This window comes from Hippoglossus stenolepis, chromosome 6, assembly GCF_022539355.2.
Source record: "Hippoglossus stenolepis isolate QCI-W04-F060 chromosome 6, HSTE1.2, whole genome shotgun sequence".
In the NCBI taxonomy this organism is placed as follows: domain Eukaryota; kingdom Metazoa; phylum Chordata; class Actinopteri; order Pleuronectiformes; family Pleuronectidae; genus Hippoglossus; species Hippoglossus stenolepis.
Genome location: NC_061488.1, coordinates 15,945,732 through 16,078,256, shown reverse-complemented (window position 1 = coordinate 16,078,256; position 132,525 = coordinate 15,945,732). Strand labels below are relative to the sequence as shown.

At 40.9% G+C, this 132,525-nt stretch overlaps 8 protein-coding genes across 13 annotated transcripts; 4 read left to right on the top strand and 4 right to left on the bottom strand.

Moving 5' to 3' along the window:
- The first annotated feature begins 25,689 nt into the window (after nt 1–25,689).
- Nucleotides 25,690–27,015, top strand: wfdc2 (WAP four-disulfide core domain 2). Its single transcript, XM_035159468.2, has 3 exons — nt 25,690–25,848; nt 26,315–26,452; nt 26,596–27,015. Exons 1-3 carry the CDS (start codon nt 25,746–25,748, stop codon nt 26,727–26,729), a joined length of 375 nt encoding a protein of 124 aa, XP_035015359.2. The 5' UTR covers nt 25,690–25,745; the 3' UTR covers nt 26,730–27,015.
- Nucleotides 27,016–27,590: 575 nt separating this feature from the next.
- On the bottom strand, nt 27,591–34,641 carry pigt (phosphatidylinositol glycan anchor biosynthesis, class T). 2 transcript variants are annotated; one of them, XM_035158428.2, is made up of 11 exons: nt 34,192–34,641; nt 33,141–33,318; nt 31,987–32,114; nt 31,709–31,809; nt 31,382–31,538; nt 31,183–31,280; nt 30,810–30,966; nt 30,307–30,507; nt 29,303–29,468; nt 29,066–29,149; nt 27,591–28,951 (listed from the first exon to the last, which is right to left on the bottom strand). In XM_035158428.2, exons 1-11 carry the CDS (start codon nt 34,598–34,600, stop codon nt 28,702–28,704), a joined length of 1,929 nt encoding a protein of 642 aa, XP_035014319.1. In that variant the 5' UTR covers nt 34,601–34,641; the 3' UTR covers nt 27,591–28,701. The 2 variants fall into 2 exon arrangements, with proteins under 2 accessions (XP_035014319.1, XP_035014317.1); XM_035158426.2 differs by having other exon boundaries at nt 31,709–31,812; nt 34,192–34,639.
- Nucleotides 34,642–35,257: 616 nt separating this feature from the next.
- phactr3a (phosphatase and actin regulator 3a) lies at nt 35,258–68,623 on the top strand. Of its 3 annotated transcripts, none has more exons than XM_035158431.2 (12): nt 35,258–35,570; nt 54,687–54,848; nt 56,168–56,335; nt 56,893–57,108; nt 57,438–57,666; nt 58,029–58,279; nt 59,756–59,909; nt 65,962–66,017; nt 66,708–66,769; nt 66,916–67,056; nt 67,478–67,554; nt 67,980–68,623. In XM_035158431.2, exons 1-12 carry the CDS (start codon nt 35,468–35,470, stop codon nt 67,993–67,995), a joined length of 1,635 nt encoding a protein of 544 aa, XP_035014322.2. In that variant the 5' UTR covers nt 35,258–35,467; the 3' UTR covers nt 67,996–68,623. The 3 variants fall into 3 exon arrangements, with proteins under 3 accessions (XP_035014322.2, XP_035014321.2, XP_035014320.2); XM_035158430.2 differs by having other exon boundaries at nt 35,259–35,570; nt 54,684–54,848; nt 56,896–57,108; XM_035158429.2 differs by having other exon boundaries at nt 35,259–35,570; nt 54,684–54,848.
- A 12-nt stretch (nt 68,624–68,635) lies between these two features.
- Nucleotides 68,636–86,854, bottom strand: sycp2 (synaptonemal complex protein 2; the record flags this gene model as incomplete). Its single annotated transcript, XM_035158415.2, has 45 exons — nt 68,636–69,063; nt 69,754–69,810; nt 70,136–70,214; nt 71,144–71,202; nt 71,450–71,549; nt 72,304–72,398; nt 72,691–72,884; nt 73,600–73,728; nt 73,937–73,988; nt 74,108–74,392; nt 75,110–75,411; nt 76,376–76,529; nt 76,793–76,960; nt 77,614–77,820; nt 77,909–77,973; nt 78,094–78,259; nt 78,406–78,466; nt 78,574–78,617; nt 78,694–78,739; nt 78,837–78,901; nt 78,989–79,025; nt 79,124–79,251; nt 79,354–79,793; nt 79,937–80,016; nt 80,136–80,181; nt 80,274–80,337; nt 80,678–80,728; nt 80,922–81,067; nt 81,511–81,616; nt 82,637–82,723; nt 82,951–83,028; nt 83,358–83,506; nt 83,740–83,800; nt 83,902–84,006; nt 84,493–84,538; nt 84,907–84,959; nt 85,078–85,220; nt 85,324–85,358; nt 85,446–85,540; nt 85,643–85,728; nt 86,016–86,040; nt 86,134–86,238; nt 86,331–86,462; nt 86,552–86,692; nt 86,825–86,854. Coding segments are annotated over 45 exons (4,854 nt in total), but the record flags the coding sequence as incomplete, so codon positions are not given.
- Nucleotides 86,855–89,749: 2,895 nt separating this feature from the next.
- ppp1r3da (protein phosphatase 1, regulatory subunit 3Da) lies at nt 89,750–92,012 on the bottom strand. 2 transcript variants are annotated; one of them, XM_035158425.1, is made up of 2 exons: nt 91,879–92,012; nt 89,750–91,215 (listed from the first exon to the last, which is right to left on the bottom strand). In XM_035158425.1, the coding sequence occupies exon 2, from the start codon at nt 91,185–91,187 to the stop codon at nt 90,267–90,269; it is 921 nt and encodes a 306-aa protein (XP_035014316.1). In that variant the 5' UTR covers nt 91,188–91,215; nt 91,879–92,012; the 3' UTR covers nt 89,750–90,266. The 2 variants fall into 2 exon arrangements, with proteins under 2 accessions (XP_035014316.1, XP_035014315.1); XM_035158424.2 differs by lacking the exon at nt 91,879–92,012 and adding an exon at nt 91,521–91,720.
- On the top strand, nt 92,001–95,775 carry fam217ba (family with sequence similarity 217 member Ba). 2 transcript variants are annotated; one of them, XM_035158420.2, is made up of 4 exons: nt 92,001–92,494; nt 92,585–92,684; nt 92,806–92,870; nt 92,977–95,775. In XM_035158420.2, exons 1-4 carry the CDS (start codon nt 92,388–92,390, stop codon nt 94,406–94,408), a joined length of 1,704 nt encoding a protein of 567 aa, XP_035014311.1. In that variant the 5' UTR covers nt 92,001–92,387; the 3' UTR covers nt 94,409–95,775. The 2 variants fall into 2 exon arrangements, with proteins under 2 accessions (XP_035014311.1, XP_035014312.1); XM_035158421.2 differs by having other exon boundaries at nt 92,460–92,494; nt 92,946–95,775.
- Nucleotides 94,629–104,285, bottom strand: ttll9 (tubulin tyrosine ligase-like family, member 9). The gene is made up of 14 exons (XM_035158422.2): nt 104,141–104,285; nt 103,642–103,688; nt 103,474–103,566; nt 103,281–103,392; nt 102,978–103,163; nt 102,835–102,903; nt 102,653–102,743; nt 102,439–102,479; nt 102,255–102,342; nt 102,011–102,069; nt 101,697–101,893; nt 96,736–96,849; nt 96,362–96,486; nt 94,629–96,176 (listed from the first exon to the last, which is right to left on the bottom strand). The coding sequence occupies exons 1-14, from the start codon at nt 104,168–104,170 to the stop codon at nt 96,106–96,108; spliced, it is 1,323 nt and encodes a 440-aa protein (XP_035014313.1). The 5' UTR covers nt 104,171–104,285; the 3' UTR covers nt 94,629–96,105.
- Nucleotides 104,286–111,610: 7,325 nt separating this feature from the next.
- On the top strand, nt 111,611–120,020 carry edn3b (endothelin 3b). Its single transcript, XM_035160375.2, has 4 exons — nt 111,611–112,075; nt 112,212–112,416; nt 118,105–118,260; nt 119,200–120,020. The coding sequence occupies exons 1-4, from the start codon at nt 112,006–112,008 to the stop codon at nt 119,252–119,254; spliced, it is 486 nt and encodes a 161-aa protein (XP_035016266.1). The 5' UTR covers nt 111,611–112,005; the 3' UTR covers nt 119,255–120,020.
- Nucleotides 120,021–132,525: the final 12,505 nt, after the last annotated feature.

Here is a 132,525-nt window from a genome sequence, read left to right as displayed (position 1 = left end):
CCGGAAGATTTAAATAACATGCAATTTCTTATGCAATTTTGAGCTATTGCAGAGAGAAGATAGGCCTGAATGCCTCACAAGTGCATAAGCACACTTAGCACTGACTGTTTGGAGCCTGCATGGGAGGAGAAGCATTGTTGGACAATGGAAAGCAGGATGGAGAAAATAGTTTCTCATCGGATCCCTCGAGAGATTGGAGATTAGAGTTTTATTGACGCCACCTTGCAACACGATGAGGATTTTCTCCCGGAGACACACACAGTTGAGCCAGAGTAGATGTACTGTATGGGTCGCCTGTGTCGGACATGGCCGCCCGCATGAATAAAATATGGCAGTTGAACATGCTGTTCAACACTCTTTGTGAACAACAATATCCTTTTAAGAGTAATTTCACTTAGGCTGCGTGTCCTCACCAGCCTCACCCTGTCTTCCCTCTCCCTCTTATGGAGACACACACACACACACACACACACACACACACACACACACACACACACACACACACACACACACACACACACACACACACACATTTTCAAGGGTGAGAGAATGCTACATTGCCATTACCAGTAAACATAGAGGCTGGGGGAGAGGGAAGAAAGAGGGGAGGGGGAAAGGGATGGGATAAAATCCATCAGATTTGATGGCATGGTGATGTAGATAATGTTTTCTCTTTTCAGCTCAGCTCAGAGACAAGAAGGCAGAACACAACCACTTTCAGTCCCTCACGTCCTCTGTTTTGAATGAAAAGAGGGAGCACAATACGCAGAGTTTGTGTTTCTAACGCGTCTCTTTTGTGCACAAACACCGTGCCCTTTTTACCTATCAGAATGATTGCCTCACCATTATGTGATTTCATGGTGAAACACACATACTCTTAATCCGGCTAGACCGCTCCGGCAGAGGAGAGCTGGGTTTATACTCACCAGAAAGAAAAAAAAAGAAAAGAAAAAGAAAAAGGAAAGAAAGAACATAATTAACCAGTTTCTCATCTGTTTGCACAAATACGACAGAAAACCCCTCAAAAAAAGCACTCGACGCCACGGTAATTTGCCGCACAGAAAACATTGGAAAACAAGCGCGTTGAGGAAATGTAGATGGGTTTTTAAGGTCTGAAAGCCACAGCTGCTTGGCAAGCAGGAGCTGGCTCCTTTTGTCTTTTATCTTCTCCTGTAATGTGCACAGGTGCTGCTTAATTCAATTGGAGAACGTTGCCATGGTTTTACATTAATATATTTCCATGTTACCATTACGACTGTTGTCATGGAGATGATAGGACCTATTTGAACTGAAAGCAGAGATGGTTTTATGGGGGTATCGCTCTCTCTCGCTCTCTCTCTCTCTCACTCTCTCCTCCTCTCTTTCTATCTCTCTCTCTCTCTTTCATTTGCTTGCTCCATGTCAAGTCACATGGTATGCAGCCAGATTTAAAGCTTGACTTCACCCCCACCACCCTCCCCACTTTTTTTCTTTTACTGGTTCTAACTCAGTATTGCTGTAGCAGAAGATGCATTTCAATCATACCTGCAGCAACCAACACATTCAGGGTGTGGGGGGATAAAACAAGGGTTGTTATTTGCTCCTAATGGGGCTCCTACTTCTGCTGGCATGCACAAATCAAATCCAGTATTGTGCACAAGGATCGTTTTAACATGTGGCACTTAAAAAAAGAATTTTCACTAATGTTCCCATTGACTTTTTTCATTACCCATCAACCCACAGTGAATGGCAGTCCTTTGAATCCCAGGAGGAAATGGCTGCAGAAGAAAATGAACAGTCTAATCAGGCACAGAAGGTTGGCCCGTACTGGAAATGGAATTTGCTCAAAATCAAAACAACTATGTAAAATGCAGACTTCTTTTTTTTAACATAACCTACTACCAACATCTAATCGAGACTCGGTTATTCCAATTAAAGTAATTGCACACTTTCATAAAATCAATACTGCTCCCTGGTACCGTAATTGCTTCTTTCAATCAATTTGATGCATTTTCTAGAACAAAAGGCAAAGCAGGGGTATTCAATTTACTCAAGCATGCCAAAGTTGATGGAATGCTTGTATTGGCTATTAAAGCATTGGTTGTTTTCTTCTTCTTAAGGATGCCAGTGGAATATCTTCAGAGGCAAGTTCAAAGTCACCTTGTTATCTCTGGATTTTGTCTTGGATACCACTGTAACTCATTATATCAGCAGGCACAAGAGGAGAAGCATATTAGTGCCCTGGTGCTGCGCTGAAATGAGATGCAAAATGTATCACAATATGCAGCAACTTTGATGAAATCGACCTTAGTTTATTTGCTAATGAATGGTCCTGCATAAAGCATGCACACATGGACACGTGTGCACGGATGCAACGCTGCAGAGATGTACACACCTTGGTCCAAACAAACATAGGGGGGGGAAAAAACATCTAACAAAAGCACGAGAAACCATGAGAAACTGGGCTCCTCTGACAGCTTTGATCCATCAGCAAACCGTAATGCAGAGCAAAGTCAACTGTGTCCTACTTTTCTTTGCATTAACGGCGCTGGAATCGTTTTTCCGAATTTTTACACATACAGTATTTTAGGCTTGGCTTCTCTCAGTACCGTTGTGAAATAAAATAACTTCGAATTAGAAATGGGTTACAGTCTCTTTCTTTCTTCCTCTCACTCTATCTCAGCTGCGCACACACGTTCTCACACACACATACACATCATGCTCTGCAGATAGACAGACAAACCCATGTTTAAGCCACCACCATGTTCTCCTTTTCTGCATTTTTTTTCTTAGGATAATGAAAAATGTCTGATATGAAGCTCTGGACTTGCAGCGTGGCACCCAGCTTTCTGCTATTCTTATACAAACACAAAGTGACAAGATGGTTACTCTCTCTGCACACTGACAGTTCATTCCAGACTAGGAAAAATGTCAAAAATGTTTAGTCACGGCTGAGTGGACTTAATTACCGTCCTCTAGGCTGCCACAGAACTCAGTGCCACTAATGGTCCCGGGCTACAGATAAAATTCCATTTATAAGAATGTTGCAGCCACAAGATCTGATTTGGCCAATATGAAATATTTACTTTGATGTAATTAAAGTGACAATGCTTATCACCCATTCTGGCCTGAAACTAAAAAAGGGGAATTGCTCTGTTTAGATAAATATGAAAACAATCATTGTTGGCCTTTTAGATCAAGATGAGATGTAAATGTAGTGTTTGTCGTGTCAGGGGGTAATTGGACCGGTGTTATGATAAGTGCTAATTTTGAACTTTGATGAATAAATGCATTTACACCGAGAATTTGGTTCCTAACAAGGTTACGTACAGACACAAAGCACTTAACCCCGATTCCCCTGTGATAATTGTAATCTAAATAACTTAATTAGAATAATGACTATTATTGGTTTTTTTTTCACTCTGTGAGGTTTTACTTGTAATTATGAGACACATTATTTACAGTTTTCTGTTGTACATAAACATCTCTGTCCTTTAAAGGCACATCTGATCAAACACTGACACTAAAAACACAAGGATTGAAACAGACAATAATATTAAAGTAAACAAATCAACAAAACATTAATTTACATCTTCACAAAAATCTTCTGATCTGTGGGAAAACACAAAATGCTTATTATAATTCCCACTATATAATAATACTATAACTCTATAAATACAGTCAAATAGGTACAGAAAGAGCCTTTGATTTATGATCTTAATGCGAGACATAAAGTGTATATTTTACGAACTGAATATAAGCAGTATTTAATGTGATATGAACTGTCATCATCGTGACCTCCTGCTCAGTCAGAAATGGAGGGTCCACCAACCTTGTCACTGACGACGCGCTGATGTGATTTGATTTATTCATGGGAACAGGAAAACTCAATCAAACAACATCAAAGGTTTATGTAAGTCTCTTAACCCAAACAAGACCCTGAGCAGTTTACGGCCGGTTCATCTCTACATATATGCAAATGTCCTGTGGGCTGTATCATGGTGCCGAGCGAGGAAATGCTGCGGACTTGTTTTCATTTAAAAGCCTTTTCTGACACAGTGTATGTACACTTACGCTTTCCATCACAGGAACGGGACATGTTTACCTGCTGGGTTACTCAAGACTGCAGTGAAATACTGGAGCTGTTATGCAAGAAGCTCAAATTCAGGTTTTCTATTAAAGAGTTAGTTCACGCTGATTATGTCAAACCCCTGCATTGATACCAAAGAGCTGTGTAACCACGAATATATTTCACTACCCCGGTACAATGGAAGTCAATGGAGTTTTGTTTGTGTCCCTCACTGCATTACATTGTACACATATAAAGAAATTAAATTGCAGCATCACTTTGGAGAATTATTGTTCCCCCAGTGGTTAAATAGTATCATTAGGAGTTATTCTCTGGGAACTAGGGATGGAAGTACAACATTTTTCATCAAGATCCATGAATTGTTCTCTGAGAGATGAAGGAAAATGCTGAAAAGCACCTTATTTTGACATTTTGAAGAAAGTAAAAAAAGATAAGTTTTTGGATAATCTTACTAACAAACAAACAAACAAAATAACCAACAAATGGACAGGAGTGAAAACATAATTTCCTTGGTGGTAGAACAAGCAACAAACCATCAGCATCACAAGCCCCTAACCAGTTCTATCCGGTACTGTATATATGCATTGAATTTGTGTTTGATGGTAAAACTCACAGGAAGCTATTGTTTTCACTCTAACAGATGAGCTGCTGTGTGGGCCACTGTGCCCCGATCTCCCCGTCCTTCACATCCATCATGTGAAAATGAGTTCATATGCATCACTGCTAACATAATGGTCTTAAGAGGCTGAGGGAAAGGCTCACCTAACATACAGGATGGCACAATAAAGAAGAGCCCATTGACATTAATGAAAATGTATACCATTTAAAACTTGTAGGAGCGATGGCTGAGAGGAAGATGAAGCATTATTTATTAATAGTAAATGGCTAAGTGACTGGCTGTTGATTGCATGGGCTGTTTTCATAACCTCTCCATGAACTTGATGTCCTCACTTTGTTGCCAACTTTTTTTTTTCTAGAGAAACAATAATATTGTGTTACTTTGGGGTAATTACTAAGTACTTAATGTGCGGAAAAAATCACTATAGAATCTTGATACGTAAAAAAGAATAGACCAAAGATAACTAGTGGCTCTTCCAGATTCACAAATAATTATAAAGATATTTTAGGATCTTTGTCTGAGAGCACAAGAGATAATACGTAACAATTCTTCAATAAAATGTCTGTAATATATTTTGTTGACGCAGATCGGCTCTGACGTCATCCTATCTGCACATATGCTTGACTCATCCACCCATCACCCACTCGTAGGAATTATTTTCCGTAACCGCACCATGAACATTTACCTCTGATGGTTTCATGCACCCCAAAAAATCAGCTATTAATCAGAAATGTTCATTTTTACGACGCCACCCAACCGTGAGTCCGCGGGTAAAACTAATACTACTTATACTATCCAAAATGTTTCCAACAATGTTCAAACCTGAAAAATTCAAATTTTTACTCGAGAAAACAGGACATTTCATTTTGGTCGCCTTTAAATGCCGTCATATCGACTTCACCCAATGCTAGCCAGTTAGCCAGTCAGCTAGTCAGCCAGTTAGCCAGTTGGTTGTTTCCTCCTTCCACTGCTTGTAATGGTCACTCGTAATGGATTGCATAAAGTGCACCTGAGTCGGGTAGATTTTCATCTGGAATAGGGGTGAAGACAACAGCTCCCATGATCCCACGCTGCTTCACAAAATCATCAAACTTGTCTCTTTTAAATGATAGACCTCCAATGGCCCAAGTAACATTGTGGGTTTAATGTATGAACAATTCACTATAGAATCTTGATATCTATAGAAAACACTGAGCAGCTCCTTCAAATTATAATGTTCAAATATATATTTTTTAATTATGATCTTTGTGTGTAAGAGCATTTAAAGGACAATACATGAACTCTTGATAGGACTTAATTTATAAGGCTCTATCTTACACCCAGTGGCGCCATGTCTGATGAAAGTTTTATGTTAGTTTTCAAACCAGTTTTTTGCTAGTTTCAAACCAGTCCATTTCCCCATCCAGTGCCCATGTTGTTAAAATAGAAAATGCACTTGCAGCTATCTGAGCACTCACAGGCATGTCATAAAATGAGGTGTGGTCAGGCTCAGTGTTCGATACCTAATGTGGATATGAACATGCTGTAAATGCACTTGCATCATATGCAAGATTGTTAGATTGTTAAACAGAGCCCACAGAGTGCATTTCTACGTATGTGTGAGGCATCTGCATGAGCTGTGACAAAACACACACAACTGAATGAATCGTCAAATTGAGATTAAAATTTGGATTTATTTTTCTATTAGAGAATGTTAAAAGGGTTTATAACAATGTCATGACCTCTGTATTGCTGTTGCTGCACGTCTGTGCCTATTCCTCCATCCTCAGCCACAGCTTTACAAAGTCCATATTTACCTCATTGAGACTAACACGCAACTGCAGCCCCCCACGCCCCTCCCGCTGTGCACTTTCTTCATCCTCATTCTCCCTCCTTCGCTGCTCTCCCTCTCTCCTCATCTCCCTCAGCTTGTAACCTGAATTCAGTAGAGCAGTGGACCAATCGATCACAGGGAGTCCTTCTTTTTTCATCCCGGCAATTTTCCTCTGAGGAAAGGGGGAATAATGTGAGCTAACAGTGTGGAAAATCAATGCTCCACTGGCATAGAATAACTTGGAGTCTCGCTGGCAGAGAGCACTGGGCTCCATGCGGCCAGTTGGAGAGATAAAGCCACCCCATGTACCAGCTCTCATCCTGCATGATCTGCAGCTTCACCCAGTGCAGGCGAACACTTCCCCAACCCCAAATTGTGTCGTTTTATAAGGTGTGTGCTTGTGCTATAAGGCTTCATATGCGTAATGGGTACATGAGTGTACCAGTGTTTGCTGTAAATATACAATACTGAATGCTAGTGTGCTGTATCAAGGGCTGCATCACATCACAAAACCAGTGGTGGACTGTCACAAAGTGTGTTTACTTACTTAAATGTTTCATGTATCTCTACTTTACTGAAAATGGTTTTTTTTCCGATTACTTTTCACTTTGAACTCACCACATATATCAGCAAATATCAAAATAACTTTCCACTCCACTACATTTTTTGAAACGCATTGTGTCACATGTTCACATTGTGTTTTACTATATTATTAAAAGTAATCAATCATGAGAGGGGAATCAGTCCACTGATCCAATCAGAGTGAGTAGGTAACATTAGACCCCGCCTCCTCCAGCAGCAGCATCACTGGTGAAAATGGATTCAGAAGAGACTCATCCACAATGATGTAGAAGATTATTAGGGAATAGCCTACACTCGGCAAGTACTTTTAATCCTTTAAGTATTTAAAAGCAAGTAGTAAAGCTAATGTGATACTTTCACATTTACTGGAGTACATTTACTTTTAGTTACGTAAAATGTACTTCCTCCATCACTGCATTATACCCTCTGATATGTAGAACCACTCCCGGTCATAACAATGTCACACCGTGCAGCCAAACCTGGTTCAACACGGAGCTTTATTTAGTTTTTTCGAGTTTTCAAAATGCCAGATAGGGTCGGCCTTTAAGGAAAGTTGGATAAAAAGTATTATTATTTTGATGAAATGGTTCTTTTAAATGTTTTAGATTAATTAGTATTTGGATATTATTTTAAGTGGATAAGAGAAGCTAAAACAGGCCAGTGCTGTCAGTGGGGGCATTAAACCAAGCATTAAAAGAACCATTTCATCATAAACTTAAGGGAAAATACATATTTAGCGGTTTCAAGGTCTTTAAAGGAATTCTCAGTGTTTTTAACTAAGGAAATACATTTCTAACCATCTCAGCATCCATCACCAAGAGTGTAGACTGACAACAAGACACTGTTGCTCTACTAGTCACCAGTGTGTGAGTGTGTACAAGGTTTAGGCACATGCAACACTGCAGAACAACAGCACTTCAGTGTGTGAAATAGGTTTCATAATCAACAAGAAAGTGCTTGACAGAGTGTCATCTTTCATAACAGTACTGTCACAGGTACACCACAAGGTCTGTGTGTGTGTGTGTGTGTGTGTGTGTGTCTGTGTGCGTGTGTGCATGCCTGTGTGTGTGTGTGTGTGCACTTTCAATGGTATGCCATCACTTCTTCAACACCACCCACACTGACCCAGACTGTTTCAAACCTGCTGATGTCGCTTTTGGTGTCTTCAGATGTGCACAGAGGGAGAGAGAGAGACTTCACTCCTGAAGATAGATAGATAGATAGATAGATAGATAGATAGATAGATAGATAGATAGATAGATAGATAGATAGATAGATAGATAGATAGATAGATTTGTTTACTTGTTGGAGTGCTGGAAGTCTTACACATGCAATTTCATAGTACAACACAATATAATCAAGCGTCCGTCTCTTTCATTAAGAACTGCATGTTGTGACAAAAGCACGGATCCACTTGGGAGACACCAGACTCATCTCATCTTGCCAATTACACTTTGCATGATTCCTCCCCCAAATTAGGATGAGCCAAGATGGAAAATGATTCTTGGCATGTCGTGGGCTCTAATTATCCATTGAACAAATGGAAATATCACTGCTGTTTTGTTCTTAATCCACCCAGAGACAGCAAGCAACAAAGCGCTCTGACAGTTTTTTGGCCCGTAAAAATACGAAGTGCAGCGTTTTGTCGCGATCAGCAGCCCGAGTGGTTCAACTCATACCTGGTCTGTAAAAGTTGATCTGTGGCCGAGGCAGGTCGGTAACCTCATCGTGTCGCTCTGGCAGGATAACACGGTCTGCTGCTAATGAACAATATGACAAAGACATCATGAACGCTAAGCTCCTTGGTGCCAAAGGAAATAGCACAGATAGCACTGTACCACAGTAAGTTTTCAGTTGTGTTGTTGCATTTGAAGAGCACAACTTGAATCATGAGAACATACTGGGGTGCGAATACAGGAAAACGCAGACTGGAGGGAGAAAATATTGCTGATCCACTTTTGCATCACTTCCATAGGGAGCCACAAACACATCGCTGCAGCCATACCTTCCAAACGCTGCGCTTGTTATTCACAAGTGCACACCACAATAAGACAAATATTATTTTAAAAGAAAGTTTAGATATGTTGTGCATCTGCAAATTTGACTTTATAGGAAAAGCAGTGAAATAACATTACCATAAGCTTGGTGCAATGCATGCATAATAGATTGTTGTTTTCACTCTGCATATGGTAGGAGCTGGATTCTCTTCAAAGTGCACCAAATTTGCATGATTCGATGTGAGGGATTCTGGGATTAGAGAACACCACTTTCTCCCCCCACCCCTCTTTCACTCAGCCATAGAAAGGTATCACATTCCCACAGATGGTGGGGAACATTGTGAGAATATAGCCATTACGATACAAAAGAGTAAGCACAGCAAACTGAGGGGAAATGAATGCAGTGAGAATGTTTTTTTTCCAATTTAACATTTTAATTCTGACACTTTTAAAGAAATACACATATTTCTTTGTGGATTTTTTTTTAGATTTGAAATAATATTCACACGTTTTCAGTGCTTGAAGACTGGGGTCAAACACTTCAAAACCCGTGTGCTTTGGAGATTTTTTGTGATTGAGAGGCAAAGTGACAGCTCTCACATGCGCCGGGAGAGAGCAGCGTCAGTCGTGCAGACGACACACACTCCTGTACAGCTGCTTGTTGCCGACATCCCTCACCCTTGTCTTCTATCACTTAAAACTGACAGAAAACAGAGGGAGAGAGGAGGAAGCCTGTTTGACTGCTGACAAGCCCCAGAGGCTGCTGCTCAACGCTGCCTGGAAAACAAGAGCAAACTGATACACACAAACTATTATCAGCACTCAGAGCTGCGAAAAAGTAAAAGTAAAAAGCAAATGGCACAAATGGAGTGATTGTCTCATCTTTAAAATGTTAATACGCCCTTGTCTTTACGTTTTTTGCCACAGCTAAACTGGAGGCATATGTCACAGGCAGGGGGTTTCACAGCATTGTGTAGTTTTATGCAAATGACATGCCCAATAATGATGAGCTGTCCCTCTTCACACTGGATGTCCTGTGTGAAATTTAGACCAGGATGTCCATCTGTTAGGTGAACACCCATGTGTGCATATAGGACGAACCAAGCCGCCTTGAGGTTGTTTTCTATGTTGTTTTTTTTACAGAGTAGCAGTGTCAGAGAAGGCAGTCGAAGAGGAGGTTTTGTTTATGCCTGTCTCCCGCTGTTTTCCCTTATATTTATGTTCTGTGGCATTTCAGCCCAAACCCAATGGATCTGAGATGCCATGGGCTGAGAATAGCACAGGCCTGTACAATGTAATCTCAGAGTGGCTGAACGTTAACAAGCCAGACGCCAGTGTGGTTGTGATGGTGAAACTGAGCATGTGTTAGGGAACCAAAATCTCATCTGCTAACAAAATGGGTTTTTGTGTAATTTGGGTGACCTGACCCGTTAAAGGCTATCCATCTATCTATCTATCTATCTATCTATCTATCTATCTATCTATCTATCTATCTATCTACTCTATCTATCTATCTATCTATCTATCTATCTATCTATCTATCCATCCATCTTTCTATCTGTCAGTCAGTCAGTCAGTCTGTCTATCCGTCTATCCGTCTATCTGTCAGTCAGTCTGTCTGTCTGTCTGTCTGTCTGTCTGTCTGTCTATCTGTCTGTCTATCTAAATACTTAACTGCTTTAATGACAGGACAGAGTTTCTTCATTATAGTTATTATCTCTTTTGGATTCAAAAAGTGTTTGGTCAGCAAACCAACGATTTTCCCGCTAATATCCACAAGTGACGTATCCTTCCCTCGGCTGCAGGTTATGATCTGGTTCCCTCCGTGCAGGTGAACGACAGAGTCTGACAGAGGGAAGAGACGTGTGCTCCTCTGGCAGGTGGTGGAGGATCAGGTCTTGTGATGTTCCCTGACCTAATATGGTCACGTCTGGACCATCAGCTGAGAATCAGGTGCTGGTGAAATATTTGGGAGGATGAAGACTTCCTGCTGAGCCGAGGCTCTCGTCATAAGGCTGAACTTTCTGTGTCTTTATCCATTTTCTTCCAGTCTGGATCTCACTCTATTTTCTTTTTCCTCATATACCCACTCATGCTCGCTCTCTGTCTTCGTTTAGTATTTTGCTGCTGTGGTCCTCTTCTCTGCGAGAGATTTTATCTACAGTCGGCATTCGAGAGATTTTGTGCAGGAAGAAAGAATTTAGCGTGGGAGGGAATAGCTTTTCTTTTTTTTTTTTAAAGAAAGGGTTTCAGATTTCTGTGTGTCTTTTAAACTTCTTTAAATGTTGAAGACGAGAGTTGTGTCATTCATCTCCATTGTTTAAGTGTTCACTGTCAATAGAGAAATTCTGTTTTGTTTTCATTCAGCAATTTGACGCTGGCAAATGTTTATCCACAGCTGTTTGTCCACTTCTTGAGCTGATGGCTTTTGACCTGCATGTAATCCAGAAATGTAAGATTAAGTGGTTTGAACCTGATTAAACGATGATGTATTGTTTGTGTAGAGTAAAATGAAATGTGATGATGAGGCCATCTCCAACCTCTCATACTTTAATTGAAGGTATTGTGCCGTCTGTTTGCCTTCTCTAAGTCCACACAGTGTGTCGCTGAATCCTCGATGATTAAATTCCACCATAACTGATTACACCTAATGGAACGCAAGCAATTAAAGTAAAAGCCTGATCAAATGGTGGTCGACTGTCAGTCATATGTGCTGACATGTAATTGAAATGTCCCCTCTCACTTGCTCTCCCTGTAACGTGAATCCATTTAAACACAGATCGGGTTTCCGGCGGCGACAGGGGCGAGCGGATGATGCTTCATCAACTAATTGACACAACAAAGACCTTTTCAAATGTGTGCGTTCAATAACATCTGGCCCCTCTTGCGTTGAGCGCTAAATTATTCACGACACGCGACTTTCCGCTACCAAACTTTCAGCGGCCGACAAACACGTCAGGCCGCAAAGGTTGAAGGCTGAGTAAAGTAAACTGGAGTTAAACTGAGCGATTCTGCAGCAGAGGAGCCGGAGAGAATCACAACTCCTCTTTGTGAATATGACAATGACGACGCCGGCACCTTCTGACAGAAAAAAACCCCACGAAGCCTTAGTTTCATCGATCAGCTATAGCATTAGATGTTATTACTCTTCAGGCCTCCCGGATCAAACGCAATTATTCATAATTCACCTTTCCAAAATCCTGTGGCATCGCTCTGCACTACAAAAGCAACAGAGAACATGGCATACAATTTAATGGATTACCATTTTCCCTGTGCCTTATGACACAATGACACAATTACCTTAAAGCTTATTTTCGAGGCGGGGAAAAAGAGGATCTGGTGACAGAAAAATAAGGCAGATAATTTTCTCCCCCCTGTATTTAACTTTGACAAACTTGCAGGCTCAAGGCGTCTCCGTCTCCTCGTCCTCTCTGTGTCATGCTGCAGAGAGTGGGAAGGGCCCTGTGTACTGTAGCTACAGGTCATTGTTGCCCTACAGATGAACTAAGTGACAATAATTGAGTTAAGAGGGGAAACAAATGATGTCACGAGTGCATGAAGTGGAAAGAGTCGACTGATTTATTTTCCAAAACAATACATGCCAGAGCAAATCAGTTTTATTGGGAGGTGTGGGGGGTTGGGGAGCTGCAGACTGGAGCTGTGGTTCACTAGACTTCACCACGGTGACACAGAGGCTGAGTGTGTGCGCACCAAAGACTAACCGCTCCACAGCGATATAAAATGTCACTTTTAATTGTGATTGGTAGAAGAGCAAAGAGTGAGAAGTTAGAGATTGGATGAAGCTTTCACATGCAGCGATATGAAAAACAACGATACAAGTAAAAATCTGTAATCAAACTTTTACTTTTGTGCTTTAGAATTAGTAGAAAACATTTAGAAGTATTTACCATTTAAGTTCCATATTTCATATCTTTTTATGTTTATTTGCTTTATTTAAATTTTTATTTTTAGTCTTAACCTTTAGTAAAGTTTAGAATTTTAATCTCAATGTATTTCTAAGTCTCTTTTCTCCCACCTCTCTTCTGATTGGCTGACTGTGACGCACGGGCCGGACCAACCACAGGAAACAGGAAGCCTTTTGATTTACCTTGGTAAAACTCATCCATAAATGCAAATGATTAAAGTAGTTAAAATACAGTATTTGAGTTAACAGAAGACAGAGAGAAGATTTTATAGTAAAGACACGAAAAGCACAAAATCATGTGACAATGCTGACAATGTGTTTTTATTCTCTGTTTATATATATTAATAATCTTTTATTTTAGATTCAATCCAGTGCAGCACTTTGAACAACGTGCCATAAACAAGTTTGTGTGTGTGTGTTTGTGGGTCAATGAAATACCAAAATATTACACACACTTAGTTATAAACATTATTTTACCCAACAACATCTTTTTCATTCTCCATGTAACTTCCATAAAAAGACATATTACAGAAAATAGTCTCCTCCCTAAGACAATCGGACTTTGTGTCTGGTTTGCTTTCATTCCTGTTTTGCTTATGTCGATGTTTTAAAAGCACAGATTCTTCTGTCATTGTAAAGGCTGATCTGTAGCCACTAATCTGTCTGTGCCATTATTGTGATGACTCATATGTTTAAGTGCAATTAAATATTTTACTCTGGTGTTATGAAATGCAACAGGATCTGTGTTGCAGAAACCATTACCATGGCACACATTGGCCTGAACATACAGCGCAGGTTGTCAGTGTGTCAGTATCGGCTCAAAGAAGAGCACTAATGATGTGAAATAGGCCTGAAGGACACTTTGAGTTGTTGACATTCAACTGTAGGGAACTCATTCAGGGCCCGTGTGGAGAAAAAAACCCCCAGAAAAATGATTAAAGTGACAAAGGTTCTGTCTGCTCTTGTCTTTTTTTTTCTGACTGGCAACTTCACAGAAGAGAGACTAATTGCGCGGGGGATGAAAGTGGCCACAATTATTTCCCTTTAATGGCACAGATGCATCCATTTCAAAGAGCTGCTGCAACTTGAGATGAAGTTTCCTTGATTATGCCTGAGTCCGACGAGGATCTTTGTTCCCGCGTGTTTACGTTTGGGTGTTTGTGCACGTGTGACGCTGCATGCGTCTATCAAGAATAAAAAAATTACGAAATTAATTTCTCAATCTATCTTGACGTCAGACTGTAAATACAGTGCAAAAAAAAACGTACAAATAAAATTTCAAAGCACTGCAAGTTTTGAAACGCGTCATATGCTACATATCAGTTACCATTTCCTCTCTACTCTCTGAAGTCAGTCTCATCTAATCGCGTCTTTTGAAGATAGAGAATGAGTGATGTTTCAGTGCAGTCAACAGTCGCAGGCGTGCTGAGGTGGCAACTTCAGCCTGTGAGAAGTTGTCCTGTCTGTAGGTATGCGGTGAAGCCGGGGCTCTCGTTGTATTGAGGTAGAATGTGACTCATAATCCCAGATGACTCACGTGGTGCCTTGAAGTCACACCGAGGTTCTCGATATACCCTTAATTTCCATGCTGATGTAGGACGGGCGCGGTGTTGACAAGGCTGGAGCTTCCTCTTTTTGTTCCACTTCTTTTTTAACTTCTTCTTTTGGGGGGCGGAGGTTCTTAAACTGTGCTCTGAGACCGGCTTATCTCCGAAAAGGCTTGATATGAATAACTACAGTATGTAGCAGGGACTAGAAAGTCTGTTAAATATGCACTTAACTGCAACACAAAATACACTCAGTGAATCTAGCTTAAAGGGATATGGTAGCTGTAGATATCACAGCAAATGATGCGCTGTGAACACAGCTCTCGCCTCAGGCCAACACGGTGACTAATGCATTTAGCTGTGATTAAACAGGCTATATATTTAATGTGAAAACTGCTCATGTTTTATCGAGTATCTAACTTGTTTTTCGGTGGAAATGCGAGTTATATAAGTTTGTTCCGGCAGATTCCAGCCACAAAATCTTTGCGCGATCCCTTTAAAGTCTATCATCTCATGCCACTTATAGACCCAGTGCATTGTGGGGAGAAAAAAAAGAGATGCAGTATAGAACTGTTTATGTGTTATTGTGGGGTAAGCTTATTCCATTGTTCATCACAATCTAATCATACAACAGAACAAAAGGATGCCTGCTATAAGAGGTTTGTACTTAGGAAAATGTATGGCCAGAGGAAAACATACCATTAATGTGTGCTGCAGATACACACACACACACACACACACACATGCACACAAATGCTCACAACACAATTTAAGTAAATGCAACTGCAAATTGAGTGTCTTTTCAAATACCAGTGGGAAAAAGCAATTTCTGGGTCATGGCAGGGAGAAAAGAGCCGTAGAGAAATGCATTTAATACATTTACCCTTGCAGTACGGACACAAGCACACACACTGTGCTACTGTCAGAATGATGCTCAATGAAAAATAACAATTAAATGGAAAGCCCTGTACTTTAGTCTGTAAGTGAATTATTAAAAACATGTGATCGTCGGAGGTATGTTGCAGCGAAACATATAGTAACAGTTTGATAAGAACTAGAAATGTGCACTGATGTTACGGAGCTTCATTCAAACATGATCTATCTGTGTGGAAACATGGACAGGGTCATATTCCCATGTGCACCAACAGAAATGACATCTGATCTCGGTGTTGACACTCGACTCATTTATTGATGTTCGCTGGCAACATGTACAGGACGACCGCAGACAATGTTAACGCCATACTTGAAGGAGCTCATTCTGCCCTGTATTTTCAGGTCAGTGGCTTTCATCAGATGTAATGGGTGCACTGTAAATTATGAATGAAGAACCACTCTGTGGATGATGAGGATGATGCAGATTATTCGTCGCCGCTTCCTTCGGTGCCACTTCTCTGCGGAGGGATTTCACACCAGAGGGATGAGGGCTGTATTACTCAAAAGTGTAAAATAAGGAGATTAGAGGCCGCAGCCCGCGACTGCCATCGCCATCTGGATTAGGGTCCGGATCAGGGGTTCCCAAACTTTTTGTTTTTTTTATTTCTTTTGCAGTTAGTGTTGATGTTAGCATCACAGCAACACTCGTTTAAATTCAACCTTTATTTTACTAGTATATTCTGTGTGATCAGGATGTTCTGAGAGTCCAAAATGAGAAACTGACAAAGTGCTGTGGCCGGTCAATACTGTCAGAGGACTCACAGCATAGTTGTTTAGCTGTATGAGATGTACACAGTTAAGAAAGTGAAAAAATAAATGAATAATGAAAAAAAAATGATTGCCGGGATTATTGAGTTGTAATATCATAGTGTAATATCACTGCCACTGTATCTGCCATCTTGAAATGTTACTGGTGGTTTTGTAAATCTTAAAAAAGAAAATGGCAGCAGATCATATAACAAGACGTTATTGATTAACACGAAAAATAACCCAAAGGGAAAAATTCAATGACTAGTGATGACAGGTCCATACTGTCTGTGGCTCTGAAAATCTCCAGAAAGTGAAAAGAATAAGATGCTCAGTTTTTTTAAACCCTCTTCAACAGAATAAATAGGAAAGGTGCCCAGATCTGAGACACCGTCCTGAGGATGATGAGGATGATGAAGACGAGCAGAAAACAACATGGGACACGACTATTTCAGAGATGAGATGGTCATCCTCCCTCCTCACTTCCCCCTGCTCGTCCTGACTGCGAGGGAGAGCGAGCGAGCTATTTAGCATCAGAATAAATGTTTACTTTTTGAAGCAACACCATGCCTGGGAGTGTGCGGGGCCCCGGGGCTAAACATTAGCGATGTGGCAGGGAAGAATGATCGCTGTTGATCGGGCAGCATGCCGGCAGCTGATGACTCTATCGAAGCAGATCAAGTAATAGATGATTAATTTAGACGCTGAATCAATTCGAGCTGTTGGCTTCGTCGGGGCCTCGCTGATCCTACAGGCCTTCATTGGGAAGTGTTATACAACATATGTGAAAGGCTTCCCTGCATTTGAAGTGGTTGGGATAAGAAGCTGCTCTCAACATCATCACTTTTCACCATCTTTTCTCCTTTTTTTTTTAGCTTTATTCACCTCATTTGGACTCATTGATCTGCAGTAAATCAATCATTAAATCATTAGCTCAATCTCTGTTAAAAAAATTGCTGGTGTGTCAATTACCGTGCAAATTCGAGATTCAAAACATATCAGTGAGCTGGAGTCTGATCCCGCACCATTTTCCTCTCTGCTGTGTGATAGAGGTGTAGGAGGAGAGGAGGAGAAAGAGGGAGGGGCGCGGAGAGGAGAAATGAGGTTGAGCTCTGGTGAGGATGAATAGTGGAGAGAGGAAAGAGGAGGGTGGAGTAAAGAGAACGAGGAGGGGGAGAAAGGGTGCAGAGAGGGGTCTAACTCTGGCATAAAAGTAAATTCAAATGCATTATTCATGGCTCTCTGTGTCAAAATATCATTTACGTGTGCTGTGTTGACTCATGGCTCGTAAAATGAGAAGGACATGAAAAGAAAGAAAGGAGAGAGGAAATAAACAACTCAGGAGGCTTTTTCTCTATTCTTGGCCCCGAAAATAAAAAAAGGAGCCCCGCTGTGCTCTCCCTCAACTTATTAGGCATCAATTATTTATTATACTATCTGTTTACTATTCTTTATCTGTGTAATAAACAGCCACCTTGTCAAAGAAAGTCTCAAATGGGTCTTCGGAGTTTGCAGGTCTGAGAGGGGCCGAGGGGGGTTTCTAATGCGAGATGCTAATGCTCAAGTGTCCTGAGGTAAAAGACTCGCTTCTCTTGTCATTGACCCTAAAAACCTATAACACACAATTTGTGAGGGCGACGGTTCTCAACTCATCAGAAATCCCCCTCTGCCACTGTCTTCAATTGTCTGCTTCAAATCTGGGCCAAGATAACCAGCTGTTTGCATGGTTTGTTTCCATTTTAATTTTGGGGGGATTTTCTGTATAATGAGCCACTGCCACTACTGTACTATCATCAAGCCTCCAGCTCCTCTGTTTGGGACTGCTCGCCTCACACAGGCCAGCACATTGGCACCACAGCAGCTCCTGCAGGTGCACGGCAGAACTGCCTTTTGCATCGGCTTCTATCTTCTTCTTTTTTTTCTAATTACAGTAACAGTGGTTTCAAAACTAGGGGTCGAGAACCACTCAGCGGGTCGCACGATAAATCGGAGGGGTCATGAGATGATTAAAAAGATTTCTTAAAAACCTTGGTACTGCATGAAATTATATTCTTTTCTATTATCGGAGGTTCCATTTAATCTCAGCTTTTCTTGTGAAGTGTTAGATAGTGTTACCGCTCCAGGCCTTTTAAAAGTTAGTCAGATAAAACCGGGAAACACACGTATCATTTTGTGTTTAAATTTGTTATAACCAACAGACAAATACAAAGTAGACATCGCTTCATTTTAAGTGGTCGCAGAGTGAAAAGGTTGTAAAAAGGTCTTGTTTTTGGAGCTGCAATAACATTTTGTAGAGTCAGGTTAGTGTATGTGAATTTTAAGTCCAAGTTATCAGTAAGATATTGTATAAGTGGGCTAAATTATGATTGCATATGTAAAGAGAATAAACCGTTTTTGCAATTGCATGAAAATATAAATGAATGAACACAACTCAATCAATGAAGGAATGAAGCATGTTGTATTTACTACACATAGATTCTACATGTTTGCTTCTTGCAGTTTCCTCAGTCTTCCTCTGCTTCACATTTGTATGCATGCATGCATGTGCGTGTATAGGCTACATATATATGTGTGTGTGTGTGTGTGTGTGTGTGTGTGTGTGTGTGTGTGTGTGTGCGTGTATCTGGTGAGGCTGGGGGCACACATGACCTGCTCTACTTTTATTTTGATTTATAAGGCTGGTGGAGAGCATCATCACAGAATCGCTTCATCTTCTCTCCTTTATTACACCACATTTGTTTTCATTTTACTCCCAAGGCCTGGCTGAATACATTACAGATTTCCCATGGGGCCCCGGGGCCAGCTCCTCTGCCATGGGAGACAATGGGATGACGGGGAGGGATTTCTGAGCATGCTTCATCATTAGAGGCATTAGCATTATTTTGACTTCAAAACATTATCACAGGATTATCGTTATTCTGGTTATTAGCAGGATAAGTAGACGCATTTGTGGGAGCATCAGTCAAGCGTACGGGCTGGAGTAACACAAGTCATAATTGCTTGAGCCAGTAAGTCATAATTTGAGAAATTAAAAGTGTCATTTTATTTAAATCCACAATTTATTATGTAAAAACAACAATAACGACTTAGTCTTACACCCAAAGCTTTCTTCTCTTCTCCTCCCCTCCCCTCTCCTCTCCTCTCCTTTCCTGATGTAGCTTCTACCTCAGATCCCATTTTTGCTGATTTATATGAGACACCCCCACATCCCTCTCCACCCCCACATCCTCCCACAGACCCTAACAGTCATGTGACACTTTGCTTTTTGCCTGGGGGGTAGAAAGTGGGACACAAAATATGATTCAGTCCCCGGATGATAGCTAAGAGTGGAGCATTATGGTGGAGATAATATGGCAATTGGGTTTAGCATACAGAGGTCAGCGGCAGGTTAATGCAAAATGTAATACGTGATTGACTCTGAAACCTGGTGGGGGAGGGGCCTTGGGGTCAGGGGGCGGCGTCCAGACTTGTTTTGGGTCAGTCTGGAAACAATATGAGCACGAGGAAGGGAATTATGTCCATTTATCATGTTTGTCATATGACTTTGGCCTGAAAGGCTCTGGTTATATCTGCAAAGGAATCCAGCACATGTGTATCCAGAGCACTGCATCCAGTTTTATGAAGGGAATTCAGTTTTTAACATTTATTTAATATCTGTAAAATAACAATACCTCATCTCTTCAAAAGAATAATCTGCTTTCACGTTTGCTGTTAAGTCTTAAAGACATAGTGTAAGGGGTGGATAGTGAATTTTAGCGTCAGCCATATTCTTCCTTTCTGTGGTTCCACTATGCAAGCATATAAATTTGTTATATTGTACATCACCATGTACGTGTGTGTCTTTGGTGAAAATAGAAAAGGTACAGGGAAGCCATAGAAATTGGCAGATTACCTCATTTTTAACTCTTAACGCTCCCTCACAACTCCAGCCCCATAACTGTCGATGCTAATGTTCACTTACAGTCACACTGAGCCATCTTTTCTCCCGCTTCATTCACGTGTTCAACATTCACAGCCACCACTGAAACTGATAGCATCTACATCATTTCAAGGGCATGCAATAACAGCCACTATAGCCGAGCCTTGGTACATGAATACATAGAGGAAAGGTTTCCAGCAACATTGCTCCGTGATTGAATTCCCAAGGACAAGAGGAAGGAAAGAAGGGGAAACATTGGGGACTTGGAGAGGGAAGGTGAGGGAGCAGGAACAAGGTGTTTCTACGGTTTGGTGCGGTGAGAATGAAACATAAAAATTCCCAATTACGAAACCACTGCAGCCGTGTTGATGTGCACGTGTGTTCTGAGCATACATGTGCATGCAAACACAGGCAACACACACCCCGTGCAAGTGTCAGATGTGTCAGTGTACGGCAGTAAATGAGGAAAAACAATAGATCTCAGATGTTGAAAAGCCCACAGCTACTGAGCCTGCTATAAGAAATGTGGGTGGACATGTAAATTGCATGGCCTTTCTGCTCCTTGGGGTAAAATTACTCCTCACTGCTCATCGCCCCCTGTATAATAACCTCCTGGATTCTCTCTGCTTAAGGGTTTGGGGGATACCTGTCAATCAAATCAAACCCAAACAGAATACATTTACATAGTTAGACTGCGCTGCAACATCTGAGAGACACTGAAAGACAAGAAATGTATATGACATCATCAGATTCTACTATTTTGATCAAATCCCAAATATATAGTTCCAGGAATAAATACCCATTCAGTCATAATCATTATTTATTATAGAACTTATTTTACATGAATAATTGTGTACAGATAAGTGGAGGAATACAAAAACAAAACAGACCCAGGCTGCTGAGATCTGTAAGGGGAGACCCCCACCTGGAGGTTGTGAATGATATTGCACCCGAAGCAGGGAATGACGTTCTCATACTGAACTACAGTGTGCAGACATTATTTTTGAAATGCATGGTTACAGCTGGCCTGAAGGAACGACCACACTGAGGGTCACATGCAAGAAACATTTATATATATCTTGAGTTCAGAACAAACCACATGATTACTGTGTGGGCCTCACTTGTTCTTCATCGCATGGACTCAGAGCGTCTCTTTTGCAGAATCCTCCTTCACTCGGCCTGTGTGTCTCACTGCAGCCTGTTCACTGAAAGGATCACTTCACCCAAAATACACAGAAAATTTAACCAAAACCCTGATTCAAGTACCACAAGTTTATATGGTCGTTTGTTTGCTCCCTTTTGACCAACTACAACATTTAAATGCTGCTATTATAACAATATAATATGTTTTATATACTATATATACTTATGAAGACCAAACAAACAAAAACATTAATGTGATGTTTATTATAAATTAATATTGCATTCAGTTTGAAAATAATGAAATTGTAACATCACCTATTTTGCATTAATCCGTGGTATAAATAACATGTACAATGGTTTAAAACACACGGTAATGTTGTTTTCTCCAAATATAAGTGTTTATTAATATATGTAGGCTGGTGTATCGAGACAGATAATAACAATATAGTGAGACGCTGTTGTAGATAAACCGAATGGGACAAGTCATAGTTTAAATTAAACATATTGTACAATAATGAGGACTTAAAATGTTTTTACAGCGACCAATAACTGCATTATAGTGATTTACTTTGTGAAATATCTGAATACTTTCATTAACAATAAACTAAGAAGGAATGTATGTAACTTTTTACGTGTTTTAAATCCATTTTACAGGGGGATTGGAGTTTTTATATGCTTAATTACTACATTCACTTATATCAGGTGAATGATTGTGGTGTTCACATCATACGATTGGAACCAGGACGGCACCTAGTAGAGTTCATACCTCTGCCAAGTTCAATCAAGCTGCACCAAATTCCACACACTCATTGATATCTGTTCTGTGAATATATTGTTCAATGTTAAAGAAAGTGAAAGAAATCCTGGATTGGGATCAGCACCAAAATTGAAAGGCTTCTTTCCTGAAACACACAGCCTCCTACCACCAAGTGTTGGGCAGATCCGTTCTTTTGTTTATTATTGAATTAGTGTCGTCATTAATCCGAATAATCCTCAGACCTCACTGCACTTTTTCCTGAACACATAGTTGTTCTGAAAACTGATCGACCTGTTCTTTGAATCTGCTGCTCAGCTGACATATTGTGTTTTCAGCTGATCCACTGTAGACTGGCACCACCTTATCAGTATCGAGGGAGTGAATCAGATACACAGTCCAGTCCCACAACAGAGGGAGCCTGGCCACACTGAAATCTAATACATGTAAACCTGCACGCTGTCTCAGGCCGAAGCCAAATGTAATTGTGCAGACTATCTCATTAATGTGCCCTTATCCCTGCGATCACGTCTCGTGGATGCAGTGTTGTTGTCTGCTCGGGTTCATAAGGACGGACGTCAGGTTTTTATCTACAACGGAGAGAAAGGAAAAGACTGAGGGGCAGCAAACAGACGTATAACTTATTATCAGAGTCCAGTGAAAACATATTTGAGTGCAGACTACCAGCAGCCCAACATGTTGCTTTATAGTCCAACTGTAGAGACGGGCTCTTTTTAGGAGTAAAATATATGAACCCATTTATCATATAAACACCACATTCACACAAAGACTAATGAAATATATACACGATGAGACCTGATCAATGACAGATATTGTAGAATTATAGGTGACTGATGACTTGTAATGTAACCGTAGCAATGGTAAGTTTCATAATCATTTAGAACACTTATATTAAAATTTAATTTATGTATTTTCATGCGTAACATTTTAATTGCTGCTCCATGTCTCCTTGCCTATAGGAGTTAATTGGTTCCTATCGACCATTGCAGGACTGGTATGAGTCTCACATGGTGGAGAACGTCAGTGCAGGAGGCCTGGTTAATGCACTGTTCTACTGTGTTGGTGTTAATTAGATGAAGACAGGAGACAAATAAACGCTGTCTTTTAAAGAGAGGTTGCAGCCTGCTTATTACCCACAGTCGAGTAGAGACACGCTACCAACCAAGACAAGAGGGTTGCACAAAAAATTTCCTTTGAAATAATGTACATTTTTCAACTTTATTTTATTCTATTTTGTTATTATAATCTTGTTTTTTGTATCTGGGAGAAGCAACGATGAAAACTGTGTGTGAACATCCATGGCTCACTTCACTCTAAGGCCCACACACTGTCCAAACCCTCATGGAACAGCTTACATGTAAGACCGGAAAAGGCCAGCAGATGGCGATGCAGGGCGAGACAGAGAACACTAACTGGGGAGATAAAATAGAAAATAAGACCAGAAATAATTCCTATAGATCAAAGCAAAGTGGCACAACACAAGATGAAATGGGGGAAAGTTTTGCCCTGATGAATGTTTTATTTCAGCTTCTGGATGTACTGGTATTGTAAATCCAATTATTTTTAATGAAAGAATTTTATTTATTTAGATCCAATTGTGTGTCGTGTATATTGTATGTCTGTATTCAAATTTAAAGACTTTTTTGAAAGAATACAATTCGTCACCTCTGTCAGACGCATTCCCAAGGTTTTTTTTCTATCAATGAAAAACAACATAAATGAAGATGCTGCTAATTCTGTGCAATGGATGCAAATAAGTTCATTGTAGCAGCAGAACATTATCATTTCTAAAGAATATTAATAACAGCACCGAAATAAAGTCTAGAAAATGATCCACCCACCCAATTGATCATGAATAATCAGGCAGAGTGTGTTCACAAACACAAACATTGACATCCTTTTGACATAATCTCTGAAAAGGTTCCACAAGCCTTAAACAAACGTTGAAAAATGTTATTAACAGAGTTTAGTTTTTCTATCACTATATTACTTTTTACTAACCCAAGTAAGTAGTTTCAGTATAAGACAAAATCAAAATGCATATTTCTATTTAGGCTGGAAAAAGAAGTTTCAACAGTTCTGTTCTTGTTATGGAAGCTTTCTAGAAGCTGGTGAAAGGAGAACTCAGGCAGCAGCTGATGTCTTATGAGGAAGGTTTTAATGTAGACTTGATGCATCAAGGAGACCAGAAGGTGAAACAATATACAAACGCTAACAGAGTAACATGAGCAACTGTCACCCCCAAGTCTGAAGATGTCTCTTCATCTACTTGCGTCACCCATTCCAACAGCACATCCATGAAAGGCTAGAATTGCTGTCACTCTCTATGTTACATGTAGGTGTTCGCATCCTATTGGATAGTTAAGCCTAAAGTAGGCATTCCTAAATCATATTGTGTCCATACGCCTTGCCACTGGTGAAATACGCAAAAGAGTTAAAGTCGGTGAGAGTTGAAGTTGGTGTCTCTCTGTCTGGGGCATCTGAGTTAGATATGAAAGTCCCTGAGTGTAGACACTACAATGTACTGTTGGTTGGTCCTTTATCTACAACCTGACCTGGGGTACTGCTTAGAGAGAGAATGTCAATGTCAATGTCAAATTTATTTACATAGCACATTTAAAAACAACTTGGTTGACCAAAGTGCTTTACAGGTGGATTGGTACGACCAAAGGACAGTAAAAACGTAATACATTAAAGTTCAAGTAATGCAAATAAAACACAATTATTAATGTAAAATAAAAATAATAAAATAAAATAAAATAAAATATAAGAAATACGACAAGAAAAATAAAATCAGCTGCGATGAAACGCACTCAAGTCGAGGAGAAAGCCTGTGAGAACAGGTGTGTTTTTAATAGTGATTTAAATTGTGTTAAAGACGGGGCAGATCTAATGTGTAGTGGTAGGTTGTTCCACGGGTTTGGGGCGGCTACTGCGAAGGCGCGATCACCTCTTGTTACTAGTCTTGTCTGAGGTTTGTCGAGGAGCAGTTGAGTGGCTGATCTCAGTTCCCTAGCTGGAGTGTGCATAATGAGAAGTTCGGATAAATGAGACGGTGCCAGTCTGTTAAGAGATTTTAAAAGTTAAAAGTAAGATTTTAAAAAACGATCCTGTGACAGACAGGAAGCCAGTGTGGGAGGCACAACATGGGTGTAATATGGTCTCTCTTTTTTTGTCCTAGTCAGCAGGCGAGCAGCAGCGTTTTGGACTAGCTGCAGGCGTTTAATGGATGAGTTGTCTAAGCCTACATACAGGGAGTTACAATAATCCAGACGGGAGGTTATGAACGCATGTATAATTCTCTCTAGGTCTTTTTGTGGTAGGTAGGCCTTTACCTTTGCTATTTGTCGCAGAGAAGGGAGTATCTGTGGAATTTAGACAGACACTCTTCTCCTGTACAGATATGATGTGTAATATACAATATACATAATATATAGTGGCATATACAGTCCCCCCCCCAGTCCCATGTTTCAAGCTGCTGGAAGAAGTGGGGCTGCTGTCACATCCAACATCATCAGGAGCCCTGAGGTGTGCAGACCATCAGGATGGAACTCAACAGGCACAAGGACCCAGCATCCTGTGACTGTGCTGCTCAGCCTGCAGGTTGTGTACTGGGATATTAGTGCACACACACACACACACAGGAGTTCATTCGTGTGTGCACCAAGTTAACAACATGGGGAAACACTGGCCTGCAGTTTTTGCATTGATTTTAGCTCTCGGTGCATATGTGCACTTTGACACAGCGTTTGCTGAAGAGGCTGAACGCAAAACAACATGTAAGTTTGTTTCTGACTCAACTCAATATGTTTTAACGTGTTTTTAATGTGTGACCTGACAGTGTATGATCAAAAGTCAATGTTTGTTGTTGGACAACCACGCAGCTTCATTAATGTTTCCTCTGTTGATTTTGTTCTCCTTCTCTGATCTTTCCCAGAGCAGCTAACCACCCACAGTCTGTTGTCCCATCACACAAGGGCGTGTGTGTGTGTGATGGAGACCGTTATGCAGACCACAAATGTTGTGTGTTTGACTTTGGAGCCGTCTGTGTTCCTTAGTATGAGCGACAATGTTTAAACCACATTCTCCGCAGTTAAAAACCTTCTCAGTGACTGAACTGTCATGGAAATCAAAGCTTAGAGAGTCCACAGCCGAAAGTTCCTCCCAATCAAAAGCCACGATGTCCCAAACTCTCTGTTTCAGTCTCACTCTCTGTTTGTATATTTCACTTCTCTTCCCCTCCAGCAAAGCCAGGAACATGTCCTCCCAGGACATGGGGCGCAGGGCTGTGTGCTGAGTTTTGCTCCAGTGACTGTGACTGCCCCGACAATGAGAAATGCTGCTCCAACGGATGTGGACATCAGTGCATTGCACCATTCACAGGTTAGATATGAACAAAGTGACAGGGAAATCCCAGGAAATGCAGCTTCCTGTGGGGTCTGTGTGATCACATGAATGTGTTGACATATTGCTCATGAATACCTGAACACAGTGACTGAGTGGGTTTCTGTCTTTTGTCCTGTCAGTGAAGCTTGGCCGCTGCGCTCGGCCCCAGAGAACCAACATGTGTGCTGAGTACTGCTATCATGATGGTCAGTGTCCGGGAGAGCAGAAGTGCTGCAGAACAACCTGCGGTCACGCCTGCAGCGAGCCCTGCTGAGTGGACGGCCACTGACTCAGGGGTCACTTTCATTTCCTTTCCTGTACTTGAAAGTGATTAGTGGGTATTTTGTGCAAATTAACTTAATCAGTTTACAACTTCTTAATCATTTAATAATGTCAATGATATTTTGGTTGATTTCTGTACGATTGGTAGTACTGTATATTCTAAACCTTCTGAATGGATGAAAAATGTACTGCAGTTATTTTGTATCTCTTCCTCGTGGAGTTATGGGATGTTTTCTATTGCCTTGTATTACAAAAAATAAACATATTTTCAGCATTTATCCCCCTGCTGGTCACAGGTCTCGTGTTTCACGCTTCTGCTTTATGTGCATATCTTAGGCCAGAGCTTGGCCTGAAATATAACAAAGGATGAAATATGCCAAGAACAAAAAGCTCTTACTGGCAGAAAACAAGAGGTGGCCAAGAACTTCTGGTGCCCAGTTCACACTGCTGCACCCTAATCTCCACAGCTTAAATAGATTAGTGTATATACAGCCAAATTTCACTTTATACTGTATAAAAGTGGGACTAAAGAAGTGTGAAGGCTGAGCCAGTGGAGCTGCGTTCCCTGCCTGACTTATACCGACTTGTTTGGAGAGAAAACATAGTTTGCAGCAGACCAGATATGAACATCACTTATGTGGAATGCTGCTTATTTCCTTTGTTTTTGTTCCGCGCCGTTGCCAAAACGTGCTGGGGTGAGAAGCGCTGACCGGCCAAATACAGAGACGACAGTGTTTGTTCTCTCCGGGTCTGCCAGAAGTGGGGCTGAGTTTGTTAACACAAACCCTCTCAGTGGGAAGTACTATGTCTCCGGTGTAGTTTGAATCATTAATGTACCTTCTCACACAGATGGTAAATTTAATGTCAGTTTATTAAAAGGTGATAAATGTTTCAGTTTTGCCACACACACACACACACACAAACAGTGCAGCTTCAAACATTCACATTCAACGCACTTCTTCTCTGTGACGGAAAGCAACATAACAGACTTTGAGACACACAGACATAACTTGCATGTCAAGCATTACTCGTTTGTCTGCTGTAAGGTACAATTAAACTGCATTTAATGCTTACAAACTTAAGGCATTTGATTTTAATGACCTGCAGACATTGTCATTCAACATTCCGGCATGCTTTTAAGAATTAGTGCAAATTAAATCATTTAATAAAAGGTCTGTTCCTACTTGCAAATAAATAATGTGGTTGCTCATCGACAACTTTTCAGGGGCCATGTGTTGTTTTCTGTAGTATTACACAACTTGTGTCAAGTAAAATGAACACACCAGGGACTGAAAGGGAGGAGGATATACGTGTCCCATTGTTGTTCCCATTGCTGTGTTTAGTTTGCTTGGGAGTGGAAACTGCAAACCTAGAATTTCCATCTTTTGATCTCCTGTCATACCTGAGCTTTGTCAAGATGAAACGTTCTGACTGGATCATTGTATTTTATCTTTCCTTACAGCGAGCTAGGAATCAACAGGTCAGGATGGCAGTATGAGACCAAAGGTGAGCATTCTTTTTTCTATCTCTACTCAGAGATTTAAATAGTGCAGTCTCATCATTGTAGAAACATCACAGTTCCCACACAGAAACAAAAAGCCGAAGTGACACTTATGATGAAGTGGAGTCATGGTTTCTGACATTCATAAAAACACAAACAATCAAACAGATGCAGTTACCACTGCTGCATAATCCACAGCTTTGGTTCCTTCTCCTTCTCAAACAATAACGAACCTCCACAGTATTTGTCGTTGGCCAACAGGAAATGATCCTGAATATGTTCATGTTCAAAACTGTTATTCATCCTCTTCCATTCAAAAACAAAACCTTGAAGTTGACCTTCAGTCAACATTCACACCAGTGCTCGACTCAGCTTTTCCCTGAATGTCACATGTAACCAGTGGTTTTGCCAAAAGCAAAGCTTCCTTTCTGAAAGCAGAGCCAGTTGGCACCTCTGTCCAGCCTCAGAGAAGCGGCACGCCCCGCATCTTGCGGATGATGTTTGCTATCCGCTTCGCCAATCCTGGGCTGGGCTCTTCTATCTGAAAGCTCCGGGTCAGTAGATTGTAGAGGGAGCCGTAACCCACAGCCACCACAGTGCAGGTCAGGCAGATGACATTATAGGGCATGCTGAAGTCTGGGGTTGGCAGGTTGACCAGCAGAGGCTCAGTGTAGACGCGCACAAAGTAGCTGGATTCCTCTTTACAGGGAAAACTGGAGGGAGATGGGAAAGTGAATCATTTGCATTTATAGGAACAAGAAATCAAAAAACACATGTCACAGCGCCACAAGACATTTTCCTCAGAAAAGAAACAAACTGATACTTACAAGCTGCTGAAAAGGGGGCGTTCCTGAGTGCTGTTTGTATCCATGGCGACAATACTTGGGACAAGAGAGCTGATTACTGAAGACCTACATGTTCAAGAGAGACATGTTAGCAATTGTGAAGGTGAGAGATAAATGAAAGCCTCGACAATGAACACAACAAAACCATCTGCTCTTATGCTGCTCAAAAATCATAGAGTGACACGAATGACAACATGTGCATCTATTTCAGAAACTCACCCGACGTAGAAGCCGTGGTTGGGATCAGGGGTGTATTCAGTCCATTTGAGCAGAGCCCTCTCAAACTGCACGGTGACCTCGGTGACGGAGTTTGGAGGAAGCTGGACAAGCATCTCCAGCAGGTGGGGCCTCAAACGGTCCTTCGATGGCTGGTAGTGGATGTAGCCTGGCACAGGAAGAGAAAGGTGGAACCAGAGAACTGATTCACTAGTGTGGTGTTTATGCACTGTACATGTGACTATTATGTGACAATAATTTAAAAGTAAAATGACTGATGTTTGAGAAAAAAAACTAACCAGCAAGCGGAAGAGATATCTCCTCCATTAAAAATGATTTACCAACACACACCTGACAGCTTTGTAACTCATGTTCTCCCCCTTGTGGTGAAAAGAAACTATTGCAAGGAACTACATGAAACAAGGTTTTCTGAAGGGAAAGGGAACGGCACATACTGTCAGACATGTGTGCAACTCACGCAATCACAAACTGGATTTGCCACCAATTAAAAACAAGTTACTAAAGAGTTACTTAAGGTCAAAGCAATGCAAACTAGAACAGCAGTCTGTAGAGCACATTCCTCCACCAAGGCCCACACACTCAATAGAGGCCAGATTTTTCATCAAGAACTAACAATTATTCCCTTCATTGTTATATTTAATTGTTAAAGAATTGTTGAAAAATGAAAAGAAAAAACTGCACCAAAATTTCATGGGCTCTTCCCTGATCTATACGAAATCCTTCCACTAAGTTTTGTGGAAATCGGTTGAGTTGTTTTATGTCATCTTGATATCAAACAAACGGACAGGGGTAACCCTTGAGCTTGATTGTGTTTGGGATGTTTGATAAGACATTTCTCATGATGATAGTGCATTCTGCTGTGCATGGACAGAACAGGTAACATCTTGTAGCATGTAATCATCTGAAATGTTACATTATGCAGTTTCGTGAATATACTTTGTTTGAGGTGTATTTCATTTTTTATAAACTTTCTTTGAGTGACTCACTGGGCTTGTTGTCCTTTCCCTTGCTGGTGACAGTGAGCGTGTGAATGTAGAGACGGAGATACCAGGGAACTGAATCCAGCAGCAGCACAGGGAAAGATCTGTACGGGTGATAGTTGTACATCAGCGTGTGAATCTCTCCCGCCTGCAGCCCGTAACCAGCCACATAGCGCTCGCCGTGGAGCAGAGGACGCAGCATGTCACCTAATGAGGAGAGCACGTGACAAGGGGGCGATTTAATAGACCAACATGTGGGAAACATCACAGCAGAGACAGGAAATATGATAATAAAATGCTGCCGATGTTTAAATTTAGAGGTGGAGCTGGAGATTATGATGCAAAACAGGTAAAGAACAAGTTGTTTCTCATCTCGAATTTGTTAAAAAAAAATCATCTTTAACTTAAAAGGTATGTCACCAAAGTTTGACAAATGAACATGGACTCTATATAAACCATGTCACTGGAAACCAATAGGTGAAATGTCACCATCCGCAGTTCTCACTCACCTTCACTGGATTTCCAGCGGATCAGCAGGTTGAGGGAGCGCACGGTGCCAAAAGTGATTTGTTGGGTCAGATCGTACACGGAGAAGGTCCGTCTGTCCCCCAGCACCACTGCCTGGCTCAGCAGGGGCGTGGCCGGGCTCAGCTCAAACTGCTCCCCCTGCAAAATGACATCATGTTTGTCTCAAGCAAAATGTTGGCAGATAATCTGTTAAAAGATTATCAGATATAAAAAATATGGAAATTATAATCAGTTAGATTTGTTTCAAATATTATTGAATATTTCCTCATTGATTACGCTTTGACAGATGAAAGTTAAAGTTAAATTAAGGAAAATAATGAATTAAGAGTGAAGTGTATATTGAGGAAATCAGACCTGAGGGTTGTCTGTGACATCGATATAGATTTTACTGGAGGAGGCCAGTGGACAAGCTTCTGTCAGGGTCCGAGAGAACATCTTGAACAGAGACCACTCTGAAGGAGCAAACAACTTGAATTAACTAACACCAGGAAGATGTAATCAAACTCTTTAGTCCTACTGATGTAGGAAACACAACACAGCTCTGTTTCCTCACCTCGTTTGCCCTGTCCAGACGTGTGCAGGTCAAAGACCACGTTCAGCGTCTGTCGGAGCTCCCAGGACGTGGGAGACACAGGTCTGATGTGCACTGCCTGGGAATGAAAACTGCTGTGGAAGAGTTTCTCTGACTTCATCAGGACAGCGAGACCGGCCTGCAAACATGGCAACGTAATGAAAGAGAAGAAGAAAGTGAGCCAGCTGCCGTGACATTCGAGCTCCTGTGTCACCTATAGATGCACACGCTGACATCTATAGTTCTGCCCTCATATATACAGTATATATACAGTATATATATATATATACATATAAAATACACACTCACCTTGGATCCACATGGCAAGAGTTTCTTCCATGGTGTCAGATTCTCTGTGCAAACAATCTCTCGTGGGAGGGTGGCATAACGGAGGAAGCGATGGTCCGTCACTTCTAGTTCAACACAAAAACAAACACTCAGTCTCTACACATACAATGTATCCTGGACGGTATCTATAGCCCCTGCATACTGCACTTTAAAAGGGCTGAGGACCCCCATTAGCACTTAGACAGGTTCATCACTACAGAGAGTTAGACCAAAGGGAGACTGAAGGAGCCTCACTGTACCGTTGACGATTCCCAGTGGTTTGAAGGAAGCACTGGGCTGGACAGTGTTGGTGGAGTCAATGAAGTTGAGTGAAGCACAGAAAATCCCTGACAAAACATTCGTTAGCTCCTTCCATGTTCCATCCACACTGAAAGGAGCAGAACAAAACGGCATGAAGATGTTAAAGCGTCTGACAAAACACACCCAATACATAGTTAAGACGATTGTAGCAAAGAAAGAGTGATGAAAAAGTAATTCTGAAAGTATTTATTCTGTAATGTCAGAAATGTGTATGAATATCGTGTAGTTTTTAAGGAAAACGGATGCAAAGCTTTGAAAGCTTTTTCATGTCCTTGTAAATGAAATTTCAAGTAAACATTTTATCCCAGTTTTATTCCTTTCACGTATTCATCATTAATATTAACCAACATTTTTACTGCCTCCTCCATTTAGGTTCTTGTAGTTTATGTTTTCAATGTTAACTTGTTTTTATGATATTTTAATATATCTCTATCTTTTCTCATTTTCACTAACTGCTGGAAAACCCTTCACATAAACAGAATAATAAACTAATGTGTTCCAGTGCAAACATAGTGATGATTTCCACTCAACACATGCTGTGATGGGTTCTCAAGCCGATTATTATTTGCACAATAAAAATTAGTCTCTGAAGAAGTGCAAGTTGACAAAAGAGCTTGAATTTAGCAGCCAGAGCCATAACTTTGTGTCATGTTTCTCTGTTCAAGGAATCCACCCTTGGATTCTCATTGTTCTTTACCTGTTTACCAGTTTACTAGCCTAAATGTACGCTACCGGAAGTAGTGATGCTAGTGGATGTAGTGATGCTAACGCCTACCCCATGTTGCAGTGTGTGCAGTGTGTGCGTACGCGGCTCCAGAGGAGTTCAGAGGACATTTAGGCTAAGAACATGGTGTAAATGACGCCATTCCGAGTCAAATTTGAAGGAGTCACCAGTTACTTCAATTGTATTGGATTTGGCTGCTCGCTGTTTACCCCTGATACTCCAAAAGTGTTTTGTGGACTCAAACACTTCACCCACTCCTCCATCGGCATAGTGGTGAGTAGATAATGAGTGAATTGTCATTTTTCTGTGAACTGTCCCTTTAAGTCTAACAACAAAACATTTCCCCAGCAGCCGAAGGGTTGAACTCACTCTGTGACGGAGTCCTGGAACCACACCCAGAGTTCGGCCCCAGGAGGAGAGGGCAGATATGGCTGCCCCCACTGCATGGTCCTCCAGTAGCCCTGTGTGAAGGAGATGTGCAGCTCTCGCACTGAAAACTTAGAGATGACCTGGCCCAGAGACTTGGGGAACAACCGGTAGTGGGAGACTGAGGAATATAAATAACATGACACAGTTTGTGGTTAGATAAATCATTGTCCTGCGACGTGTATGATGTGTATATGAATTAACAATGAAAACACTTGGAGTGTGTGTAATTTATGGGCTGTGGATCTCTCCTCTTTTTTTTTTTTACATCCTTTCACAGATTAACAGTGTTGGCTACAGTAGTAATACAAATCACCTTTACTAAAATATCAACGTCAATTTAATACAATCAGCACAATTGTGATCTATGGAGGAAATGAAGTATATCCTCTGTAATAAATAACAAGTAGAAATTCTACTTTTCATGCATCCGAGGGAAAACATTTTTCACCCTTGCTAAAACCCACTACAACTGGATATTGAACATAAAACACAAAAATACAAAACACATTTAGACATTTTAAGACTTTCACAACTTTCATTTAATTTATTAGGATATAATCATCATTTAGATGGAGGGTGTGAATTTCCGAAGACCTTCTGTTACCATATGAAAGATTAACAATTCTGCAGCAAAGTTAGTTATATACTTTCAGTTATTAATGATATTCAATCACTAATGAAATAAAAGAATCATGTCCAATAGACTTCGACATGATTGGATACCAATAGACTTTGGTCTAAATGTCCTACAGCTCTTCAACAAAGGTTTAATGGTCAAACTGTGAACTGTCACTCCGAAGAAGGAATTACCACAACCTGGCAACCCACACCCTGATCTTAATAGTTACTGATGTATAAATGATCTGTTGAGCTTCAGTAAATTATGTGATCGTCACTGATGAAGCCACTGATCGCAGCTAATAAACCATTTGTTGATAAATGACTCAAATCAAGCAGCATGTGCAGGTATCCCTGTTAGCAGTTAGCTTGCCTTTGTTTTCCCTGGTGAAGTCAGTTTCCCACAGGGTGCGGAACTGGAAGCTGGCATAAATATCTCCAGAGTGCAGTGGTCTGATCACCAGCTCCTCCTGGAAGTCGTCTTTGGGCCGGGGGCCGGCGGAGGGGGGGGCCGCGGTGTCAGCGGCAGGAGCCTCCTGCTCCTCGGCTGCAGATTCATCCGGAGTCGCCTCTTTCACCTCGGTCGCTTCCCACCGCCTCTCCTCCGCCGCGGGCTGCCCGGCTGTTTGTCCCGCTGTCTCGGTCACTGTTTGCGGACCGTCCGCAGCGGCGGCACCGTGACCGCCCGGTGGTGTCGTCTCTTGACTCTGTGCGACGGTGAACACCGACACAACACAGAGAAACACCAGCAGAGCCGAGGAGATGCACCTGTGAGCCGCCATCTTTCTCTTCCGGCGGAGCAGCACTTCCGTGTTTGTGCGTCACACGGCGAACCAGCCAATGGGCTGCTTCCATATGTCCAGTGGCTCTGACATGAACCTGCTTTGTTTTAGGAGAAATGATTTTTGATTTTATATCAGTGGTGAATAATAACACTGAAGCATTGCATCCTATATATAATGCATTTAAAATAATTATATTTGAATAAATGTAAATAGAAATATATAGGACCCAGTGATTTTAATGCACAGCTTGATTTTTGGATTTTGCCTTTTCCTTTACATGTTTTATTTTACATATTTTAATGTATAAATAATGGTGATGTGCAACATGTGTGCGCTCATAAATATCTGCAATTAACCCATTAGTCATACATTTCATAAATGCTGGATGAATTTATTGTTATTGCCTCGACATCATCTGGCGATTTTATGACGCTATTGAACCCACGTTATTATAGTAGATTTGAAATAGATGAAATTTAAATATACGAACACTGTTGCACACAAAACGCATTAAAATTCAATGGCACATAACATGCATCAGTGTGTGCAGCATGTTAGTAGCTGTGTTGAATATTTGGTCGCGTTGCTGGACGGGGACGAGCATCACAGGGGGCACATCACCCCTCCCACATCATCCAGACACACACACATACACACACACGCACACACACACACACACACACACACACACACACGGGATTTCTGCTCAGCCATGGCTCCCTGGTAGATGCTCAAAGCGGCTGTTGTCAGAGCAAATTAAATCTGCACCAGCTCGTTGCTTTTCCTCCTCCTGACCTTGCCTGCCTCCGCGTTGAGGGGGGTTTTCAATATTTTATTCGGGATTCCTGCGCTGTCTGTCTCCCCATGGCTACATCGGATGGACTAGACGGCTGTCTGCACCGAGGCAGATCTCAAAGTGACCCGAACATCCTCACCGAACCGGACATCGACCTGGCACACGGCACAGGTAAGACGCGTCATTGTCTCGATCGCCTTTATTTGTGCCATAAACGTGTTTTCGTAGGGTGCCGTCTATTATTCGGCGATGCAGCGGTTTCCATCTCCTCGCGTCTTCCCCCACTGGGACATCACAGCACCATGGGATAACCAGCGCAGACGCTTCCAACCCCGCACGCAAAGATACGAGAACCGCATCTGAATGGTGGAGGTGCAAATTGGAAATTAATGTGCCATGGCAGCGTCTGTGAACATAGACGCGTGCGGCCCCCCTCCAGATTTGTGCGTTGTGTGCTCTGCACGCCTGTAGCCCAGTGCATTGGGTTGTTATGGCTGCCAGTGTTTGGGAACCAGCGTGCGGGGCCGTTTAATGTGATAATAAAAAACTGTAGTGCCACACTTGTACAGTATCTGTTGATCGGTGCGTCCTGCTGCGTGTTCGGCTCCTCAGACACCGGGTGCATGCGTGCGCCGCGGTGCCAGTTGGAGCGCATTTGTTGTGTTTGATGCGAGCCACCATTACTCCTCGTTATTCTGCAGACACATGGGCTTCGACTCTCGGCTGCATTTGTGAAAGGGAAGCACATGCACATCTCAGTGTATAGACTGATCTCTGGGTATGTTGACTGCTCTGCCACCCCCACCCACCCCTCACCAGACACACACACACACACACACACACACACACACACACACACACTGATCACTGTGATGCGATCAATGACCCCGGCCTCCCACGTGATGTAGCCTATATAGGTGGAAACACACCAGCCTCAGCACATCCACGCCACACACACAGCAAAGCCATTGACCAATCCGCTTGATCGATCCTGCAGGTGTGCTTCCTAACCTGCTGCCTGTGTTTATTGTCTCCCTCTGCTCTGTTAGCTCTCCCTCTGCATTATGGAATAATGAATTGATCTTTCATTAATGAGAGGAGAGCGCCAGGGAGCAGTCATGTTCTGCACCTCACCAACCAACAACACACTTCATGTGGCCCTCGTTATATTGGCTTAATTTCCTCTCTCCCACTCTTAAATTACAAGCTTACTGTTCCTTCAGTGCGAATGCATGGCTTGATTTGTCCTTTTTTTTCCTTTTTTTTTTTTTACGTAAGTGTGGTTATTTATGGTCATATTGTGTGGGCCTGGAAAGAGTCATTGCTTACTCCCACACATGGTGTGTTTTACGCACATGAAGAATGCTCGAGTGAATGATTCAGAAAAAAAAGTGTCATTCACCTTTCAACTGCTCCCTAATGAATCCTGCGTTTTTTTCTTCTTCTTCCAATCTCTAAAATCACACCTGTCCTGCCCCCACAGCAGATATTTTAATGGACCCCCGCTGAATTCAGTCCTCTCCTGTGTGGACGATTTAATTCACACATGGGTGGATGTGTTAATGTCACACAGGGTCTTTGACACACCTGAATAAACAACGCAGCAGCTTGGCAGATCAGCCGGGCCATCGTCACGAGAGCTAAAGCAACCCGGGCTCCAGTGACCATCAGCCTCTAACACTGGAGTAGTACACACAACCGTGCTACTACTATGTGAATATAACTGTGCAAATGACAGACACAGTAAACACACTTGTCACTGCATGGACAATGTCAGTGTCTGGTGACCTAAAGTACACAACATCACCCACCCCCTCTCTCTGTGTGCGGATCATCACTGCGCTAGCGTCTGGGACACCAGCCTTTGCCAAAGTAATCCTTTGGCAAAGGCTGTCTTTTTCCTCCAGCACAGAGGCCCTTGCAGCTGCAGAGGCTGACACTGTATTCATGCGCTTGCTCCACACTGGGGAGGAGACTCGATGGAGACGGCAGTTACAGCTGACCATCACAGAGTAGCAGAGCAATGCTTTTATTTTTCTTCCTGAATGACGGTGCAGTGATAATCAGGAGCCACAGGACAAGGGGACTGTAAAAGTCTCAATCCATTTGTCCTAAAAATCCACTTTTTATTATGTGCAAAGAAAAAAAAACATTTCAAAGTGTTCCTGCTCATTGTTTTCTCCTATTGATGCTGTAACTTTTTACCCTTGTGGAAAAGAATGGAGACCTCCTGCTCCAGCTTTTGATTAACAGGCGTATATTAAAGTTGTTTAGGAGCATACATCTGGAAACAGGTGCAGGGGAATAAAAAACTTGTTTAGTCAGTTTGTCCAGACGAGGGCCCTTTTGTATTCTCCCGCTAATAAAATGTCACTTTCACTCAAACTTCCTCTTAGTCATTGCAGACTGTCGACCGAGGTAATGGTGTGGAGAGGACACCTTCAAGCTTCGCGGACAGGAAGCAGGTCCTAGCAGGGCTGTCCCTGTGGCCTCTCTCCATAAATACATTCTTCTGTCCTGCAGAACAATGGACACAGCCAGAGAAACAGAGCGAAATCAAATGCATATTGGGACAAGTCGAGTGGGAGTATCAGCATAAGTCACTGTAAATATGGTGCAGATGAAATGTAATATTATGATTTTATTTAGAAATATTGCACATGTACAACAGTTCAATAGAGAATTTTGTTAAATAAACAATGTCATCAGGGACAATATCATCTGAGTTCTGTGTCTCAATAGATACAACAAATAGATAAATGAATCTGGCCTTAATTTCAGATTCTGAGATTCATAATACTGAATATTATCGGTGTCATTATTTAACCTGTTGAAGTTTGTTTTAAAATAAATGATTAATATTGTAGTCTGTGGTGCGGTGTTTAGGCCTCACAGGTTCATGGTTCAAATCCCTGTTTACATCTCTGTGTGGAGTGTGCACGTATCTGACGTATCTGTATACTGGCCCTGCAGTACACAGTGGACATGTCCAGGGTGTACCCCACCTATCGCCCACTGTCAGGTGGGGTCGGCTCCAGTTGCCCTTACGACCCTTAGATGACAGGCAGTATAGATTACGGATAGATGCATAGTCTATAAAATGTCACAAGTAAAAAGCGCACATTACACTTTCTGTATGTCTTTAGATTGAAACTAAAAGTAAAATATGGTAAAAGAAAAGCAGCATATTCTCCTTGTGGGAATTAGCAGAAGTTTGTCCTGCTGGATAACAAACTGAGAAAACTAATAAAAAGTCAAAGTGATCAATCAACTATTGGAATATTGAACAAAGTATTTCACAATTACTGTTGCTGTGAATGTCTTCTCCTCCTTCTGCAGTAATTCCTGAAGGAAATAATTTTCCCCTTTTCGGGAAGTCAGATAAATGAAAAGCATTGTCCCTGGAGCTCACAGGGATCAGTCACCTTGCTCAGGCCGACTTCAGCTCAGTGAATCTTCGCTCACATGGCGACTTAAACCCCTGAACAGTTGAACCCACTTTGTCCAGTTACAGAACAGCGTCTCACCACCAGTTACTTCTGATCAGTGGCTTTTTAAGGTCTCATCCTCCTCTGCTGGTCTCACTGATAGCTGGATAATCCTTTCAGATCAGACTTCAGAAGAATCTCTGAGGATTGCAGGTATAAGTAAAGCCCCCACTCTCCTTGTCTTACCAAACCCTTGTGAAAGCTGATATCGGGCCGTGACGATGACTCACCCCAAACCGGAGCAGCGTCTTGTGCGTAATACCGCGCTTATATGGGAAATTCTGAGTCAGCCGCTCTTATATAATGTGCTCCCCATTTAACATGGCTTTGTTCAAAATGACGGCATAACAATGTACACAAACTGGTTTTAACGTCACAGGAATTCCTTACATAAGCTCCATGGATTTAAAAGAAATCAGTTTTAACATCTGAATGAGCAACTGTGGCATGAAACAGTGACAAAGATGCAGATATATACAGAGCATACCTACATTTATACAAATGACACTGAACCTTCTAGTCCAGTCCCCAGCTCTGTCTTTCAGAGAATCTGAATCCCAACCGCATATCCCTCTGTTCTCTAGGAAAAGAAAAGTTAAAGATGGTGCAGAAACACAGAGGCCAGCTGGGTCCTGACAGGCCGTGAACTAGAAGCATCTTTTTTGTGTGTCCGCTCTATGACGAGGCATTTCGAGGACCCTCAACGGTGTAAGAGGAAGCGATGTGGTTACAGTGGTGTTTGGTGTGGATCTCTATCTTACCGGCCTTTTTGATTTATTTTCAACATCCCCTTTAGTTTGGAGACAGGATGTGAACTTGTTGCATTCCTCCAGGGATGTGGTGGGTGAATAAAACAGCGGGAGAACAACGAAGTGAGAAGTTGTTTTCGTTCTAAAAACGTGAGCGGAAGTGAGAATCAGACACCAGAAAATAACTCCTCTCCTACACTTGAGACTGTTAATATCTCAGAATGACACCACGCTGCGTGTGTGTGTCCATGTCGTCACTGTTACGAAGCAGAAACCCACCTCAACACATTCAAATCAAGTATTAAGTGTCTAAGGGGGAGATTTGAAGTGATTTTTTAAAATACAGTTAAGTTACAATAATACTTGGATTTACTGTTGCCTTTACAGGGATTGATGCATGGTATAAAGTAAATTCCCCCTCATTAAAAATGAAATAATTAGTTCAATTAATCAGTTGATTAATCAAAAATGAATCGGCTACTTTTTTTGCTAACGAATAAATTGTTATTGTTTGAGAAATAGTTGCAACTTTTTGAATATTGGAATTTGCTTCATTACTCTTTTGTATCACTGTAAACTAGAGATGTTCTGATATTGATATCAGTATTGGAAATGCCTCAGATCCGGCTGAAAATGCTGGACCAGGCAACAAAGAGTGTCTGAATCTATGTATCGATCACGTCTTTTAAGTTTATTCGTATCAACCGGAGAAAACTGCAACTTCTTTTCCTGGAAATCCCTTCTTCTTTGCCGCTTCAAAATATCAGTCACGCTGCTCTGCCACAGACGAGTACTGTCTTTAGAGCGGCAAAGAAGAAGTGATATCTGGTAGTTTAGTGTCAGTCAGAGCTGGATGAAATGTCAGCAATTTGATCATATTTCATGCTGGAAAGTCCCACAAGTAGACTCTAGTAGCACTAGTGTTGCCAATTACACCATGAGCAATCTCGTGAAGAATTTGAAGAACCATTGAATGAAAGAGCACAAGGACTTTACCGAGGTGAAGGGAAAAAGGATTTGTGTTCTTTTTTAGTTATTACTGTCAAACTAGATGATAAAAGAAGTTCTACAGCGTTGATTCTTTGTATGTATTTGTTTTTCAAAGGGTTTAACCTGAGCCAGGTCATACAACAATGATAGCCATCATCACTTTTACGGGGCTAGTAGGATACAGCTGTTAAAATACGTGATGTAATTTTTTTTTTATGGACTGTTATCAGAACAATACTTTGTATCTGAAAACACGCAAAGTCCAGGTATCGTTTAGGGAAGGGAAGAATGTTATCGGAACATCTCTATTGTAAATAGAGATAAATAGAAATAGAGTATCTTTGGGCTCAGGACTGTTGGATTGACAAAACAACACATAATGAAAACATCACCTTTGATTCTACGATGGGCATTTATCAATATTTCATGACCTTGTGCAGACAAAACAATCTTTTTTCCACGAAAATAAGAACAGCAGAGTATTTGATTTTGAATACAATTATTGGGCGCAGTGAAATCTCCATCTCCTGCTTTTGGGTTCTTTTTGGTTTTGATTCAGTTTTTGCTGTCATCCCGGAGAACACAGCAAAACCCAAGAACACATCAAGCCACACGCACACGGACAAGATGACAGTTTCATAGTGATAGACAGTGCAGATATACACGAGCTCGATTTGCTCTTCGGAGGAGCCACCTGCACAGGCATCAAACTTAGCCTAATTAGGTCCTTACTTCCTGTTTTCAGCAAGCGTAGCTGTAATCCTCGCCACAGCCACGACCTATTCGTCATGGTCAACCCTGAGGGACTGTGAGTCAGTCAAGGCCACCTGTTAGTATAGTGGCCACTGGGGAGATATTCATTCCTCCTCCATGATGGACAGAGGTCCCCACAGAGGCCAAGAAGGAATGATCAGCCATGGGGAGTCAGAGATAAACTTCCCTGTCGCCTGTGCTCAGCATCGTGGAATCTCTCTATTTATATTTTTGTTTATCATTAATTGATGTAGTCGAGACTGTGGGAAGCAAATCTTCCAACAGGAGTCACACTGCGATCGTGATGCATATCTGCCAGCACATTGTCGCAAGCAATGACTCATTCAGTCATTTATACTTACAGAGTTTACTGTATTTGGTGAGAGTGGGCGATGAGAAGAAAGATGCTCAATAACACATGATATTAAAAAGTGACTGGAAACTAACGGAAGGATACATCTGAATGAATGAGATGAAAAACTTGGTAGAAGCTTTCCACACAGTTTGGATTGTGTCAGTGCTACTCGGGGTATATACAAATATCACCAATACTACAACTCTACTCCATAATGAATTTAGTTTGTGTGTCAGAGTCTCGTGTCCATTTAAAGAAATGATGATAATGGGATGTAATAACAGCGGAACACCACTGAGCCATTAGCTAATAGGAGTTTCACTTCAAATCAAATTAGGCCACAAAAGAAACTCACTAATTTCTGTCCCTTAACACAACTGGATGATGTTCTGTCACACTGCGGCTCCATGGCCGTTGAGTAGTGAGCGGGGATAAGCTGCGTCCAGACGCCTCGTTGAGCTCTGCTCTCTGCGGACGCTGCCACTCTCCTCCAGCCGCCCATGAAAATGGAGCACAAAAATGACGACAACAACAAAAGCCCTACATCATGCCTGCTCCCTGTGGATGCCGGAGCAGATTAGGAGTTTTGACAGCGTTGGAGCCATTTGTTGCTGCAGCTGTGGTTTGCATGCGTGCACCTGTGTGGTTTTTTTGGCGTGTGCATTCATGTGCACATGAATCTGCTGGAGAACTGGCAGGTCTGTGCAGACGCATGCTATGTAAAAAAAAAAAAAAAAGAATAAAAAAATAAATCTCAGCCGGAATGTGCTCGTAGCTGACTGTCAGGCAGCTGAACAGACAGCTCACAGAGAAGGAAGACCCGAGCAGCCCCGCACACCTGTCAGAGACCCCGGCATAAAGGCAGCATGTAATGGAGCTATTTAACCTCCAAAGGCTGAGGTTAAATGGAGATCAGGAAGTTGCATGCTCGATGGTGTGAAGGGTAAAGAGCTGAGAGAGGAGACTCCTCTGGGCATCGTGGCTGGGAAGCAGTGGAGACACATTTTAGAGGAAAGGAGAAGAAAAGAAGCTGGAGAGAAAAGGTCAGGAGGAGACTGAGTCAGTGAGGCAGAGAGGAGCTGGGAGAGAGGGAAACAGAGCACGGAGAGAGAGAGAGAGAGAGAGACGAGGGGGCAGCGGCCTGCGTTGAAAGAAAGCCAAGAAGTTGTCCTAATTGCTAACTGGCTACGTTGAGATGATGGATGGTCTATAGGAGGCCATTAACAAAGAGGCAGGGGCTGTGTGGTCCTGATTCGGAAAGTCTCTGCATCAGCTCCAGTATCTGGCCACGGATCCTCTACATTTTTAAAGTGACAGTTAAATCAACAATACTGAATTCCTCTTTTTTACCCTTTTCATCTCCTTGCTTAGGTTTTGTTTCACCCCTATTTCTACACTCTCATACTTTTATCATATGATTGTTTTGTGCACATGATGATAATTCTGTGTGGGTTTGTTGTTGCATGCAACTCAGTCATCCTTAGTATGAAAATACTGATTTCAGACATGGCTGTATGACACAAGACAAAACATACCTGATGAGCAGAACCCAACTAATTTGGCTTTTTGGAGGACAATGGTGATACTGATATATTGACCATTAGATATATAGTATTCCTAAGATGTTGGTAACAAACACAATGAAATAGTTGAGGTTTGATATTTTACAGAATCGTCTTTATTGGCCACGTATGTGTACACATACAAGGAATTTGACTCTGGGTTTACATTGCTCTTAGTATACTTACATGGAAATAGACAAACAGCTATAGGGACAAATAAGTTAAGGAATTGTACAAAAAGATTATCTCGGTGGAAGGTCCAAACTGTACATTACAATATCGTGTGAACAGAAAGTAGAATTTGCAGAATATTGGAAACATATTGGACCAACACTACAAAAGAAAACACCGTGAGAGTATGTCAACAAGTCAGCTGGTTCTTTGTGTTGTCGACAGTACAAGTTGAAATAAATAATAAATACCGTTTATGTATACAGACATAAACAACTATAAATACAAAAAATACAACCAAATATATATATATAGAACTTAAATAAATAATATAGAAAGGGTCATATTGTACTATACATTTTTTATGTAAAATATAGATGCACATTAATGTCTGGGTTGTTTAAAAAAAATAGGTTTTCCTATATGTCTTTGAAAGGCTCATATTAGCTGAGTTGTCTCGCTCAATTGATAAATTGACCAGGCTCTATAAGTCAAGAAAGTCCCATTCATCATTCTTGTTCCCACCTCTCCAGGGTCAATAAGTTTGTATGAACCACAGCACTCACACTGCCTCCCTCTCCTCATCCCACACTCACACATAGATATATTGTATCTTCACCTGTTTGTAGCTGCAGTGTCCCTCTGTCCTCACAAACCTGCCTGATTCAATAAGGGATAGATGAAAAGGACACAGGGGATTCCCAGGACGTGGAAACTAAGGAGACAAGGAAGGTTAAGGATGGAGTGAGAAATAAAGAGGAGAGAAACCTGAGGCAGGTAAAGCCCAGGGAGCTACGTTAGGGGAGGAGATACGTTACAGCAGGCTGACAGGAAGTGGTTTGAGGGAGGCCGTCCACGGAGTGTCTGTTTGATAGGCACTTACACCACAGTGTTATCGAGCATCTCCGTCAGGGCCTCTCAGGAGATGGTAAATGAAATGCATAGCCAGATCAGATAACTGCACTAGAAGGAATACAATTATAAATGGGAAATAAATCGAAGCTTTTTATTTTGTTGATGGATGTGAGCTACAAAGAGAATAGAGTAAAATCTACTAGAGCCAAATCCAGTGATATTTAAAACCTATTGGCACTGATGTGCGTTTGTACAAAACTTGGAACAACTTGAACCTAAAATGATCCTATTAACCATGTATTGTCCATTTTGAGTCGTGAGGGTAAAGAGTTTCACTACTCATACCCAAAATCATCCGTCCAAATCAGTAATACATAGGTTTTGGACACAGTAATCATGAATCTTCTTTTTGCATCATCACTGACTGTTGTATTGTCACAAAACTGCACAAAACTGTTTTTGGATTTATCAAATATGAAGACTAGTGTGTCAGAAGGTAAAATCTAAACATATACTACAGTACTCTAGCAGTTATTTGAATGTACCTGTTTCCCCCTGGCTAAAATTGCATTATGATGATGATCTCGATCACTGGTCATTACTTGTTATTTGCATGTTGTATTGTGGGATTATTTGAGTTCACTGTGCAGAGTGTTATAATTCTCTCTGACTGACACCCTTGAATATTCATTTTGCTGTCACACAGACAATTCAGCAGCAGCAGTCGATTACAATTTATAACAAAAGGATCATCACAATCTCACAATCTTGCTCCGCTACCGACTGTTGAAATTTTATTAAATGCACTTTGACTTACTGTAATTTATAATTCAACTGATAGAAATTCAATTTATAACTGTGATTTGATGATCGATTAATAATTCCAGTCATTTATCAGGGAATAGTGTCTGGTTCATGCTTCTCCAGTGTGAAGTTCTGCTTCTGTTCTCTACCCATCGTTATTGCAGATTTAATAATGGCAGGATTTGAATAATGGTTTAAGCAATTTGACGACATCACCCTGTTTCTGATGCATTTTTCTGACCTGCATAAACTAAACAACTATTTGATTAATTGAGAGAATAGTCAGCAGATTAATTATAATGAAAAGAGTCATTAATTCCCAGCCTTCCACACTGCCGGGATAATTGCAGACACATTCTTCTGTTTTTGTGGGAACTATTCTAAATATTTGTACAGTAAGAATTTGACCGCGCTATAAATAAAAATGGTGCAAAGGAAATGTATTGTATTTGAGTGGGAATAGGGAGTGAGTTTGGACTTGAGTCTTTGTTGTAGAATAGCAGAGCGAGTCTCAGCACCATGGACAGCACCAGCCTTTGCATTGCAGAGCTGTGGTCTGTGTGCTGGTGAGTCTGTCCGGGTTTCCTGCTGGGAAACAGGCCCAGTTATTTTTTTATTTTCCTTTTTTTTTGTACTGATGACACGTTAATGATGAAAGCACATTGTGCAGATACTGGCACAAATTTCCATTTCATTTGATTATCCCATACATCTTCGTAAGCCAAAAGTCCCAATCCAATCCCTTTTAAACTGTGACTGGAACTGTGGCCAAGCCTGTAGTACAGAGTTTGAGATCGTTATTGATGAGTAGGTGGCTTCTAGCAACTCCTCCTTGTGTGGCCCAAACCTGCCACCAGATAATGTCTTTTTCACCGTGGAAACGTCAGCACGACTGCAGCTTGTGTCGTCACACAAGAGAATGTGTTTCAGTAACTAGACACTTTCCTAGTCTGCCATCAGAACCAGACGCCTCTCACACCAGACTTTACTGGTGAAGTGACTAATACTTTTACTCTAACCTAACGAATGCATTTATCGAAACAATTTTTTTTCTATTTTAATTTTTCAGGCAAGATATACAGAAATTAAACTCAGCGGCTGTCATGTAGTAACATCGTCATAACACGCAAATGTCCTACGTAGGTCTTTGTATAGGAAAATACGGCCATGCATGTAACGTCTGGACTGTTCAAGTATATCCATGTATCTGTGATGAATGAGGTTGGCGGACAGTTAGTGCACTGACTCGTGTCTGCACAGTCTGGCGTCACAAAATGAGCTGCTGGCCACTGTTCATCCTGGCCCCTGCATGATCTACTCGAGGTCCAACACAGGGGATGAATGCAGCTTTTTGGACAATAAGATGCTTAAAAAAAAAACGTCATGATATTTTGAACTCAATTTTTGTGCTTTGCTTGAGGAGTATCAGATCTGCACTCTACTGTGCAACACGGCAAACCTGTTCTAGTTCCACAGCTGCACACTTGAGGGAATCCGCAAGTGGGAGTGAGTAGCATCCTTGCTGTGGGAACCTGTTAGCAGATTACAGTGCTAACAGCAGTGATGTGTGCTGTTCCTCTGTGAACGTCCCACTGTCTCTACTGAGACCACAGCACACTCTCCTTTCCTCCAGAGGCAGCGGGAGCCCAGTGGAACTGAGCTACCAGCTGCGGTAGCAAGTGTAGACACAAGAACATGCACACTGACGCTCACACACATCATGGCTGGAGTGAGTATTTGTCTGATATGCTTCCTCTCTCACTCTCGTGCACGCTCTCAGTGTTACGCTCTGTTTGAATTTTTCAGGCTTTGACCCAAATCAGTGGAAATAACTGGAATAAATAGCACACCGTCGCTCACCCACCTGAGTCTTTAACTAGCCTTGTTGACTGAAAACGCCCACGCCACGCTGCACCTGTGCGTAAACCTAGAGGGGGACAGCTCACATAATTTACATTTGCTATTATCCCAAGCAATTAAAAATGAGTAAATAGGAGACCGGGATGAATTGATACAAACAATGACCTATTGGTTCCTGACAAAGTCTTTTTTAACATGAGGCTTTCTGACATTTTTTTGTCAGCGCCGTCTAAAAGTGTAATTTTATAATTAGAAAAAAAGCCTCTCTGTCAAGAGGCGCCTGCATCGCAAGCAGCACTTTTGAATATATGAACGGAGCTGAATGTGTCAATATGAATCTCGCAGCTTGTTAGATTAATGTGATAGACAGCGGGAACAGCCTAAGGTATGAAGGCTGAACCAAGACTTCCATTACCTGATTGGAAGGAGCCTTTTGATGGAATAAGATGAGATCTCTCATAACGGGAACGTAGCTGAAAGCTTTACTACGGGCGGGCTGTGTTCCTGGACACAGTCGGGATCTTCCTCTTCCTCTAATGGTGGTGGTTGTTGTTGGGGGAGCAGGTCGGAAAGACACTTTCTAAGGCTCGCCCTGTGAAGGTGACAGGAAAAGCACTTTCAGCGGTGACATTTTGGCCCACTGGGTGGATGTGATGGCTGCAGTGGGCACTTCACCGTTGGCCTCTTCTTTTTTTGTTGTAAAGCAGAGGCGATGAAGAGGGGATAGTGTCTGGGTCTACATGTGTATATGCACTGTGTGCTTGTGCATGTGTGTGTCTGGAGTTATCATCCATATTTTGAAAACTTTCTGTTTAAGCAGTTGCACCTATTTTTAACATTAGGAGTCAATTACTGTTCAGGCCAACAACGCAAACTTTCACCAGTATGTTACAGTTCTTCATCTTGCTTTGAAACCCTCCTACCTCCTATAAAGACACTTAGTCATATTTATATTTACTTGACACACCTACATACTGTGAGCAGTTTGGGTTATTTCATATTCGATTTCTCTTTTTGTATTTTTATCTGTGTGAGGCCCTGCTGGCAAAACTATGACACTTGTCATTTACTTGTGTCGCAGTTTGTGTATTCGAGTCAAAACGTGACAACTTTTGCTGTTTTGATCAAACTGCATCCACACAGTCCTGAAGAATCCCATTAGCTGAGTTTTTGACTCAATAATTAGTAAAGAGTAAGAGCCAGTATTATTTTATTCAACTAACTCATGGTTTTTCATTTTTCTTGTTGGGCACTTTGGTGCATTGTTAAGAAAAGAGCTATATAAATAAATAATATTATTATAAATAGTACGGATGTTTTTCAGTCATGAATATACATTGTTTTAAAGAGGTATTGTAGTGATATAGTATTGCACTAAAGTTGTCAAATTTATGAGAGACAGATAAAAAAAGAAGAATGGTCAGCTATGGAACTGAGGATGAGATACTTGATTAGTCCCTACGATAAGATAAGGCTACACTATGCTAAGATACGTTACAATACGATATGATATGCTATGATACAATACTTAGGATACGATATGATACTTACGACACAATATTATTTGATACGATACTTCAGATACGATACAACATAATGTCCAAAACAATTTGAAACATCACTACAGAGTTTGTAAGGCTGTCCGTTCAAAGATATTGTTTCTTAGGTGAACCCACGAAACCTTGGGGACGTCACAAGGAGGTTTTCTTTTTCAAAGTTGAAATATCTTCTGTAGCTCCCCTTGATCTTGACTTTTTGTTTTACAGTCAAATGTCACACAGATATTAAAATGCACTTGATGATAACTAATGCAACTATTTAATCTCTGCTAGAACCGTCACAGAGATCCTTCCTGCAATCACCGCCACTCGATGCTACATCAATTTGTCCAGAAAGTGTAAACTCACTATGAAAGCAGTTAGGAAGCCGCCCTTGGATCTGTGAGGCTGCAGCAAAGGCTTACACGTGAAGCCACCCACTAGACCTCATTCTCAACACCAACATATGGTAACAAACAAGGGCCTCGGGCACTTCCTATTGGCTGCTGGCCTCACTGACATCATTTCACTCTCTTGATGCCAGTAGCCCACACGCCGGAGTTTCACACTTCAGCGGTATTCGCGTAGATAATCTGGAGGCTTGACCTTTGCACACTCATGTGGCCTTACACCAAGATATCCTGTCCTCTCAGAAATCAGTTCTCAGACAAATTGCACTACACAACGTCCACGTGCAGATGAGTCATCTGTTTACCTCAGGAACACAGTTACTTGAGGCCAGGACTTATTTATTAGAGCTAATGTAGACTGCTCAGTTAAATATTATGTTTTTTCCTTCATTTCTACTTAGTTAATTCAGCATAGAATGTAAAATGGAAATGTTGTACAATAGACTAGTCTTTCCCCTGCTAATGAAGTATATTGTTGTTGGAAGAATAAATCTGTTAGAAAAAAGAACACTTTATAAGAGACGGCTTTCGGATATTATTCATATCCATGTTAAGTGGATTTTGCTCTTGCTCCTGAGCTCCTGAATATTGTCATTTTGTGTACGTGTTCATTATTCCGTCTACCCTGCCTTTTATAAAACCACCATAGCTGACCACTTCCATTCTCGATCTCAGCCTCTCTTTCTCATTCCCACTCTTTCTTTTTACACTGCTTCAGCTCGTCTTCAGCTCACTCTCTCCATGAGAGTCGTTAGCTGGGTGTCCTGATTGTGGCTCGGGCCCCTGAGGCAGTGGGGCTACGGACAGATGGCAGCACAGTTGTAAAGCCAGGGGGGCAAAGAGAAGAGGGTAGCTGGCGTGGCGGTGGCTAAGGAGGTGGTCCATTCAAGGGCACATTGTCAGTTGCCCGGGTGGAAGGAGCAGGAGGCTGGAGCGAGGAGCCGAGGATCTACAGGGCCTGCAGAGGTGATGGGAGTCAGGGGTCCGTCTGTTGTTAATAATAGCTGTGATAAGAACTCTGAAGCACACATACAGTGTTTAAAGGCTGTTTCAATATATATTATTTGCTATAGGTTTGGTTTAGAGACGCTTGCAGCAGATACAGAGTCTACAGTCACGTAAGCAGCTGTGTGAGGCTGTGGTGCTTTGAGCAAAATGTGCTTTGAGCAAAATGCTAATTCTAGCTAATATCAATAGTTATCCCAATGTAATTTTCATCATTAGCTATATATCCAAAGCCCAATATATATCAATGTTATGCTAATGCATTGTGCAAGGTGGTATAAAACATGATTGATCTATCCAAAGATTTGCTGTTTATCAAGTGTTTGTCATTCTCTGCTCATAAAGAAGAGTTAAAACCACAACCTACACTCAAGACCAATTATCTGTCTTAAAAATGTATGTAGATAAAATGTTTGGCCATATCGCCAAGCCCTACATGCAACAGACGGACTGACATTCCCTTCCTCTAAGCAACTGCCCAAGAAAAATAGTTCTTACAGCATAAGAGGACAGTCTCTTTTAAGCTCATCCAACAGGTCAACAGAAATAGTATTTTATTGTGGAGGAGAGTGCTCCTGACTGTGCTCATTTTAGGTTGTAAATGTTACACTTTAACTTGAAGGACGAATAGTGCTTTTCACTCTTACCTGACAACTGTTCAAGGCCCTTTCAGCTTTCATATTCCTGAGTGCTGATTCCTGTGGAGAGGTTTAAACACCTGCTTGAGAAATGAGATGATAAGTACTTAATGTTTGTTGTAGCGACTTGTAATTCTGCTAAATGATGCCACAACAACTGTTGACATCATTCAGTCCCAGTGAACTAATAGATGAATAGTGGAGCGAGGTTTTATTCTGCTTTATCTTACCTTTCAATTCTATGTGGTCAGTATTAAAATCAGACACCCACTCATTCATATCAGCAAACTAAGGTTGTGTCCCTTACAAGCTCTCTGCTGAAACAAAGCTAATGATATTACACATCTCAGTGTGAATCCCTTTCATTGACAAATCTGAAAGAAAAAAAAAACACATTCAGAAATCCAGTATCACAGCAGAACAGAAGAGACTCCCTCTAACCCTTTTTCAGGTTTACACGTCACATATTATAAGAGAAAACTCTATTCCTGTTGGTTAGTTCTCACACTGAGCACTTGGGAGGAGGGATATTGTCAGCGTGAGCATGTGGGGGAGAGGCCTTATACTCCTGAATGTGCTGACAAGCTGGTTAAGTGGGGTGTGGTCCCTGGTGGCCCGCTAAAGCGCTCTGTTATAGTTTTCTTGCCAAGTTACATTATCATATTGTCGACTTTATTTCCACTCTTTAATCATTTCTGAGCTCACGCTGCACTAATGCCGGAGGAAGCTGAGCAGTCATAGTGTACATTTGCCTGCATTGCTGAGGATTTACATGACATATATAATCATTTCTCTCTTTAATTTAATCTTGTATTTTGTGTTCAGACCTGACACCACCCAGTGTGTGTGTGTGTGTTGGAGAGCAGCAAAACACACTGCATCAGCATGACACACGGATTTAACAAATCCTATTTGCATGGCTATATTAATTAGAATGGCACATCATCGCCACATGGTGCATGTCGTCCATTCATGCTTGTCTGACACACATTTCGATACATCCTCATCCAGCGGATAAATTAAATCTCCGTGTGCATGCATGTGTTTTCACCTAATTCCCGGGCTCTGCTCGGACACCTGTCATTTTCTCTGAACAACCAGCCCTTCTATGAAAAATGAAGTTACTTGATATGCATTATAAATAGCTGCTCCGTGATTGGACGAGCCCAGATTCTCCTGGAAGCTCTTCCGTATAGCAACAGTCCCCTCCCATCTCTCCTTCTTGCCTCTTTTCCCTGGAATCCCCCCCTCCTTATCCCCCCTCCTTCCAATCTCCTTCACTCTCTCAAAACGCAGACAGATCTTGTCCTCCATGTGGCTTCACCCCTTACCCACAATGCACTGGGTGCTGCTATGGCTTTAGATGTGGCAGGCAGTGTCTGTGCAGGGGGCTCCTCGCCTCTTTTCTCTCCTCCTTTCCTCCAAGCTACAGACTGGCTTGCTCCTCCCGCTGGCTCCCACTGCTGCGGCAGCATCTGGATGTGGTCGCCATGGCAACAGCAGCGGGCCTGACCCCACCTCCTCTCCCTTTCTCCACATGCACACAATCTCTCTCTCTCTCTCTCTCTCTCTCTCTCTTTCTCATCCTCTCACACAGACGCCTTTCCCCCTCCCACTCCCCCTCTCCTTCTCTTAAGCTTTTTTTTCTCTGTGGGACTGGGTGCGCTTCCTTCCAGCTTGACCTGGATTCGGCGTGAGGCGCCACGTCCGCCACGCTGAATGTGTGACAGTAGTGGTGATGACACAGTGAGTGCATGGTCAACTGACCTGTTTCCAGACACTTGAAGGGTCAAAAACTCAAACTGGAAATTAGCCCTTTTCGTCTCATCTCTTCTTCATCTCTTGTTTTCTGTCTTATCATACTTTTATTTTTATTTCTCTCTCTGTGCCTTGTGTCTGCTTTGCAAACCCCCTTTTTTCTTACCCCCATCTTATTCTTCCTCCTCTTTCTTTCCCTGTTGTCTCACTTACTTTTTATTTTCTTTTTATATTTTTCCACGTTCTCCTTGTCTCTTTCTCCTTTCCGCTCCTTCCTTCTTTCTCCTCTCCTCTCCTCTCTTCTTCCCTCCCCTCCTCCAACAATCTCTATCCATGTGCTTCAGGGAAGAAACAAGGGGCTGCACACAACAAAAAAAAAGAGAAAAAATCATGTAAAGGAGTCAGATGTATCCTCCCTCCTCCTCCATCATCACTGCACTCCACTTCACACCCCGAGCCGCTCTACGAACCCTCCTCCCCATCACAAATCCTCGCCTCCTCCTCGGCTGAATATTTGAACAAAGATTTATCAGTCTCCTGGAGGCAGCTATAGCTCTGTTTTTGTCACATTGACGTATGTAGCTCAAAAAATACACAGCGTTTATTGTGCATTTCCTCTTGCTTGGCCCTCTTTGTGACTGTAGATGAGGGCAACCCAGCAGCACTGTGCGCACATGGAGCTGTAGACCCACACTTTGCTTGAGATGAGTCACAGTCAAGTTTTCCTCTAATCAGGGAAAATTGTTCTCTGTGCAGGGAGGGAAGTACAGTAGGTAGTAAAAGCTCATCTATTACGACAGATAATTTAATATCATGGGCCGCACTCTACAGATTATCACATACTTTTTCATTTGTTCTAATTCCTTTTATCTGAAATATAGTTTATAGATGAAACAATATGAATCTCAGTGGTTCTGTTTAAGTGATTGTTGAGACTATTGTCTGCATATTCTTTTTTTTTATTTGTATCGTTATGAACCTTCTTTTACAGTATTTGGTTTCTCATGTTCTGATGTGCATATGGTGCTTTGACTGTATATAACCATGCATTTTTATTTGTATTTTATTTGATGGTTACATCGTGACACGAGATCAGGGATTCTATCCTCTTCAGACATACAGGACATGAGTCAACTTGGCTTTGTGGGAAGAAACAACAAAAATACACTGGATCTGCTCTGAGATTCTGCTCTGTGGCATTTTGGAATATACTTAAAGATGTTCCTTTAACAAGAGCAATTTTGGGAACGTCTCAGAAAATGCTGGGTCTGGCATTGGCGAGTATGCAAATCAATGTACCGATCTGATACCATGTCTTTAAAGTAGTTTAACATGGGGGAAAAAATGCATTTTTCTTTTCCAAGGGAAATCACTTCTTTTATCTTTGTTCTAAAACGACAGTTGCACTCTACTGTACTGCAAGAGGAAGAAGAGGAGGAAGGGATTTCTGGTGGTGTAGCATTAGCCCGAGCTTGCTAACATGTTAGTAACTTTTTTCAATCTTTCTCACTGGAAAGTCCCACAAGTAAAACAGCAACGTGTGCTGTATGCAAGACTTCAATTTCGAGGGGTTGCACTAGGGTTACGAACTTCAAAACTAGCCATCTCATAAAGCATCTGAAAAGCCACTTCCATACAGGTTTAGTAGGATATATCTGCTGAAATACATTATAAAAGTTGTTATCTAAATGCACTGCCATCAGATTGATACGCAAAGTCCGGGTTTTGGAATTGGTATCGGGAAGTGAAAACTATTCATCCTGAAAACATTGATCACTGAGAAGACACACAGTGTGTTGAGTAAGAGCTAGGACATATGATATAAAAACATGGAACAGTGGAGCATTAGAATACGTTGTGTTGTTTTGCCCGGCCCAAGTCTGATGCTGGCCCATCTGTCGGTCTCTGAGGAAAAAGGCGTCCTCTCAGGGCCTCCCTGTGTCTCTGTGTGCTCTGGTTCTTCCTCCACATGTGGACAGTGAGGGATATTCACTTTGAACACGTATCACTCGGACAGATTCACAGGAGAATTACACCCACGAGAGTGTGTCTTGATCAAATGAGTCTTTTCTAATTGAATCTGTTCAAAGCACTCGGAGTCCATCATGGCTCATTCAGTGAGGTGAGCGTACTAATTGTCTTCTGCCTTCTCTCTCCCTCTTCTCCTCTCCCTTAAACTTCTGCATGTTTTCCTTCATCCCCCCCTCCCCATACTCTCTCTTTCCTTGCACTTGACCCGTCTCCTGTTCACACCTCCGCCCATTTAATCCTCACCCCGTCTCATCCTCCTGCAACACCTCTCTCTGCCCCTCTCCGGGCTTCTCCTCCACCGCCTCTGTCCCCTGAAGTAGAGGGGCTGGACCAGCAGAGGGTGCTGAGGACGGGTTGCCTGGTGACCAGCGTCCACACTCCACCCATCCGGCGAAACAGCAAACTGGCCACGCTGGGGCGCATCTTCAAGCCCTGGAAGTGGAGAAAAAAGAAAAATGAGAAGCTCAAGCAGAGTTCCACAGGTACGGGCCGCAGGGTGGTGGGTGTGAAGGGGAAGCTGTAGATTGGTTCCAGAAACACAAGCACCCACTCACATTACTCCTCATCCCTTCTAATGAAAGATAATGAGAGGGTGTGGTACGAACAGCTGAAGGTATTACCAGAAGGCCTCTGTAATTATCTGTATAAAATGACATTATGTTTGCTGCAAATTAAAAGAGATTTTACAATGTTTTCAACATGCGGCTGAATTTCCTCTCCAGGAAATGGGAAACGATATATATCCTTGAAGTAATACGTTATATTGTGTGAAATACAAAATAACAGTAAAATAACAGTAACAACATTATTAACTTTATTTATAACGTAACAATGAATTTGCCTGAATAATATAGTAAAGTGCCATAAGCTTGGTTCACAATATACCATCTTTCTTGCCTCCATCTTTGTTTGGATTAGGAAACAGAGCTGCAGCTGCAAAACTGGTTAAAAAAATAATTCTATCAAACACAATTTGTTTCTCAAACCAGATGGTTGAGAGAGTCTGTGATACTTCTGGATAAATCTACATTTGTTAATCAGCTTTAATTCTTCTGACATCTTTTTTGTATAGCTATAGAATCAAAATGGCAAAGGTCTGTTGCATCATTGGTCAGTCTGTCTGTCCCTCTCATTCAGTCTCCTGATCTGTTCAAGAGTTACATGCCAGAGCTATTTCAAATAAAATATTCTCCCAAAGAGATTTATAGTAATTCATATTATATCTATTCACAGAAAAGTTTATTTTTCTTTTAATTTCACTGGTCTAAAGGTGAAAATACACTTAAAGAAGATGGGATGGCCACTAAATGCTGTTTTGTTGTAAATGTATTTAAAATGTTGTCTAAAAAAAGGGAATTAAAATTAAAGTAAAATGTCACTCAGCAGTGTGCATAACTTAAACTTATAAAATTTAAATTCACTAGATCCTGATTTCTATTTGGATCTGCAACAAATTTTACACACATATACATACCAGACCCCTAAATAGGACTCCTGAAAATGCCCTATCTCGCAATGTTAAAAAATCCTGGATCCACCACCTGGTCCAGATCTGCCCCAACATTTAGTGGGTTCTCTCCTGACCCACATCTTTCCACCAAGTGTCAAAGAAATCATAAACCTGCTCACACACAGACAGGGGGTGAAAACATAACCCTCTTGGCAGAAGGAACAAAAGCAGGTACAGCATCAATATCAGAAACTATTTCTTTCTATCACTGAAGATAAAGGTCACATAATCTTATTTGTCCACAGACATTTTAACAGCTCCACACGCTTCTCTCCTCTCCTCCTGCCACAGATGTAGCATTATCCAGTGGCCTTCTATGCCACGACCCCAACTCTCCCACCCAGGGCTGCTGCTCGGACGGTGCAGTCCTGCTCGGAGGATTCGGGGGGTCTTTGAACTCAACCTTCACAGTCAGCAGCGTGGAATACCTGGGTCCTGAGGAGGAGCACCCCCCTTCAGGTAGGACAGACAATCTGACAGAATCAACAGAATCATAGAGCTGTTAAAGCAGCAAGTAAGAAATACGGTAAAATAGATTTGCCGTGGCCGGGTTGGCTCTATAGCTGATCAATGTGAGACTGTAGAAGATTGCTGTGATCAATTTGATAGAAGTTTGAGTTATGTGCACACAAAGTAATGGAGACATGTTCTACTTATGTGCCTGTAGAGGGCAGCAGAGACAACTCAATGATAATCTCAGCGCTCTCATAGAGATACATGTCCACTTTATGTGTATTTGACAAAAATCAATAAACATAATCAATCAATACTTTGGCAGGTAACATTTTCAAAACAAAATGTTACAACTACTGTTTTAAATTTTAAAATATTATAATTTACAGGCTTATATTTTCATTTGTATTTCAGTCTAATTAAGTGATATTATTTTCATTTATAACCTCACTGCTGTGTAAAATACTCCTTTAAAAGCTGCTTCCACCAGTAGTGCCATTGTGTTTGCAGTCTTTGCAGCAACACTCATAAATACTTTGTTCTTCTTCATTAATGTCCCCCAGTAGCCGCCCCTCTCCAGGACTGTGAACGAGTGGAGGACAATCTACCGCCGCCCGAGGACGAGGGAGACGAGAGGGTGCACCCTGCTGGGGATTTACCCGAGGGGCTGCAGGACGTGGGAGACCATGTGGAAGACAGACCAGAGGAGGAGATTCCTCCGGGAACCTCCCCACCACAAGTACCTCCAAAACTGTTGCCTCAGCTGAGTACTGGAGATGGTGAGTTAGAATATTCTAAGCTGAGCCACGTTTTCCAGCAGTTTGCAAGGAATCAGCTTTGCATTTTTTCCTGTGTTCCCATTTCCTGTCTCAAATTAAACAGATGTGAAGTCAGGTGGATTGCAGTCTGAATTCCTCTGAGTGAAAACCTTTACGTGTTTTCCAAACTTCAGCTCAGTGTCTGAAAATAAACTCCGGCCCCAGTGACCTGCAAACTGTTTTGCAGGAGAGAAAAAGAAGGAGGGGAAGAGATTGATTTTGTTTACAGTGTTTTTCTCCTCCTCCTCCTCCTCCTCCTCCTCCTCCTCCTCCTCCTCCCTCTCTTTCAGATTCAGGGCCTGTGTCGCTCCCCGCTCAGCTGCCAAACTCCTACCTCCCCAAGGAGCCTCCCCCCAGGGCCACAGAAAGCATGGCTTCGATGACCCTGCCTCTACGAGGGTCACTGGCCAAAACCTCAGGGTCACCACATCTAGGCAATATGATTCATCCTCCCATGCCACCTAGCTGCATTATGGAGGAACTGCAGAGAGCGTTCGCTTCCAAGAACAGGCAGGAAATGTGAGTCCTCAGTTTGACCCCATGCCTCTGTTTATATGAGCCGCCACACTGAGAAATACTGGGACAGTGAAAAGCAAATTAACTGCTTTGTTTAATGTCACTTATATCCCTTCCTGATTGGATATGATGATTATATACAGTACATATAGTGTGTAAAAGTAAAAGTATATATGAGTATAAGGTGACTAGAACGAGGCTCACAAATCTCCCATTTCTAACAATATGACCATTTGTACTGTCCAGGTTTACAAGTAAAAATCAATTGCTTTAAATCTAAAAATGTTTAAGTCTATATTTAAAATCTAAAAGTTCACCTCCACCCACAGCCATCGACAGTAATCCTTCTCTTGTTCTCCCCTCAGTGTCCATCAAGGGTGTGAGCAGGCCTCACCCCCGCGGCTGTGGTGTTCTGACGGGCGGCTCTCTCGCTCCTGCAGCTCTGAGAACCAGCACACGCTCTCTTTTGTGGGCGGCTGTGTGGGCGGCAGAGGGTCCGACTGGCCCAGGAAGGAGGCCGAGGAGAACAAGGAGAACATGCGGCTGGACCAGTGCTTCTCCAACACCTCGGGCCTCCCCAACGACCTGGAGGAATGGAACGACTCCGTCATCTCTGGTATGTTGATGAGCTTCATAGTGGGATTTTAAGTGCGGCCTCTAAGTATTTGGACATTCGCCTCTTGTTTTCGGCTCAATGCGGTACATATTGAATTTAAAATGAAATAATCACTCTGGGGTTAGAGCAACATTTTATTTGAATGTAGATACATCTGTACTATGATAATAGTTTAACCCTGTAATTGTCTTCCTGCGTTGACCTGAAATTGGAAGTACTGTCATTAGCCAACATCTTAATTATAGCTTGCATCCTGTAATATCGATTCCATCCTGGATCCTAAATACACCCAGGTTTTCTGTTGCCTCTCTTAGCTTCTGCTCTTTAATCAAACTAGCATTTGTTTAGGAAGTTGTAAAATTTAAAGCTGCACTAATTTATAGTTTAAAATTAACAATAGGTCAAGTTACTATGTAATGTGAAAGGGGCTGCTCGTAGCCAGGGGCCATGTAGTGGCCTGTTGGGGGGCAGTTTTCACAGTTACACAGTTTTCAGCTTAACCTGTTGAATTATAGCAGCCTTTATTGAAATAGAATGAAACATGGCATCTTACAACAAACCACATCTTAATATAAACTTTACCGACAAGCAGAGTTTCACACTGAGCTCAGAGGGTAAGTTATGTTATGTAAGTTCAGATGTGATGTGAACAACAGCAACCAGATCATTTTATTAATACCGAAATTATTATCAGTTGTGAAATATCCTTGTTGTTAAGGTCTGTGCAAATAAAAGACCCTGACAAATGGGCACCTGGGGGCAAATTTGCAACAGCCACAGGTTTGATTCTGACCCAACCCTTTGCAGCGTGTCGTCCCTGCTCCTTCTGCTAATGTCCCACATATTCCACACACCAAATGTCCAACAAACATCTTGAAAATGAATAAATATGTGAGTTTGAAGAGCACAACCCTGAAGCCCTATCTTGACAAGTAAAATCAAATCCTGGATCTCTCCATTTATCCTGATCTGATCCAAAGTATAAAGGCTTCTACTTTGGATCATGCCCCCCCACCCCTCCACAACATTTCCTGGAAATCTTTCCTGTGGTTTCTGAGTAATTCTGCTGAAAGACAGGCAGACACACAGCAATGGAAACACAAGGTTATTAAAGCAGTTCTGACACAAACTGACAGAGTGAACCTGAGGCGTTTGGGGTCCAGGTTGTTACATATAAATACTGTTTATAATTTTTTTTCACAAAAAGGGCTACATGACGTACAGTGATTTGGATCCCGAGGCTGAGAACCTGCACTTTACCATAATAATTATTGTTTCATTTGATTTCCAATGTGTTGCAGTAAACAGTACTTCCAAACTTCTCTATAAGTAATGCTCAGTCTGTGAGGAAACATAAGATCAAGCAGCGGGGGGGACATTTCGGGGATTAAAAGGCTTTACTCATTTACCGCACGCATATTGTTGGGTCCGGAAAAAGGGAGAAGATGTGTGTGAATGTGTGTTCGCATGTTGCAGGCACACTTCCTCGCAGGCTGAGGAAGGAGCTGCTGGCTGTAAAGCTGCGAAACAGGCCCAGCAAGCAGGAGTTAGAGGACAGGAATATCTTTCCCGTGAGGAGCGACCAGGAGCGGCAGGAAATTCGCCAGCAGATTGAAATGAAACTCGCCAAGTAAGTAATGAAATTGTCTTTACATCGTGATCTGTGAGCTGAGGTGAAGGCAATGAACATGACATTGATTGTTGTTGAACATCAGGCTGGATGATGTATTTTGTCTTGTGGTAGAAATATAAAAGGTTTTATTGACATCGGGGACAGAATTTCTCTTTGTCAATGCTTGGATATCTTTCTGGTTACAATCTCTTACTATCACAGATCTCATCACATGACTCAAATGTGAAAAAAACACCCGATCTCACAATGTTAAAGACATCCTGGATCCACCCCTTTGTCCGGATCCACCCCAAAATGAAATGGGTTCTTTCTTGATCAATCAATCAATCAAATTTCATTTGTATTGCCCATATTCACCAATTTGCCTCACAGGACAAAGTGTGACATCCTCTGTCCTCATAAGTCATGAAAAAAAGGACCAAACCAGCTCTGTTTACGTCCTGTTGATGAATTTACACATTTGTACATACAACTTGTGCCATCTACTGACCAGTAGAGGTACCTGCAACTAATCCAGCTCGAGTCTATGAACACAAACACTGAACAGAGTCTTAGAGACGATATAAGAGGTGAAATGTTTCTTTTGGTTTTCTCATGACATAAGATAACAGAACAAGTTGCCCTTTCTTGGCCCACGTCCCCTCCTTCCACCAAATCCTGTAATCCTGCAAACAAACAAACAAATAAACAAACCATCCAACCAACAAACAAATAAACAAACATAACCTCCTCACCGCTATTCATGGTGCAACAGTGCAAACCCGTGACAGACCCTGGCAATTCCCCTTCTGCGGGGACAGACTGCAGTAAATGCTAAATGACCTCGGTTACATAAAACCCAATGAGGTGAATGGGAGATAAAAAAGTGGGATCTGAACAGATGATCTGGTCGTGTTGCACAGACTTGATTTTTGTTGTATAATCACTCAGTGCTCAGAGGAATCTGTTTGGGAGTGATACTTTTCACTCGAGGCCAGTTCCTAATCATTTAAGCCTCTCTGTCATATTCCACCGCCACATGTAACTTCCAGATGTGGTTTGAAAATGAGCGATCCACTCAAACCAGAGAGCAGCCACCTGGAATTTAAGTCTCAGAAATATTCTGGCACGAGAATTACACTCATGTTCAGTGAATTCCTTGATGTTTCAAAAAGAACATTTAGCTGGAGAGCAACAAGTGCAGACAGACGCCGCTTCCAGGAAATCTCTTTGTACAAGACACCTTGTGCTTCCCTGCCAGGACGTTAATAGAACTGGTATTTGCGATCTAACTGAGAAACTTCCTGACGGCGGCAGGCTCGCGTGCGAATGTATCACAGTTCTTTAGCACCAGCGCATCAAACAGGGGCACACCACGGCATTGCATAACAAGCTGTGCGAGAATTCACAGCCGAGCACAGAGTGCCACCCACACTTTCTGGAGAACAAGATCTATCGTCTGTCTGTGAGGCGACTAAGAATACCTCCTCCCTCATCTATTCTTAGATTGACTGGAAGAAAAATGTTTTTATTGTAAAAGCAAAAACAAAAGCGTCCGCAGGTTAGCGAGCCCACGGGTTATGTAAAGTTGGGGATGGAGCATGACTGGGGCTTGGGTACCAGCCAGCGGGGGTCAGCGCTTTGAAGACGGAGAGGTTCCACTTGTGGCACAGCAGTGAAAGGAGCTGCCTGTTAGACAAAGAGCCGGTTTCAGGCGGCACATGGTTCAAAAGATTAATAGCCGTTTAAATGTCTTTACACGTACAAAATAAATGAATGGACTCGGAGGGATCAGGCAGGATTCCTTAAAGCAGCTTTGTTTTGTGTGCTGACGCTGCTGAGAGAAAAAAAAGAACATAAACCTCTGCTCCAGGATTTGGAACAGCTGTGCAAATCTGATGCAAAAAAAAGGCAGCTGTTCTCTTCTGCTGCTGAAGCTAAATAAGATATTTCTCCATCTTCAGCGTCAGGCATATGAGCAGAAAAATGCCTTTTCATTCTACTGTACGATGCACCGAAGGCACACTGCACCATTTGTTTGGGTGGTTGGTGTTGAGGAGGGGGGTGGGGGGGTCCTATGGCTAAATATAGCTCAGAGTGGGGAGGAGGAAAGGCAGACGTAGGCTCATTTCCCCCTGGGCATGCATACTGGATCCCAAAACAATCCATCACACACTACCCTGGATTTCTCTTCCATTTTTAGATTCTCTTTTTTCTTTGTCCGTCCGCTCACCTGAAGCTTCACAAAGAAAAGAAACCTGCCGTCACACATTCGCTGCTAATCAGGCAGAAGGTAGCATCAGGACTCACGGCGGGGGATAATGGCACCTTGTCTATCCGTTGTGTCAGTGATAGATGACCTTTCTATCTTTAGACTACCCCCCCGCCCGCCTGGCATTTTTACTGCCGCCGCACTCTGCTGCTTCTAATCTTAGCGCGTGACACTGTTCAATAATGCATCCCCCCCCCCCTTTCTCTCTCCAAATGTGTTGTCAGGGAGTTATATCAGCAGAAATAATGTGTGTGTGTGTGAGTGAGGGGCTACTGTACCTGAAAAATGGAGAAGCCTATTTTGGCCCCTTGTGCATTTGGCAGCAGAGATCAGATTCTGAAAGCCTCTGCCGCCCACTCCTCTGGTTTTTCTTTCCTTTGTTTGGATTTGTCACTCCTGCCCTGGCTGCCTCAGTGAGATTTTTCTATTGGAACCCATTTGATTGCAGAAGCTCCTGAGTGGCTGACGGAAACCCTGGTGCCAACAGGCGTTAGTGCGTCATCATGATATTCTGGGGATACCTTTTTTTAAAAAAAAGCTGCCATGGTATCCTGAAGGTGGATGTGGAGCGTAGTGGGAGAGAAATGGTGCAGTGAGTCAGTGTGTTGTCTCATGCGCTGATATTCCCATCACATGTGAAACCGTCTTCTGTCCCCTGAAAGCGGCGCGGGGTGGTAAACGTGATTCACTTGGCTCACGACGGGCAGAATCGGACTTTGCTACAGGAATATTTCGGTCTTGAGATTGAGCTCCGATTGATTCAGCGAGGAGACAAAGATATAAAAAGAAAAGGAGTGGGCAGTGCGTTTCTAAAAATAGCCTCAGAGTCGCTGCAAAGCACATACAGCTCCGTGTGTAGTGGAGAAATCCCCATTAGCGTGTTGCTAGGGAGAAGCGAGGCATTTCTGCAGGAAGACTCTATTGTCTCGAAGATACCAAGTGTTGTTGCCAGGCAACACAGCGAGCAGGTCAATAATACAGTGGTTCTATTCGCTGGGGCTTTGGAAGAGATTTTCTGTTTCACCAGTTTAAAACCTAACCGTGTCTGAGCTGCGGGGAACACTCAGTCCCTCCGTTGTGTTTTTGGAAAAGTCGTGATTCAGAAGGAGTCTCTGTCTCTTTGCTGTCCCCCCCAGCCTGAGGATGAGATTCTCAGAAATGAGCGGGACACAGTGAAAGTACTCTGAACCTCACAGAAGTTAAAATATAAAGCACAGTTCAACAACAAGGCGATTCAAAGTGCTCTCCATAAAATATGAAAGGCATCGTGACAAATTGTAAACCCAAGACATCTTATGTGGTAAAGGATGAAGGGAGACAATAACAGAAACACGTTTTCTCTTTGCTAAAGGTTGCAAGCAGGAATAAATTGATCGAATACCTACATATTGATGATGTGTAAAACACAGAAAATTCCCTGGAAAACTTTCTTTAGTGTCTACGTTTCATTTTTAGTGTTATTTCTCACAAGAGAAGTCCAACTATTGAATGTTTCCTTGTGCCGCTGCTGGATTTCTAGTCACACACGTGTTAATTGACACCGACTAATTGCTGGCCTGTGCTCATACACAGCATTGATTATTAACAGTGACGGTGGTGGGTTGAAAATAACATGGGACACTTCATACTTCTCCGTGAACGCTGCTTTCTTTCATGTGCCCAGGTCGACTGAAGTAGAACACATGTACAGAGCAAGCCTGAGCTGAATGCTTATTATTACATAATGCATCATGGAGCCTTCTCCGTGCAGATGGGAGTGCCTGTTGTTTTTCGGCAAATGTGTTAAGCTGGTTCACAACAGGCTTAAATTGTATTAACGGGGTTAAGAAAGACTAGGGTGCCTGTCCACATGAACTATTGTTCAGGGGAACACTGCCATCATTTCCATTGTCATCTCTGTCAGACATTTTCTTTTGCTTAAATACTTTACAGTGATATACCGCTTCACTTATGTTAGACACTGTAAGGGAAATGTAACATTTTGACCACAATATGATCATGTTCATTTCCCCTTTGATTGATCATGATTGAATCTCATACAATGTAACCTTGATCATGCTGTATCCTGTACAACTGAATGAATCTTGGCCTGATTGCTTTAACTAAGGCATTGTTGCCTTGATGTCATCAGAAGACCTTTGACTTTGTAACAAACCCAACCAGAGTGGGAGGGATGAGCCAAATGTATAAAGACAAAGAACTGTTTCCCATCGGGGTGCATATTACAAACTAACCTTTGTCGTATGCACCATGCTCTGAGCATTAAAGTGTGACAATACTGTAAGAGAATTGTGTCTCGTTCCTCGTTGTTAAGGTGGGATTGCAGAAATTGCCACGACAACACTCTCTTTTCTAATGAGAGTTTTAAATGTTGTTATTTTGTTGATGTGCTCTGTTACACTCTCTCTGAGGTTTCTTTGTTTTCTTCCCCCTTGTCGAGGGTTCAGGGCAGAATATGTGTTTGGCTGTAGAAATAAAATGTGATTGATTGTTTGAAAATGAGCTTTTCAGACAAAACTCGCACAGCAGACAGCCGCTTTGTGTCTGGGTCTCAGTGCATGTGACCTAACTTTGATGTCCCTACTGGACAGAACTATAAAGTGTGCTGGGTTGGCCCAGGTGAGGGGGATAAAGCGGGTCCTGCTGCGTGGCCGCCTCCTGCCCTCTCTGTCCTTTTCCACCTCTGGAGATGTGCTGCGGGGGGAGGGCCACATGCTGTCTGGAGCTGAGCCCTGCTGTGCGGCTCAAATTTATTATTAATTCAAAGTATGAATAGTTCACACGCACAGGGGTTTCTGGGAGGGAGCAGAAACAAACATTGGATTTCGCAGAGACCTTTCGGGACGCCTTGATGGTGAAGGGAACGTGAGATAAATGGGCTGATAAAATACCACAGTGTTCAAAGTCCACTTTATTGTCAATTCTGCCACATGAGCAGGACAGACGGGACTGCAATGTTGTTTCTCTCTGATCCCTGTTGAAAACATATAAGTAGAAATATAAGTACACAGTATAGATATAGTATATAGATAGATTATGCAGTGCAAAATACTATATAGAGAGTAATGTAAGAGTAGAATAGCACCAGATGTAGTAAAATAGCTGCAATCACAGTAAAAATGGCAGCGATCTGACATGACTACAAAAAGCGCGTGGTGCATTTAGTGTTTTGAACAAACCGATTTTTATTCTGTGATTAAAATAGATTTAGAGACTAAGACTAAAACGAGCTGGTGCAGCAGCAGCAGCAGCACGGCTGGTGGGACTGTGCCAGCGGCCCGGTGTGGAACGGGCGGAGGATGGGGAAGCCTCCAGTGAGTGGGAGTCGCTCGAAGCTCCGCCCTCCACAAATTATGCATGTAGTAACCAGGGAGACTGAGGGAGTCGCGCCCCATCACGACCCAGTTCAAAAGCGCCTGTGCTCGGTGGAGGATAGTGTAGGGGAGCCGCTGCCGCCGTGGACAACGACAGCAACACACGAGCACGTCCCGCCGCCGCGCCTGACATGCAGCATCTGTCCGGCGCACAATAATCTGGCTGGAGAATTTTCCCGAAATACCTCAGAGAAGTCGGAGCTCCGTCTGTTTCCAGATGTGGGGAGCGCCTCTGCCCAAGCACCACAGCCGCGGATCGGATGCGAGATGGAGACATAGGGGATTCCTGTGGAGGGCGCGCACGGTGAAGAAGCGAGAGCCGGTTTAAGGAGGACAGGAGAGGGGCAGGGGAGGACAGGGGAGGACAGGGGAGGACAGCTTGAGACACAATGGTTCAAAACGTGGTTCTGGTGTTTCTCCGCAGGAGGCTGAGCCAGAGACCGAATGTGGAGGAGCTGGAGAGTCGGAATATCCTCAAACGTGAGTTTTTTTTTCAACGCATCTTTTCCAAAAGTGTGACCTTTTCATTTGAATTTTTTTAGAAAACACACACTCAGTTGAGACCATGCATTTTTGATAGCGCAGCCTGGCCCGGTGTATGGTTGATTATTCAGGAGCAGGAGAACGCATCAGTGCACATCCCCTCCCTCCACTCCGATCCCTGTGGAAGGTGCTGGAGGATGGAGTTGTTGTACACAGGAACTTGAAATTACCAGATTTTAAAATCAATTTACAACCTGCACTGCTCCCAGTTGACCACACGCACCTCATACGAATTTTCTCTCTGGTTTCCAATTTATTTAACTGCAATGTTAATTATCTATCTGTGCAATGTTAATATCATATATGCTCAATATTGTTTAACTCTTTGTTTGTTTTGTTTACATTTTAATTAACTCTATAGTCCATAGTCCCTTGTGTTTATATTGTATATTTGACCAGTTATTACCTTTAATCTGGGGCTATATTTCACTGTTGCCTTGTTGCTGCTGTAACACAGTAAACTTCCCCATAGTGGGAATAATAAAGGATTATCTTATCAGTTTGATTTCAAAATAATATATACTCATTAATCATTTAAATGAAATTACTATGATATCTAATGTTTTTTTAAACAGTCACTTGTTGATGTTTGGATTAATAATTTATTTGTTGTCTTGTTTTTTCCAGAGAGAAATGACCAGACAGAGCAGGAGGAGAGGAGGGAGATCAAACAGCGGCTCAACAGAAAGGTACAAAACTGTTCCTGATAACTAATCAATATTATAAATAAATGGACATTGTACACGTGAAGCACATGGAGACAGTAGTGTAGTTGAGTCAAACTTGATAGCAGCCAGAAATAATCGTTCAACCCCCGCTTCCTTGTGTGTTCCAGCTCAACCAGCGGCCCACGGTGGACGAGCTGCGAGACAGAAAGATTCTGATCCGCTTCAGCGACTATGTGGAGGTGGCCAAAGCTCAGGACTACGACAGGAGAGCAGACAAGCCCTGGACCCGGCTCTCGGCAGCAGATAAGGTGTGTGTGTGTGTGTGTGTGTGTGAGTGAGTGAGTGAGACACAGGCAAGACAACTCATGTTTTATTTATTTTTAAACCAAGGTTTTTAAAAACGTATTACTTTCCACTAATCGCTTGGATTCATCACCAAAACAAAATTAAGGCACTCCATGACTTGTGGATGTTTTCACTCTCCTCATGTCACTGCCCCTGCTCGTTTTCTCTAGTGTCTTCAAATTTGATATATAACACATAAAACTCAACTCTCCACTCATCGGCAATGCATGTTGCTGCTAATCCTTTGTTGTTTTTTTGTTTCATCACATGATCTTTCCTCCTGCTGTCATGTTTCTGTTCCCCGAGGTTGCAGCGGACCGATGGCTTAGGATGCACTTAAGGGATGCACTAATGTTTTTTTTCCCTCCTCTCCCCTCCCCACAGGCGGCAATCCGAAAGGAGCTGAACGAATTCAAAAGCACCGAGATGGAAGTGCACTCCTCGAGCAAACACCTGACGAGGTCAGTGTTCTAAGGTGCATGTCTGTGTAACGTGCATGCGAGTCTCTATTCTGGGCAACAGCGATTCTAAATTTAGCTCTCCTCGCTCATCACGAGAGCACCTGGGAGCTAAAGATAGATGGCAGCGTTGTGGATGTGGGGGAGGGGGAGGTTGTCCTCTGACGGGCTCGTACAGTCAGGCAGAGAGATGCCAGTGTCCTTGGTCAGGCTTGTTTGGAAAGCAGCAGTCCTTGTTGTGAGTTCTGACAGTGACCCAGAGCCAGGATGGGGGACGTGGTATACGTCCGTCCCTTCCACATTTAGTGTCTGTGCTTAAATAGCCCCACAGACCTGATTAATAGCTGCAATTATAGCTGGTTGTGATGACAAAGGCACCTTCTGCTGTCACGATATGTTACTGATCCTCTCCACGTTTGTCTCTTCAGGTTCCACCGGCCATGAAGGTGGGGAGTTTCTTCTGTGAAGAAATGCTGAGCGTAGAAATTTTCCTGAGGCTGCTACAAGCTGCTCAGAGGCGGCAGCTCAAAGAGCCTGAAGCTTTTTTCGTCTTCAGCGTGTCTTTAAACAATCTTCCAGCTCCCTCTGACTATCATATCATCCGCCTGAGAGCACGGGTGTGGGAGAAAAGATGACAGTAATGCTGGCGACGGTGGGTCTTGGAGATGACCAGACGTCGCCACATGGAGGCCGACTGGTAGAAGAGGACTTTGTTGGGAGCCTCAGTCTCTCAGAGTGAGAGCGGAGGGAAAAAAAACAATCTTGTCATTCAGTCAGTGTTGTTTTTTTTTGTACTATTACATGGACTCCTTTGACAAGGCAGCAAGAATCTGTGTAGTGGGAAGAAGTTGTGCATGTGACCAGCTTCACCTTTTCTTAACTGATGAATAATGTGTCACTCGGACTGTGTAAAGACTGAGCAGTCTGGGGGAAGGAGGTGTTGGGACTGAATTTGATATTAACTGTACATACAGTATGTCAATATGAATGGGGCCGTCAATGTCTTCACTGAAAAGAGAAATACCTTTGTAAGCACTACTTGTCTTCAAAATACAAGGTCTTTTTTAAAGAATGGCTTCTCTCATGTTTTCATCAACCTTTATTTTCAATGAAGAATCAGGTCGAGTTCTTTAAAAACAATGGTTAAGATTTTAAATAGAACTTTTCAGTACTTAACCAACCTACAATCTATACATATCATCAATATAAATATCAGAATCAAATTAAAATATTTTTTTCAAACAAACATACAAAACAACATATCCAGGGCAGAATAAACCAAATACATTTTCATACAATAAAAGCGGAACATGAACAAATTCAGCTGAACATTTATGCACAAAATCAGCACAGGTCAACTAACACAGTGCAGTGTGAGTCGTGTGGTGAAATACACAACCCTGTTTACAGCATAGGGACCTGACGGAACGCCGTTCAACTCAAAATCTGGCTCCATCACGGGAAGAACAAAGCATGCAGACCTTTCTTCACACTCTGGATCTCCCCCACTTGCTACAGAAGGTAAATAATCACAAAGAAACATTTAGGAAAGATACAGACACAACTGATTTTCTGCAGGTTTCCACAAGTTAAATTTAAGACTTTTTAAGACCGTAATGAAAGAAAGTTCAGACGCATATCAGGTTCAACAGAATCACTTACACTTCTCCATAATTAAGGATAAGGTGAAATAGCCTAGATGAGAATAACCCTCGAAAAGCTATGTCACAAAACTACAGGCAGAGACAATAGGTATCATTAGTCTTTCCTACAACTCGCGTGCACTGAGATCAGTTCTAACTGAGTGTTTGTAGACTATCAAATGTCAGTTCCATGTTGGTCTTGTTTGTAGTTTTTTAATGTTTAATTTAAACAAAAACCCACAACCACATACTAAACAAAAGAGGGGGACTAAACAAAGCTCTTGTTTGTAGTTTTATTAGTGTGCAAATGTCTGTATTGTTGAGAAAGAACTAAGACACACGGAGACATTACAAGCTATGCTAAAATTCAGATTGTTGAAATCGACCTTTTTAGAACCAAGGGAAACCCTGACACAAACACCTTCCAGGCCATAAATTCTCTCAAGTCAGTATATTATGTACTGACGACAGAGTAGAGGACACAAAATGAAAAGATAGACAAAAAAGACAGGTCAATGTTTCGTGTCTAATCCATCAAACCTGTGACTTGTCAACTCACCATCTCACTCAGGAGTCTGTCCTGAACTGACTTCATATCTTTCCTCATCAGACACATCTGAAAACAGCAGGCAGAGCAGCAGGGTTTTAGGGGTGGGAACATAGAATGTGACAGTCAGGTCAAGCAGGGCGCCAGCTGACACATGAGACAACGAGATAAGCAAAATGCTGTAAAGGCCACTCAGCGAAAGCTGGTTGGACAGACAGATTCACAGACAGAGGTGACATGTTCTATAAAAAAAGTAGATGGTCTGTGAGTTAATATTCTCTCAGAGCTACCTGGGCTCTGGATTTTACAAAGCAAGTGAGAAGTTCATGGCATGAGCGACACATTGAAGCACATATTAGACACTGGCTGTGAAGTTCAGGCCTGAGAGTCAGACCTGAGATGTGAATACGCTCTCCTCGTACTCCAAGCTGTGACACATATTGCTCTGGAAGGCGTTCTTCAGGCTCTCGTTTCTGGGGGAAAGGAGACAAGTGATCACAAAACCAAATGAGAAAGCACAAAAGAAGGTGAGAGAACACACAGGGTTAGTGTAAAGGAGAAATAAATACATTAATGTAGTGCTGTGCATGTTGAAGCGGAATGCGATACACACTGAATAACACTGATGCACTTTTTCCAATTCGAAAGCTGTCAGGAGGGATTTTTTGTTACTTGTGGTCAAATATCGAGTGAAACAATAATGTTGAAATCCTAATTTTAGGACCAGCCACTTGATTACATATGTTAACTAGAATGTCACTCAGCAGAGCGCAAACCTTTGCTAAGGCAGTCCCCTCAAATTCAATCAAGCTGCACCAAACTGCACACACTAATAGATATCAGGTCCTAAATGTGTCTCATGTTTTTATCAAGATCCATTAATAATTCCCCCCAAAATCGTGAAAATGTTGAAAAAGGCCGTATCTGGCAACGTGAGTGGGAAAAAATTCCTGGCAGAGGTGAGACTTCTAAACAAAACCCGAGCACTTTCATTGGTGTCCAGTGATTTTTAAAAGCTTTTCTAATCTTAGTATATTTTTGTCATACTCATTAACTGTGACTGGTTATTCCAGCCAGAACTGTCATTTGCAGTAAAGGCCAACAGTGGATGATAGTGGGGCAAAGCTTCCCAAATAAACATCAGTGAACTCGGCTTAGTCATATGAAGAAGCACTGGATAAAAATAGCTTGTGCTGTTGGCTGCAAATCTAGATTATGATGATAAGCCTGAAGAAAAACTTATTTTCCTGTAAAGCTTGTTCCTCAAACTAAAGTGTGTTATTCATCCTTGTACAGAGAGGGGTTTAAGCCTGTGGGAAGTGCATTGATCAGTGTGTAAGGAACAAAGCATCAAACAAACAACATGAGTCTTCCACTACTCGAACAAAGTCCCAGGCTTCACCTCCTGGTTTCCTGCTCCTGGTAAGAATGGAAAGCCACAGCCTGTTTTTTCCAGTAAATCTGTGAAAGAACAGAGAACAAACCCTGACTCTGGACAAATCAATTCCAACAACACATCATATTTAGTGACAGTCCCATATTACAGAATACTGTACGTGATATATTTCCTTTTGGCAATGTTACTTTCCATATTCCCTCTCAACACAGCTAGTGAGCATACGTGTGTGACAATGTGTGTGTGCGTGTGGGTGTGTGTGGGTGTGTGTGTGGGTGTGTGTGAGCACTAGGAAGAGGCAGAGTGACCCACTGTCAGGTCTTTCTCCATGTTCCTGAGTGCTGTGTCATCCTGCTCCAATTTGTGGATCTCTTCCAAGAGGACCTTCTGAACCTGTTCAAGCCTCTGTGTCCTGTGGAGAGAGAATCAGTCAGTACAAAATAGAAATCGAAAATGGAAAGCAAAGAAGAGGAAGACAGAACATTGTAGAGTCGGAAGTAAAAGACAAAACCCTACTTTCTTTTGGAAATCAACACTGAATACTGACTGTGTAGATTGTACAGTTGTTACCACAGAATCTGATTCAGTCAACGACGGTAGCGGTCAGGGGGGTGCAGTGATATTTTGATGGTGTGCACGCAGTATGCTATCCTGCCAACCTGTTACACAGAGTGCCTGCCTGCTTGCCGTGGAAACACAGACATTGAAAACGGTATCTACCAATAAAATTATGAATAATATGAGCCAGCCGAGCACAGTAAAAGGGAAACCCCTGTGCTTGCCGAAGTGTCCTTGGGCAAGATACTGAACCCTGAATGGCCCCTCATAGAAAAAGTGGCAAAACTGTACTCTAAAGCGCTTTGAGAGGTCATCAAGACTAGAAAGCGCTATGTTTTGACTCTCCTTCAACGCGGTGAGAGAGAGAGAGAGAGAGACACACAGACAACTGGGTAAAGAGTGCTGGACACAGCTCTACAATAAAAAAAAACAGCAGCGCAACACAAAGATCTATAATGCAATCATGAGAAGTGTTAAAATGTTTTGATTATTATTTAACTGTGGTGAGACAAATTAGACCGCAAGAGTCCTGGTAATTAATGGGAAACACTTCTGTGAATGGAAACATTACCTTTATGTTTTCTCTTACTATTTACATACTGACTGACCTGTGTTTGGTGACTTGCATGTTGAAGGAGGACACATGTTGCTGGACAGTCTTCAGCGACTGCTTGTTGTAAACCTCCACCATCTTGTAACGGTTCTGAATATACACATTTGAAACAGTGGTTTTAAAAGTCATCATTCAATATGACAGTGGATCAGGAGAAGAGGTGTGATGTGTTCAGGAGACTATATTAAGTTGAAAAAGGTATTCACTGTTTGTTAAATACACAGGGCTACCATTCCTAAAAACATATTTTAGTGGTGTTAAGAACTGAACATGCTTCAGATAAGAGGAACAGCATGATATAGTGTCACGAATGCAGGCACTGCTGTACCTCCACTTGCTCTGTTATAATGTGTGTCACTGTGTACGTGTGTGTGTGTCCAACCTGGAACTTCTTCTTTAGCTCAGAGCTGAATTGCTGGCACACATTACTCTGGTTAAAAGCAATTCCAGGCATCTCCAAATCTTCATCCATGTCCACGTCTCCACTGCCCTCTTCGGCCTCCCATTGACTGGAGCTCACCGTGTGGGAAGAGGACATGACCTGGCTCACCTCACCTTCAGCAGACAACTCAATGACTGAGGACAAAACACAGAGCCACAGATATGTGACGATAGATATTCAATTTCTCATTTGTGCATTTTTTCAAAACTAAAAAGAACTAGAAAGCATAGTAAAAAGGCATATCTTCCAGAAATATCTGGGGTTGGTACACACTTTGTAAATAACTATATGAAAAGAATGTATCTTATTATTCATATATTAGCTTACAAATTAATCATTGTACTTTTCGGCATTTCTAATGGTGATTTGACACCACGATTCTGTTTACAATATTTGTATTTACTAAATTGCCTGACAGTAATTGTGGTGTTGAATAAAAACAAAGGAAAAGACTACCTGTGCTCTGGGTTGTGTCTATTAACATCTTATTCTTAGTAGATTGATATTTTTCCCTATCCTTTTACCTGCTTTCCTGGTTTACTACTTTGAACTGGATGTGTGGATATTAGAGTAAAAATGTCATGTTTTAGTAGGAAAGACCGTATTGAAGCTCCTCTTCATTGTGTTAATAGCTTTAAGTGCGTAAATGATGAACTGAGAAGTGACTCATAGATGATCCAACTGACCATATACAGGACCAAAGAAAATGTAAGTTTTTAAAAACCAACATTGGTGACATTAAAAGTGTGAGTTATGCATAGGTTGTTATAGATTCTCTACATGATTATATTGATATTAGATATTAGTCCTGTATAAATTTACCACTAATTCACAAGTAACATGTCTTACAGGACTTGAACAACTTCCTTGGCTTCATCTGAGGACAACGCTGCGCTCTCATCTTGCTTTTCATCTTCTCTTCCTTCTCATCTTCCTCAGAATTACTGGATTTGGAGACGTGCCGCTTGCGACTGGGTCCTTTGAAAAAAAAAAAAAAAAATTACAATATATAACCAATTATTTGACAGGTTCTTAACAAATGGACTTGTGATAAAATGTAGTGATTTGACCAAGGATCCCAAGTAGAGGGAACTTGTGCTTAGATTATTTTTCTACCTAATTGTAAACTAAAATGGAAATCCAGTTTCCATGTGAAAGACCAAGCTGGACACAAAATGTCTTCTACCTGACATAAGAGGCTGTTCTGGCTCCACATCTGAGTCTGAGAGTGGTGTTTTCTGTCAGGATAGACAGTAATGCATTATATAACTCATGAATGTGTTTTCAGTGCTGCTGCTGTTTATTCAATCACTATCGTTTAAACATGAAACATAAAGAGTTATAAGGCCATCCATACCTCTGTTTTGTCAAACACAGTCAGAGCATGCCTGGGGCTTTCCTTAACTCTGCCAGTGAGCACCGATGACTTACTGGATGATTGGCTGAGTGAAACCCTGGATATTGAAGACACTTTACTGATGCCATATAGGTTGCTATTGTTGTCTTCAGGGAAAGGTGACTGTGGAGGAGAGGGCAAGGATGGCTTATCCAGCTCAAAGAATGTAGAAGTCAGCAGGGGTTGAGTGAACACAGGCGAAGGAGACTGAGGTGCTGGTGAGAGACACTGCTGATTTGGACTGATCTGGAGATAGAAAGGGAGATGACATTGAAAGTGATGAGACAATGATGGACAAGAGGAATGGAGCAGCTCATTTGGTGGTGATCTAATCATCAAACTCATCATGGATTAGTAACAGTGAAATGATGAAGACATTTTCCACACAGGCAGAGATGAAGCGTTGCGGCACAATTATCTGTTCTGCCTGAAGTTAAATTAGTCATTTCAATCATGCTCATTATGTGTAATTCCATCATTTTCAACATAAATATATGATATTTGTTATTAGGATAATTTGTATTTCTCTAATGGCCACTTCAGACATGGTACCACACATTCACCCCTGACCTCAAAACCTCAAAAAGGGTTGTGGAGGGAGAAAAGTTTTACTTCTCCCCAAATTTCCAATAGCAAGGTTACAAACCCACTTATATAAGTTGTAGGTCATAGTTTATGAAGGCCTTTTGCCATAAGTCACACCTCCATTCATGTGACTAGTGGTTCTCACATGACTACACAGTGGTGTCAATGATGTTATGACGTCCATGTAGTGTAAAGGTGTGTGTGATCCACTGAAACGTGTTAAATACCAGGGAACTCCTTACCTCTCACTAGGCTAGTCTAGTTGGAAAAGACAAGCACAAGATATTCTACACTGCACTGCCCAGTTACACAGTAAAAGTCTTTGACTGTGATTCAAACCCTTGAGCTACAGAGGACAACAGGAAGGTGCTGTGTTACCTTGGCTGCACGCGGCCCAATGGGAGGATTGGGTGCAGCGTTTTGATGTCTCAGTGAGGCGAGAGAGGCGGCAGACTGGATGGATTGAGTCCTGGATGTGCTGCGCTTCTTTTCTACACTGTAGTAAGAGGGGGGCTTGAAGTTTCCATTACTGCTGACTGTAGAGCAAGGTTTGGGTAGCCGCAGGATTGGCGAGGGGGTGTCCTGGCAGGCAGGGTCAGGGGAGGCAGGGAGTGGAGATCCCCGCGGGGTGACAAGAGGGGAGAAGGTCAAATCCAAGGTTGGGGCTGACCTCTCGTAAGCTGTGAGGGTCCAAAATAAACACAGATGTTCAAACAGCTGGCCACAGGAGGAGGACACAGAGTAGAAGGTCAATATATACATGCTTTGCTACATATCAATTTACAGTTAAGAGGCTGTAGAGCAACAGGCTCATTTATGCAAGAGTATTAAAACATAAATACAAAATATCTTACAACTGAAAATGAAATGGCTAAAACAATGCTTTACATAACCACATAACCACGCACACAGCCATAATAAAAGCTGTGTTTTAGTCAAAGTATAACTCATAAACAACATAATAGATAAAACTGGAAACTTAAAACAATAAAATAAATGCCATCCAACAATTAGTGCTGGGCTGGGCTGTGCTGTGCTGGGGGGATGGCAAAGGGCGGTGACTGTTTTGTTGTGATGTAACAAAGTTACTTTACTTTTTTTAAGGTACAGTATTTGGGTATGTTCATATCAATACAGCACCTAGACCTGCTTCGTAATGAAAAGTCATGGATCTCACTTTGGCGGCAATACACATTTCATGTGCATCTGAACGACAGGCAGTAAGAGGGGGCAGTGTTATACAGAGGTCTGGTGAGAACTGTATGTCCATCCCAGGAACACACAAAGCCAAGTGTGAGAGAGTGTTAGCAGGGCAAAGAGCACCGCACACAGACCTACAGTAATGTCACGGCACAAAACACTACTTTTAAGACTTTTTATGGACAATAGTAATGAGAAGTGTGAAATAAATGAGATCATAATGAAACTGTGGTGGGACAAATTAGACAATGAAAGGCCTCCACAGTTTAGACACTAAGAAACATTAGGGACCGTTCAGTAATGTACTGTATGTGCCCACTGTGATGGAATTAATAAACCATTTGACCCCATCATGAAACATATAGTAGACATTAGCTGATGTCAAAGGAGTCAAATGACTGTTATCTAACTCAGATGTTGGTGAGTATATTTCCAGTGTCTTACATCTCATCCTCTCAATGAAAGGAGGCGACGGACAGAAGGAGGTCTGGCGAGCAGCCAACGACTCCTTTAATGCATTCTTCTGTTCTTGGACGGGGGTGATTTTTTTCTTACTAAACTTTGAAGTGACTTGAAGAACATTCTCAGGCCTCTGCTGCTGAAAAACAAAGTGTGTCTGTTATACATCTGAATCAAGAAACACAATGCCTATTCAAGCCCACAACTCGCTCAGGGACCACATTCAAAAGCTAGGCTCTGAAAAGTCAAAACAAAATCATGGGGTTAGATGAAGTTGAACATGCTTTGAGCATGTAGTGATACTGATGTTTTCTGATGAATTAAGATGTACAGATGCTTTATGTGATGTATGGATAATCGTTTCATGAGTATAACATGAAATATGAACTCTATGACCTGTACCTTGGAAATAGATGGCTGTTCTGACTCGATATCCAAGCGGCTGCTTAGATGACTGCTCTCTAGTTTCAGCGAGCCTTTGGCTGGTTGTTTGGTGGCAGACTTTTTCTTCATCACCTGAGCAGCCTCATGAGTTTTCTCAGTGTTCTCCAGATGGTCAGAGGCACAGTACTATTATTAAGGGACAAAGAAAGTATGATTTTGATCAATTTCCATAATCATAATAATTATCCGCTTTGTTATGCTCCTCCTTATGGTACGAGTTGATCCCAACTGTGTTTTCACTTTGGTTGTGGAATATACCAGACTCAAATTTCAAACAGTATATGATTAAATACCTGCCATCCATAACAAGTGTTTTAGGTCCTTGTCTAAATCTTGTTCACTTGTTTAAGAGAACATACATGATTTTACATGTTCTTGCTAAAGTCGTTTTAAAACACTGACACTATTTGCTTGTCATCTCTAATGAGTATTTCATGTTGTCCGCAAGACAAAAGGAGATCTAGATGAGTTAGACATCAATACTTTTTCCTCACTCTTGTTGGCAGAGGTTGTGGCACCTTGTTAAGCCCTATGAGGCAAATTGTGAATATGGGCTCTACAAATAAAATGTGATTGATGTGTGTGTGTGTGGGGGGGGGGCTCTGAAAACAAGATGCTTCAACATTAGCATTCAGAGCCATGATGTAGCTGGTGTTAACGCCTTTGACATCACAAAAGATTATTTGCTGGGCTAACAAATACCAAAATGGTGATTGGTCAGATCTGTGTAATTTTTTTCTGCAGTGTTTCAAAAGATGATAAAAAGAGACATAAGTTACTGAGAAGTATTTGGCCAAATGAGCAGGAGGCTTCTCTGCATCCGACTGGCTGTCGTCAGTATCTGGCTCCCTGTAGCTCTTGGTAGAAGTGGCTGCAGCTCTCCTGGGCCTCCTGCCTTCTGCATGTGGTCTGTTGGGGGCTTCAGCTGCTGGCTTCACCATCTTCTTTGGCTGCTCCACTCTCTCCTTCACATTGTGCTTCTTCTGCTTAAACAACAGTGACACACAGTGGCTGACTGTGATATTGCATACAAGCTTAGAGCAAATTATTTACACCAAAAAAACACTGCCTTACATTATTTGGTTTGGTGTTACCCTTGACAGGCTTTGGGGAGGGAGGAGGCAAATGTGATGATTCACCTGCTCAGAAAGAAAGCACATCCTCTTCTTTATGTAAATACTGATTTCTTCACTTGATTTTATCAGCATCCAGTCTAAATGGACGAGTTTCAGAATATAAGCATGAATCTACGAGCTTACATGAAGTTTGAGGTGACTCAGCTTTAGGCTTGATGGGTGCCTGCCTTGAATATTTGGTAACCTTGGGTTTGGGTTTCCTGCTCGACTCCCTCAGCCAGCTGACCTCTGTCATGGCATAGTCTGTATCTGTGTCACTAAACAAATGCTTTTTCACATGCTTCTTCTCCTGTAAAACAATGGGAGATTTAATGAGAGGAAAATAGAGAGAGAGAGAAGAGTGAAAGCAATGTCATATTTTTCAATGAGTGCTGTATAACTGAGCACAGCAATTACAAACTAAAACACACACACATAGTATAAATGAAATTATACTTTTGTCACAGGTTGTCCTTTCTTGGTTGTGTTGTGGGATCTTACGGAGTCATGGATGTCACTGTCAAATAATATGGGGAATATGAAATTAGACAGATTTTCATACAAACTCTTGACAGAGCATTTCTTTGTTTTAGCCCACAGGTGATTCTCCACTGTTACACCTACCTGCTTGATGAAGCATGAGTGTTATTGAGGGGTTTGTCCTTTCCCTAAAGAGCAATAAATAAGACTTTAAACACCACAAGACCTCAGAGATATAAAATGACTAACAATAGTAACATTTACCCCAATAGCCAACGGTGTATCAAGGCTGAATGCAAAGATATCATTTCTGTTCAAAAGAAAAAAGGCATTAGATACATTCTAAATTTCACTAAACTTGAATGATATTTGAATGTACCTGAAAACTTTTAATTGAAATATTTTACCTGGAAGAGTTTGTTGCTCTTTTACTGTTGGATTTCATCACGCTCAAAGCTCTGGATGTGTCTTTCTATTGCAGGTAAAGATCATCTTTAGTAAATCAAGCAGGTAAAAATGTTCTTAAGATACAGCTAGGAATAAATAAAGTATTGCTTACTTTAGCAGTTGAATACCAGCTCATATTGAAGATTGGCCTATGACAAAAACACATACGATCACTAAGTGGTATGGTTATGCAAGCAGTGACATTTGTTCATGTATAATATAGCCCTGCAATCATCAATGTGCATACCTGTTAACAAGAGGAGGAATCCGGCTCTCATGGATATTCTCTGCTTTATTTTTTGCTGTGGATTGAGTGTTAGTCTCATAATGGCTAGAGATGAGCTTCACCATGCTTTTTGCAACCTTTGCATCTCTCTGAGTAGTGACAGTAGAAGGTGTGAGAATAACAATATACAGGAAAACATAAAGAATCGTAGAATCAGCATTAATCCCAGCATTATTTCAAAGATGTCATACCTTCTCTTTGCTTGAGAGAGTCCTGTTAGTTTCAGCCGTAATGTCGGGTGTAACTCTCTCCTGCAGCGATGTAGTGTTGGGGGCCTTGACTGGAGCTTTGTTTGGAGCAGCATCTGCCTCCAGTGACATCTGGCCTTTAGTCTTGCCTTTGCCTGAGCCACTTCTCTGGGTCTGCTGCACTTTAGGAGCACATAAAGTGGAAGAACACTGGTCTGCGGTGCTTCTGCTTTTTGAGAACCCGTTGATATCACACATTTTCCCTTGAGGTGCAGCTGCCTCTTGAGGTACACAATCTTGGGTTCTCTCACTGAGGACCTTCTGCAGGCGCTGGGTGAGTTTGGTATGGAGCTGGTTTTGGCTGATTGGACCTGAGTTCGGAACTGACAATCTCAGCGCTACGGATGAGCGCTCCTGCTGGTGTGACGAACTTGACTGAGGCTCTAAAGAGGAAAATCATTGAATTTGAAAAAAAGGTTTGATAATACTTCATTTTACCTGGATGTTTTGTGTGTGTATTACTAGATATTACTGTGCAAAACATTTAGTGATGTCTTAGAATGAGTGGAAATATTTGATGACTTACCAGGTCTTTGCAGAGTTTTTACTTTCTGTGTGGGCATCGTTAGCATTTCAGAAACAGACAGTCTGCCCCAGTTGGAAGATCTGAGATTTGAACACAGAAACATGTAAACTATATATACACCTGCTGCATAAACAAAACATCCATTACGAAATCAGAGCATTTATCTCCAGTGTGTGTGGTGGTTCTCCGTAGAGCTTACATTTGTCTCACAGTTGTGGGCTGGGTGTCAGGCACATAATTATCCTCTGTAAGTAAAACAATTAGGGATGGATTCAACAGTCAGTGAAAAATACGGATGTTGCTGTATTTTCGGGCAAAGCTTAAGTCAATACAATACCCAGGGACTGTTCTTCCCGCTGTCCAGTTTGAACTTTATCTACTGCTTTTTCCAAAGGTGTGTTCTGTACAACAAGCACAAACGATGAATGTAAGTGTATGTTATAGTTTGGTTAAATATAACTTTCCTGTCACTAAAATAACATGCAAAACAAAATGGAGCTCATATCAAATACAAACTATAGTAGATTTGCAGACAGCTGTGCTGGTTGGTACCAGAAACATAAATCATTGTCTGTGCTTGGAGTTCTTCTCTTAATAGTTATGTAAGATAAAAACAATATTACTGAGCATTGGTCAATCGTATCATACTTTCATATACTGAAAACATTTCAGAAAGACTGTGCAGACGTAGAGAATGCATAGTACCTTAACTTTAGAAAAAAAAAAATTTGATGTTTATACCTTTTTGTGTTTGTCAACATTGTTGTTATCCACCTTTTTGGAGGCCACGCTCTGTAGAGACACAGAGAGCATGAAACTGAAGTTTAATTCCAAAGGCAAGAATCACAGAACCACATTTTGCATATTGTGACAAGGTTTTGGTTTGCTGTTGATAGACCATTCAGAGTTTGAAAAATTGAGTTCAATATTTTGAACACTTAGAAAACCGGTGTTGTATGTTAAGTATTCAGGGTGTGTGTCACACCTGCTGTACCATGCCCCCTGCTGTTGTGCTGCTGGGAGTTGTGTGATGACTGCTGGTCTTTAGTTCTCTCGGGTAAAATTCACCTTGCCTATCACATGAACGAACTCTCAGCAAAGATGACTTCCCTTTACCCTTGGATAGAGTGTCTAAGAGGAGGGAAGAAATCAATATTATGCAACAAGAAGACAGGGGGGCGATGACCGTGAAGATCAGAGTCTGAGTGCAAAACAGGATGATGAATCCAAACAAGTGTATTCAGATGCCAGTTATGAGTAGTTTATTAACACAAAGATGATCTTTACATGAATAACTGTCACTTTTGAATAGCATATTTTAGTAAAAATAAATAAAGGTGCCCTGTTCAACATTAAATTAACTTCAACATAAAAGCTAATGTGTCAATTTACATAGTTAACAAAGAGCAAAGTTGTTAAAAATCAAATATGACATTAATTGTTTCTTTTTGTAAAAGAACTCCTAAAGTACATTTATTGTAATAATGTTTTCTTGAAGGTTGAAGACCTGGTAAAGATACACATGTGCCTCTTGGTTTAACAGCAATACTTTACAGTCTGTAGTGTCCACTTACTTTGCATAACAGCAGAGAGAGAACCAGCACTGTGCACACTTCCTCCTGCACTGTTGCATATGAAGGTGGTGGACTCTGAAATCCTCATCCTGGCAGGGGTCAATATCTGAATGGAAAATCAGAATGGCTCTGTCTGTGAATCATTTGCGTGGCCACATTTATATATGTGTATATAATGTACATACTCAGATTTCTTTTTTTTCATTTAATTTTTTATTATTATTATTCTGTTGCCTTTCTTTTATATTTTTTCATTCTTTTGTCTACCTCATTCTGACTTGCCTGCTGCTTTAACAACTGAATTTCCCCGGTGTGTGGATCAATAAAGTTTTATCTTATCTTTTCTTAATGGTCAATTTAAATGTGATATCCAAATAAGTTATCATTTTCACATGAATTTTAATGGCAAAGGATCACAGAAACACAGAATTTCTGCTGTCAATAAGGATTCAGTGTCTTGCAGAATAATAAATACTTGACACCAAAAAAATTGAACCTGATATAATTGTTACCGTGCTCTCGACACCCCCTACTGGCTGTTTGAGTGACATACTGTATTCATTTGTTACATCAAGACAATGAATACGAGATGGAATGTAGGAACCACTATTTAATCTAAAGTGCAGTCAATTAAAATCACAAGAGTTTGACACTTTAATTAGTAATATTTTGTAGCATTTAAGTGTTGCTTGCGGAACTATACACATCAATTCAGTTAAGGATGTTTCATTCTTCAATATTAATTTTGCTTGGATAAGAAAGAAATTCTCTAAAGCTGGAAACTGTGCAAGGAAAAATCTCACTTGGTGCATTATAAATAAATATTAAGGTAGGCCTGTCACAATAACAAAGACTGTTTTATACCACTGATATAATGCTATTATAGCATAATCATACAAGTACATCCTTTCAAAGAGCATTTAAATTGTAATTCTTAAGAATATTCAGTCTGACTTTTGAATTAGAATTAAAAACAGTAAAATACATTTACGTTCAACGCAAAGATTTTGGCGTGGCGGGCCGCCACTCAGAAATGTAACCAGCAGAAACACTGCATTAATTTATCATTAATACATTTAAATGCTACATAGTATTTGTTTTAATATAAAATGCAAAAGTCTTCTACCTGTACAGGTGCAGTCGGAGCAGGCAAAAGATAGGGGGCGGTGCTTTTCTCACTTTCACCAAGGGACACCTGGCTCTCTGGGACGACCTCCATGGAGAGTGGCATGCAGTACAAAAAGAAACATATCAACAGTAATTATGGTTGGCAATTTGAAGCTTTTTCAAAATGTTCAAACAAACTCTGATACAATTATATCACATTGATGTAAAACTCATTACAAAGGCCCAGCAACTGCTATATATTTTGGCATCCGTGATGACCACATTAATCATCATAGCTGTATGACAGAATTATGTTAACCGACTATACCATACCTGCTGGGAGCTGTTCTCCTCCATGATGATTTTAACTGTAGTCTTCACCACTGATGTGCCCGTCTTCCCTACAAAGCCCTGACAGGAAGAGATGCTTGTGAATGTAAATCATCTGATTGAAAACTACTCTAGACTTTGCTTGGAGCAAAAGCAAGAATGCTGTGGTTTTTACAAGCCAGGAAGTGTTAAACCACAGAGAAATGTTACAACTAGAAAAATTCATTAAAATTCATTAATAGTCAAAACTTCTTTTCAAAGGATGCCAAGTTCTTCTCAAAGTTATTATTGTATCAATTACATTTTCTACTTATGCATTTTGGTGTGAAAAACGAAAAATGATTAATAAAATTACAAATATTATATGGCATTGTGACCAATATAGACGGACTGAATGAGCCATGGCCTACTGTGTTTTTGGTTTGTCCATAGATGCTACTAGCAGCCTGCCGGATGTCCAGAGAGGAGCTGAAGTGGATGGTAAGACTCGATCCTTCAACCCCACCAACCATCACCACCTCTGACAGTTTTAACTGCAAGACTTTCCTCTTGCCTTCCTCTGGAGATAAAAAAAAACACAGTATATCATACTGTACTCTCACCCCCACACACAAGAAAATACTTAAAGTTGTTTCAAGACACATAAATATAAAGTTCAGATCTGCATCAAAATATCTGTGGTCTAAGTGCTTTTTTTTGGCTGGGTGGATGTAATGAATATTGTAATACACAACATAGTGTATACTGTACAGCTAGTTTGGGATGAAATCTGCAGCTAGAAGCTTTGATTACCTTTAACAGTGTAGCTTTGGAGTTCATTCTCATTGATACAGATTGTTTCCCACTGACCCTCCTACATGACGGGAAAACCACTCTGTTAGACTATGTCTTATGTTATAAATATAGTTATAAGTTACACAGCACTTGGCAAATTGACTATTAATCTTGAAGTACCTCTCCGTCTCCATCGGCCAAAGAGAAGTAAAAGGAGATGCTGTGGCTGCCAAGGTTGAAGTCGATCCAGAATTCCTCCAGTTTCTCATCAGCAGGCATCAGCAGCTGACAACAGAACCACAATAATTTCAACACAGCTACAAAAAACACAGCTACAAAGTGTATTGATAAGTTCTATATTATTGTCCTGAATTTGCTGTAAGACTGAGACATACAATCTGTTCTTTTTTTCCTAGGTCTGGGCGATAAAACAATAACAATAATAACTGAAATATAATTTTCATCAACAGCAATATAGCAAAACTCCAATGTATATTTATATAATGCTAATGCATTGTGAAAGCACAGTGAGGAGTTATAACACATAACCGATCAACCTGTAGTCAAAGAAGAGTTTAAAACCACAACCTTTATTCTGGAGCAAAAATCACTTTACATTTAAAAGAAATAATGTTTTTTAACATTAATCATAATAATCATTGACATTAACTGATATTATCATTTCTTGATAAACTTTTGATATCATTTTTGTCCATATCGCCCCGGGCCTACTTGTTCCTATGTATCTTTGCACATCCTGTTTATACTGACCTCATGCTTGTCCAGATAAACTTCCAAACACGGGTAGGAATACACCCTACAGTACAAAGAGAACACTGGCATTCAGTTATGTGCACCTTTATTTAGCAAAGCACATTTCCTACCTTTGTCCAATCTAAAAACCCACAAATATTGTATATTTCAAAAATATTGTAAAAATATGATTTTTGTTAGCTTACACCGAATTACTCAACAGTGTATTCTATGGATGCTTGTTATCACTGATGGAAAAAGGCAGAACTATAGCCAAAATGGTAATTCTTATTCATTCGCTCATCGAGCTAGAGCCAAAGTTGTGAACCAGCCATATTCAAATATTCCTGTTTTGAATGCCAACTCTAATGACCTCTCATGTTCCATGTCATGCCTTGTGAAGCACTGAGCTATGGTGTGTATGTATTTTACCTTCTCCTGTCTCCCTGCATCCCATTCACCAAATTCAGAAACTTGCGACAATCCTGAAATCACACACATTCACATTCAATTCTATGTTACCTGTTGTAACATTGCTATAATAAATTCCCACAGTAGTGCAACAAAATGAAAGTGCTGATGAGATAAATTAGCAAATTTTACCGTCTCAAACTCAGAATCACAGATCTTGGCAAAGGCATTGGCCACATGCTCCATGCTGAACCATCGACTTGCCAGCTCCCTCCTCTGGACAGGATTGGCCATTCTGCACAATGCCTCGGTCAGGGCTGTCTGCAAGTCGTAATCTGACACAAAACCACTGTACTGTACATTTTTGGTATGCAGATTGTAAGTAAGTATGGTTCTTGGTGAAAAAAAAAGAAATTATACTACTCATAAAACACCTACCACCACCCTGCAATATCCGATCAGCCAGCTTGACCCTGTTGAAATTTGACAAAACATTGTGTAGATAGTTAAAAAAAATTGGTAATAATGACACTAGCTCTGAGGAAATTACCAAGACATACATGATATCCGAGGCCTCCTGTGATGTTAGGATCTTCCTCTCTTTCTTAAGCTCCACAGGGATTTTGTCCAGAATTAGATTAAATTTACGAATTGCCTGTTAGAAAATCATTAGCAAGTTAATCTACGAACAAACACCTGATTCACAGTTTTCACTGCTGCTCAAAAGAGCTAAATGTTTATTAAACTTATTTCAAACCTCCTTCTGGATCAGGATGTAGATTCTGGGGTCAATTCCCAATTGACCAACCGGATACAGGAAGGACTCAGTGATGTTGTATGTTCCTGCAAACAACATATAGGAATACTACCTTCAATAGAGACTTAGTATATAAAAGGTATTTATAAACTATGGTTCATAATGAAAGCGTTTAAATTTAAGCTCTGAGATGGTCCCAAAATGATTGTCTTCTATTTAAAAGCTAATAATATTTATTTTTATTGTATTCTCACAATCTTCCGTTTATAAGAGTTACCTCAAAACAACATTGAGAGCACTTAATTTAAAGGTGTCCTCAAATATTAAAAACATACTGAGGTTGAATCACAAATTAAGAAATGTACGAGCGTACCCTCTTTAGATGCTTCATGTACCACCTATAAAAGAGAGGAAAGAAAACAGTTTTCAGAACAGACACTTACATGACTATTTTATTATATTAAGTGTTTTACTGTAAGACATTAGCTCACCGTTAGGGCATCAAAGAAATCCTCAGAAAGGTTGAACAAAGGCTCATCCCACTGTGGGCCACACTGGATCCACAGCTGCCTGCATTTCTCAAACCACTGTACCATGTGCATAAAACCAGATTCATTCAACAACTGAAAACATGAACTCATAGAGCCCTCACACACATTTTGCCTTTATATATTAGATGTATACTTATCTTTTTGATAAGGCCTCGATCTATTATTCCACAGAGCCCTTGGCCACCGCCAGGTAGTTTCAGGTTGTCCCCACATTTGGAGATGATGGCCAGAACCAGACTAGCTGATTTGGAATCTTTTTGATCCAAACACTAAACAAACGGTACAGACATGATTTCATTACACCTGCAAACAGCAAATTATCGAGGCTTGTTAGTTAGTGTGATGGGCCATATCTTACCTTGTGGACAAGTTTATCCAATTTGGTGAGAAAGTGTTGAGAGCAGTTTAAAGAGGTCCCTTCATGTATGTCCCTTTGCAAGAATACATCCAGTGCGCGGGCATCCCCACTCTTCAACACCTCACCAATGACTTTCTCCAACTGTGCAAAAAAAATGGTTTATCAAACTTGACTTTTCATTGTTACAGTACTTCATCAACAACTATTTATGAAACTTTATGTTAAGTGACAGTAATGCTGGTAAGTTAAGCTGTGAAAGTGCTGCATTCCGACCTGTGTGTCCTGACCCGGGGCCATTCTTCTTTCCAAGGAATAACTTCACTGCCTGCTGTCCTCCGCTCTCTTCAGAATAACTGTAAAGCAAAACTGCAATAAAGCTGCAAATCTTAAAGCAACTTGAAGATTAATTTTTATGTATTTTCACTCTCATTGTTTAATTTATTTCCCACTTTCTATATTGCTTCAATACCTTTGTGTATTTTTATCCAGGCATACAATTTATATAATCCTGGCTATATAGATATATATATACGTGCATAGAAAGTTTGTCTGTGCTCACATAGTGTTATTGTATATGAGATCTCTAATAAAAACAATAAATGTCAGCAGGAATCAGGTTTGTGTACAGTTGAAAGCCATCATAACATTCCTTGATGAAAAATTATGAGGCGCTTAATCAAACAACCTGAGCAGTTAGCATGACATTACATAACTGACTAAGTGTTCACTGTTAGTGAGGTATATGCATGTTAACCAGCTAACCGCTGACAAGCTAACATTGTCATGTTTATCTATCATCCCTGGTATCATAAACCTTTTTTATGTTCTGATGATAACTGTTGTAAATAAGGTTAACATACTTAAATAATTCGAGCTAACTGAGGTACGACTTTTCCCATATATGACCTCATCACTCTTCATTTCAGGGCTACTCAGGCAGTGTTAGCTTAAGATACTAGCTGCTAATGCTAGCGGCTAAAAGTTAGCACTCCGAGCAAACACTAATTTCCGGAGACAACGGTGAGTGACCTCCGAACAACTATGATAGTTTTGTAAATACCGTGTTATGTTTCTTGTAATGCTACTCACCGTGTGGATAAATCCAGGACATTAACCTACTGGGTTTTCATAGTTGACATTTAGCGCCGTGAGAGACGCGCGAAATCTCGTTCATCGCGCATGCGCAGAGAAGTTCCCCGCTCGTGCCATGGACTGTCCCACTTAAACTCAGCGGGTGTGTTTCAAAGATGATGTATTTATCAGCTTTAACCCTAGAACACTAGAGTGATGAGAGTTAAATATTTTTCGGGTGGATTTTACCCGACGTTAGTGTTTGTGTATTAAATCAGGCGATATTATTACTTTTCATGGGTAACAACGTTCAGGCCCGCCATATTTATTGCCCCATATCATACACAGCTATCATCCTGTCACAGGCTTGGTGACTGTGGCATGCCAAAAAGTGAGTAACACATAGCTAAGGTTAGTTTACGTTGGCAATCGTTAGCTACGCAGATTTCTTCTTTGATACTAGAGCTAAAGTTATCTAGCTTGGAATTTGCATGTAATCCTTATTTAGTGTAATGGTTATGAATAAATATCACTTAGTGGTAATTTCCAAGGGAATTCATTTGTTAAAAAAATGTTTTTATAGTCAGCTCGTCATTTTTCCCCTCTCGAAAAATGCCATTTTTTGTTTATCTCTCCCAAAGTTGTCAGTGATGCAGGGAGACTGTGCCTTCACCGGACAAGGCTCACATGTCCCAGGAACGGGTGGACCAAAGAACAAGTTCCCAGCTCCATTCTTTTTATTTTTAGGACTTTTTCATTAACGATTCCTTAATTTTTCACAAATTTTAGAGCCTTTTTATAGGGTCCCCCCCATGATAACTTTTTTTTCGTTTTATGAGATGTTGTATAGGGGAAAATAAAAGAAGAGTACTTCAATTTGCCGTGTATTGTTGTACTTTAATATATTTTGATGAGAAGTATTTTTTATCAGGTATATTATATCGGGTAGAATATACCTGACATTAGAGATGGTGTTCCTAACTGTTCGTTAGTGTTCTAGGGTTAATGGAAAAGGTGAAAATGTTTCTCTGGCATCCCGCCTGCGTTTTAACCAATGCAGACATGTTCTTCTGTACTGGATGAATCCACTTTAACATGAATAACACTGTAATATTGTTATTCGTGTTAAAGTGGATTCAACATTTTCCATCACCCTTGGCAGCACTGGTCTCCTGACAGTATAATCATCACCTTTAAATGAAGGTGGTCATCATATGTTTGTATCATGGTTGGATGAGGTTGCAATCAACACTTAGGTCAAGTACAGTCTGTGTTTACCATGTGATCACTGCTGACCAATCACCGCTGCTGTTCATATATGAAGTGTTATGAAATTGTTATTGTGACAGGTTATAAAATGTGTCAGTGGTTTCTCCCTCAGGAAACCTCACGATGAACATGCTGACACATGGAGAGCTCTGTTGTAATTATAATGCTGGCATTAAAACAAGTATTTAACAGGCTGACCGTGTTAGATAAAAGGGAGACGGGGGATTTCAGGTTGAGTGAGAGAGTGCTTTCAAAGATTTAGACTACTCTACTGTCAGTTAATTAAATCACAGACAAGTAATGGTATACTAATTCGTTTTTATGCTATAGTTATTATTGATATTATTTTTGTATTCTTTATATATACATATATTTACATAAATATATTACTATGTACAAATCATGGGAAAATATATAATATTACTTTCACCATTTCAACCCTTGACCTATATAGAAGTGTAAGTCGTGACTAAATAGTACAGTGAATCAGCTAAATTCATGTATGATTACATTGGGATTAAACACATTAACATTTTTACATGCTGGCATGCGTGATAAGTTTTAACAAGTTTCCCCTTGCATCAATACGTGTCTCACTCAGCCGAGACAGTTACACTTCTGTCAGAGGGTATCAGACGGAGTTGGGGATTTTGTTACTTCACTGATGAGGTCCTCTATGAAAAGAATATCACTTTACTGCAGAGCAGCTTATTCCAATTTAGCTGACAACATAGATTAAAAAAATACTGAGTCACAGAAGCTAGTGGAGTACGGCTGAGCGGTGGGACGTTCACTAACCCTAACCCTATATAAATGATCGTGCTGCAAATAAGTACAAGTAATAATACACGCTGAACATTATGTGCAATTGTGCTTTATTATTTAACAAACTCAGAATTAATTTCATTATTCATTTAAATACATTAAATTATATCTATCGCATGGTTTGTAGATTTGGTTTGACAAGACCCAAAAATATTTAGGAAAAAATATTATAGGGAAACTCCTGCATTGTATAAAAGTTGTATTTTTCTTTGTCAAATAACCACCTGGAAGTTCTGTCATTTCAGTTACACTGAATATTTATGAAGCACTCTGTGGGTGACATCTCCGTTGGATGTTCCCCCATTAGAGTACAATTTGAGTCTAAATAGCCAGGAAATTCAGTGCATCAAAAACAGTAAAACAGTGGCACTAAAGTTACTATCAGGTGTGAGTGCACCAGTGTTTCACTAAGTTTATTTACAGTTAATCTTGAAACTAACTTGACTCAAAGAGATGACAAAATGAACATTATGTGACAATGCAGTTATACACCTGAAACTGCTCTTGCTAAAGTGCTTCTAAAAGGTTTCTTAATGGCTTTATGGGCGTCCTAAATGAAGTGCACCATGCTATCCTCACATTCTTTAGGCACAGTGAGCTTGTAGCTATGGCAAACCAACTTATAATTCTCGCCAGCATTGTTGTCCCAGTATTCCTCCCCACAGGCTTTGTACTGAATGGCAAACTCTAACACTGCTCCTGGCTGCAGGAACGGAGGAACAGGAAGGTGGAAACGAAATGTATCACAGCTGAGTTGGCCTCCTCCTTCCCACGCCTTGGTGATGGTGGACACCCACGAGGCCTTCGTTTCTGTGCAGCTCTTCCACTCTGTAAACGAAAAGCGAGCCGTGACATCTTTCTCAAAGTCCAAATTGACGACCTGGGTGATTCCGATGACACCCAGTTCAAAGCAGAACACCCTCTCCAGACACACTTTCTGCTCACAGAGACGATGCAGGAATCCCGGTTGGTCGCCAGGTTGCTCGGAGAAAACCGGCTTCATGTACGGCAAGGAAATCTCCAGGTGCCTTCCGTCTGCCAACTCTGCAGCCATCAGCAACCTAAAGGTGACATGATGCGGCACCGATGGATCCTCTCCAGATCTGAAAAGTCGGATGTCTTCCAGGTCGAGCCCCAAAGAGTCGACGAACCGTACGCCAACATTCCTGCATTCTTTCTTCCTCTCTGTGCTGGATGGCAGGGAGTGGGAGCGTTTTCGGATGATGGGTTTTGGCGTGGGTTCACAGAAGAAGCTGCTGTGGAACTCTTGGTCCCTTAGCAGAGATGACACTCTGGGGCTTGGCGGGCGGATGGGAATCGGCTTCTTTGTTGCATTAGGTTTATCTGCTTGAAGCATTCCAGTCAAGTTGATAGTCATGCAGGGCCTTGAGACGCCATTGCAGCTGGAAATCTGTGGCTCAGATTTCGTCAAGGGAATCCTCTCATGTCCTATAAACCACCTTCGATCCATGATCTGTAAGTCCTGGTGTCCAGCTCACCTATGAAGAAAGTTACAAAAAGCTCCATTTACTATCACTAAGTCACATCCATCCTCAAAATGTCTTTCAATCAGAGGCATGTCGACCCAGCTGTAACTTCAGTGTCCTCTTTTAACCTAACATGGCATGGTGGTGTGCTGCAAATCTGTAAGAACAAGCAAAACAGGGTTTGCAGGACGGGGGAGTGGGCGTGTACCCTGTGAGTACGTGCCTGCGCGCACACAGCTCATCTCTCTCCCTCTCTGCGCGGTTGCAACATGACTTCAAATGCACCTCATTAAAATTAGACACTGACATCACCTCACCATGTAAAGATGTGATGCGTGAAGCTGCAGGATGTAGCCTAGGTTGCCTCCATTTGAGGTTGCTTTTGTTATGGCTGCGCGTTTCGGTGCGTGATGGCGTCTGCGAGCGCGTCACCGGATATGTAAACACAGAACTCTGCAACACACATGCAAGACAATACAGCGCTGTCGATGGAGATCCGCTAATATCAAAGCAGGAAACTGCGCACGGAGCGGAATATTACTGATGCATCGTGGGAAACCGAGTGAAATAAGACACACTGTTATAACTATATTCATCATCTGTCGTTTGTGTGGGTCTGGAGTTGCGCTCTCTCCTCGGTTGTATTCACTGTTCATCAGAAGCAAGTGGACTCACCGAGGAGCGTTTGCAGGTTTCCTCTGCAGGAGCGACTGGGGGCGCCTGAACTCCGACTCCCATGATGCACCCGTGCAACGCTCCCCTCACACGAGCTGCGAGCCAGTGAGCAGCAGGTAAACAAACCAATCTGACTGGGACAGCGAGCCAAGCCGAGCGTCTGCGCTGTTTGATCGTCTTGCATTTTTAATCGCGGCGAAGATGACAGTCGAGAAAGACACGCATCTGCTGTGAACAGTTTATTGTGAATACGAAACAATCGCTGCGCCGTTACACACGCGGCTCGAGGATAAAAAAAACCAGGACGAGATCAACCTGCAGCGGAGAAGCGACCGTCGACATCTGCGCATGATGCACTGCACCACTTTTGAGAAAACCGGTATTTTTAGCCTCATTCTCCGGATAGAGTATCTGATCCGAGATGTCGGTTGGGTTCTTTAGCCACCGTGTCGTTTGAAATTGCGCTGGACTCCCCAAACAACAACATCCCCACCTGGCGACCTAACAACATGGGGCCCATCATGCAGGAACACACAGCATCCACGACACTCAAACGCATCGTCGCCAAAGAGAAGATTCGGGGGAAAAACACTGAAAATAGCGGACCAGTAACCAGGTATTCCTAATTTTATGCATGCAGTTAATGGTAAATTATATTTGTCATGTTTTGTCTCGGACTGACAGAGCCCTGTCATGTTTTCCACAGTTCAAAGAAAGGTAACAAGATGAAGAAAGCAGTGAGCCAAATGAAAAATGGCCTCCCAGGACCAGGTCAGGATAAGGACACAGTGACCACAGTGCAGAAGGCGAGTGAATGCAAATTTAGTAAATCTAAAGAGGCATTCATATTATATCTTTTTGTCTTTTGATAGGAGGAGAAACAATGTCAGAAATTATATAACAATTTATATAATGATTATTTTACAGGGTGCACAGTCAAATGGTGGAAGGGTCAAATGTGGCTCTTCACGGAACACAAGCAAACTCTCCAGGTATGTGTGGGAAAGAGTGTACGTTCTGACTGAATGATTTACTTCAGGTACACTAAACCCTTAAATCCCCAACAGGCATTTCTGACACTTCTCTGCCTCTTTGCAGCCCTGAAGACGGAGAATCGAGACCTCCACTCCGCAAACACTCATCTGTGCAGAGGAAGGAGGAAAAAATAGAAAATCAGCGCATGCCACAGTGCGGCAATGAGCTACAACCGAATCGTGCTGGGATGGGGAAAAATCGGCGAGCCCTCTCCCTGCCCCTCTCCCCGATATCGGGGCTACGACACATGCCAATGCACCCCCTAACGCACTCCCCAGCCCCCACCCCGGAGGCACTACAGAGGCACTACAACCAGAAGGATGAGGACACTGACAGTGCCAGTGATCTGTCAGACTCAGAGAGGCTGCCTGTGCTGCCCTCCCCCTGTACCCCCTGTACCCCTCCTCACCTCAACCTGCGAGCAGAGGTCATCGACAGTAATGACTTTCCGCCGGACATCCCAGGACCCCATGGGACTTTTGGTGATGAAGATGAGATTGAAAAACCCAGCTACAGTTACCAAGAATTTCTGCCTCCTCCCTTCAACAGCTGGAGCCTGAGACAGCTGGCGGTGTTTCTTCATACAGAGGGCCGTGGTGCCCCCCGCCCTAAACCCGTAGGGAGCTTGGAGAAGTACCTGGAGAGGCTGCTGCAGCTGGAGTGGCTCCAGATCCAGACGGTGCAAGCCGAGAGCAGTCGTCCACCTGGGACTCGTGCGAGGCCACAGAGCTTCCCCTCTGCCACCACAGCTCACCAACCCAGGCCTCACACAGCTCCCCCATCTCGACTCAACTCCCCTAAAGGGTTGCGGCAAAGCCAGCGAGCCTTCCCGTTTGCACCTGTTAACAACCCCCCATCACCTGCCTCAACTCAGCACCAGCTCTCACGCTTTCCAGTTTGCCCTCACTGTCACATTCGCTACCCGATGTGCAACGGAAGCTGCTCTGCCTATGCCTACCAGCGGCACTCAAGGCTTAGCCCACTGCTTGAGCGCAGAGCTGGACCCGGGGCACCGGCGAAGCGGAGCAGCAGCGAAACCCGAGCACCTTCCACCGACGGCAGGAGCCCAGGAGGACAAGGTGGGGGTGGAGGAGGAGCCCAGACCCCAGTTAGCCCCTCGGCCGGAAAGAGTCATCTCAGGCACATGCAGGCCGCAGGCAACGCCAGAAAACAACCCCAGGAATCTGGGACAAACCCAAATTGTAGAGGTCAGGTCAGGAAGAGCCGCGTCAGAGCAAACTCCGAGACGGATGTTAAAAAGGTGCCCGGTGACATAAAAGGAGCCAGTGCAGATAAACGCGTTTTAACCGCAAGTAAAAGAGAGGTCATCACCTCTAAGAGAGGGGAGAAGGAGTGGCAGAAAGCAGAGGTGGGAGGTCAGGCCACTAAAACCTCCATGAAAAGAGCTGCTAAAGAGCCACCATTGCTCTCCAAAGCCCCGCTCAGTAATAAGCAGAATGTAAAAACAAAAAATGTGCACTTTGTTGCAAAGTAACCCGCGTAGATCTTCAGTGTAGTGCTTTTACTCACTAGTTACTTTGTACAGGAGCTTCAATCTATGCTTGCTTTCTGTGTAATCTGTGCAATACTAACATGTTGTAACTGTTGTACAGCAGTCTAAATCAATCAGTGGTGTGCCGCCTTTAAAAGGTCAAAACTATCCAGACACAGAGTAGCTAGAATAGAGATAAAATCACATTTATGACACTAGAACAGAAGTATATACACTGTGTTTATTTTCAAATGTACAGTAATTCTATCATCAGGCTGTGTTTTGACACAATGTTCATTATGAACCTGAACACAACTAATGATTCTAAAAAAGACAGCTCTTATATAAACTAAACCCTGTTGCACTGCATTCATCTCTTAATGTGCTACTGATATTGAAATAAGCATTAAATAAGCATCTATTATACTGTCGGACAGCTTCCAGCATTAGTAATCCATAGTGAAGTTTCACACAAACCATTACATGTTACTCATTTAAGACGACCGTAGCCGTTACTAGTGGAGTTTTTGATGTTGGAATGTATTTGTTTTCAAGGCTTTCACATTACTTGATGTTAAAATATTTTCTTTAGTGCCTCATCATTTAAGACACATATTCAGTTAAAGCATCTTTGGCTGAAGAGAAGGGGGCACAGTGAGTGGTGTGTACTGCAGTAATGTAGTTTGTTTCAGATATATTTGTACAATTGGTTTGACATGTTCGGTTACAAGGGCTTTTCATGTTTGAACAGCTTGATAACAAACTGTATTTTGCATAGAGCTGAGCTCTTTATATCATTGAAGAAGATGGTGAAATGTTTGCTACGAATGTAAAAGCATATTTTTCCAAATTTTATATGCCATAGTTATATTTATGAAACGTGTTGTGGTTGACTTGTTTTCATCATGTTCATTCTTTTGTTTACATCATGCACAGAAAGAGAAAAAATATTAAGTAAAAGAGCTGAATGTATATTCTTGTCTACTGATGCTGTACCATTGTCCATTCTGAGGATTCAGTGAAATTCTAAATGCATCATTAATGTTTGGCTGGAACAACACTTGAAGTCTTTAGAAAACCATGTTTACATTAGTGTCTCATGTGTTTCTTGTGATTTACCATGTGCAAAAGATTAATTAGAACACTTCGGCAGTGTAAGTGACATCTATCTAGACTGCACCACTTTACTTCACATTCATGTAAAGTATCAAAGCCATAGATCAGGGGCCGGGGGTGGCGCTGGTATTATTGATGTGTACGCTATTGACACGCACGCAGAAAGATTGTGGTACGTATTTTCTCAATGTTGAATGCAAGTATTTGTAAAGCAAAGAAATAAATGTTTTGCACACAAGGGGCTAAACCATTCACAACTGTCTTTGTTATTGACCCAAAGCTACAATCCCAAATATTACAAATCTCGTGGTCATTAAATCAAGCTAATAACTGAATTCACTAGCAAAATATGTTATACCTATATACTTTTCTTTGAACTCTATAATTAAAAGAATTGAGTAGTAGAAGTAGTTTTGACACATTACAATTTTATTAAGTTTAAAATCTGATCCGATCATCACACTGAACTTATGTTTTTGTGTTCACTGAAGGCTTTCTACTCTCAAACACACACACACCTAGATGATGACAATGTCTTTCCTCCCAACTCCTATTATAGCTGGATATAGAGATCATGAGAGTGATCACATCTTCTTCTGGACTGGAAAAGGTTTTAGTAGCGGACGAAGCTGCTTCTCTCTGTCGTTCACACACCCTGCAACAAAGAAGAAGTGTAAGTGCAGTAATTAGTAATATTAGTCATGACAAAGGCTTCCCCACATATCCTGTGATCAAACACAATAGTTTTCATTTTGCATGTAAACTTTAGCTTAATTATATCTCAGGAATGGGGCGCATCACTGCCTCAAAAGGTTTGCATTAGCAGCACAGTTCAGTTACCTAAGTGTGTGTTGGCAGTGAAACACGAACTCCCAAATGTTTCGAGGTTGGTATCCTCTCTGTAGACAGGGCCATCGTTCCACATGAGATCGTAGCCACCCACCCTTTTCTCCTTGCCCGTCAGCCTAATGAGATAAAAGCAGTTCGAACTCAGCAGCAGCAGCGTGGCAGCAAGATGAAATGACCTTTCTACCTGTTGGATGGAAATCACCTTGTGATCTGTTTATCAATGCTTTATGAAATAAATAACCTCTGTAGTTTATACTTCAAAATGTTGACAGATAACGATTAATATTGTGATTTCTAGAATGAATATAGACACACGTTCTTCCCTGATGATAAAAAGTTAAACATGATGAGAGAGAGGCCTTTACCTTTCCTCCATATCAACAACATTCAAAGTGTCTTCCAGCAGCCTGCACTTCATCTCGTAATCCTCTTGACTACTGGGGGTGTGTGACGGAGAGGCATTCACCTCAATTAACCACCTGCAAATAGATGGAGGGCGATGACATTCACCAGAAATTTGCGTTACCTTTTGAGTCGATATTAGGCCGAACAGCGAGAGGCAGCAAACAGGTCAATAAAGGTTGTTAGATGAGGTTAAAAGCTTTGTTAAAAGTGTCAAATGATTGTCTGATGTCATCACAGTTTGATCTGTGACATGAGCAATGACATTAAAGCGTTCTTGCTCTCTTACCTCCCAGACTGGATTATGTTTTCATGCTTCTGGTATTGAATTTTCCAGTTAGCTTCTTTTCCAAGAAATTCAACTCCTACCCTCTTGATTACAGAGGCGTGGAAGTGCTGGCATTAATCTAGGTGTTGGGCCCCTTCATGTCTGCCTTGATTCTGGAATACCATCAGTATTTACTGACAACAACTCACTAACCTTTTTGAACTCTCTGCAGAACCCAAATCAAATGGAGAATATGTGAGCTCATTTTCTGCAGCCTTACTACCTGGACAACAGGAATATTGCGGGCAAAGATAATATTGTCTGGTCAATGATATGACACGTACAGGTGCATCTCAATAAATTAGAATATCATGGAAAAGTTTGTTTATTTCGATAATTAAATTCAAAAAGCGAAACTCATATATTATATAGATTCATTTCACACAGAGTGAAATATTTCAAGCGTTTACTTCTTTTAATTTTGATGATTATGGCTTACAGCTAATGAAAACCCCAAATTCAGTATCTCAGAAAATTAGAATATTGTGAAAAAGTTCAATATTGTAGACTCACGATGTCCCACTCTAATCAGATAATTAACTCAAAACACCTGCAAAGGTCTCTAAGGCTGGTTCAGTAGGATACACAGTCATGGGGGAGACTGCTGACTTGACAGTTGTCCAGAACACAGTCACTGACACCCTCCACAAGGAGGGTAAGCCACAAAAGGTCATTGCTAAAGATGCTGGCTGTTCACGGAGTGCTGTATCCAAGCATATTCATAGAAAGTTGAGTGGAAGGGAAAAGTGTGGTAGAAAAAGGTGCACAAGCAACAGGGATAACCGCAGCCTTGAGAGGATTGTGAAGCAACGGCCATTCAAGAATTTGGGGGAGATTCACAAGGAGTGGACTGAGGCTGGAGTCAGTGCATCAAGAGCCACCACGCACTGACGTATCCAGGACATGGGCTACAGCTGTCGCATTCCTCGTGTCAAGCCACTCCTGAACCAGAGACAACGTCAGAAGCGTCTTACCTGGGCCAAGGAGAAAAAGGACTGGACTGTTGCTCAGTGGTCCAAAGTCCTCTTTTCAGATGAAAGTAAATTTTGCATTTCATTTGGAAATCAAGGTCCCAGAGTCTGGAGGAAGAGTGGAGAGGCACGGAATCCAAGTTGCTTTAAGTCCAGTGTGAAGTTTCCACAGTCAGTGATGATTTGGGGAGCCATGTCAGGCGCTGGTGTTGGTCCACTGTGTTTTATCAAGTCCAAAGTCAACGCAGCCGTCTACCAGGACATTTTAGAGCACTTCATGCTTCCTTCCGCTGACGAGGTTTATGGAGATGCTGATTTCATTTTCCAGCAGGACTTGGCACCTGCCCACACTGCCAAAAGTACCAATACCTGGTTTAATGACCATGGTATCACTGTGCTTGATTGGCCAGCAAACTCGCCTGACCTGAACCCCGTAGAGAATCTATGGGGTATTGTCAAGAGGAAGATGAGAGACACCAGACCCAACAATGCAGACGAGCTGAAGGCCGCTATCAAAGCAACCTGGGCTTCCATAACACCTCAGCAGTGCCACAGGCTGATCGCCTCCATGCCACGCCGCATTGATGCAGTAATTCATGCAAAAGGAGCCCCGACCAAGTATTGAGTGCATATATATATGAACATACTTTTCAGTAGGCTGACATTTCTGTATTAAAAATCCTTTGTTTTATTGGTCTTATGTAATATTCTAATTTTCTGAGATACTGAATTTTGGGTTTTCATTAGCTGTAAGCCATAACCATCAAAATTAAAAGAAATAAACACTTGAAATATTTCACTCTGTGTGTAATGAATCTATATAATATATGAGTTTCACTTTTTGAATTGAATTATCGAAATAAATGGACTTTTCCATGATATTCTAATTCATTGAGATGCACCTGTATATTGTTGTGTCAGAGTGCAGAGGGCCTGAGTGACCTCGGTTGGTTGTAGGGAGTTAAAGTTCAGACAGATAGGACCAATCTATCAAGAACAGTTTAAAGTGAACACTAAAGCTGACAGGTAGCCAGTGGGGGGAGGAAAGTAAAGGTGAATTATGCTCACATTTTTTGGGAGCTAGTCAGGAACCTCGGAGCAGCGCTCTGCACATACTGCAGGTGTGAAAGGGAAGACTGACTGACTCCCATGTACAAGGAGTTGCAGTGGTCCAGGCGAGCACTAATAAAAGCAGGGATTACTTTCTCAAAATCTTCGAATGATAGAAAGGCTTTTGCTCATGCTAAGGCTTGACGTTCCAAATAGCTGCCTTTCACAAGAGAGTTTATCCGTTTATCAAATTTGAAAACAGAGTAAAAAATTACTCCTAGGTTCCTTGCCTGCGGTTTCACAAAGGGTGAAAAAGGGCTGAGCTTCCCACTCAGAATATTAGTTTGTTCAGGGGGGAGAACCACCTCAGTTTTGAATTCATTCAGTTTTCGGACATCAAGGCCTTAATGTCCTGGAAACAGTCAAACAGAGGCTGCAGGTACTGAGGGCTTTGGCATTTTACAGGGAGGTACAGCTGGGTATTGTCTGCAAAGCAGTGGAAGGATACTGGAAGAGGAGGGGAGCAAGAACAGAGCCCTGAGGAACTTTCCAGCGGAGGGGGGCTAAGGAGGAAGAAGCATTCCCCACCCCGACAGAGAAGCGTTTGTTTTCCAAATACGCTTGAAACCAGTTAAAGGCTGTTCCATGGATCCCAACTCATTTTTCCAGCCTCCTGTTAAGCAGTTTATCATCTACTGTATCAAATGCAGCGCTGAGGTCTGAGAGAATTAAAATATCACAATCTCCATTGTCTGCTGCTAAAATCAAGTCGTTGTGAACTTTGAAAAAGAGCTGATTCAGTGCTATGATGTTCTCTAAAACCAGATTGAAAAGCCTCAAATAATTTGTGTTTAAAAATGGATAAAGTTGCCGGTAGACAATTTTTTTCCCCGAATTTTGGATGAAAACGGGAGTTTAGAAATGGGTGTAAAATTAGATAAAACATTTCAGGTTTTTTTTGGAGAATTGGCTGAATCACTGCGTGTTTGAAGCAGGACGGGAAACAACCAGTTAAGAGACAACGGTTTATTATGGAGAGGATGCTATGGCCCACAGTGTCACTTTTATGGCTGAGTGAAAAGTTTGTAGATCTCTATATTATTGACGAAAAATGGATTCAGCACCTTGGTATTCTGTTAAACTTTACACCAATGTTAAATAGCTAAATGTTATTTTATCTATAAGACTCTTTATTCTTTTTAGAAACTATAGTTGTGAAATTGCTAATATATACATCCTATTACAAATAGGATATTTGCCATCTACCAGTGTTATACTCAAATTTCAAAATGCTTTAAAATATTTTTTAAACATGACTTGTTTTGACTTATTGTTAAATCAAAATCCAGTTTTATTTATATTATCATACAGAATAGTCCGGTTGCTCTGTATTTGATGATTTTAAATCTGAGATAGGTATTTGATTAATGCATTTAGATAATTTAAATACATTTTTAATGGACTGAAACTTTCTTTCAAAGTGTATCAAACTAAAACATGGCTTTGTTATTGTTCAGTCACAGTCCATTACAGTGTGTCTAATAAAACTATAGTACTGTGTACCAAACAAGAAGTATCCTATTTTTGATTAATTTACTACGTTTACTTTGAAAAAGTGAATAACAGGTTGATAACTATGATGGGGACAACTGTTTCATTGAATGCATTCATTTATGTATTTGTTTCATTTTGAATGTAACATGTGCTGCTAAAGACATTAAATAACTGGCCACTGGAATGTCATAATCTGGAATTATTATAAATGCATATAAAAATAACACATTATGGAATGTATACACTAAGAGATACTTGCCATAGAATATATATACAAATATTATGTTACATGAAAATCTGTGGGCAGTGAGATGAGACATATTGTTTAAAAGGAATTGAAATACTTTGAAATGTAATTTAACATATGAGACTTTTTTAAACACAGTGTTTCAAATAAAAGGAAAAACACGCTTTACATCCAGTTAGAACTTTTTCTACTCCTGTGGGAAGCCTTGTCCCATTCATCTTTGCAACACTGTTTCTCTTCATCTTCATTTTCTCCTAGATGACAGGTTAGATTGGAGATACCAAGTATGAAGAGGGGAGGGGTGTCAAATGTTGTAAAGATGTATTTTGTAAGGGGGTTGTATTCAGGCCAAGCACTTCTAGCCCAATTACTCAGCATTATTCACTGACTGTGTGTGGTGATACCATATTGACACATGCTCTAGAGCCCTGTTGCGACAGTTAACACATGCAAGTGAAAGAACAATACAATGTATTGTGTATGGGTGTTATTATTTACAGCAGTGTGCAATCACGTATTGCACACCTGTTAGTTTTTCAGATACACAGTTGTGCGTTATGAGGATATTTCTAGAGGGGAACACTGGCAGATTTACTGCTTTGTTTTGACTTATCCATGATCTGTAGTCAAATGTACCATTTTTGCTTGTCAGGACGTGCTTTTCCGTGCTTATTTGTGAGCATGCATGCCTGAGCAGCACATGTTTACCAGTGAAAATATGTGGCGGGTGATGCACTGCGATGCCGTGCGGACACTGTGTTTATGGCCACTTACGGTTTGAGGTTCTGATCCAGCAGAACGTCGTAGCCGTAGAGCTCGAAGCAGTGTTTGTCATTTATAATGACCTTTTGTACACTCTGGAGACTGCGTACAAAGATGTTATCCATCTCTTTGAACAGGGTATCTACCATCTCTGTGCCGTGCTTTGCAGTCAGGTATCTTCGAAGCTGCTGCATCTGCCACTTACATCCCTACTTAGAGATAGATAAAACAATGCAACAATATATAACATAGAATCACTAAAAAGAGAGACATTTCTTACAGGAAATATATAACATTATATCATGTGAGGTTCTTTAACTGCAGACCTTTTCAGGATCGTAGTCAGGTGCTGTTTTTTGAACAGCCACATTGGTGAGATGCATATCTGACGAGAGGCATTAAGGAGAATTTGAGAAGTTTGCTGCAGTAACTATCCACGAGGATGAGCCTCAGAAATTATGTCACACTGAGCTTTTAAAAACAAATCTTGCTTGAGCCCTTTGTTCAGAGAATTGCTGGTATTAGAAAAGAAACTCTCAAATGTCATGACACCAAAAAAAAAAAAGATACACTTGTCATCAATGGTCCTAAGAGAGAAGCGGGTGCTTGAGAAGCGAGCAAAGCCATCTCGATACAGCCAGGCCTTCAAGGGAACATACTGAAACATACAAAGAAGCACACACAGTGAGTCATGCATTAAGAAAGACTTACATTTTGTGTTTAACTTCTGTGATTTACAATGCTCAATACATACTGATGTGACCAGAATGTAGATCCTCAGATCAAATTTCCTGGCTGCGGAGACAAAATGTATAAAAAGAACTGAAGGGAGAATTTGTTACTCTTCTGTTTTGGTCATGAATCCTCTTGGTCCCAATTTGTCTTTTTGTCAAATTAGTTGTTAGAACATTCAATGATTGTTCAAAATGGAATTTACAATAAATTGGATTTCTCATCCAGTTTGTTACCATTAATTAGGTAGGGGTTCTCTATGTAGCGTTGTGCCACGTAGCTTTCCACTTGGGCTGCATCCTTCTGCTCCTCTGAGCGGGGGCCATCCTGTGTGAGCACAGTGTTTTCAGTCTGAATGGCTGTTTGTTTTAGTCATTGACTATATTCCCAGTTATTCAATAAAACCAGCACACATTACCTTCTTCCAATCCATGATGTCTTTCAGTTTCCTGAACAGAAAAATCCCTTTCCCTTGTGATTTTGCCACCTAAATAAACATACCAGTTAATTTTAATGAATTTTTATTGCACTGGAAAACATCTGCAGTGTGCGTTCACTAACTGGCTTCATGATCCAGATGCTGCCAGGGCTTCTTTTGAACTCCTCTACAAGAAGATGATACTCGCTGGGCAGTGCAAAGGTGCAGGGGAAGAAATCACATTTGGATGCCTCCATGTGGCCAGCATCTCTTTCAAGGTTCTTCCTGTACCTTTTGAGGTTTTTCACCATGAGGTTTTTGCGAGTCAGCTGTAATATAAAACAAAAAACAAAAATATATATGCTACGTCACTTTTGATTTGACTATTACTGCTAATATATCCAGGTTACAGTTTCGTACAGCAGGCTGGACCGATGCTACCTCACCTCATAATGGTTGCGAAAGTGGTTTACCCTCACATGTTCCTCCATGTACGAATGATCAAAATTCTCCCTGAGCCAGCCCACGTCACACCAGTTGAAATCCCAATCGGCATCACTGCGAGAAAGAGAAAAGACAGCAGATATAAACCAGTGAAGGATGCTGGTGTGAAGACGAAACAAGACAACCCATACTCACTCTTTGACTTCAACCCAGCCAGGTCTTTGGTGCAGGACGTTCTGTATGGTGTTGAGTAGTCCGCATTTGAAACGCACACAACTTCTCGGCTCCCTGAGGAGACATTAGAACATGGTGTTAACTGTGGTTCTGAATGAAGGTTCCCAGCAAATATATAAAAACACCCACCGCTCCTCGACTTTGCCACAGTTGTATGAGCATTTGTATCCAGGCGTCTGCAAAGGTGGAGAAAGCAAACCAAGATTTAAATCCCAACAATCAGAAGTTCAACATTATTATTATTATTATTATTATTATTAATATAAATAGTAGTAGTATTAGTAGTAATATTAATAGTAATAGTGTTATTATTAATTGCACTTTACAGCTGTAAACCATTCATCAGTTAGCAACTCCTCTGGTTCCCTTATTATTAAATACGTTTACAAGCTAACTCCCAGTTTATGCCTCTTATACCTTTATTTTCCAACTCCTCACCTACTTCCTGGTCATTTGCTATTTCTTCCAAAAATGGTTTAAATCAAAATGTCTTCCCTTACTAGCTTAGGAGTTTTCATAAAGTAAAATGTAGCTAACACGAGCTAAGGTATGCTACATCACATCCATATCTATTATCGTGCAAATAGAAGGACTACAAACATGTCCGCACATGGCGCCGTCTCTTTACCTTATTCTTTGCCATGGCTGCACACACCATGTAACGATAGCACGTCACTGTGGTTAATGTTATTGTAGTTAAACTATAAAATAAGTTTAGTGGAGTTAGCAAAGCTCCGCCACAGTGGCTACAATGCTAGGTAGTGGTGTTTGACAACAGCCGTTACCGTGGTAACTGCACATGAGCCCGTCAAAGGGGAATTGTCCCAGTGTTGTTACCGTAGTGAAGCCTCAAACTTTATTTATAATATAAGTAAAGACCCGATGACCCATTACGCTTGTTACTGTGTGTATGTTTTTTGTTTAAAGTGATTTAGAGTAGTTTCGATCGTGTGTGGTCATTTTGGAGAGTGTCTAGTTTGTGGTGCAGTTTACTATTGTATTATTTTTTTTAAAGATTTTAAAACATTATTTGGCTTACCCCTCATTTATAATAAATGTGGAGACAACATCATTTAAATGATGGAAAAACTGTTTCCTAATTACAAATCTATATTTTGTTGTTATTATTAGGATAAAAAATGTATCACACACATTTGAATTTATATATTTTAAATGATACTGTCTGTATTTTGATTTTAAGTAAGCTTTCTTTCTCTCTTGTTTTTTTTTCTGATTTGCTTATACCCATCATCAATCCTCAACTTTACAATCACATCACCACTTTGTGGCGCCAAAACCTTGAAAAGAATGACACTTGCAGCAAATGTTTATTCATTCCCTTTATTGGTATCCAGCAAAAAATATATCCTGCAATTAAGATGTCAAATCATTTACCTCTTTGTATTATCTATGATAACATCTATCAGTAGATATGTCAAGTTAAATGTATACAGCTTAAAGTTAAAATTGAGCCAAAATATGTGTTCACTTTGGAAATGCAAAGATAAACATAATCCCCAACTTGATCCCTTACTATTTCACCTTCTAATCAATGCTATATTCTGACATAAATCATCAAAACTACGGCAAGATAATTAAATTGTATGTAATATTATTTATATTGTATTTTCATTTCATATTAATGCTACAAATGTGCCCGCCAATAGAATAATAAACGTTATCATTTACATAAACAACTCAAATTTTTATGGATGCATTTTTGCACACAGTGAACTTTTCTCTATAATTTTCAGTGACAAAACATGCCCGAGGGACAAATGGCGCAGTGATTGCACATAGTGATTTACCATGACAAGAAGATTACGAAAGAACAGTCTGGAGTGGGGAGAGATGGATCATACTTCAAGTCAAGTCAAGTCAGGCAGAACGTTTTATGTCCCCAGAGGGGCAATGGGTTGTGCAGCAGTAATAACCCAAGATCAAAAAAAAGCACAAGGCAATTAGAAACAATGATACAATATAATAAAAGTTAAAAAAAAGAAGAAAGAAAAACATACATCACCTTAGCAGTCTATGTTTATGTGCTACTAATATTAAAAGCAATATTTACCAAGTCAAGTTGATATCTTCATCTACTGGAGTTTAGCATTGAACTGGCTGAGAAGGAGTGTTTGTGTCTGTTGGAGGCAGAACCTGAAGGCAAAGGTCTGAAGCAGACGACGTACGCTGTCAGACAGGATATATTCTGATTCCTTCAACAACTGTTTGTCAGACCACTCAGACACACTTTTCTGTTGAGAACCTGTAATACATTTTATGTTTAAGATTGAAGAAAAAAGTAAAAAGATTTTTTTTTTACACATCATTTTGGTTTTACAGTCTTTTAACAATTACAGCGCCCAAGTAAAACTCAATGATTTCTAAATCTGGACCATTCATTTTAGTGATGACAGGATGTTGACATAGTCATGACATCTACAATCAATACGCACACCCTTGGTATTTGTTACACTAAGTTCTAAAAAGGCTTTTTTGACATAATCCGTAAAACTGTGGGGCTTTTTCAGACACCATACCATCTGCAAACCCCACAATGTGATGGTTTTCAGTCGCACTGCCGCAGCCAATAATGTACAGAACAATTCGGAGAGGAGGGAGGACAGAGCCCTGGGGGAGAACTTAGTTGATGTTGAAGTTTGTCCAGAAAAAAGGTTCATTCATCCTCACTCTCTCAAATCTGTTGGCGAGGAAGTTCAAGTTTGAGCCATCGGGCTTTGGTTATTTTGTCGTACCAATTTCCAATGGGTATTGCGTTATAACAGCTCGATCTGTACCTTATTCGTGAAAACATTTAAATTTATTGCTTTAAACTCCTGTGTTATTACTGTAAGAAGAACTTTCAGAGCCAGATTCCTGTGAAAAGCAACATAAATGGACAGATCACCGTCTCCTTTCTTTCTCAACCACCCACCACTTATCAAACAATCAACCTTACTCTAGACTCTGACATAAATAATTAGAACAGGTTAGAATCAGGAGGATTTAATTAAATATATAGATGTATGGTTTGGCTGGCTACCAAGGTGTCCACTATAGTAGAGAACGTAGTCCAGGCTTCTCAGCAGTGTGTAGGATCGCTCCTCTGAGCCAAAACCCAGCGTCAAAGCCGTGGTGAGGAAAACTGATTTTCTTTCGAGTGCTTAATTTTGCTTTTATTTTAAAACAACGGCAGAGATGATGTGTTGTTTATATCATATTTCCAAAACCGCTGGCTATAGCCTAAGTATCATCCACATCATCTGCTTGGGCAAGCCTCAGGCAGAAAAACAAGTACCCAGGTGTCTCTTTTTGCTGCAGTAGAGAACTACATCATTTAGTTTCCAAAAAAGTGTCAATTAATATTCCTCCACCTCCTCCAGATCAGCTGGAGCAACATGACCTGTATAATATTAGATGAGGAATGCGATGGAAGCGATGACTAAAATTACCAAAACATGTCAAAACAAGCTGAAAACTATATATATGTCATAGATATAGCTATATATATATGATATCACTTTTGTTTTACTACATCCACTTCTGCATGGGCCATGCCCTCAACTTCTCCCGCTCTCTACTTGTGTGTGTGTGTCTGTGTGTATATGTGTGTGTTAGATTGCCTGCGGGTCCAATCACCTTTTTAACATAGCAACCACTAACTCGTAGCAGAGTCTATGATCTGGCAGCGCGGAAGGGCAGAGTATTTGAAGATGTTTGATTTACGGTGATGAGATGGCAGCTGGGTGCTCTGCTCTGACTCCGGCACACCTGAAGACAAACACACTTATTTACTTAAGATATTTCTAGTTTTCAAGGAAGTGCATTGCAGCCAACCACATGCTCCCTGATTTTTAATCACAATGTAGACAAATTACTGCATCGTCCCTTCGTGCCTTCCAAAGTTCTCCCTTTGCCAGGAGTTTTGTTCCACCACATACCGACATACCCTATTTCTGAAGCCTTTATAATCAGTTAAATGACAGGGTTATGTCTACAGTAGCAGCTGTGCTTATATCCTGCTACCTGCTTATGTTTTATTGTCTTTGTGCACCATGAAAAAAACAACAATTCTATGATTACCAGTATTTAGGAATGGTATTTGTTGAATTCCAACTTTATTGTCAATTCACATCGCTTCGTGTGATGGGGCGTGCCATGACCCTCAAGTTAAACCCCCTTAACCCAAAATGGACCAATGGAGGACTGTGACATTGCTGTTGGATATTGGGTTGAAGTTCAAAAGAAAAGGAGAAGGCACTTGAGCAATGCTGCAACAAGATCACAAGCAGAAGGTCAATAATCACAGCTCATCTGAGATTGAACGTTAGCCTGGAAACCAGACAACCAATCAGAGAGGTCGTGTTTATTCATTCAACAATAATATAATTACATTGAATCAATAAGGGTACACACTTAAGTCCAGCCTGGTCCAATCTAGCAGCAATGTTAGTGTGAGATCCAATAGCTAATGCAGCATCTGGCAGGAGGTGGGTGTGGTTCGAACTGCTAGGTGCTGCATCTGAACATTATTGCACCTAATTGATAACATCATTAACACTATGTCCCTCAACTGCAACCACGGAGCAGGACGTCTGTGGGATCCAGGGGCATTAGCTGTTACTCATAATGGAGGCATCTTGCTGACTTTAGTGGGATGTTACTCATGTTGAAATGATGAAATGCAATCTGTGCACTGAAATTGCCCAGGGAGGAGCAAAGTGTGAGATGCGATTGTGACATGACAGATTGTTTCTGTCCTGCATATCCCTGAGCGATATACTCAACTACAAAGAATGTCCACCGATGCTGCCAGGATTTAGACTGCGACTGATGAACAGCCAGGAAAGATAGACTTCATCACAGGGTTCTATAGGTGTGTGTGTGCAAAGGTGTTTCTCTCTTTTATTGCTGCATCTAACTAGATATAGAGCGTAATGAAGAGCAGGTAGTGCGGCTTTTGCCTATATTGAAAAAAGTTATCTGCGGCTCTACATCACAGTTGAGATCCCCTTTCTCTCTGTGCTTGATTGTATGCCCTTGTCAGACTCTGTGTTACATCACTGTTCTTCATGCTGATAACCACAAACCTGCATATTTGCAGCCTTTGAGACGGTAATTCCTGCGGTCTATTGTTTCTCTTCTCCCTACTTCAGTAGCTGCACGGCACTGCAGGGGTAGTGAGTGTGCACATCACCGGACTTTGCCCATCAAAAAATGTTTTCTAATAAAACATGAGGGGAGGCCAAGAAAAACATGGCAAAGTGGCAGCTGGAATCATCTTGGAATGTATAACATTACCATATGTTTTAAGGTTAAGCCTCTGATGCCTATAGGCAGCCACAGTTAACATGTTACAAGCACATAGAAAATGTACATACAATAGCACTGTTTCTTGGGAGGAAGAAAAAAAACTGTGATGGTGTAGAATTATTACAGTAAACTGGGAAAAGTCCTGCTTGGATGATTTGAGTTTTATTCTGGCAATACTGAATATGCAGTAAACAAATTAAGTACTAAAATGTGTTGCGTAATGCAATAAAAAATAATTAACAGGGATCTAATTTAATGAGGCCTACTATTACATTTTACAGTTTCAATCAATTTTATTACCTTGATCAGCTAAAAGGAAATGTTGTAGTGTATATTTATAGTTCTGATCCTATGAAGTCACATTGTAAAATCAGATTCACCCGATCCGCTTGTCAGAAAAACCCAAAATAATAACTTGAAAGTGTGCATTCATCATGTTACCACAAAACCACACAGTCCGGTTTAGAGTTCCGTCTCCACACCTCTGGTTGGGAGAAAGAAAACAGAATATGGTCTTCATTTATCTGGAATTCTCTCTTTTTTTCTCACTCCCACCTTGGGGATGGTGCCAGAGAAGTGCGGTATGGCAACAAACCCTCTCCTTGGGGATTTTGGGAAGGAACCAGAGGGCAGTCAAGAGTCAGATAGAATAGGTTCACTGGATGTTTTTCAACGAAAGCATAAATCTAGCTCACTTACTGTTTTAACTCAGCGAGGGAAAAGGTAAACCGTGTGGTCGACTTTGGATCATATTGCCAAAGCATCTTAAGAAAAGTCTTTATCTTCCTGTGAAGGTGTATACCATATTTGCTTCATGTTTAATAACACATTATTATTAATTATATTAAACACATTATTTAATAACACATTATTTAATAACACATTATGTCTGTTAAACATAGACATGTTTAACAGACATAATGTGTTTATTAAAGTTGAATTGAATACATTACATATTTAGCAATATAATACCCCTTTGAGGGTTAAACTTCCAGAGTGTGACAGTGCCAGGGGCAGGACAGAGCATTGTTCTCACAAAAATCTGATTAACATTGACATTTTGGTTGCAAATCAGTCGCTGGCTGCTCGCCGTCCACTGCACATTTCCCACGTCACCAGACACTTCTATTGGTGATTCCCTGCCAGGTCTGAACTGCAGCCATCGTTCGTTTCCCCTCGTTTCAGGACCTTTTTATTTTCAGCTTGGCCTCCTGTCAAAGAAACACATGCTGAATTTGACTGCCGCTCTCTGACTGACTCGATCAGTCAACAACATCACACTGCTTTGGCCGTTGAAACACCTTGGTTGCTTTGGATGAATATTCAGGCTCATTGTCCTGCTGCATGAAACGTTATCCCATCCGTGTCTGACAGATGAGGTGGTATGCCTTGGATTATGAGCTGTTCTTTTGTTTCCAACATACCTTCCATCAGACTGGAACAGGTTTATCTCTGACTCATCTGTCAACAGTTTCAAAATCTGCATGAGCAAAGCGTAATATGGTCTTTGTATTTTTGAGGCTTACTCAAAGGGTTCTTATGACGAACCCTCAGAAGTTTTGCCGATGGCACTTCACAGAGAGTGGTCTTGATCTTTGGGACAAGTGGTCCAGTTCTATCATCCACTCTGTTGGTCTTCTGATTAACCAGAACTCCTGAGTCCCCAGTGTCTTATCTCTCAACACTGCGCCAAAAAAGCTGAGGTAATGTCTTGTGCTTTGGTTCATTGATTTATTCTGAGCTTTCTCTGGAGTCCAAAGGCAACAGACCCCAAATCAACTTCAGGAGCCAGTTGATTGAACCAGCTTTTCAAACGTAGCCTCATTGTAGCACAAGTGTTTACATGATGACTTTGTCTTCATAGCTGCTAGTAGTTGTTCCTTTCCTAGCTTTCATGTTGCTGGTCTTTTGTCCACCGTCCCATTAATCGCCTTCAAAACTCCACATGGTACGATGGGGACAGAGATGTAGAATGCTCCTTCTCCTGGTAATCAACTCTCCATATCCCCCTGAACTTTAGAGACCGTATCTCATCTTTGCTTAGCCTGTGATAACTTCCAGAATAACTCTTACATAATGCTGACCTAACTTCAAACGTTTGAAGTTAGGATTATAGGTTTTGGCTAGATCTTCTTTTGTGTCGAGACTTATTATTATTATTATTATTTCTAAGGCTTGTAATCGCAGCAGGCAGGGAGGGATTACTCACGTGGCGACACAAAGACTAGTGCCACAGGGGCTCCCTATCTGTCCCCCCGACGGGGTCATGTACACCAACCATTGATCCAAAGAGGTGATAAGACAACTCATGTAGCTCAAATTCAAATAAAACATCTGTTGGGTGCACAGCTGGTCAGATCGTATAGTGATTGGCGGCAGCACAGTCATGGAGGACCCATGCGCAGACACTAAGGCAGAGAGCTGCGATGAAGGTATAGCTTCAAATTAAAGTACTGGGTTTACAGATGGATGAAGGGATAAGCAAGTAAAAATAGGAAGGCAGAAGGGCAGGTTGGCACAGAGCTCTTAGCAATCACATAGGGAAACACCATCTGACCAGGAAGTGGTGGGAGGGGCTGGTCCATGAAAGGTGGGTCAGAAAGTGAGGACCGGCCAAAATGTCCTCACTCCGTAGGTTGTAGGCTCAAAATGGTCCTCACAAAGATATCTGTACAAGAGCAGACACAGACACACACACACACACACACACACACACACACACACACACACACACACACACACACACACACACACACACACACACCGACTCTGAGAGAGGGGGTGATGGGGGAGACGTGGGCGGGTACCTGCTCCTCTCCAAAGCTCTGCATCCCGATGATTTGTGCCTGCAGAAGGCGAAGTGACTTCCAGGAGGAGATAGTTCCTCTCTCGGCTCCACGGATCACCTGTGCCGCGCGGCTCAGGAGAGCAATTCATATCAAGGAAGCCTCAGTTTCCATCTCACTCCGATGTGCAAGCTGCAGGTATAGGATTTATGACGAGAGGACATAAATACTGAAGGAACATCCCCCTGCCCGTAAATTGACGTCTGGACCTTATGAGATGCGCCGCGCATGGATCTACACTGAAGTTATTGGATTTTCACTGGATGCAGGTGGGAGATTAATCTAACAGATGCGCCACATCCTCAACAGACTATGATTTTTTTTGGGAATATCTGACATGGCAAGGATACTATCCATCCTCGCGAAAATCATGCTTTTCAAACTGCTGGCATTAATTATTTTACAAGGTACGTTTGCAAGCAACACCTAACTTTCCTCCCCTCCCAACTCCTTCTTCCAATGCGCATTTTTCTTGTTTGTACTCGCTCGTTTATGTTTGTATACTTGTGCACTCACTCTGGTTCATTTCTTTTGCAACACAAGGTGTGTTGACGTGCGATGCCCTGGTGAAACCGGAGGGCATCAGCTCCGGAGGTGTCCCGCACTCCCGCACGGTGTCCGGCGGCTCCGGGACATCCGAGGCTGCGGAGCCCAAGTCCAGAGCCAAGCGCTGCACCTGCTACTCCTACAAGGATAAAGAGTGCGTGTACTACTGCCACCTGGATATCATCTGGATCAACACCCCCGAGTAAGAGCTGCTTGGCTGAATGCTATAAAATAGTATGTAGAACATCATTCTCCTAATCCAAACATCTCCGGGCTTGCAACTCATCTTCATCCTTCTTTGTCAGCGGTGGATAAAGAGAAGCAATTAAGACTATTTAACAACCCCAGATTGGCATGCGGTTGATTTGTGAGCTCAATGGGAGCATTACAGTCAAAATACTGTAGCAAGGCAAGCACGGTAGCTTTTTTCCCCGAGGCTCAGACGCCTTCGTGGTTCAAGTGATGGCAGGCCCGGCTTTAAGGAGCTCACCCTGTAAGGTCAGATGTGACTCCAGAGAGGTTTCATTGCCTGTGGGGCCTCAGGTTGTTTCCTTCACTAAACCAATCAAATGTTTTACCTTCTTATCCTCAAAGTGGCACAACTTATGAACCATATCATCTATTTACTATTTTAGTCACATCCAGTGGAGTAACCAGATGTAAAGTTCAGTTTGGAAACTGTGTTGTGGGCCATTATACGGATACAACAGATACCACATACTAAAATACATTTCTTTATTAATAAAAGTCCTTGGCAAAGTTAAATGAGACAGTAGAAATGATGTCTGAGTCAGACTCGTACAGTAAAGCGCTTCAATCTTAATGGCACCATGCAAGTGGTTATTGATTAGGTTGCATACATCTATTTGCATGCATGTCCTATGTGTCTCAAAGGCCCCAGAAAAGCAAAAATCCACTATAGATTGTATAGTGGTGAATGGTGAATGGTGCAGGTCCCTATTGTGTTTCCGAGGCTTTTAATTTTTCTCTGTCTTTCAATACATTTTTTAAAGGCCCAAACAGGCTCGAAAAAGTAAGGAACTTTTCTCTAAAATGATGAATTAAATAATTCTAAATGATATATGTTATGGGTGTTGCACATACGTTGGCTGTATTGTGCCCGTTACAGTTTTTAAAGTCAAAGCCCCTGCCCTAACCGTGCCCTAGATTTAGGAAATTTAGGAGGCAGGTCTATTAGCTTGGTTGTTCTTATACAAACTCAATCTCATTGTAACACATTTCGCCGAACTGGTGGGGCGTTGGATTTCTTCGAATTTCTATGAAACAGGAATCAGTTTATAACCGGCCCGTACATGCTCAAATATGTTCCAAACCTCACATACCTGTTAAAATTATCGATTTCAACACATCTACAATATTCAGTCACAGGGCCACCTAGTGGCAAAAGAAAAATACTGCCTTTGACACTTTGACGTCCTCATAGTACCTTGATTGTATCCACTTTAAATTTGGTCAGAAAAGCCTCAAGACCCTGATGATATCTAATTGTAAATATCGTGAGTTTTCATTAACAGATTTCTTTAATCCGTCTGCATGAAAATGTGACTTATTGTTACTACACTCCAATTCTGTAATCTTTGCCGAAACGTTTGATAAGAGTCCCAGTCTGAAGACATGTGCAGGTCAATCTTGAATCATAGTCATAAAGCCACCTATATAAAACAGAATGCTATTGGCTGTGTACTTATACTTATTACTTCTAGCATGTTATTTATATCTTGCTTAAATCTAGCCTCGTAACACCTTCACGATGGAATATAGTGAAGCTCCTAAATTGTTGTGGCTGTGGTTTTGCTGCTAATTTGCTTCGATTACTGAAGACTAGAAATGTATTATTCTTACTTTGACGTTTTGTCCTAGTATGTTCAACAGATGTACCTAAGATCTAGTTAGAAATGTCCGAAGATTTTGATGATGATTTTTCAAGGATGTCACTGCCATAGTGATGCATTATTCTGTTTGAGGTCCCTGGCATGATGCAAAGGTCACCACATTTGACACATGCTTCAGAAGGCCTATAAAGAGCAATCTGATCTGGTTGATGGCTCTTGCAGACCCCCTGCAACTTTTTTTACGAGTTGTAGGTATACGTGTCATAGGATTTAAAAGAAATATGCTTGACAGATATATCAGACCAAGACTCGAGTCGTATTTTTTATGATATTGTTAATTCACTGTCGCTCAGGAGCGTCTTTCAGTTGTCAGTCTAGTTGAAATGTGCACAGCGTCTTGTTCTCCATTTACAATGCATGACTTTTCTACAAAGTAAAATCCATGCCCACTACATGTGTGTGCATCATGCATTCATACAAAAGAAAAGTCTGTTTTATATAGAATTTATTCATATTCAACAACTAACACAATATATGGCCTGTGTATAAACTCCAAAATGACTGGATTAGTGGTGAGCAAGAAAATATTCTGTAAAGTGAGGTAGAAAAAAAACACATAAACAATAATGGAATGCAAAGAGGCAAGAACAGGAAATCTGTTTATATTATGCAGTTCTTGTCGGAGGTGGTTGACGATTCATAGATGTCTGGAGCAATCTTACTCTGTCCAGGTTTTGGCACTTGATACACAGTGATACCAGTGTGGAAAATTAATAATAATAACAATTAATATTATCAAATTAATAATAATTACTCAAATAACCACATATTTCCACATAGTCCACAAGGACTTTTGGGTGTACAGCTGTCAACAAAACAGTTTGCTCCTTCGTGCAAAATCAAAGATCATGGCGGTTAAGAAACCTGTCGCTCCATAACAGCAGAGCATCTGCACCACCCCTTGACAAAGGTGCAAAGGCCCATCCTTGCTGCTTGCAGCTTCAAATAAAAGGATGATACAGGGGGACCCGCTGTGCTGTTGTCTCATAAAATTGTCCTACGCATGCAGAGTGGCCATGCCATGAACATTTTATGCTGTCACGTGAAAAAAAAACTGAGGAAAGCACATAATGAAGTTATTATCATCGATAATAGTGGAAGTAATTTGGCTCTGGGATCTTGGTTCTGAGACAAGACACGTTCATGTTCTGATCACCAAGAGTCAGGGGCCGGTTCTGGCCGGAGACACTACGTGCTCCACAGGTTTTAAGCTGGCACTGCCGGTGATGATGAACCATGAAACGTGAACATTTCAAGCTGGCAAAGTTCCAGTAAGTGGATTTTTTTCACAATTTGCCCTCACGCAAAGTAAGTGTAACATGTCCTAACATACTGCAGATTAGTAGCAATACCTTAAAATATGATTTTGAACACCTTCTTGTGTAGAGGAATTGTGCTTTGTTCTTCCACCTCCAAAGTGCATATTAAAATCCTTGGCAAGACAGTAGAAGAGCATTCTTTCTTCCTCTGTCTTCTCGCGCCAACACTGCTGTTGGCATTTCAAGTAAAGATCTCACTTTATTACTGCTTAGCAAGTTGGGACAAATTGACATAGTTTAAAGACCGAGAGGGATGTTGACATACACCGCAACATTAATATAAATGCAACAAGTGTGTTTTCAGATATGTGTGCTCACATTGTGTTGAGCACTGCACCGGAGATAAGGAGATAAAAGAAAATAAATTCAAAAATCAATGAATTGGTTCCTTTAAGTAGAAGGTTCACCAAAACCCATGATAGGAAGTAGATACGAGGTCGTCTGCCCCCCCATAATGAAAGGTCTTTACCTTAAATGCTCCAGATTAGCCACTTGTTGCTTCATGCTTGCAACACTGTGCTAGAGAGCTTCACAGTGTGAATGTGTTTAAAGCCCCTTTTAAATGTGCAATATGTAAGTTTTGGTTGTTGCTAATTTCCAACCTTAACATGAACTGTTTACTTACCAATCCATCAGAAACATTGCCTATACAACAGAGCTCAGTCTATACAGACTGTACACAATGGTACAGACATTATACCATATTCAGGCCGGCAGAACCAGCTGCACATTGCCTGTATCTGTGCATCGTCTGTACAGTGCAAGGTAAGGCGTTAAAGCCCTTAATGGATGTTTAAATGGGACGTCCACACAGGCAAGATTACTGAAAAAATTGATTTTGATCAAAGTTGGCTGGGTGGGCAGGTGCCGCCCTGTTCTATTACTGACTATGTATAACCTCTTGTCTTGTAAAGGATGAATATGATAACTGTTTATCAGCTAAACTCAATCCCTGCAAGAAACTACATTTGCTTTCATACAGGACATTTAAAATAAACCAAAACAAAGAAGCCGGCACAGTGCCGGATTGCATGCCAGCATTCTGGAATTAGATCGGCAACATGAAACCCAGCAGCGCCACAATAATATCCCCCCTCTCTTTTGAGTGCATACCTTTTGTATAGTTAAAGCAAGGTGGAGTAAGGACACAACACTCTCGCCTTGAAGAGGCTGAGTAAAAGGGGCATATGATTCTTTTTTCAGTTATTAACTCTCCCGTACACTACAATTAAAATCTAAATGCTTTTAATAGACAGGAATTCCTCAAAGCCTTTCTTCTACCATCAGATAATAAGCAGACATTATTAGACCCTTTCATGATACAGTGAGAAGCAGAAGCCACTTCACTCTGAAAGAGTAAAAGGTAAAAGGCCCTTTGATGCTCAAATTAGTTGTAGGAGAAGAATGTTCTCCTTCCTGCCTGTCCCTCAAGACTTTACAGCTCCAAAAGCCACAACACACCTTTGTATTGTTCGATAAACCCATCACATGGTTAAAAATAGAAGAGTATAAGAGAGAGAAAAGTGATACCAATCTGATAAGCATTCAAACAGAGATATCCAGAGGGGAGGAGTAGTGTTCGAACAGGCAAGTTTACAGCAATGAACTCGCTGACTTTTTCATTTTGATCCATGCAGTTTGATCTATGGATTTCAAGTTTATTATTTAGTTATTATTCACTTTCAAAGACCTCTCTGGCAGCCCCTTTTTTCTTCCACTACCTGTTCCAGTGGTCACTTAACTAAAAACAAATGTTAGCAGGAAAAACGACTCGTCTATAAAAATGTAAAACACGAGGCAGGTTCAGTTATAACTTTGCACTTATGTGCATGCTCCTCATTGAAATCTAAACCCATATAACATGTGATATACTCATATCTCTCACTTTATGGATTGAAAAAGGAGTATATATGACACAAAATATTATTAAAAATAATAATAATGCTAACAATAATAAAATAAGTATCGCATTTCTAAGAACATGTTTAAAAATTGCTTCAAAGACAAAAATAGAAAATACAGGGTGCAATGTAATACTGAAATAGTTTCAATTCAATCAAGAAATTGAAACAAATTTAAAAGACAAAACATTATTTAAGAACAGATAATTAAGTCAAGTCAAAAACAGAAATGAAAACTGTAATCAAAAGCCATCTTATAAGAATTAGAGATAGACTACCCTGATTACCACATGATGGTTATTCCACAGTTGAGGAAAATACCCCAGTGTCTCAGGCCTCACCCTGGGGACCAAGAGCAACAGCTGCTTTGCACATCTATGAGTTCAAGCAGGGCTGTAAAGAGTGAGCATGACTCTGATGTCGATGGTTAAAGGCTGCTCAGTGATTCAAAAACAAATAATAAAATCTCAAAGTTTGTTTGTTCAGTTCTGAACACCGTGCCGCCTTGTACACATGGAATGCAATGAGGCAAGAATAGGGGACATGTGTTTATATTATGCAGTTCTTCTTGGTGTGATTTATAGATGTCTGGAGCAATCAGACTCCAGATTGATCCGTCCATGTTCTGGCACTTGCTAAGTATAACAATATCTGATGTTTGTTTATAGATCATATTTCGCTCTGTACTCAAAAATGTGATTTGTCTCATATTTTTATTGTTGGTAAAATAGAGCCTCTGTCTGCTTTAACTTCTCAGACGCACCGTACCCTATGGAATGTCGAGCTACCAAGGCCCTCAGAGAATCAGACGGGCAGTTGTTGGACGACCAACAGAACGTCAGGGGGCAAAGACTCAGCGTTGCATCTGTGTGCTGGACGCAGACCCCAAGTGCCAGGATTTCTGTCTGTCAAGGTCAGTCTGATGATTTCTGTAAAAATAACATTGAAGTCCAAGTTCTCATCAGTTCTATTTACATTAATTATACTGTTGTATATTTGTTTAATAACAGGATTAATATAGGTGAATATTACTGCGTATATTTGTTACATCCACTCTCATGGAGAAATACATTTTTTTAATTGAGTTTCAGCAAGTTGGGATATGTGAGTCAATTGTCTACAAATAGACATTTGTATTTATGTAAAATATGCTGAATATTATTTTTTAACTATTTTAATTAATACAGGTTAAAATTATTTTATTTCACTACGTTTATATCTCTTGAGGAGCTTAAACAAAAATCACATGATCGCTTTCTGTTTGCAACCCTTCACTTTTTCCAACCGCCATTCAATGATGGATGATAATTATTATTAATGGCCTTTATCCAAGGCAAACTCAGTGTAGACAGACAGGGTTGGCAATAGCAGCGTGGCAGCGGCAGCAGTCGTGTGGACACACACATGCTTACGAGCCTCAACAGCTCAGGGAAGTAGAAGTCATGCACAGGTGAGGACAAAAAATCGTGCTTATGAAATCATCAATGGTCCAATTGACTGTTCACCCCATTGCCAAATTGTCCCTCAAGCCACTGTTCAGCCAAGTGAAACTAAGCTTTCAACAGAAAGGCTTTGTTACAAAGTGCGTATTCATTTTGTAAGCTCTTTGAGTATTTCTCAGGAAAAGTGGGTCTAATGATGGGGTGCTGGTTTTTGCACAAAGGGACATGTAGTGTTTGGAGCTTGAACCCTACAGAAACTATGTCGGCCTCTGCAGCTTTGATTTTGACCTGTTTTAACCCATCTGGTGACATCTTGATTTCGCTTATATTATACAAGTGCATTACTAAATCACTGAGCAATTTAATCTATAACTTGATGATGATCTTGATGTGAAATTTCCCCTTCAAAGCCCACTGCAGACAGTGCCAGCCAGGAGTCAGGACAGACTTGCCGGCCCTGGATGACAGTTTGAAGCCTCTCTGACCTCTTCTCTTCATCTCGGGGGCCACGGACCCTTTACTCCTATTCGGCCCCTTCACTCACGGCTTGGCTCTCGCGCTGCCACAGGCACACTCAAGTCAAGCAAAGAACTTTGGAGCAAGTTTCATCAGGCTGAGCGGTTTCAAGAACTCTTCAGCAAATTCAGTAGAGATCCCTGGAGGCTATCCATGTTGCGTTCCCTCCTAAGCACCGCATGAGGATCATAATGCAACTTAATGGAACATAACACAATAACCAACAATCTCCCTCCTGTCAAGTTTGATTAGACAAATCCTTCGTATTCATGCCTGGTAACTGAGGGCTGTGGACCTCACTCGACTCTTGAAACATGTATCAACCTATTTGAGACAATTACTACTTCTGTAAAAACACTGAGAAGCTAAAACATTCAAAGGAAAGTAAATCCAAAGCTTGGTTTTCTTGGTCCTTTAAAATTCCAAAACATTCAGAAGGTTTTTGTCCACCTGTGTTCTGCAACATACTATTGAGCTCTGGTTTATATAGCTACTTATAGCCAACCTCTAAATAACCATAATAATTAATTATTCCTTAAAACTGCATAGCTTTGGGAATGGGATCTAAAAAAAAAAAAGTTGCCAGTTTTGGTTGGATCACCACTGAAGTACTGTAAATTTGACATTTTTCACAGTTTATCATCACATTTGGAGTTCGTAGATATTCTGCTAGACTCCGTAAAAACAGGGTTTATTAAAACGGTGTTGTTCTTTTTGTGCGTTTCATTGCCTTATTGTAAATAATCACCTGTTCACTGAAAGTTTTTTCTGATAATTTATTATTCCCAATCTCTATCATCTTTTTATTGGACTGCATTGTCTCCCAATGAACTAAAATGTTATAAAACTACATACTTGTGTTATTTACTCTTGAAAACAAAAAGGCACAATCAAGTAAGCAGACAAGGTTTTGTTGGTGTCTGAGTTTTGGTCCATGTAATTACACTACACTGAGACCATTTCCATGAAAAGGAAGCCTTAGCATTGAATCTTATTCTGAGGTTGCCATTGCTGCATTCTTACTAATTGTTGCTAAACAGTATAACAAAACTCTGAGAATCAGAATTGTAGCTGGTTATTGTTGCCTTTTTGTTGATGCTACAACTTAAATCAAAAAGTGGACATCTAAAACTTATTTCCATTCTCAAAGTTTTGGTCTCATTTGTGTGGCTCATTCCAAAACTAAGGTTACATCCATATTCAACATTTTCATTCTAAAACAGCATTTTAAAACTAACAAAAGGTAAATATTGACTATACTCTGGAGTTGGTTACTTAGTTACAGCAAATCCTAAAAACCAGAAACAACAATTGTAAAAAGTAACAGCAGGGATTTCTTTTCTTGAACCGAGGATTCCTTAACAGTAAGTGTTTGCAGCTTTGCTGCTGGTAGTCAAGTCGTGACTAATAACCAATCACAGAGTGACTGAGGGCGAATGCGTCATTGTTTCCAAACGTCGACAATTTTGGCCGCTTTCCCCCCCAGATTACAATAACACCAAGGAGTTTTCAAATTAAAATGGAGCCAACAGCGTTTAGAAGCTTCTCAGTTTTAGGTGTTAAAGAACTCCAAAGTAGCGTGTTATGGCAAGCGCAAACAGTGACGCATTTTAAAATTAATTAACGGTGTAGTGCGGATGTGGCCTAACTCTTATCTATACACTTATCTGTGACGATTTCCTCTGCTGGTCTGTAGATGATGAATCAATAAACATCATAGATATAGATTTGATTTGATTCGATTCGATTAGATCACAAAATACTACAAACACAGTATCGTAATTGTGTAGTTATTTGTGTCGATAAATATTTGTATGTTAGTTGCCATAGTTACATTTTGTGCACGTATTTGTATGTGAGTATCGGAGAGAAACAGACAGAGAGCGAGTGAGAGATAGAAGGTGGACAGTAAAGAATGTGTAGAACTTCATACAATGTGATGAACATAAAGGTAACATTCGGATCAATGAACAAGAGTCTATTTTTTTTAATTGATTCTCTTATGAGAAACACAGGAAATTTACTGTTTAATGAATAATCACAGAATTCATAGTGTTACAGAATCCAGTGGTGAAGCCCTTCTCCAAACAGGACAACAATCATTAACATAATATGACGTATAGGAAACATGGAGGGGAAAATGTGTACTCTTTCACTTTGTATTTGCCTCTTCACTTTGTACAGTATGTATACTATGTATTTATGTACATTTATAAATCTCATATTGCTATATCTTTATACATCAACATGTAGTGGAATAATATACAGGGAACTAATATGGAACTGGAGGTGGACTGTGTGACAATACATGTCAGAAACTATGCTGTAAAGCTGTAACTGTTGTAACTGCTCGTATTTATAATTTGTGAATAGTCACTTTCCTGTCTGTTATTAGCTAGTGATAGTGCTTTTACTGTTACTATGGATTCTAGTGTTAAGAGATTATTTTTCTTTCTTTAACTTGTAATTTGATGTTTACTACCAAAACCTATTTTTTCATTACCAGGCTAATATTGTCTTTATGTTATTTTCATAAAATTAGCAATGACTGTATTGATTCTATCCGATCGACATGTAAATACAGTTAATTTCACTCTCATACACGACCTCTACTCCATGGCGTAAAAATAAACGCCATTGTATGCCACTCCCTGTGGTTTAATTAAGCACCACAAGTGGTTACTCTCCTGTTTTTATTATTAAACATAAAGTAATTCTTACGCTTTTAATGTAAATTGTCACTCTGTGTTTGTACTATGCTCTTTGTATGGATAACATAAAAAATATTTATTCTTTTCGTCTAAACACATTTGCGTGTGTCTCAGTCAGTAGTCTCAGAGCCAGACTACACAGTGGAAATAAGTACATAAATCCAGTGGAGTAAATGTCTTTCATGGGAATGGTTGAGCTTCTCTGGTCTAATGTGGGGAGGTGGTACACAGCTGGGCAGCCTGGGGTCTTATTGTCTCTTGGGTGTGTACAAGGTCAGCAGCAGTTCCTTAATTCTTATTTTCCCTAAATTGTAGGCTCAAGGACACTTAAGTAGTATTCATGTACACAGAGTTACATTTTAAGATCGTCACCAGTCCAGACCTACCCCACATTCCCTGACTGAGCTCTAAAAAGCCACTATATCCAGGTATAAGCTTGCCTTCGACTGTCAAGGCTACCTCCGGTGTAATTTCATATTTCGTCTCTCGAAACGGCCTGTGCATTGTACAGTTGCCAAATTTTGAATGTCAACCTGTAAAATTGTACATCAAAATTAAACTGAGCAACAGTACCTGCATGAGGATTATGAGTTTTTGTTTTTTGTTTTTTTTTGCAGATGTAGATTACACAAAGCAATCGCCAGTTACTGGCATGACCTTGCACAAAAGCATACAACAGATATTTATAGGAGCCTTGCGAAGCCACGGCTGTGATCATTTTCCCAGTATCACCAGATCTCATGTTAATTATGTTTTTTTTTTCTTGATAAGATCGGTTTCTCATCATAGTGAGAAAATAAAATATAATGACCTGTGATGATGGGTTAATTTTCTTCTTGAATTGAGAAAATACGCTTTTGTTGTCTCAAGATGAGGAGAACAAAAATCCAGTTATAACAAGGAGCCTACTTATCATTAGATCACAAGATTATTAAACTTGACAACAGAATCGCAAGGCTAACTAACTTTTCTTTTCTCTCAAGTTGTTGACCCTAAAATACAACATGTTATTTTGTAGTAAATCAGAGGATGTATTTCATACGGAAGAGCAGGATTTCTGTGGCACGAACACCTTTCCCCCCCGTAGCACAGAATATGAGACCAACTGGGCCGTTTGAAGCCCTAATACCACCTATCATCCTGGAATGTCGCGCTGAGTCTACCGCAAATAAGCTTACCCTGGAGCCTCAGTATAAACTATCTGCACTAAGCAGCAACAATATCAGTCCGTGAGCGAGGCCTTATTCCCACAGTACACCCTGGGAACTGTTCCTGTGCAGACATCCTGACCATTCTACAGGAGGTTCAGGGCCCCTACATAGCTTATGGGTAATTGTTTGTTTTCATTTTTATTAAATGAATAGACATTTGATCCCATACCCTTAACATTTGATAATTACTGACAATTGGAAGATAATGACCACTCTAACCATTTAAGTCTTTCCAGATACGATGATAGTATGTATTTTGCATTTGATCTGGCATATTAAACATATAACATAATATCTTACATTCAATTCCTCCCTAAGAGTGTTGCATTATACTCTTAATTTGGTGCAGAAAAGCCAATTGTAAAAAAAAATCGAATTAATTAGGAAAAATAAAATATCAAACATTAAGCCGTCTCTTATCAAAATATTGGTTTATAATATTTATAATAATTCTTCAGTACGTTTTTTGCTAACAAAGTATAGAGATACATTTAAGGTCAATGCTAGAAGAGGGTAAAGGTCAAGCATTCTTCTTGGTTAGGGTCAGGGCTAGGGAATGTCAATGAGTGTTTGTGTGTGTGTGTGTGTGTGTTTGTGTGTGTGTGTGTGTGTGTGTGTGTGTGTGTTTGTTCTTTCTTTCATCAAAGCCTCCCATCTTCTTCGAGGATATTACAACCTTAACCCATTGTAATTAAAGCTTATTCCAACCTTAACCTTAACTTATACTTTTGCAACCCGAAACCTATCTTAGCCTGACCTTATCCGAACCTTACAACATGTCTTCAGCTTAAAACTTTCAAATTTACATCATGGGGACTTACTTGTTGCCACTCACACTCACATGGAGTGTGTAAGAGCCTCTGATGTTCCCTCTGTAGTGTTTAAAGAAATACAAGACTTCTTTGAGAAACCTCCACAATGTCATTTAAAAACATCCCATATTTTCTCACACTGTAGCACGTTTTCCCAAATTTTGCATGATTATGCACTGAGTTATTTAAATTATTAAATATGTGTCAAATTTGTCTTTCCAAGTTTTTCTGTTAAAGACAAAAAATATTTTTTCCACGTCTTGATTATATATTTTTCTGTTCATTTCAGTTTGTTATTTTATCAATAAAACAATTACTATCCTTCTTGATAACTGTGATCTATCTGAGGAAAATTGCAAACTATAATTGTATATGTTGTCTTATTTGCTTAGAGTCTTTTAATTATTTTATTTTAAGCTAATTTGAAAACCATTGGGTAGTATTTTTCAGTTCCAAAAAAGTTTTAGCTATTAGGCCATCACTTTGATGAAGGAGATTCAGATTTAAATTGCTTTTGGGTTATTTAAATTCAAATTCAGATGATCATACACAAAACAAATGCATTGAGAAAATGGAACTATTAAAGCTAAATTCAGTAGTATCTAATATGACTTGTTTGCACTGATTTATTAATGCAACTGCAAATCCTTGGTTATTATTATAAGTTATTTTTCTATTCCCTCTAAATGATCAAATTGTGTCTTGGATGCTCTTTCTCAGCCACAATCAAATCCAGTTTAAAAATCAAAAGTGAACTGTGCCTTCTCCTATACCAAGATGGCAGTGAGAGTGATTTGATCTTTTCAGGAATTTCACCTTTCCATTATTTAGTATAACACAAAGGAGAAAAAATAAAACACTGCTTGAACATTTCCTTTTTTAATTGAATCTTCTCACATAAGTGCTTGGAATAAAAAGTGTTGCTTTAATAAAATTAAAATGGGGTGGTTAGTTTAATAAAATATTAATTACAAAATTAAAAAGTGCAGTAATGCTAAATATTGTATTTACTTTGTGTGTCAATAACTGGCACACAGACAGTTGTTGGCATGCTTACTTGAAGGGAGATTAAAAAAAGAAATAACACAATGCAGTAGAAATTTACACGTATTTATTAACATGTACATTATCAAATTATAAAATGGATAAAATGGATTTTCCTGCATCGAGTTTCATCAATAAACACAATAATGAGTCCATGTGGAAAAAAAGTAATGACCTGAGTTCAGCACAAACAGTCCAACAATGTAGCAATCGGTAAAACAAACGTGAATTTACATGTTGGTCGAACTATCAAATATTCAAGTGATACGTGCAGCTATTTACACTTATTAAAAGCAGAGTGTGCTTGGGCCCTCATTGACCATCTTTGACATTTCAGAAATTTTCAAGACATGATGTTTTTAATTAAAGCCCTATTTAGGAACACGTGTGGATCAAACGTATTACACATTTTCAAACAAACAACAACAATGATGCGTCTCTCTGCTGAACCAATGTCTTCCGTTGGATGAAAATCACACGATCACACGATCCACTTCATCATCATCTGTCATTTTGATCTATTCTGATTGGGCACCTCTGGCTGACAATCTGCTCACAAAAGCTGCTGCACCACTGATTTTTGTTTAAATTGACCAAATAGACTTTTTGGGCATTTGGTTTGGAACAACTTCGTTTTAGAGGTCAGTATTTTATTTATTATTATTTATTTAGGCCTGGTAGATTAAGATGGGTACAACCTAGGTAGATGTAGGTTAGTAGAGGCGGGTAAAGATGTGGTGGGTGCAGATGTAGACATGACTGTGTAAAGGTCATTAAAGGCCTGTATGATTATAGGCAAACTACAGCAGAGTGCACTGGAAATTTGCAACATTTTCTATTTTTGGAGAACCCGCATTGCACCTGCAGGATAAATACCGAAATGCAAACTTCCTGGCCTTTAAGGTGGAGGAAGTTAGTTCCAGGGGGTTTTAGAAAAATGTGTTTCCACCCTGAGGCACGAGTCTGTAGAATTCTTCACTAAAGTAAATCATACAGGGTAAAGTCTTTCACAACATTTGACTTCTTAAGTAGCTGAAAGTCTAATCTTACATCAAGGAACGGTATAACATGCAAACACTGGTTCATTCAGGTGGGGAATGTGAGGAATGTTCCTATTTGAACTGTCGTTTACACTCAATGACCTTGATATTCATCTTTTGGTTTATTAACATAATTATAAACAACAAATTAAGCTCTGTGTGGGTTTATGTATACCTCATGAGATCACGGTCTCAATTGTTTTGCCTTATAAAAGGAGAAAAACCTTCTATGTAAAATAAGCGTGCAGTCTGCAAAAAAAATTGCGTTAACTCACATTTTTTAAACAAGGATTGAAAGGCCTGGAAACTTGTTTCTCAATCAGCTTCCTAGAATGAGCAATGTAATACTACATGTGCACACTTTCTTCCGTAAAAGTGTTGGTTGTTTCACATGAAAGATTTCTACATATTTTCGTTTTGGCGTCAATTGTTTGTTCCATGAAGTATCTAAACAATTAGAGCACTTATGTAGTACCTCAAGGTTCCACTCTAGGGCCCATCTTTTTCACCAGTACATTATCTCAGCATTGCTATGCAGACAACAATCAGCTATACCTCTTGGTTATAGAGGCAGCTAAAACTTAATATGATATTGACTTAGCTTTGAAATTCTACAATCACATCACTGTTGTTAAAGGTTGTTACCTCCGGTAAAGATATTTCACCAAACTCAAAGCCTTTCTCTCTAAATGACCTGGAGATCCTTTTAAATGAATCACGAATGAGTGGATTTTTGAAATATTCTCTTCTGGGGTCATATCCAGTTGTCTCACAACTGTTGTCTCATCCCTTCATTGGCTACCGGTCAAGTATAGGATTGATTCATCTTAAAAGATAATTTTATTTGTTTCAAAGCCGTTACATGGCCTTACCCCACAATATATGTTTGAGATTCTTTGCTCCCTTAAAGGGGAGTGAAAAGGGAGTCCCTCAGATCCTCGAACCAGCTGCTCCTGGCTGTCTCTCAGTCGAGGCTGAGGGGTAACACCATTGTCTATTTGCTGAAGAGTTACCATTTACAATTAAGTGTTTCACTTCCATATACATATTTAAAGTTATAGTTTCATTTGAGCTGAATAAAAAAATACAATTTGGTCTTCTTTTAACATTATATACCAACAAAATAGGTTGTGTTTCTGTACAGCACAGGGTGTAGTTGCTCTTAAAGGTCAAGTCCCCAGTTGCTTCAGAACAAGAATGTTGGTATGCAGCCAGATGTTGGATGGATTTCCATAATGTTAAGTTAGTACGTATAGGAGGAAAATGAAAAAAAAAAATGATGACAACATGGAAGACAACTGTTTCTGAATTATGTAGGAGATAAAAACAAAACCAGCAGCGGTGATAAATCATCTCTTTCCGGGTTTATGACCTTTGCCAGGGAGCTTGTGTTTTCACCTGTGTCTGTTTATTTGTTAGCAGGATTACGCAAAATGTACTGAGCTGATTTGAACCATTCTAGCTGAGAGGATGGGGCATGTACCAGAGACAATGATGTAGAACTTATTAAAGAGGCGTATCCAGGAGATTTTATCCCTTTCATTAATATTGTGAGGCAATTTTCATATTTACCACATTTACAAAATGTTTATACATTTCAGTCATGTGTAGAAAATCCTGACCTTGGTGGACTTGGTGGCACAAAAAAAAATATTTAAAATTACATTAGGGATATAAACAAGCAGTAGTTATTTTTAGTGGTTTAAAAAAAACAGGACAAGAAGAAAAAAAACTTCTAAGGCCAAAAACATAGTGTACAATAGTAAACACAGAGAAAGGAAAATATGAGCTAATGACATTCACAGTAATGTGTTATGCACAGGCTGTCCTGAGGCTGTCCTGAGTTCCACCAGTAATGATTTCGACAGACCAGTCCCATCAATGGAAAAGTTCTGTCTTTATTTGTCTGTTTTGCTTTTTGTAATTTGGTTCCTTGTTAATGAATGAAATGAATTTGCTTGAAAAGCTTCAGTGTACCCTTTTTCCCCCCTCACAAAATAGTGGGTGACACAGTTAATGAAATTAAGCAAAAAGGACGGGGGACAAGTTGTAAATTAAACATATAAAGACTAAAAACACGCTTCCTACCTGCAGTAATATGGTTAAATGTTTGTACTCGTAAAAATCTCTTTGGGAGGATGATTACATTCTCATTTATCTGAATAGACCTGTCTGTTAGGGCCTCATTCGATGATATGCCCACAGGGAGTGCAGAAGTATAGTGTAGCGGTGCATGTTGTAGCACCACACCTGCTGCAGGTGTAATTATGTGTGGATTCCTCAAAGAATTTAATAGCATTAATTAATGATTTGTTGGCCTTTGGGCTTGATTAATGTTTCCCTATAACATCTGTATTTCTGCAACGTGACATCTGGCGCAGTGTGCACCAGGTGTCACAGATGTTGCACCGCACAAATCTACAGTGCCAATCAGTTCTGAGTAAAAATGTGCTTTGTTCCACTTCACTTCAATATGTATTTTGTTTGAAGTGTTGATATGTAATTATATGTTCTGCATGCACAATATGTGCGTGTCAATCAATAATCATTAATCATTATCATTGTTTGTTTTCTTTGTTTCAGTAATTTTGAGACTTTTACAGCTTAAAGACCGAGAAAAAAAATAATCAATCAATCCCGGGCGGCTCCTGTGAAACACCAGGAGGAACGTGGGGAGGTAAAAACATATCAAACTGTTTATTGGTGCATGAAGCTATTCTACCGCGAACAGCTTATCTGCGTATTGTCTGGATTTTTTTCGGAATTTGTTTTGGCACGCCTGAACAAGCCTCAAGGACACATTTACTGTCAGATTGATAAAGCGATTCGGTGTAACAGCACATTGCTCAGTAAATCAATTCACGCCTGTCGATGTCGAGATTATTGACAGATTTAAACTTGTACCTTCCAAAATATCTCTACGTGCAAAAAAAAACAAAAAAACAAGACCATAAAATATATTATGTCACAGCTTTCAATTTCTGCACGCGAGTCAGACAAACTGTGTAACCTTGTTAGTAATTATACAGTAGCAGTAGACAATATATAGGTTAGTTGAACTAAGAAAGGAAAAAAATGGAAAAGTGGAAATGCTACAAGAAATCATAATTCACTGTGCTGGTGACTCCACTCGCAGCTCCTCAGCAATGCATCAGTCCGTTGGATGCAACAGTTCTTAAGTAACAAGTGTCTGAAAGTGAGGAGGCTCAGCTGACGACCTTGATCCAGGTGGATGGGGTTCAAACAGCAAACAGCCAGAACCTCTTGTGCACCCTGGTTTCTTGGTTTATCCATCCATCCATTATTTATAACCGCTCATCCCTTTTTAGGGTTGCAGGGGGAGCTGCGGCCAATCCCAGCTGACATTTGGAGAGAGGGGGGGGGGTTCTTGGTTTTTACATCACAGGTGATAACTGTTATGGAGGTTTTCTGGAAGCTGGTTGAAAGGAGAACTCAGGCAGCAGCTGATGTCTCATGCAGAAGATTTTAATGTAGACTTGAAACAAACGCCAACAGAGCAACATGAGCAATTGTCACCCCCAAGTCTGAAGATGTCTCCCACAGCATCCCAGTATACTTGTGTCACCCATTCTAACAGCACATCCATGAAAGGCTAGAATTGCTGCCACTCTCTATGTTACATGTAGGTGTTCGCATCCTATTGGATAGTTAAGTCTAACGTAAGCATTCCTAAATCACATTGTGTCCTTAAGTCCTGCCACCGGTGAAATACACAAAAGAGTTCAAGTCGGTGAGAGTTGAAGTTGATGCCTTTCTGTCTGGGCGCATCTGAATTAGATATGAAAGTCCCTCAGCGTAGACACTACAATGCACTGTTGGTTGGTCCTTTATCTATAACCTTGTTTAGATAAATGTATGACCTTTGGTACTGCTTAGAGAGAGAAGGGAGTATCTTTGGAATTAGACAGGCACTATTCTCCTGTACAGATATAATGTGTAATATACAATATACATAATATATAGTGGCATTTACAGTCATGTGTGAGGATAGTCAAACGTTCCTCAACAATAACAAGGATCTGTTATGCATTTAAAGATAATATACGAAAATTACTGGTTACTGGGGGACGGAGTCACCATTAGGTAAGTACATTTAAAATTAAAATCTACTATCATTTCATGTCGTAGAAAGATTAATGACCAAATTTAATTCAAAAACATTTGCCTTGTAATATGGATTACATTACTGCATAGACAAATGATTCATAATAATTTCAGACATGTGACCTTAAGGCATACGGCTGTAATTTACAACCAAAGTCTAGCACCTATAGTGAGAGAGAGAGAGAGAGAGAGGAGTGTGCACATGTGTAGTTTAGTACAAAGACAGGAAGAGGAAGAGACAGGAAAACACTGCACCATAATGTTTTTAGATTTTTGATTATTTTCTCTGTGAAACATGATTTTTGAATGTTATCTTCTCTTTAACTGTTTTGAATCTTGTCTTGTCCACTTTCAGGGTTCCCCAGCTGGATGACCACAAGGGTGATAATGAAAGTTCACAGCTGTCTTTAAAGGTATTAACACGTTAAAATGTCAGCCTCTCCACAGTGAGAGTGATATTGCCAGGTCTTGCTCATATCACATCTGAAGTCTTTATTATAAGGTGAGAATTTCATCTGAGAATCCTGAACATGTCGGAAGAGTTTATTATAAAAAGGTGATGAGGTCACTTAGTGGGTCCTGAGGGTCTTTATTCAAAACCCACCATGGTATTTTTGAAGAATGGGAGGAGTGTCTTCACTGTAGTATTGTAAAGTGACTATAGTGAATTTCATAAGTACCAGTGATAGTCTGTACTCATTGGGTTCCTTGCTGGTCTTTAATATTTAACAACTACATTGACAGGTATCTCTATTTATTCATGAATATATTCAGTTTTTGATGTTTTGGCATGGCCCTATATAATTTTGGTTTTATAATAAATGTGTTTATTTATGTGTAACCTCCTTAGGAACTTGAAACACTAGAGCTTTTGCCCAGGCCAGAAAAGATGTTTTCACTCCTGTGACGGCCGCTTGGCCTCTGACATACCTTTGTTTTGCCAAAAGTGAACCTGGCCAAACGGCAGATTGTGGGGGAAGGGCAGGTTCGTCCCATTCACCTTAAAGTTTTTACAATACAAGCATTTCCTGTTCCCTCCACTGAGAGTGAGTTGTTGCGTTTCCTGGGGATGGCAGGTTAATTAATCTGTTATTTTTTGCCTCTGTAGTGGCCCAACTGACTGAGTTGTTGAAGGCTGATGTCTGCAGGCATTTGATCATGTGAAGAGTCTGTTGTCAACAGCTCCTGCGCTCGGCGCTCTCCCAATGGACCTGCCTTTTAGCTGCAAGTAGATGCAAGTGATATTTTAGTGATATATGGCCTCTGACCTACTTTTGTGTTTGGTGTTTGGGAGCTGGGAGTGATTTATTAGAGTGATATTAGACACCTGAGTTAGTGTGAATGCATCACTTTATGTCTATGGGTGCCTTAGCATTCACTCCCTCTCTCATCTCTGGCCTGGTTGGTTGTTTGGATTTGGGTTGTTTAGGTATTTGATTCAGATCTATCTCTCTATATTCACACATCCACACACTACAAACATTACTGATTAACTGAAGTGCATATTCCTTAGTAAATTAATTTGCTTAAATAAATTGTACTTTAAATGTGTGGTCTCCAGTTTTGTCCTTCCTTGAGCCAGGTGGTGACAATTCCATATTTAATTGCATAGTAGTAAAATGAACATAAGACATGAGCCATTGGCCTCGACTAAAATGTTCCAATCACTTGTATGGGTTAGATTTAACAAGACAAAATCATATTTATTTTCAGCAGCAGGAGTAAACCTGCTTTAGCATTGACGGAGCCCCTGAGTCATAGCCTTAGCTTCTATTGTGTGACGAAGGATCCTTTTGAACTGTAACAAGGCTGAACTGTTAAGAAGTGTGTTAACTATTCAGTTTTACCTGTCTATCTGAAGCGCTCTTCTTTTTCACGTCTCCGGTAGCTCCTCTCATCTGTCTGTCGACCTCCTCCTGCTCTCCTCTCATCCCTACTGTCCTCTAATGGTAAATGTTCTGTATTAATACAGAGCTTTTCTAGTCTTGATGACCACACAAAGTGCTCCGCAGCACAGTTTTGCCATTCACCCATTTTCACATATATACAGTGCATCCATTTGCAGCACTTTCTCTAACATACATTACTCACACACTGCCGGCACAGACATCAGGGGCCATTTGGGGGTCAGTATCTTGCCCGAGGACAAATTCAACACGCAGAACAGGAGAGACTGGGATCAAACCACCGACCCTCTGGTTAGTGGACAACCTGGTCTACCTCCTGAGGCACAGCCGACCTGCCAGGTTAAACCAAAGTAAGCCATTCAAACTGCAC

Excerpts from the sequence above, each read along its gene's own strand:
- wfdc2 (XM_035159468.2), top strand. The coding sequence starts at position 25,746 with ATGGGGAAACACTGGCCTGCAGTTTTTGCATTGATTTTAGCTCTCGGT. Across the intron at positions 25,849-26,314 it reads GGCTGAACGCAAAACAACAT|CAAAGCCAGGAACATGTCCT; the intron begins GTAAGTTTGTTT and ends CTTCCCCTCCAG. Across the intron at positions 26,453-26,595 it reads GTGCATTGCACCATTCACAG|TGAAGCTTGGCCGCTGCGCT; the intron begins GTTAGATATGAA and ends TTGTCCTGTCAG.
- pigt (XM_035158426.2), bottom strand. The coding sequence starts at position 34,600 with ATGGCGGCTCACAGGTGCATCTCCTCGGCTCTGCTGGTGTTTCTCTGT. Across the intron at positions 31,539-31,708 it reads TCTTGCCATGTGGATCCAAG|GCCGGTCTCGCTGTCCTGAT; the intron begins GTGAGTGTGTAT and ends CCATGTTTGCAG. Across the intron at positions 31,281-31,381 it reads GTCTGGACAGGGCAAACGAG|AGTGGTCTCTGTTCAAGATG; the intron begins GTGAGGAAACAG and ends TTGCTCCTTCAG.
- phactr3a (XM_035158429.2), top strand. The coding sequence starts at position 35,468 with ATGGCTACATCGGATGGACTAGACGGCTGTCTGCACCGAGGCAGATCT. Across the intron at positions 58,280-59,755 it reads GAACGACTCCGTCATCTCTG|GCACACTTCCTCGCAGGCTG; the intron begins GTATGTTGATGA and ends CGCATGTTGCAG. Across the intron at positions 66,018-66,707 it reads GAGTCGGAATATCCTCAAAC|AGAGAAATGACCAGACAGAG; the intron begins GTGAGTTTTTTT and ends TGTTTTTTCCAG.
- ppp1r3da (XM_035158425.1), bottom strand. The coding sequence starts at position 91,187 with ATGGATCGAAGGTGGTTTATAGGACATGAGAGGATTCCCTTGACGAAA.
- fam217ba (XM_035158420.2), top strand. The coding sequence starts at position 92,388 with ATGGGGCCCATCATGCAGGAACACACAGCATCCACGACACTCAAACGC. Across the intron at positions 92,495-92,584 it reads AATAGCGGACCAGTAACCAG|TTCAAAGAAAGGTAACAAGA; the intron begins GTATTCCTAATT and ends TGTTTTCCACAG. Across the intron at positions 92,685-92,805 it reads CAGTGACCACAGTGCAGAAG|GGTGCACAGTCAAATGGTGG; the intron begins GCGAGTGAATGC and ends ATTATTTTACAG.
- ttll9 (XM_035158422.2), bottom strand. The coding sequence starts at position 104,170 with ATGGTGTGTGCAGCCATGGCAAAGAATAAG. Across the intron at positions 103,393-103,473 it reads GGCTGGGTTGAAGTCAAAGA|TGATGCCGATTGGGATTTCA; the intron begins GTGAGTATGGGT and ends TCTTTCTCGCAG. Across the intron at positions 96,850-101,696 it reads CTGGATCAGAACCTCAAACC|GTGGTTAATTGAGGTGAATG; the intron begins GTAAGTGGCCAT and ends ATCTATTTGCAG.
- edn3b (XM_035160375.2), top strand. The coding sequence starts at position 112,006 with ATGGCAAGGATACTATCCATCCTCGCGAAAATCATGCTTTTCAAACTG. Across the intron at positions 112,076-112,211 it reads GGCATTAATTATTTTACAAG|GTGTGTTGACGTGCGATGCC; the intron begins GTACGTTTGCAA and ends TTGCAACACAAG. Across the intron at positions 112,417-118,104 it reads ATCTGGATCAACACCCCCGA|ACGCACCGTACCCTATGGAA; the intron begins GTAAGAGCTGCT and ends TTAACTTCTCAG.